We start from the raw sequence: 137,676 nt of genomic DNA on the forward strand, positions 1-137,676 counted from the left end.
ATGTCTATCTATATATATATAACCTATATCAGATTGCTTTCTGTCTTGGGGAGAAGGGAGGGAAGGGAGAGACAAAAAAAATTTGAACTAAAAATCTTATGTAAACAAATGTTGAAAACAATTTTTACATGTAACTGGAAAATAATAAAATACTTTTATGATTAAAAAAATAAAATAAAAGGAATTCCTGTTGTATAATACACGAGGAGTTGTCATCTGGATCATCTTTCAAAAAAGTCCATTCCACTTTTGGACAGCTTTCATTGTTAGGATTTTTTTCCTGTTATTAAATGTAAATTGGTCTCTTTGCAACTTCTGCCCATTACTACTGGTTCTGTTCCTTGGACTCAAACCAAACAAGTTTAATACCTCTGCTACTTTGATAGCCCTTCAAAAACTTGAAGACAGTTATCACATCTTCCCCTTTAATCTTTTCTTCTCTAGCCTAAACATTACAACTTCTTTCATCAAGTCCTCATATAATATAGACTTTCATCCTCCTATTTTCCTAAAGTGTGGTATCCAAAGCTGAAGTCTGATGAGGGCAGAGAACAGTGGGATTATCATCTCCCCATTCCTAGAAGCTATGTCTTTCTTAATGCAGCCCAAGACTTCATTACCTTTTTTGTTTGCCAAAAAGTTCTAAGGGAATATTCTAGATTGGGGGATATATACAACTATACAAAATGTACTCCTTTTGATTTTCTGGGGATGGACAATATTTAGCTGGGGGAGAAAGCATAATGAGATAAAGTGGGGTATAGCCCATCTTCTGGACTTCCCATGGAACTTTGACACAGATGCTTTGGTTCCATTGGGAGGGACATATCTGCAAACATGTCCAGCACTCTGTCTAGAGTAATGTTGGTGCCTACAACTGGGAACTTTAACAAAGAAGACTGGTTTTTAATTAGGGAGTATTGCCCACTTAGTAGAATTTATTAAAAGGAAAGGACAAAGTCTTTTCCACTTTCTACTTTTCTCTTTTGTATGGTTAGAAATTCTAATACTCCTCCCCTGAATTTCTCAACATAGGATGAGAGGATTTCTTTTCTTTCACCTTCCTAACAGTAACTATGGTGATCATACACACACACACACACACACACACACACACACACACACACACACACACACACACAGGAGTGAGTATATTTGTATTCCTCTGTGAGTCTGATATTATTTCTTAAGTCTCTAGCTGCCTTTTCTGCTTTATGTTTCTCTCCTTGAGTACAGGTACCTGAATAAAGACCCTAAGATAGATATTTCTAGCCTTATATGTTATATTATATATTCAAGAGGTTGGGAATTCCTAGGTCACTGACTGGCAGCAGGAGCCATTTTCTGTAATCACACATTTCTTGGAGAAGACCATCACCAGAAGAATAAAGCATGCCTAGTTCAACAACCTTGAGTTGCTATTCAAACAATACAGAGTAATATGAAAATGAAGTCTATTAAGTGGTTCCCCCAAGTGTCCCAGGAGTCTTTACTTCCTTAGAGAGTATAATAGGAGGGTTAGGTAAAACATTTCTATACCTGTTTATGGTTTGAATACCTACTCTATTTCTATTTTTGTTTATAGAATCTCATGAGTCTTTTGTTATATATTTTAATTATTAATTAATTAATTTTTCGGGGCAATGAGGGTTAAGTGACTTGCCCACAGTCACACAGCTAGTAAGTGTCAAGTGTCTGAGGTTAGGTTTGAACTCAGGTCCTCCTGAATTCAGGGCCGGTGCACCACCTAGCTGCCACCTCTTTTGTTATGTATTGTATATTATATGTATGTTTTAAGTATTTGTCAATATGAAGTTACATGTGTTTTGTGTTTTAGACATTTCTTTTGTGGTGGAGGAAATAAATAGCTATCCTATCCCTGATATCTTGTACTTTATATACATTGAATACCTTTTCCAGAAGAGATTCTGATAATAACTTTCAGCAGGAACATAGACATGAGGCAAAGCTAAGATTTTATTTTGTTTTGTTTTTGTTTTTTTTGAGGGGCAATGAGGGTTAAGTGACTTGCCCAGGGTCACACAGCTAGTAACTGTCAAGTGTCTGAGGGTGGATTTGAACTCAGGTCCTCCTGAATCCAGGGTCAGTGCTTTATCCACTGCGCCACCTAGCTGCCCAAAGCTAAGATTTTAAATACACACATATATATACTTGTTATTTAGTTATATAAAATTTAATAATTTTATATATACATATTTTTTTTTCTGGGACTCTGGGGTAGTGCCATAATGAGCCAAAACATATGATAAAAAAGGGGGGGAAAGCCCAAATCTCCTCTAGAGTCAGGTTTCCCACTAGGTCAGAAACTGGTCTATTTGAGTCCTCAGCTAGAGCCTTTTCGTAGTGGAGTCACAGAAAACATACAAAACAAATACAAGGTAACCTTGTGGGGAGGGGAAGGAGGAGGTACTGGCAACTGTAGACACTAAGAAGTTGAAGATTACACAACTGGAGCCTTTTTGTAGGCAGGGAGCCCCCTGGGCCACAAGCATCATATAACACCTCTCCACACACCTTCATATAAAACAGATACAAAGTAATTTTGTTAGGGGTTGAGGGGATAGAAGGCACTGGCAACTGTAGACAGCAGAAAAAGCCTCTTAGAAAAGCTGATACTTCAAGTGAAGGTGATACTTGGAGGAACTCAAGAATTCTAAGAGGTGGAGATAGGGAGGGAGTTCATCTCAAGCTTGGGAGGCAGCTAATGCAAAGGCTTGGAAAGTACTGATGGAGTGTTGCATTCATGGAAAAGCAAGAAAGCTAATTTGGTTGTAGCATTGAGTTCATAGAGGGGATCAATGTGTAATAAATTAGCATTAGGGCTAGGTAGTGAAAAGCTTTAAATGCCAAACAGCGTTTCTATTATGCCCTAGAGGCAACAGGGTTGATAGATGGGGGTGGGGGGGCGAAGTATGGAGAGGAGAAGAGGGAGACTTAAACTTTAGGAAAATCTCTTTATGGAGAATGGACTGGAATGGGGAGATGAATTAGGAGGTTATTTATTGCAATAGTCCAGGCAAGAGAAGCTGAAGGTCAGAACTAAAGCGGTGGCTGTGTGAATTGAGAGAAGGGGATGGATTTGGATGTGGAGAGAGGAAGGAGAAGATTTGGCAACTGCTTGGATATGTGGAGTGAGTGAGAGGAGCTGAGGAGGAAAGCAAAATTGTAAATCTGAGCTACTGGAAAGATTTTGACAGAAATAAGGAAAAGTGGTTGCAAGAGGGGTGAGCTGTTTCGGTTTTTTGCGTTTGAAAGATAATAGGCTTGGTTTTGAACATGTTGAATTTGAGAGACTTATGGGTTATGAAATTTGGGCCTCATTTTACTCATCTGCAAAATGAGCCGAATGGAACTCGATCTCTGAATTCTCTTTAAGCCCTAAGAGTCTGTGATTCCTCTTCTGACCAAAACATCCACCTGGCCCACAACCCATTCCTTTGCCTGCCCTCCTCCCTTCTGAAACACCCCTTAGCTCCTCCGTTCTCCTCTTTCACGACCCCTAATACCCACCTCTTCTCACGTGCACTCTCATCTCCCTGCTCCCCTCAAACCCATCTCTTGCCACAGCTTCTCCCTCCTGCTCTTCCCCCAAACTCCCTTCCCTCCTCAGCACAAACTCTTAGCTCCTTCTTCCAAGCCCACCTCCCTCAATCTCCAGTTTCCCTTCATCTCTTTAGCCACCTCACCCCGCCTCGTCCCGTCCCCCTCTTCACGTAAACCCAGCAAGACCAGACAGGCAAGCTTCCCCTGCTGAGAGGGTAGAGAGGGGCCCAGGGCTCCGGGAGCTGGGACCGCGAGGACCAGGGTAATGCCCCGCCCCCTGCCCCGCCCCCCAGCACATAGATATCCTTGCCCTCACTCATCATGGCGACCACTGCGGCTTCAGGGCTGGCGGCGGCGCTGGGCCTCCGTGACCTTTAACCTGCTGGCAGCGGGCGGAGGGGGGGGAGCCGCGGGCGCCGCCATATTGGCTGTTGTCCTGTCTCCGGGAGCGGCTGCGGCGGCGGGAGCGGCGGCGGCGGGAGCGGCGGCCCAGGGGCAGGCAGCATGACGCGGCGGCGGAACAAGCCCGGCGGCGGCAGCGGCGGCGGCGGGGCCCGCAGGGAGCGGGCTGTGGGGCCGCCCCCGCCCCCGCCGCAGCCTGAGCCGCCCTGCCCCGCCGCGGGCGCGGGGCTCTCGGACGAGGCGGCGGCAGCGGGGCTGGGCGGTTGCGAGGAGCCCGTGCGTGCCGGGCCCGAGCCGGGGCCGGGGCCGGGGCCGGGGCCGGGGCCGGGGCCGGAGCCGGAGCCGGAGCCGGAGCCGGAGCTGGAGCCGGGGCCGGGGCTGGAGCCGGAGCCGGAGCCGGAGCCGGAGCCGGAGCCGGAGCCGGAGCAGGAGCCGGAGCGGGAGCCCGAGCAGGAGCAGGAGGAGCAGGGCCCGGCCTCTGAGGTATGCTCTGGAGCGGGCGGGCGGGTCCCTCCCCTGCGGCCCCGCATCTCTGCCTGCAGCGGCTGCCGGCCCCGACCTGGTGGGGCCGGGCAGCTCTGGGCAGCGCCCCCCTGCAGGTGGCCCCGCGGCCGGCTCGGCTTCCTCCCCCGAGCTGGGCTGCAGAGGCCAAGCGGGCAGCGGTCCAGAGCCGGGGGGGTCCTCCTCTTGCCTCTTTACCTGGCAGTTACCCCGAGGAAGAGTAGGAGGATGACCTTCCCCCTTACCCAGGGGCTCCCTTTACACACACACACACCCTCCCCGGCCGCCGCTGCCCCGCGAGAGCCCGGGAGGAAGCGCGAGTCTCCAGTGCATGGGTGCTCCTTTCCACCTCGGGGATAACGAGCCTGGCTGCCCGGCCCTCCCTCCCTGGGAGATGCCCGAGGGAGGTCCAGGGGAGGATGACCTCCCGGGCTGGGGGTGCACAGTCCCACACCCAGGGCTTTGCGAGCCAGCTGGCTTTTCACACACTCCCTGCCATCTGATCCTCGGATGGGGGTAGGGGGAGAAGGGAAGGAGGGAGCGGGAAGGAGTGCCTCCCCTCTGCCTGAGTCCTCAGTCCCACACCCAGGTTCAGAAGGCCAGCTGGCTCTTCACTCATCCCCCTCCTTGGCAGTTGATTCTGGGGACAAGGGGGAGAAGGAGAATTGCTCCTCTGCTGCCAGTGCTTAAACCTATGTCCAGGCCAGGTCTAGGGCTCACCCTAGTGTTGAGGTGAATTGGCAAATCTTGGTCAGGGGAAGGTAGAAGATGCCCCTAAGAGAGTAGATGGAAGAGGATTCTACCTTGCAGTCAACCCCCTTGTCTGGAAGCTGGAGTTGATGGGATGGGGGAGGGGGAGAGGGAGGAAAGAATGGGAGTTATGGTTGTGCGTTTGTTCTGTGTTGGGCCTGCCCCTCGATGGATGCATTCAGGCAGAGGAGATGGAGTTCAGGGGCAAAGCGCTGGGTACCTTGTCAGTGCCTTTTCAGGTATTTGGGAGGCTGCAGCTGCCTGTGCTACAGATTCTCCAGGAGGGACTTGAGAATCACAGGGACAGGAGACTTCCCTCGGCTTGTTTTAACAAAGAATTCTGGAATTAACCTTGTGGAAGAGAGGTAGGCTGCAATCCGAAGGAGATTGGAGGGCTGTGTGCACTGAATGAGGTGGGATGGAAATGCATTTTTCACTTACTGCAAGAATCAAACATCTGTCAGCAGGGGAGTATCTGATGACTCCATGGACTCTTTTTTTCCTTTGAGGTTAGTGGGCCTGGGAGCAGGCAGAGTATGTGTCACCTTTGTTACTATAGCTAAAAGAGCTACATGTGGAAAGAATGATTGGGATTATATTTGGGGGCTATTGAGAAGCCAAAGATAGCTATGAGCTCTTCTCTGAAACCCATTTATCACATTGGCCTCTTTTAATTTTCAGATCATAAGCAGTTAGAACAATTTTTTTCTTTGATTTTTCTGTGATTCCCCCAAAATAGATTCATGGTGACAGGAAAGTATTTCTATAGAAATTCATTCTGTATTTCAGGAAACTAAAGCCTTAGAATACCTGGCCTAGTCTGGCACTTGCCAAAAATTATTAGGGGGCAGTTCCTTTGTAGTCCTCTTGGGATATAAAATGGAGTTACCACTTTTCATGAACAGGTGAGGGTATAGTTGGCCTTTGCTGGAGTTATCACTTCTGGATTCCCAGCTCTCCTGTTGATTGATTTCAGTCTTCTTCAGGTTGCTTAACCTTTTTCTGTCCCATAGTATCCCACCTATCTTTCCACTTCTGAAAAATTAGGACACTGGGATCACCAATGGTCAGGGTGAGAGATTCAGTATGTGTGTGTAATTCAGTGTAGTTGCCCTGTCTCTGCACAGAACATTGTCCCACAAATACACAGGTGTGGTACTAAAACTTCTCTTCATCTGTGGTTTCTGCTGAGGCACTGAAGCCTTGTTTGGGGAGGCCCACAGACAAATAAGTCGTATCATTCACCTGCTTTTTTTACCTCCTCAGTGCTGTACATTGGGGATAAACAGGAGGCCTATCCCTGAGTGTATTAACCAGATGCTTCGTAATAGTGCTAAATACATTAAACTCTGTGGCTGTTTTTTTTAAAGGGACAAGAAGTCTTTGTAACTAGCTCTTTACTCTGAGTCCTCTCTGGGAGTGGAGGCATAGGCATTGGTGGGGCCTCTGCCAAGATCACCTCCCTCCTAAGACCCTTGTTAACAAGTTATTTTCAAATTACTGTGCCAGAAACTACTCTCAGCTTACCTGAAAGGTGGGCCTGGGCCACTTTGGTTCCCTCAGCTTTGCACCCCAGCAATGCACTCAGTGAGGCTTGTCCAGACGAGGGTTGTAGGGCCATGAATCAGGAATTAGAAATGAGAAAAGGATGATTCTTATTAGATCATGCTGGTTTTTCCCCACCTCCTTTCTCCTTGGGCCTCTGATTCCCCTTGAGTATTTCCTCCAGGGTTTTGCCCAGTCTAGTTTGAAATGACTTGAGAGACTAGGCTTTTCCTACTGTTCTAGAAGTGACAATTCCCTGGACTCTCTTCATATACCATCACCATTCTCTCAGTAGTCAGTTTCTTGATAGGTTTCAAACCATCACATTAATGTTTTTTTTCTTTTTCTTTCTTTTTTTTTTTTTTTTGCACGAGGCAGTGGGGGTCAAGTGACTTGCCCAGGCTCACACAACTAGTGTCAAGTGTCTGAGGCTGGATTTGAACTCAGGTACTCCTGAATCCAGGGCCAGTGCTTTATCCACTTTTATCCACTGTGCCATCTAGTTGCCCCCTCATTGGTTAAAGGAAGAGACTGCCTTTTTTTTTTTTGGTGAGGCAATTGGGGTTAAGTGACTTGCCCAGGGTCACACAGCTAGTAAGTGTTAAGTGTCTGAGGCGGAATTTGAACTCAGGTCCTCCTGAATCCAGGGCCAGTGCTCTATCCACTGTGCCACCTAGCTGCCCCCACATTAATGTTTTGAAGACACTTTTTATTCTAAACTCCTTTCCATGGAGTGTCCCCCTTAGATTTCAGGTTTTTCATCCAGTTCTAACTTCCCTCTCAATTTTTGGACCAGATGACCAGAGAATCATAGAACTTTGAGCTAGAAGAGACCTTAGAAATCATCTAACATCATTGCCTTATTTTGTAGATGAGGAAACTGAGAGCCAGAGAGAAGTGATTTGCTTTTGGTGGCACAGCTACTGGATGGCCAGAATCCAAACTTGGTTCTTCTGATTTGAAATATCATGCTCTTTCCACTATCTTATGCTGATGTTTAAGGTTATTTTGTGGTCATTTACATATCCAATGTGTAATCATACTATAGAGGAAGCCCCTGAGATTTTTTATGTAGAGACTTACTTCTATTCAGTTTCTGTTTAGGATTTAATCTTCAGAACCTGAGGTCAGAGATACAAATTCCATTAACTTGCCTTTTACTAGGTTTCTGACAGTTCGTCTTACCTGAATACTTCCTCTGTCCCCCCCTACTTCCAAAGCAAAGAGCCTCAGAAGAAACTGTACCATTTGCTTCTATGGGAAAGCATCTTAAAGACACTTTTCAAAAGATTAGCCTCCTGAAATCTAGCTTTCACTTGGGAGCTGTTGCCTGTAAATACGTGGAAGCATACTAGGCTCTAAATGCCCCTCAACTCCACCTTAGTGAAGAATTTCTTCTGGGTATGGAATGGGTTCTAGAAAGGCCAAGGAGCTGTCCTACCTTAGGGAAAGAAGGGCTGGCCTAGTGTCTGTATCTATTGTCTGATTGGGGTAAAGTGGAAGTAGTAACTTAGCTCCCATTTTTAAAGCCTTTTCCTTTTTCCTTATTACTACCCTATGCAGTAGTCATTACAAGTGTCATTCCCATTTTAAAGATGCAGAAACTAGCACAGAGCAGGGAAATGACTTGCTAGAAGTATATCAAAGTCAGGATTTGAACCTAGTGTCCTTCTGACTAGTCTAGTGTGTATCCCACTAGACACTATCTGGATTTGGAGTCAGGGTAACTGGATTTAAATCCTGGAACTTACTGCCTGTGTGATCTGAGGCAAGTAACTTACTTGGGCCTCAGTTTTCTTATTTGTCAAATAAAGGGGATGAGAACCAGATGATCCTTGAGGACCTTTTCAGCTTTAAATCCTATGACCCTATTGTTTTCGTTTGAATGCAGGTATACTATCATATTGTGATTTCTCTCAACAACTTCCTTTTCCCCCCTCTCCCAATTCTTATAGAGCAATTGGCTATTACTTACCAGGTAATTCTTATATCTTTCCTATTTCAAGCCCTTAGCATTCCAGTTCTCCGTAATTTTCCCCTTCCTGGGCATTAGAATGCCTAGAGTCTTGATTCAATCTTGAGAGTTGCCAAGTCTGTGCCTTTCCTGACCACAATATTCTTCACTCCCTTGGAAAATAGGAAATGGAGACACAAAGTGAGTGCATGACTTGTTGTTTGTCCTCGAAGAGGACCAGTGACAGCAGGGGGATGATGTTTTGACTTGCAAGTGAAGTGGATTCAAGGGAGGCAGAGTTGAGCAAAGCTTCGAAGCTAAGATGTATAGCAGTGAACATCTATTGCATCTTTTGGCCACAAGTGAGTACCGGACTGGCAGCTTTAAATGATCTTAACTCATATTCTAGGACTGAAATGTTCCCTCTACTTGCCTAGGCCTTATACTACAAAAGGGTGACAGCAGTGGCCCTCTTTAGCTTAAATGACGCCAATCCCCTAAGGTTTCTTCCATAGTCCAAAGTTACAGCTTTACCCAATTCTGCAAATGGGATGTTTGCTGTGGAGATGGGGAAACCTTTTTAAAACAAGATTAGGCAGGTCTGTCTCCCCTGCTAGGAAGCTGTGTAATATTGATCACTGGAAGCAGGTTTGTTGGGTACTGAAATCAGGGAAACTGTGCTTTTTTCAAAAGCTTAAGTTGTCAGCTAATGAACTGGCAATGTACTTGCTGCAGATTCTCTACATGTTGACTTGTACAGAATTGTCCTGTCCCCTAAAGCTGATTTGGCAGCTTCAGTAGGAATGTTGGTTTGACTTGTGTAGGCAGTTATGGGAAAAGGCTTCAGGGTGTTGAAGTTGATTTTTTTTTTTTAGGATGTAGATCACTAATGGTTATTAATGTCCCAATACTCTAATTACTTTGGGGCTCAACATGTTCCAAGGTGCTAGAGCACCTAGCAGTTTCATCTTGGTACTGAATATTTTTGCCTAATCTTACCTGAAGCCACAGAAGTGCACTTCATTTTTCTTGTTCATGTGTGTTTGACTTCACTATCATGAGAAACTGAAAAAGAGTCTAACAATGCACAGTGTTAACTTCGATGGACAGCAGGGGATATCTGCCTGATGGCTTCTCAGCAGCCATTAAAACTATTTTAACTTATATTCTGCTCCCTACATATACCTCAGGAAATGGGACAACAGGAAATCTGCCCATCCTGTATATGGAAATACTCAATCCAGGTGTGTTGAGCTCTCTCTGAGATTTTCAGAGTCTAGAAGTAGCTAGGTGGGTATGATGGATAGAGCACTGGATCTGGAGTCAGGAAGACTGAGTTCAAATCCTGCTTTAGACACTTCCTAGATATGTGCCCCTGAGCAAGTCAATTCACTTAACTTCTGTCTACCACAATTTATTTCCTCATCTATAAAATGAGGATGATAATAGTGGCACCCACCTTCCAGGGTTGTTATGAGGATCAGATGAGAAGGTTTATAAAACACTTCTGAAACTTTAAAGTACTATATAAATGCTAGCTGTAATCATCACCTTTCAAGATCCTTCTATAGACAGTCAGTGGTCCTAGCTTGAGTTTTGAGCGGAATTTTGGAACCATTATTTCATTTTCTTTTTTATTACCCTTTCTTTAAAAGCTGGACAGTTCTTGGGGGCAGCCAGGTGGCGCAGTGGAGAAAGCACTGGCCTTGGATTCAGGAGGACCTGAGTTCAAATCCGGCCTCAGACACCTGACACTTAACTAGCTGTGTGACCTTGGGCAAGTCACTTAACCTTCATTGCCGCCCCCCCCCCCCCGAAAAAAAAAAAGGCCAGACAGTTCTACTGACTCCTAAACTTTTGTTCTTCCTTCTGTATCTAAAACACATTTGCTCAGACCCATTATTTGTGTACTCCCCTCCTTGGCATTGTGAATGACTCTCAAACTATTCCCATTGCTTAGTACATTAGAATGGCTGCTTCACTAGATAAATCAGTACTGTGCTTTTTTGCCTAAAGATCAGCCATATATAGCCTAAGGGCCAGAGAGATGGTTGATGCTTCATTCTTCCATTACTCTCTAAGAGGTGTTTACTGATTGATATAGTTAATTGTGCCTAGCCAGGAGACCTTGAAGAGTTCCCAAAGTTAACCTGGGTGAGAAAAAAAAAAGCACATTTTGGCAGAGTTGAGGATGGAAGGCCCTCTGTGCTGGAAGCTAGGGATCATTTATTGTAGCTCTATCCATTTATCTGTTTTGAAGACATGTGTTTACTCTTATGGAGTATGCTGGCAAGAAGATGGTGGTGAATGTAGTATGCAATGTTTTAGACTGCTGATTGAGTCATACTGCTTGCTTTTGAAAGAAAATCTTGCTGCCACTGTCCATTGCCTTTTCTGGTGATAATATCCTGGGGAAATCTGGGGATACCTGAGAGCCAAGAAATTTACATAGGCCATTTTCAAATAGAATTTTGACCATATTGAAGACCCGTTGGACAGATGCTGTTCATCTTTGGTGTATCCTTAACAAGCAAATGTAGACTCTTAGGTCTAAAGAGTCCTTTGAAGAAATTACTGTACTCTTACTGCTGGGAGTAATAGCTAAACCTCAGGATAGCTCTTAGCAACTTCCTGGGCATCCTGGTTGTAGGTCAGGAAGATTTTCCAGGAGTACTGATATTAGAGTTTTGACTCATGTCATCAGAAGGAATTTTAAAATTTGCTTTGAGCATCTCTCCCCTCCCCCCCCATTGCTGATGTATTCCCTTAAATGCACCCTATTCCCGTCATCAGATGATTAAGATTTCTAGAGACTACCTAAAACAAAGGAAATCAAATGTCTGATGGTTGTTCAGAGAGCAGTGGTGAGGATCAGTCAGCCCAGTTCCTGTTACCTCACAGACACAAACTATAACTACTGGGAGCCTTTGGGAGATCATGGTTATTACTTAGACCATTGCAAGATCTTGTGACAAAAGCAAATTTAAAAGAAAAATGATTGTCAATTTAGCATGGAGCTTCTTTTTTTGAGATCTTTTTTTTTTTTAAACCATAAACCGAGCTTTCGTGATTGAACCAGAGAACAGAGTAGATACATTGTCACCAACTTCCTTTGGTTCTGTAACATTTTTAGGAGGCACCAGAATGTCCTAGCTTAGTATTTGTTTTCCCCTGTTAGAGAAGGGGTGGTCTGTAGTGGAGAAGGGAAAGAATGTAACCATAATTGGGAACTGTAGTCTTCAATGTTGCACTGCCTCTGACCTGACCTTTGTGTGACTTCTTATCCACCCTGGAATATGGAGTACAGACAGGGTATGTCCCAAGGATGTACTCTTGATATCCTTGAGGGCAGGGACTGTTTTTTGCTTTTTGTTTGTATTTCCAATGCTTAGTACAGTGCCTAACACATGATAAGTGCTTAATAAATTCTTGTGGCTTGGTTGGTCTGTACAAAACTGAGTTGTTTCTGGAATACTTAGCAGGTTAGGTTCTGGTTTTCTATGAGGTTCCTGATTCAGAGAGGGTTCTGTTAGGGGATTGAAACAAGATGACCTTGGGACTCCTTGAGTAGACCTGAATGATAAAAGGCAAACCCTCAGAATCTATCTTTTTTTTTTTTTACCGAAGAGTCCAAATCAGTTGATTCTTCATGCTTGTTCACATCTGGATACATGCCCAGAGAAACACTAGACTGACCAGTTCAGGGATTGGTGTCCAGGTTAGGGGGAAGAGAGTGGGGAGGTGCATTGGAGGGGTTAGTTAGCCATTGTGCTGGACTTTTGGGTATGAGAAATTGTTCTAGCCACTTTTGGTGGAGTAAGACCTGCTAAGAAATATGGTAGGTTCTCCAAGCATCCTGTTAGGGGGCTGTACTATATGGCTTTCTGCCACAGACGCTGGGTGTTTGCTGCCTACATTATACCTCTGAGAAAGTTCCTAGAATGAAGACATTAATTCTCTTCGTAGGTAAGCCAGTGAGAACTTGTTATACCTGTCTTCTCCATGAGCATGAAACTTATGGTTGTGAGTGAGTAGGTTTCTAGAGAACCACACTTGAAGCAGGAAGGGAAACTGGTCCAGTCAGATAACCTTCTGCCCCTACTGCCTCGCCCATCTCTACTCCCAGTTTTGAAAGCTGTGAAATCTTTTTGTGTATGCCATTGAGTTTTTAAAAGAGCAGTCTGTGATCAAAAGAAAATTGATCCTTTGCCTGACTGGTGACATACCAGTGCTTGAAATGAAATGATTTCTCCACAGACCCTGGAAGATGGTTTTAAAACTCTTTAAAGATTAGGAGAGGGAATCAGAAGCCACTAAAAAGACAGGGAAACTGGTAGTAGTCTGCTGCTTTTCCCTCAATAAGGCTATGAGTAGAACCAGTATTGAGTGAAGAAGAATGGGCTTGTTATCTGGCAGACTTTTCTTTGTGGTCACTTATGTTTTGGTATGCCAGGACATTTGCCTTATGTCTCTGAAAACTTTTCTGAATGACTTTTGGCAGGTGACCACATATATATTGAATGGGAATTAGTAACTTTAATCCCAGGCATTTTCTAGTTTATAGGAAGAAGGCATTTTGAGAATGGGTGATAGGAGCACTAATTAGTAAGAATGTGAAAACTTATTCATAGGAACACTTATTAGATGAGTGGGGCACAGGACATGGCCATGATGGCATTGTATGGACACTTCTCTGTTATTGTCATCTCTGCATAATCAGGGCTTGGAAGTGGTCTTGGGTTCTTGAAGCTTATTCCAGTAGAGTGCCAGCCTTTGTGGGTCAGCTCAGTTTGGAAAGGCTTTGAATATGACAAAGAAGTCATCTCTTGTCCAGCTTAGTGAACTTTAGACAGGCTTATCATGAGAAGGTTGGTCATCAGATAATTTTTTTTTTTCAGCCACAGCTACTCATAAAGACTGTCTATTCAGGCATGGAAGGTTTGTGATCTGCAATCAGGGGATGGAGCACCCACACTGATGAAATCATGGATCTTTTGAAGATTTGAAGTAAGGGCCCTACAAAAGTTGAAAATGCAGGCAAGATGGAACCAGAATGAGCGTCAGGGCTGAATCTTGGGTGAGAACTTGGGAAGATCTTCGAAGTATCTGATATTCACCAGAACCTAGACTAGGAGGTAGGATTGGGTAAGAATTGGGAGCTAAACTATTGCCGGACATTGAATAATTGCAAAAGTCAGGAACTGGGAGGTGGGGAGTGGGAAGGAGAGAAGGCAGATTTTTATTGATTGAAAAAATATAAATTTTTTTTTAAGTGAGGAACTGTGGGGCTAATAACCTGGAGACAATGTGATTTTTCCCTGAGAGCAGCTAAAAATGGGAAAGTAGAGAAGATCCTAAGATGCATACCAAAGCAGCCATCAACACTGGAAGAAATCTGAAAGTAAAAACCAAATGAAGAAAAGGTTAGCAGTTGTCTAAGTAGATTGATGAGGCTGTACAAGGAACTCATTGACCAGCTTAGGTTTTTTAAAAGACGTACAGAAGGAGGAAGCGAGAGCAGGTAACTGAGAACACATATAGAAGTCCTTTAAGAATGTAAGAATGTGGGGGGGCAGGCTAGGTGGCACAGTGGATAAAGCACTGGCCCTGGATTCAGGAGGGCCTGAGTTCAAATCCAGCCTCAGACATTTGACATTTGCTAGCTGTGTGACCTTGGGCAAGTCACTTAACCTTCATTGCCCCACCCCCCAAAAAAAGAATGTTAAGAATGTGAAAACCCCAAAAGAAATGAAACTTCCAGTGAATTCTAAGAGTAAAGAAGGGGGTGGGGGCTGGGGAACACCACTCAGGGTAGATGAAACCATGACAACAGGTGACCAAGAGAAGGTAGAGCTGTTCAAACCCTTGTTTTGCTCTTGTTTCTTCTGCCAAGGAGAATGAACTTTAGGTTAGAGATTATAGGGAAAAAAGAGTCCACAGGAATATGAAACTCAAGTTATGATTACGGTAAGAGGATAGATGTCTTTATTGCTACAAGCCACAGATGAACATATTCCAGGACATTTGGAAGGACTTGATGTGTGGTTGAGCTGAGAGTTATCACAGGATTTGAGGCAGCCAAAGTTCTGATTTTCAAGGAGGCTGGTGAGTTTATTATTGATTTTGCCCACGTGTATATTAGATAAATTATATAATACCATGTATCATCATCATTTTAAAAATTTGTATTGCTATCTTTTGTGCCTTCATTTCTAAATACATATATTCCTATCAGCAATCCAGATCTCATAATAAAGGATAAAAAAGAAAAAGGATAAGTTAGAGTTTAGCAAACTAACATCAGCTGAATTTGGACTATATGCATACTGTTCCACACCTATAGTCTTGGGATCTCTTCAAGAAAAGGGGAGACAATGAGTTTCCTCATCTACAATGCTGATGAAATTCTTGGGAAATTTAGGCACTTCTAGGACCAGGGTGTTTTTGTTCCTTTTTTACAGAAAAATGTAGGTGATGGAAAAACAAAAGATATCCATAAAACTAACCTCAGTTGGGGGCAACTAGGTGCCGCAGTGGATGGAGCACCGGCCCTGGATTCAGGACCCGAGTTCAAATCTGGCCCTAGGCAAGTCACTTAACCCCAATTGCCTCACAAAAAACAAAAAACAAAACAAAAACAAAAAATACCCCTAATCTTGGTTCCTTTTTTGATAACAGTTCTTAAATGGCACATCAGTGAATACCATAAATATCATTATATACTTGTATTTCAGCAAGGCATTTGACTATAAAATCTAGTACCTTTTCCACTTTTTGGTTCCAAAAGGCTGTGACTTTGAATCCCATTTTTTACTACGTTTGTGATCTTGGGCAGTCCATTTAACTTCCTAGAGACTCATTTTTCTCATCTATAAAATGAGGACATTAAAGTAGGTGATCTCTAAAGTTCCTTACATGTTTATAACTTCTCAAAATTTTAAAGTATCCTTGATGGGAAGAGAGATTAGTTATCAACCTATAGTTAGGTCGATATGGAACCAGTTGAAAGTTGTAGTAAATTAACCTCATTTACCTAAAGAGTGGTGATCCAAAACCTCCTAAAGAAAAATCTTTAGTGGAATACTCTAGGAATTAGTCCTTGGTCCTAATCAGTTCATTTGTATTGATGAGATGTATTGTAGAGATAATACCCAATTTGTGGGTGACACAGTTAGAAATAGCTAATACATTATATAACCTAGGCTATACCTTTGAATTAGGATCCCAAAATAGCTTAGGTTAGAATAATGGACCAAATATAATATGTAATTTAATAGGGATATGTATGAAATCCTATACTTGGAAGCAAAAACTCAGTTGCACCAAGTGCAGTAGCAGGCATGTGGAGAGACACCATTTCTAAGTGAAAAGGGCTTGGAGGTTACAGTAGACTGCAAGCTCAATATAAATAACCAGTGTTAGCTGACAACCAGAAATCTAAGGGAGTCCTGGGCTTTGTGTTCAGAATGAGGGAGGCTGCACTCCTGCCCTGGTCCCATCACATCTGGAATTAAGTTCTCAATCTCCTAGTAGCACATTTCAGCAAGAACGTCAGTAAGCTGGAGCAGTTCTAGGAGATGTCATCCAGGATTATTGTTAGGAAACTTAAAGCCACATCATACTATGATTAACTTAAGGAACTGAGAAAGTTTGGTCTGGAGAAGTGAATACTTGTGGGGAGGGGGAGAGGACATAATAGCCGTCTTCAAGTGAAGGGCTCTCACATAAGACAGGGATTAGACTTGTTTTATTTGGCTTTAGAAACAGAATGAGGAGCAGTGGGTGGAAATCACAGAAAAGCAAAGTTTTAGCTCGGTATAAGAAAAAATGTCTACTCTTTAGAGCTGTCCCAAAGTGGAATGGGATGCCTTCATAGATAGTGAGCTCCCCCTTACTGGAAGTAATTCAGTGGAGGCTGCATGACCTCTGATAAGGCATGCAGTCATTGAGGTTCTGGATCAGGGCTTGGGCTAGACATGTTCCAAGGCCCCTGCTGGTTCTAGGATACTATCAGTGACTAAGGGAATGACTGGCTAAGCAGTGTTGCATGGTGACCATAACTGATTGGTTAGGTTATGAAGGAAGGCTCAGAGTAACCCAGGCTGAGTGCAAAATGCAAACTATCAAATTTTTTATTTCTAGGAAGACAATTCTAAATAAGGCACTCTGAGGAAGAGAGGCCCAAAGGGTAATTTGGCCCGTAGAAAACCTCCAGAGTGATTCTGTAGAGCAGCAGTGCTAAGTGACTGGACAGGATTCTGCAATCTCTCATCCTCTCCTCAGAGTTAGAGACACTTGGGTGAATGTCTGATTTCAGGATGTGTCCTTTTCTGAAGAGTTGGGTGTACTTTCTTCCCAGATGTGATATTAATCTCCCTTTAATGTTCCATGGTATCCTTGCCTACTAACTAGATAGCTGGAGGGGCCAGGTAGGGGTAGGAGTGGGAGTGGCATTCTACTACCACTTTTGGGAAGTGTGCTAACTCTCTTAGGTAGGAGAAGCCCTTATGTCTGAGAGAGTCCAGCCTTCTCATACTACTGTAGTCACAGAACAGAGGGAACAAGATGGTGCATTTCAATGTGACAGGCACAGCTGTCACAAAATATCTTGAGGAAGACCAGATCCCCACCCACCCCACCCCCAATCCCAACTGCCTGGTTGGCATTTGATCACAGGCATTTGCTTTCGGCTCCTTGCTTGCTTGCTAAACCTAGCCTGCCCTTTTGAAATGAGGTTTCGGTTCTAAAGCCAGGCCATTGTGAAAAGAATCAAACCAGTGACTTGGGAACCTTCATTGTACAGAACTTCATTTTCTCATCCATTGCCTTAGGAACATTCCAAATCATCATTACTTGTTCCAAAGTTAAACAGGAGTGATTCTTGCCCTTGGAGAGGTGATATTCTAAAGTGGATGGTATTTATATGTTTGTCACATAAAATAGAGACTGTAATGGCTATATGGACACACCTCTATATAGACACAAAATGGAGAGATTTATATTAGACGTAATGATATCCACTTGGCAGTGCTCACCAGTTTAAGGAGCCAGCTGATACTCTCAGTGTCTGCTCTCCTAGTTTCAACCTCTAATTTTGGATGGAGCTGCCTATCTTCTCTCCCTCATCCCTCATTTTTTCCTGATCTGTAAAATGAGGGAGTTGGACTAAATAATGTCTAAGGTCCTACCCATCAGTCCTATGATCCTCCTCCTAGAGTATTTTGGGAAAAATCTGACTAAAAAGCCCATTTCTTGAAAAATCCACTGTTAAACTTCTTGAGAGTGCCTCTGTTGCAGTGGGAATGAAAACACCTTTCTGTGTGCTTCAACTTCCTCTCTGGCCTCTGACCTTTCCCTCCCCTTCCAGTGCAGGAATACCATGTGTTTTGATGCAGCCCGTCAGTGGTGCTGCCTATTGTCCAGGAGTTCGCTGCCCTCGGCAGACAATGGGGGAACCTTTCTCTGGTCTAGCATTGTGCTCTCCATGGCTGTCACACTCGCTCAGTGACTGCTGGAGCTGCCACCTGCCTTCTGTGCTTAATGCCACTCAGGGAATAAACAAACCTTCAGGATCCAGGTTTATTGTGTGAGAGGAATGAGAGAGTAGTGAAGGGGGCTGAGATTTGCTTCCCATGGCACACATCTGGTGAGACAGAATCCTGGCAGAAGGAGGACTCTACTGGGGGCAGCTGGGGCCCCTGTGTGGTGGGCTTCAGAGCTCAGTGCTCAGTGGAGAGAAGATGGGGGATGGGGCTTCAGGGTTGGTGGGAAGGATGTAGCAAATCAAAGGATGCCTGAAGCAGGGCCCGGGTTAAAGAGAGGGATGGTAGAGGGAGAAATCCTCTCCTGGATTGAGGCAGCACAGTTTCCTAGCCTTTGTGTTTCTGCTATTCTCTCCTAAATAGCTGGGACCTTCAAGTCAAATTCCCATGGGATGACATTCTGTGTGTCCTGAAACCAAGGTGAGCGTTATAGGGAATGTGATGTAGGTATTGTCTTGGGCTCTTCCTCTTGGGCACCTAGTTATTGAGAAATATCAGACCCAGTAACTTCCAGTATGATAACGAAAAGCAGCACAACTCAGTGCTTGGCAGGGTTGAGGAGAAAATGGTAACTACATACTTAAAACTGGAACTGCAAATTGTTGGAATTCTTTTTGGACTGCAGTCTGGCAACACAGTCACCAAAATAATCTTATCCTTTGATCCAGTAATCCTATTATTGGGGGTATACCCTCTCAGTGTATAAAGGAGGAAAAACCATCCAATTAAACACATCGAGAGAGAACAATATTATTTGTAATTGCAGAGACTGGAAGCAACCTAAGTGTCCAACAGTGAATGGCTAATAAACTATAGTAGATGAATGTGATGGAAGACTACCAATCCATTTAAAATGAGTATAAACAATATATGGAAAAATTGGAACGGTAGTGGTATAAAATTAAGTGAAGAGAAGTAGAGGCAGGAGCTCTGCCGTCTACTCTAGAGAGGTAGCGTGGCACATAGCAGAAGGGACATTCCACTGGCCCTGGAGTCAGGAGGCCTGGGGTTGAATCCCACTTCTTCTGCTGACTAGCCAGGCAAGTCACTTAACTTTGGAGCATATTTTGTGGGTTTTTTAATTGTTAAAATAGAAATAATAATGATACTTAAACTACCAACTTTACAGAGTTGTCATGAAATCCTTTGGAAACCCTAAAACACTATCTAAATGTAAGCTGCTATTATGAAAGAAAAAAGAGATTCCTAAAATGCAGAGATGAATAGAAGGAGATCCAGAGGAGTAGCTAATAAGTTGTCATGGAATACTGTTTGTAGAAATTCATTTTTTTAAAAAGTGCAAATACTTGTAAAAGTATTGCTTAATTGGTTTTCTTTTAGAAGTTATGTGTACAATTATTTAAAAAAGAAACTTTCCTGTTGCTGTTCTCAAGGTAAACTGATTTCCGATGGACTAGTGATAGAGTCAGATGGTTGCTGACTATCCTGTGGGAGTAGCAGGGCCAAGGTCGGCTCATGCCTATACCTGCTCCCTCAGAGCTATGAGGTCCAAATGACTGAGTGTCTTTGGTAGAATAAAAGGAATACTCACTGAATTTTGAGGTCCCTTGTCATGGGCTGAGGTCTCAGCTCTGCTGCTAGTGTGACCTTGAACAAGTGATTTCATGTGTCTCTGGGCCCTTGTTTTCCTCACTTTCAGTGGAGTATGTTGGGCTAGATGATCTCTAATGACCCTTCCTGCACTCAGTTCTATGCTTCCATGAAATTCCCTGTTGTTCTCATTGGACTCGGCTCTTGTGAATGCCCTCTGGACTTTCCATTAGACACACCGTGCTCCATTGCTGAGTTCTAGACATGTTATTTTGCAGTGACTACTAAACAGCTGCTTAGCTTCCCAAAAGGAACTCTATGCAGAGACACAACGAGCAGCAATTATGGAAGTGTCGAACATCATGATTATATTGCTTCAACTTTTAAGTGTCTCTTTTCTGAGTATCCAATACAATGTGAGATATTTTGATATACTTTTGGAACTACTTAGAGGTATCTTTTTTCCCCTCTCTTAATAAGCTACCTAGGGAATAAATTTTAGGGACGTGTGCCAGTTCAACTGTACATTACAAATTAAAACAAAACCAAAAAAATAACTTAATGCAAAGATTCCATATCAAGGCCCAATTTGAGGAGCTGACGTAATGCTGGGTGTATTGCATTTCCCTTGCTAGGTTTCTTTTGAAGAAGTTGATACTTTTATCAGTGCAGTGATTGAATTCCTTGTAGGTGTCTAGTACTGTGAAGCAAGACAATTTTAGGAAGGGGCCCCTCAGTGCTGTGCTGAATAGAACATGGAGAGTTTTGTCTCTTGAGTTGGGTTTATAGTTAAAATACTAGGTTTCCATCATGTCTCCTCTTCCCTCTCACCCCTCTGAGTTTGGATTGGTCAGATCCATATGGTTAAATCTGTACAGTGAATGCTAGGTAGCCTATGCTAGGATGATGCAAATAGGGTCATGTTGGTCCCTTCCAAACCTATGTTCTCCCCCAAGGAATTGGATTAGCTTTCTAGTCTTATTTATTTATTTTTTAATCACATGCTAATTACTATATAGACTGCATAGGAAGCTGAGTAAATAACGATCTTTAGGAAGACCCGGTCATTTCTCTTTATGCTTGAATTTTCCAACTTCTCAACCATCTTGCCCTGACTGCTTGGTCCCAATAGATGTCTTCCCTCTCCCTCCCCACAGCCTCACCCCCTGAGAAACCTTGTTTGTGTCTGTCATGCAGGTTCTCCCAACTTCTAACCAGTCAGTGCAGACTTGCTGCTTGCTTTGTCATCGGGAGCGCAAAGACTGGGGAGGCCCTTCCCACAATGGGCTGGTCTCCTCCTCTGGGGAGAAGCTTCCACCTGACTTTGTGCCAACGATCGTGCAGAATCTGCTGGGAGAGATGCCTCTATGGATCTGTCAGAGCTGCCGAAAGAGTGTGGAGGATGAGGAAAGGAAGGCCCTTCAAGAACAGCCCCTGTCGGTAGGTACATGGTGTCCTACAACTGCAGAGAAGGTGCCCATAAACCAGAATTTGTCCCAATCCCAAGACGTGTGGGGGAAGATGTTAGAGATGCCTCAGAAAAGATCCTGTAATTTCTGTTCTGAGGGGATATATGTCTCCTTATATATCCCCTCAGGTGACTTCTGTTGGATGACTCCACTGACCCATGCACCGGGAGGCTGGAGTCACTGTTTTGAGTGGCAGCAAAACTCTGGGTATCAGGTTTTTGAAAGAGGAGAGAGGACTAGGTGGCCTATTACCTCCCTTGGATAGTTCTGTGAGAGCAACCTGAAGGCACAGCTGCATGGTCTGGGTGATAGCAAACCCTGGCCAGTGCTGCTACTTCACAGAATATTAGAGCTGGAAGGGACCTTACAGGACACCTAGACCAACCTCCTCATTTTATAGAGGATGATACTGAGTCTTATAGAGGTGAAGTGACTTGTCCAAGGTCACACAAGTAGTAAGTGGCAAAGTTGGGACTCAAAGCTAGGTCTTCTGAGACTTGACTCTCAAGTCCAGTGCTCTTTCTACTGTACAATGCTTCCTCCCTATTTTTTCTGCTCAGTTCTATAGTCTCATAAAGGCAGTCAGTACCCTGTGGAGGCCTGAGGATGAGTTTTGAAGTCTTAGAATTAGCCACATCAAAAAATTTCAAAGGACCAGCCCCATAAAAACCCATAAAACAAAATCAAGCATGTGCCATTGTGGGCCTCTATTATAAAGCCTGATGATCTGACTCCTGCCCTTCTGATATACCTGGTTTACCTCTCCCTTCCCTCCCTCTCAATTTTCTACCATTACCAGGCTTTGCTCAGTTCTAGGGTGAGTGCCTGATCTGCCCATCAGTCCTTTTGGCCAGCCCATCAATTCTGACTGTTCCCTCAGGGGCATTTGTCTTTCTGGGGGTGGGCTGGTCTCTAAGTAGTCTCTGTTTCCTTTTCACCAAGGTTCCTGGCACTCCTTTGACTCCTAGCTCAGCTTTCTGTCTACCTCTCAGGCCCAGCTTTATCTCTGCAGCAGGGCAGTGGGGTGTTGATTTTATTTGATTCTTAGGATCATGGTAGGTGTTGCTTGGGCTGTGGCAGAGGGTTCCTACAGAAGGGTCTCCTTTCCTGAGAGACTGAAAGCAGAGGGAGCTGTTTCAGGAAGTAAGGTGCTCTTCGTTGATCATTTTTTTCCCCTTCCTCCAGGTCTCATTATCACACACGTCTTGCAAGTCACAGTCTTGTGGGGGTGGCTCCCACTCTTCTTCCTCTTCTTCTTCCTCGTCATCATCGTCGTCGTCCTCATGCCATGGGAACTCAGGGGACTGGGATCCCAGCTCGTTCCTGTCTGCACACAAACTCTCAGGCCTCTGGAACTCCCAGCAGGCTGGCGGTACCATGCAGGGCTCCTCGATTGGGGGCCCTCCTGCTGCACCTGGTGAGTCTCAAGCTCACCAAAGCCCTCTCCTTCCAATTGAACAGCCAGGCCCTTTGCCCTCTCCTAAAGGAGTAATTGATAGACAAGCCATGAAGCTTCTAGGTCCTGGATAGCTATAGTGATAGGGGGATTCACCTACAAAAATACCTTGTACCAAATGACTATTAACAGCTGTGCATTACATGGGCTGATAGGATTATTAAAAGTAATGTCCAAATGAGAGAAGGGTTTGGTGCAGGAGATATATCCACTAAGAAAACAAGAGGAAGATCCCTGGAGACCTAACACCAGTATCACCCCACGCTACCTTGATGATCTAGACAAAGGATATCCTTTCCTCTACTTCATTTTCCTTAACTATAAAATGGGCATAGCAACATTATCTTTCCTCCCAAAGGAGATCAATAGATCAGATGGGCATCTTGAGGCTGGTCTTATTGTTAAGGGATTTGGGAATTGGAAAATTCTTTTTAGGTTCTGAGAGGTACCGTGAGGCCTAGAAAAAGCACTCCTTGCATCTAAACTGAGAAGCTGAGCTCAGCAAAACAATGTTGTGCTGAGAGTCCTTAGGAGCTGTACTTTGCTCATATTTGTTTTTGTACAGCAGCCCACTGAGTATTCTGGGCTTTTCCTACCTTCCAGAGAATTGGAGGTGGCCTGCTCTGAGCTGGGAGAGACAACCTATGAGGTCCCTGAGAAAGCCCCTTAGACAGCAGAGGAGAAATCTTCCTTTCCCTCTGCCTTTATTTCAGGTAACAAATATGCCAGTCTTCCTCACAGTCTCCAGATTGCATCAGCAAGCCTCCCACCTTGGAAGCCCCTAGCCTGAGGATCTGCCCTTACAGCCAGGTGCTCACGTCTCAGGTGGTTTCCAGTGGGGTCCTGCCAGGCTCTACTCTGCCTCCCTCACTGAGTTCTGCAAAACGCTTCTCAAGCAGGGGAACACCCCAGCAGCCCTGTACCTGCCAGGATGTACCACAGGAGCAGGGGCCCAGGGAACCTAGCAGTAACTACCCTGGTGGAAGTGGAAATATTTCTCTTTCCTTGCTTCCTGCTGCAGCTACCTCTGGGCTGGACTTTGGTCCCTTTGGCTTGGGGACTGAGGCTTGTTCCTCACTATACCCCCTCTTCCTTGTTTGTGGGTTGTTTTTATTTTTTTGGAGCCTTGCCAATTGGGAGATGGTGGAATTGGAACCACTTTTCTCCACCTTGGATCATACCAGCTTCCCTTAGAGCCCTAGGGCATGGTCTGATCCCTGCTGCTTTATTGGTTCCTGATGCAGGGGAAGATGATATCTTTGCTCCTCTCTTTCTACTCAGACAGGAAGGGGTGGTGGTAGTATCTACCTCTGAGGTCCCTTGGGCTGGGAGGAGTTCCTCTGGTGCATTCATCCTTCTTTCTAAGAGTCAGGCACATTCTTCACCGCCTGTAGCCAACTCAGATACTGAAGCTTGTTTCACTGCAGGGCGTCCATCACCCTCTCCTGGTGTTCTTCTTACTTGCTGAGTTGTCTTAGGACCACAGTGCTTGGAAGTCAGTCCCTCTTACAACATCTCCTTGCTGGAGGGATTCCACTGAATTTCTTATCTCTGATTCCCTGCCCACTGGTAGCAATACAACCTTTCTGGTCTACTGTTCAAAAGAGACACATCCCAGGACTTGTAAAACCTTGTGGATGGACTAGTTCTCTGCCCTTCCTTGAGACAGTTGCTATCCTGAAGCTTAATCGCCCCAAGAAGACGATGCTCCCGGCTCCTGCAATGAGAATTCCTGGATGAAGCCTTGGAAACTTTAAGAGATCACAGACTGGCGTACCTTCTATTTAGGACTTAAAAAAAAATAATGAAATCCCTGGCATGTTCAGATAGCAGCCCCTCAGAGTGGGATTGGCCAAGGAGGCTTTGGAGCCTGCCAGTATGAATAGGGCACTCTGGCTTCTTTCCCCTTTGCTCCCAGAGCTGCTTGGATTGCTCTTGGACAGAGAATCATTACAGAGGTTCAGGCCCAGCTCCAGAGCCTGTTCTTTTTTTCTCCTCAAGTTTAGGAGAATGTGGAAAGGCTGTGGCTATACCCAGGACTTAGCCTCCTTCCATATACTTGGCATTGGTCCTCTAGGTGCCTACCCAGGGAAACAGTTTATCCTGCACAAGTGAAAAGGATCGGTTATACATTCTTTTCCCTTCCTCCCTTTTTGGAGGTGACTGACTTCCCTTCTCCTCCTGACCTGCCTTGATACTTCTTCACTCCTATCTGCCTGCAGGTGAGGCCTTCCACTCCTCTGAACATCACCGGCACTCAGACCTCACCGCCCCCCCCAACAGCCCCACTGGCCATCCCCAACCACCAGCATCACTGATCCCTGCTCACCCAGGACCCTTTGGATCTCCACCCCATGCCCACCTAACCCCTACCGCCCAGACAGCACCTTTCCCCACACCTATCCCCAACAATCATGCTCCAGTGCCCAAGACACCTTCTGAGTCACCTGTCGCTGCCGCTGCCATGGCTGCCCCACATAGCCCAGCACCATGTAAGAGCCCTCACCTATCCTCTGCCAACATGCCGCTTCTGAAGATGCCTCCTCCACTCTCAGGGTGTAATCACCCCTGCAACGGGCACTGCACTGGGTCTCTGGTCCCTCAAGCTGCTTCACATCAGCTTCCCAGCACTAACAGGTCAGTGGGGAGAAGCATTGGTGGACTTGTAGTAGATGGGGCTGTAAAGGGCCAGGAATATGGAAACAAGCCAAAGAATGTTTGGGGGAACATTGAAAAGGTGTATTCCCTGTAGGAAGCAAGAAATAGACAGTCAGAGGTGACCAGTACAAATTCTGAGATATGATCAAGATCCTCAGAACTTTCTTTCTCCCAGCCCAAGAGCTTTTGTGGTGTCCCCTTCTTTCTCTCTTTCATGGCAGGGATTAAAGTTCAAACTGGTCATTTTTGAGATATAGAGGGCCGTTTATTGGGGCCCTATTTTCAGCTTGCTGATCTGTTAGCTAAACCTCAGCCTTTGGCCCTGGCTTCTGTGTGAGATAATAGTTGTAAAGCATGGTGTTTGGTACATGGTAAGTGCTGGATCAATGTTAGCCATTACTATAGCTGTTACTTGAGAAGTGGATACCAAAACTAACTTTCTATCCTCTCTTTCCTGGCCCGAGTCCTATACGACCCTTTCTGATTAGTTTTGTCTATCCTGAGATTCCTAAATATGTCAAAAGGGCCTAGGACCATCCAGAGAAGCTGCTTCAGCTCTGGGATTCACTCGGGCTGGGGGATGGGCTCTCCTGAGTTCTGATAACCCGATAGCAGTGTAGACCACCAGACTTAGGGTATCAGGGGTGTTAGGCAGTGAAACTTGAACTAATGGGTTGTCCTTGGATATGCGGCAGAAATGTCTTTCTACCTTGCTGTGGCTTCTGCGAACACATCCTCACTTCCTCTTGTCATTCTTCTATTGTCCACAGAGACCCTGGATGCAAGGGGCACAAGTTTACAAATGGTACTGGCTGCCACCCACCACAGTCATGTGATGCAGATGAGGGGCTGGGAGAGGATGAGGACAGCAGCTCAGAACGAAGCTCCTGCACCTCATCCTCCACTACTCAGAAAGATGGGAAGTTCTGTGACTGCTGCTACTGCGAGTTCTTCGGACACAACGCGGTGAGTGAACCTTTGGAGACCAACAGGAGACAGGGAGAGGGAGCAGTTTAGTTAGCTGGGTCCTCTGCATAGCTCTCTTCACCCTGAGCTGTTCTGGATTGTCTGACTCAGACTCAGAGCTTGGGCTGAGTTCAGTGGAGTCTGCTGAGGGGAGAAGCTGGATCTCTGAGCTGAGGCAGGATTGGTGCCGCTTGGCCCTTGCTTCTAGTGCTGGAAAGAAGAATGTTCTTATGTCTCACTACACAGCCTGCATTGGGGGCTGGAAAGGTGTGGGCTTCCCAAGCTCGGAGTCTAACATCAGGACGCCCCTCTTCCAGCCCCCCGCTGCCCCGACAAGTCGCAACTACGCTGAGATCCGAGAGAAGCTGCGCTCACGGCTGACAAAGAGGAAAGAGGAACTGCCCCAGAAGATGGGCCTGGCAGGGAGTGGCCCAGGCGAACCAGCTGTGGACCATCGTGATGTGGATGAACTCCTGGACTACATCAACAGTACTGAACCCAAACCCTTCAACAGTGCCAAGGCAGCCAAGCGAGCTCGTCACAAACTGAAGAAGAAGGTAGGTCTGAGAGGATTAGCTTTTGAGAAATATTCAAGCACTTTTTATGGATTGCCTCAATCTGGGTTGGGCTTAATTTATTTCAATTCTCTTTCCAAAAAAACCTCATTTAATACCTCCTAGTGCAAGGCCATGTGATAGGTACTGGAGAAAGGAAGGTAGATATGATGCAGACCCTACTCTTAAGGAGCTGAGCCATAAGGATGGGGGGAGCCCAATTAATTAATTAATTCAACAAATAATTATGACATAAAGAAAGAGGTAGATAAGGGCAAAAGAAATCCTTACTTAGGTCTAGGATAAATTTGGGGAGAGAGGCCATGTTAGCCTGGATTAGGGACAGGTTATCATCACTGAAAGCTTTGTGATGAAATAATGCTGGGCATCTAGGTGGCACAGTGGATAAAGCACTGGTCCTGGAGTCATGAGGCCCTGAATTCAAATCTCACCCTAGATACTTACTAGCTCTGTGATTCTGGGTAAGCCAACCCCAATTACCTTAAACATCCAGGGCCATCTCCATTCGTCCTGATGTATATCTTGCCACTGGACCCAGATGGCTCTAGAGGAGAGAGTGAAGTTGGTGACCTTGCAAAGCCCCCTTCCTCACTTAAATCCAATTCATTACGAGTCATGACATCTGTCATGGTTCTCTTCAATAATGAAAGACAAACAGCAACAAGGATGAAGTAGCACCTGAGTTGTGTCTTGAGGGCCTGGCCTTCAGGAAATGGAGTTGGGGTGGAGAATAATTCATTACAGTAATGGAATACATTGTGAGCAAAGACGTGGAGATGGACAAAGGTAGGATAGGAATGAAGAAACAGGGGAAAGGTCCATGGGAGAACAGCTAAAAGAAGGGGAAGTAATAAGATGTTGTTAGAGAAGGTTTGGGCATAGAGGGAAAGGAGTATGGGCCATCTCTTGGGGTATGAGGAAGTCTTGAGGAAGTGCTAGCAAAAGGAAGAGAGGGGGCAGCTAGGTGGTGCAGTGGATAAAGCACTGACCCTGAATTCAGGAGTACCTGAGTTCAAATCCGGTCTCAGACACTTGACACTTACTAGCTGTGTGACCCTAGGCAAGTCATTTAACCCCCATTGCCCTGCAAAAAAAAAAAAAAAAAGGAAGAGAGAGAATGTTGGTGTCCTGAAATGGGAAGCAAAGGCATTTTTTGCTACAAGGGTCCAATGGGATTCTGTAGTTTTTCCCCGGTCTTCTCTTACCAGTTGTGATCTTGGTCTCATTGCCCCATGCCATGCCACAGGTAGTGAATAGCTCTGAGTCTTCGGAGATTTGAATCTGCAGGTGGAGATCAGTTGTGATTCCAGTTAGTCAGGGTCTGTTCCTAGGGCAACTGAAATGATTGTGTCTCTACTCCAGGAGACTCCTGGGATATTTCATGAAGCTCAAATCAGAGACTAAGGAGAAAAATAAAGGAGATTTGCATTGAAGTTGTTCATTTCCCAAATAGCTGTACCATGGTAGAAAGTGGAATGCCTGGTCTCCTGAATCGCAGGCCAGCCTAGTAGAGATCCTATCATTTCTACTTGAGACGTGTTCTCTCAGAGCCTGGGAGTGTACCTCGCCCCGTGCCTGCCTCTAGGATGTGGAAGCTCTGCTGATTTTTCTGTTTTCTAGGAGTAGTGGTTCACTGGTAGGACTCCCAAGCAGTGCTTTCATAATCTCTCTGTGTTGACCCACAATTCAGGGGACATGACCAGGGATCATTAAAACTAACACATTAAAAAAAAACTAACACATTTAATAACATGCATAACTTTTATTGTCCTGCATTATAATTAGGCATCGATGGCAAACAATTCAGGGAAATGACCACAATTCATATTACTTTTACTTTTAAAAAATCATTTTTATTATGACCGTAACCCTTTTGATGAAAGTCTTCCAATACCTTATGATGATGTTGTGGAAGTGAAACTGACATCTAGAAGGCTGTTCCAGGGGACCATAAGCTCAGGCAGGCCTTTTAACATTTGAAGCTTGATAATGTCTTTTTTTTTTTTTTTTTGGTGAGGCAATTGGGGTTAAGTGACTTGCCAAGGGTCACACAGCTAGTAAGTATCAAGTGTCTGAGGTCGGATTTGAACTCGGCTCCTCCTGAATCCAGGGCTGGTGCTCTATCCACTGCACCACCTAGATGCCCCAAAGCTTGATAATGTCTTGAAGAGATTGGGGGCTGTAGGTAGCAGATCAGTTTTATACCTGAGGAAACAGAAATAATTGAGTGTCTTTCTCAAGCCTCGGAATAGATTGTGTCTGTTGTCTCAGGGCCAGTCTGGCCAAGTGTGGAGAGGTTCCTCCTCACCAGGTTGACCATAGGTGGTGATTCTTTTCATTTTAACCACAGTAAGTCATGAAGATAGTGAAGACAATCTGCTGAGGCATACATGAAAGAATCTGGTGTACATGAACGGAGGGCATGCTCATACCTGTAAAACCATGGATTCTAAAAGTATAAATAGGAACTTAAACAAAAATACCCAATGTAAACAGAAGCACAGGGCATGCATGTTGGGGGTAGGGAAGGTATGTAGAGAAAAGTCCTCTTTGGCTGAATCACAGAGTGGGGCCTGGTTGTGGAGGGCTTTGAATAATAGGCAGAGGAGTTTGAACTTATTCAGTAGGCAACAGGAAGGTTCTAAAGATTTTGACTCTTTTTTTGTCTCAGTGAATAAACATTAAGTGCCTCCTGTGTGTTAGGTACTGTGCAAAGTGCTGGCATGATATAGAGAAAGGCAAAAGACAGTCCCTGCTCTCAGGGAGCTCACAGTCTAATGGGAAAGACAACATGCAAATGACTATGCACAGTAAGTTGGAGATAATCTCAGAGGGAAGGCCCTCACATTAAGAGGAACCAGGAGAGGCTTCTTGTAGAAGGCAGGATTTTAGCTGAAGCTTAAAGGAAGCCAGGGAGGCCAAGATGCTCATTTGGGAGATGGAGTGTCCTGTGGGAGGAACAGCAAGGAGGCTGGTGTCACTGGACCGAAGAGTACTGGGAATAAGGTATAAGGAGGCTGGAAAGTTAGGACCACATCAGGCCATGAAGGGCTTTGAATGTCAAACAAGATTTTGTATTTGATCCCCGAGGTAAGAAGGAGCTGCTGGAGTCTAGTGATTAGGAGTCAGTAAACTTGATGGAGCATGGACAGGAATGGGGAAGAGACTCGAGGCAGGAAGACCAAGCAGAACTCTTACAATAATCCAAGCACGAGGTGATGAGAGCCTGCACCAGAGTGGTGACCGAGTTGGAGGAGAGCAGAGGGTATATACAAGAGATGCCACAAAGGTAGAATGGACATGACTTGACAACTGATTGGATATGGAGAGGGAAAGAGGAAGGAGTTGAAGATGACACCAAAAATGACACAAACATCTCCTGATTTTGTCCATTCATATTTACATAAGTGTACTTTAAGAAAAATATTGTTGTTAGGGGCAGCTAGGTGGCGCAGTGGATAAAGCACCGGCCCTGGATTCAGGAGTTCCTGAGTTCAAATCCGGCCTCAGACACTTGACACTTACTAGCTGTGTGACCCTGGGCAAGTCACTTAACCCTCATTGCCCCGCAAAAAAAAAAAAAAAGAAGAAATATTGTTGTTAATGCTGTTGTTAATAGTTGTTAAAGTGCACTTTCTGCTGTACATTTGATGCCTACCAAAAAAACAGTTAATAAATGTAGCCAACATAATGAGAATTGAATCTCGATTAAAGCTTCATAAGAAAATTCTTTTGGATTGAGACAGGCAAGAGTGCGTAGGATTGGTGATCTCCAGCTGGGAATGTTTAAAGAACGATGCTTCAAGGATATAGGCTTGCATGAGAGTGTCTTGTTTTAACATTACAAGGATACATGACCTCTAGGTTCAGTGCATTCTTCACTAATAGAGAATACAGTCCTGCCACACCTTTGAGAGACTAAAAAATTCATCACCTACTATTCAACCTTCTGTTGCTATGTGTCTTCACATTTAGCTAATTGGTCCCCTGAAGAGAGATCAATCACTAGACCTATACTTTAAGCCTTTCCTACTTGGTTAGACTTTTCTAATACTTGAGTTGTGCCACCATAGCCTCTGAGAATTTGAGAACACCTTCATGCCAGTCAAGCATCTAGGGAACTGAATGGAGGAACAACTTTGCATTAGAGTCTGAAAAACAATGTGTCTTCTTTTTTTTTTTTTTGTGAGGCAACTGGGGTTAAGTGACTTGCCCAGGGTCATACAGCTAGTAAGTGTTATGTGTCTGAGGTCGGATTTGAACTCAGGTATTCCTGACTCCAGGGCCAGTGCTCTATCCACTGCGCCACCTAGCTGCCCCAACAATGTCTCTTCTAAGCACTTCCCCTTTGGGGGGGGGGCAGGGGAGAAGATTTTAATTGATATCTTCGGTTTATTGCCTAGATTTCCCTCTGTACTCTCTCCTTCCCCTCCCCACTTCCAGAAAACTATCCCTTATAACAACAAAGAATTATTTTTAAATAAGAAGAAAAATTCTGCAAAATTAATCAGTTAATAGAAAAAAATTCTGCTATTATGTTCAGTGTTTCACACTTATGGACCCTCTACATTTTTGGGGGTGGGGCAATGAGGGTTAAGTGACTTGCCCAGGGTCACACAGCTAGTAAGTGTCAAGTGTCTGAGGCAAGATTTGAACTCAGGTCCTCCTGAATCCAGGGTTGGTGCTCTATCCACTGCGCCGCCACTGAGCTGTCCTGGACCCTCTACTTCTGCAAAGAAATAGGAGGAGGGGCAGCTAGGTGGTGCAGTGGATAGAGCATCCGGCCTGGATTCAGGAAGGACCTGAGTTCAAATCTTGCCTCAGACACTTGACACTTACTAGCTGTGTGACCCTGGGCAAGTCACTTAACCCCAATTGCCTCACTTAAAAAAGAAAAAAAAGAAATAGGAAGGAGGTGTCTTCATTTTTCTGCTTTGGAATCAAGCTTGTTTTTTGTAATTTTGCAATATTCATTTTGGGGGGGGGGGGAGCAATGGGGCTTAAGTGACTTGCCCAGGGTCACACAGCTAGTAAGTGTCAAGTGTCCGAGGCCGGATTTGAACTCAGGTGCTCCTGACTCCAAGGCCAGTGCTCTATCCACTGCGCCACCGAGCTGTCCTGGACCCTCTACTTCTGCAAAGAAATAGGAGGAGGTGTCTTCATTTTTCTGCTTTGGAATCAAGCTTGTTTTTGTAATTTTGCAACATTCATTTTTGATTTGTGATGTGGTTCTTTCCATTTCCATTGTTGTAGTTGTTACATTTTTTTTCTTGACTCTGCTTCACTTTCATCAGTTTGTATAAGTGTTTCTATGCTTCTCTGTCTTCATCATACTAGTCATTTCTTATGGAACAGTAGTATTCCATTATAGTTTTATATCACAGTTTGTTTAATTTTTGATCGATGACTAACCTCCCTTTCTAAGACCATTAGTGCATCTAACCAGCTCAGGGTCACTGCTTAGAACTCCTCTGTTGTAGTTTTAGTTCCCTGGATTAACCAATACTCCTCTGATTGGACCTTAATTACATAGCTCCTATTTTCCCAGACTAAGGAGTAATTCCTCTGGGTTTTCTTCTGCCTTCCATCAGAAGCTTGGTCCTTGAGAACCCAATCATCTTCATTCCTTTCACAGCATTAGGCCTATCCCTGTATGTCTAACCCTTGGATTCCCCCAGGTTGTCTGTCCTTTTATGAGGGTGTTCGTGGAGATTGAGTGAAAAGGCTGAGGGAACTCTTCATTGTCTCTTACAGGGACCTCTTTTCAGCTGTACTGTACTACTTGAGTTTTGCCCAGAACTGCTACTTTTAATTAGAAATCTTTCTTTAATGGGTTTTTACGTACATCTAGCCATACATCCGTACACATACACATAGGTAGATATGTTTACCTAACTTGCATATCATTTAGCTGCCTTCCATGTTTTTGATTCTCAGGCTGCTCATGGGGAGGTTTCTTTGTCCGAGCATTTGTTACTGCAACCTCTTTGCCATGGAATTAGGTATTGTCCTCTTAGACTTTGATTATATCCAGCACTTTGCTAATCCTGTCTGCACCCATCAGACAACTATTGACACACAGTTTTTACTATTAGAGTTTGTAGATGGGCTTGCTGTGGCTTGGCCCCAGTCAGCCCCTCTTTCAGGGCAAAGGATTGGGTCAGAGGGTGTAGGCTTCGAGCTGGTGGGCACCTTAGTGCTCATCTTTTCCAGCAGCTTCATTTTATAGATTAGGAAACAGATTCCAGAGCATGATGTAAACTTGCCAGTGGTTGCACAGATAGTAAAAGGAGAAAAAGGAGAACCAGTATTTAAACCAGAGCCCTCTGTTTCCAAATCTAGCCCTCTTTTGACCACCCTGTGCTGGGCTCTCCACTTTTTCTCTTTACTTGGCAACTATGCTGGAGCCACTGAACTCTAAGACCATCTCACTCCAAAATGAGAATTAGAGCCTCAGGCTATATCAAGATGACTTCTTGCTGTCATCTTCTGTGGCCTCCTACCTTTATATAACTGTATTGTAAAAGTTCACATGACACCCAGAAAAGTAGGTTTTATTATCCCCAATTTACAAATAGGATGATTAGTTATCTTCCCTAAGATGGTGAATTGACTTGCTTGAAATAATACAGCTAATATGTTAAAGACCCCAAGGTCTCTAAGTTCTAAGATCAGCACTTTTCCCATTCCTTCCATGCTTCTCATGTGATTGTCAGTATAATGCTGTCCTTGTATCGTTTTTCTCCCTTCATATCATATAAGCCTCAATTTTCATATATAGAAGTATGTGTGTATACATGCACACACATACACATGTACATATAGACACATACCCACATGCATATATACATACATATATACATATATATACACACACAATATGTTCCTCATATTTTTCCTTTTTTTTTTTTTTCCCCGGTGGGGCAATGGGGGTTAAGTGACTTGCCCAGGGTCACACATCTAGTAAGTGTCAAGTGTCTGAGGCCAGATTTGAACTCAGGTCCTCCTGAATCCAGGGCCAGCGCTTTATCCCAAGTGTGCACCTAAGCCGCCCCATATTTTTCCATTTTTGATAGAATTTCATTTCATCTTTCACTGGAAAGAACCTAATTAGGAACCTAGCAGCTTATAGCCTTGATTCAGGTTTACCAAGGTCTCTTGGAAGAACAGGCTTTATTCCTTTCCAAGTTTGCTTTTTGAATCAATCTGAATATTGATGTCAAACTCATTGCAGAGTCATTTTGAAACTCATGCTCCTTGCCTCCATGTACAATGCCACTTTTCACTAAGCTTTATATGAGCTTCTCCTGGTCTACTTTGTATTTCAGACTTGCTCTCTTCCTAGTTCATTCATCTTCAACACTCATTAGGCATGGTGCTATGTGCATTGTATTCAGTGCTAGGGAGACACAGAATTGAGATAAAACAGAGTACAGTCTTTGCCCTCATGGAGTTTGCTATAATTTGGTTATATGACGGGCATAGAGACAACAATCATACAAATAATCATTGCATTAAAAAGTTGCTTAGGGTGTTTTGTATGATCTGAGCTGGAAAATGTCGTTATCAATTACAGGTAGATAAAGGAAAGATTTTTGTAGATGGTGACATTTGAGTTGTATTTTGAAGGCCAAGTAAATAAATTTTTTTTTTTTAAAGTGAGGCAGTTGGGGTTAAGTGACTTGCCCAGGGTCATACAGCTAGTAAGTGTCAAGTGTCTGAGGCCGGATTTGAACTCAGGTACTCCTGACTCCAGGGCGGGTGCTCTATCCACTGTGCCATCTAGCTGCCCCTAAGCAAAGATTCTTTATGAACACTGATGATTTTCAAGTAGAGGAATGTGTTCATTAAATCCATGCAGAAGGAAAATTATTTGAATAATAGCATGAATGATGGGTTGGAGGAGGTAAAAGTAGATGTGAGAAGCCCTGTTAGGAAACTATTTCATTAGTTCAGACAAGTAGTAATGAGGGCTTGAATGAGATCAATGAGAAGAGAGAAGAGGGGATAGATGGGAGAGGTGTTAATGAAGGCAGAATCTGGACTTGGTAACTGGAGATGTAAAGGAGGGAAGAATCAAAGATACCTCCAAATTATAAATATGAGTGATGGAGTAAAATGGTGGTGTGACTAACCAAAATAAGTGAGGTCAGGTGAGAAAGCAGATGCTGAGGGAAAGGTAAAGCAGGCTCAGCTTTGGGCATACAAAGTTTTTGGACATCCAGGTGGATATATCTGGTGCGCAGTAGGATATGCTGGTCAGGAGCTCCAAGGAGTCAGATCTGGATACAGATTTGTCCCCCTCCCCCAGATGGGGAGGTCCTTCAAGCTGATTGGTTGAGGGTGGTCTCCTGTTGATGTTGTAGTCCACAGCCTCTGAGAACACTCTCTCTTGGGAGTCAGGCAGGTGTGGTTTTAATTTAATTAACTTTAAGTAGGCTAATCAGTAAAGTCAATCACTCTCCCTCAGTCTCACTTAATGGGTGGTTAATGGGAGTTAATGAGGGTGCAAATGGAAAAGTTGTAGGAAGAAGTAGAAAGGACAGGTGTAAAACCTTGGGAGTCGCACTGTTTTCTCAAGGGGATGAGGAGCTAATGATGGAAGTTGAGTCAGGAGCATGTGTTATCACTAAAGCCAAAAGAGTATCCAGTAGGAAGCTGGAGAGAAGACAGGATGAGAACTGAAGTAAGGCAGTTGTAATGGGTTATTATAGTCATTTGTGACCTTGGAAGGAACAATCTTGACAGAGAAGTAGAGACAGAAGCCACATTCAGAAAAGTTAAGGAGAGTGATGAAGTAAAGATTTAGGGTGTAGATAGCTTTTTCAGTAAGTTTGTGGAAGGGAGGAGAGAGATGGGATAGAAAGGCTTAAGAGTAGAGAGACTGGTGCTTGTTTGTATTAGATGTGAAGGAGCCAGAGGAGAGGAAGAGACTGAACATGCATCAGGCTAGTACAGTCACAGTCTGCCCTCTGAGTTAACAAAGGGCTTTTCTGAGAGATAGTATGTCTGAGTTTGTCCCTTCACATAATCTTAAAAATTGAGGTCTCACTGAGATACCCAATGCCAGTTTGTTGTGGATCTGGCTTCTTTGAGTTTTCCTTTATATTCTGACTGCCAGAAGCACATGTCCATAAAGAACCTAAATCATAGATTTGTAGACTATATGAGCCTGGGAGGAACTTTAGGGATCACCTCGTCTAGTTGGCTTGTTTTACAGATCATGGGATTGTCGATTTCAGACTATAAGTGACCTGAAAGCTCCTAGTCAGACCCCTCCTCCTATACCCATATACTCCTCATGTTTTCCTGCCTCCATATCCTCTCCTTTTTTCTTTTAAAATGCTTTACCTGGCCTTCAGTCTTCTATAGAAGGCTTTGACCTGTTCAAGGTCACAAAATGAGGTTGAGCTGAAACCTGAACCAAAGTTGAAGTCCCCTGACTTAAAGTATTCCCACTATACCACATGGGGTCCCCTGGAAGAGGATAGCACCGTCATATTCACTTATTTGTTCATTCAACAAACATCTATTTAGTGTATGCTGTGTATGAGATCTATATTAGGTGCTAGAATAGATACAGAAATGAGTAGGGACACAGCCCCTTCCCATTAAAAAACTCATAGTATAGTGGTAGGGACTTGAAGACGTGGGCATAAATAACTACACTAGGATTGAAGATGTAATACAGGCCACAAGAGGGGCATGAACAAAATGGTGCAGGGCTTCAGAGGAGGGGAGGATTCTCTTGAGTTGAGGAGATCAGGGAATTTTTCATGGAGGAAGCTGGCATTTGAATTTGACGACTTCTCTGAGAAGATACCCAGGACCAGTTTGCCTTAGATCTGGCTTCACTTTAACTAAGCCTTGGGTTCTTCAACTTTGGTCTGTGATTCTGTGATCTGTGGAAATTTATTTTGATTTGGGGACCCTACCTTTGGGCTGAGATTAGAAAGCCTTAGGCCCTCAGGGTCTCTTCTGTGTCAGAGAGGCTGGTGCCCCTCCCCCTCTGCTTCAGCCGAGCCAAAAAGCCCAGTGGGCTGAGACACCAGGTCAGACAGCTGGGGGGAAAAAGCCCCCAGCTCCCTCCACCCTGAGTGGATCTATTTGAGAGATATTCGGCTCGTCCAGGCCGGGCTCTGGCGTAGCCTGTGCCTAAGTCCCAGGCACGCAGCATGGGGCATGGGCCCCTGGAGCCCTGGGTGTGGTGTGCACAGGAGGCTTGAGCACCCCCCCCCCAGCCACAGCCCGAGGATGGATGGTGGATTAGCTTGGTGTGTATGGGGGCGCAAAAAGCCCCGAGATTTGAGTGGAGAGAAGGAAGATATATATAGACCTGGGAGTTAGACAGCAAGGGGGACTGACAAAATTAGAAGAACAAAAAGGGGGGACTGACAAGATTAGAGGGACGGCAGAGGCAGCAGAGGGCAGACTGATGGAGTAGACAGACAGAACAGGAGGCAGTGGAGAGCACAGAAGCGGTCAGCACAGGGTACAGATTGGAGAAAGCGAAGATTAAGAGAACAGAAGGACACTGGAGCACTAGGAGAATGGAAGGAGAGGCCGGTGAGAGAGAAACATAGGGGTTCAGCAGTGGCAGTAAGGAAAGTTAGTGAAAGGGGGGGCTTGGAGTTAGTGAAAAGAGCTGAGCAGTGAAAGTGGAACATATCCTAAAGGAAGAGGTGGCAACAGCCCTTATTGTATTAAAAAAGTTCCAGGCGCAGCAGGTGGAAAGAGACGTGCCCGGAACGCAGTCAGGTTGTACATTTTATTTCCCTGTATTTTTTTTTTTTTTTTTTTTTTTTGGTGAGGCAATTGGGGTTAAGTGACTTGCCCAGGGTCACACAGCTAGTAAGTGTATAAAGTGTCTGAGGCTGATTGAACTCAGGTCCCTCCTGAATCCAAGGCCAGTGCTCTAACCACTGTGCACCTAGCTGCCCCCCCCATTCTAATTTTAAATTGTATCTCATAAATAAAACTCTGCTTTGATTATTTAGTTAAGAGGCTTCTTAATCTTTTGCTTATCAATTTGGAGCAGTGTGGAGAAATTTAAATGGCCCATACTAATTTAATAGCAGTCAGGTAGTCAGTTAGTCAAAAGTTCCCAGATTAGTCCCTCCAGCCAAATTAGCCCCCAAATTAGCCCCTAGTCATTTAAAATATTCTAAAATTTGAATGGCAACCATGAAGGACTTACGGCCAATTATAATTTTTCTAAACTTATAATTTTTCATATAATCAATTTTTCATAAGGCGGTTATATAATTTTCAGGACTAATTTTTCTAGCATAATATATTTTTTACAGATCCTTAATCTGCTGATTATGTCAGATTACTGATCAATTACACTGACAGTGTCACCTGCTGTGGATCTGTCCCTGAGCTCATGTAAATACTCTTGTGTTCCTTGGCCCAAGAGTAGAAGAGATTTGAACTTGGATTTTTGTCTGTTCTCCACTCAATAGGCCTGAGCCTTCAAAAGTCCCTGGATTTCTGTGAGTCTCACCTATAGAATGGGGATGATAATCTCTGTCTTGTTTACTACCTAGGGCTGTAACGAGCCAATGGATGTAAAAGGATTTGTAAACTGAAGCCACTAGAACTATATTAGGAGGTGGCTGGGAAGGCCTTATGAGTAGTTCTAAGGGCAAGTGAACCGCCTTAGTTGAGGAATGGCCCACTGGAGATTTTATCTAATTTGCTGAGTACTGGTGGGCCCTGAATTGAAGGCAGCTTGGCAGAGAGGATGGAGAGCTAATCTTAGCATGTAGAAGACCTGAGTGCGAGCCCTAGCTCTGACACCTCCTGGGGCTCCTTACTCAGATAAAAACCACAAAGTCAAGGGAAAAAAACTGTAACAACCATACTAAAATGGGCTGTATACCTGAGCCCTGTGCACTCCTGCCATTGTGTGGCATACCACCAGGTGGCATGCTAATATCCCTAGCTTAGTTACTAATTATTACCGAAGCTACACATAAATTATTATTGGATTAATTTCATGGATTCTGCACACACAGATTTTGGATCATTGCAACACCTTAGATAACCTTGAGTTAGATTTCCCTCATCAGGCTGAGCTTGTTTTCTTTGCAAAGTGGTTATTCTTGGTGGTATTGTCAAAGTAATCATGAAGGCAACAAGACAGTGGTCTGTTCTGTTCTGTGGGGATGAGGAGAAGGGTCTATTTACCTTTACCCCCAGAGCCTTTGGGGTACGTAGGATTTTAGCTTTCATTTTATTCTCCCCTTGTTATGATGTGGCTCTTAGCTCTAAGAAGTCTCTGAAGAAGATTGGAAGTCCTATCTTAATATTCTCTTACATATTTACTTAGTGTGACTGTTTTAGAATGCTTTCACATAAACTCACTTACAATTTCAATATCCTCATCGACTGGGGGTTTGCCTGTTCCAGGTGATGTGCAGGGTCAGAGTAGCTCAGTGCATATCACTTCAGTCACAAACTGTACCTACTAAAAATCTTGGTAATAAGCCAGCTTTAGTGTACAGGGAAGAGCATGGATTTGGAGTCATCGGGCTAGATCTGAAAACTCATCAGAGGCCACCTAATCCTACTCTCCTGGTTTATATTGGGGGAAATGGAAGCCCAGGAAAGTTGTGGCTTTTTTTTTTTTTTGGGTGAGGCAATTGGGGTTAAGTGACTTGCCCAGGGTCACACAGCTAGTAAGTGTTAAGTGTCTGAGGCTGGATTTGAACTCGGGTACTCCTGACTCCAGGGCCGGTGCTCTATCCACTGCACCACCTAGCTGCCCCCAATTGTGGCTTTCTCAAGTCACATAAGTAGTAAGAGTAGGAGATATGATTTGAATCCCAGGTCTGCAGACTCGAGAGCCAATGTGCTTTCTACTGTACTCTGCAGGGTCTCAGACCCTAGATTTGAATCCTTACTCTTGCTTTCTATTTGTGTGACTTTAAGCAAGTAATTTAATCTTTATGGCCCTCAGTTTCCTCATGTAAAATCGGAGGGTAGAACTACATGACTTCTTTCCATCTCTAAATTCTATGACTTCTCTAGTCTAACATTTTCCTTTCAGAAATCCTCTTTGCAGCACCTGTTCTCTGTTTCAGTACCTCCAGTAACTGAAAATTCACCATAACTAGGTGAGGGAGGCAAAGACAGTTGGTGTTATTCCCATTTTAGAACTTAGGGGGAAGCTAGGTGGCGCAGTGGATAGAGCACCGACCCTGGAGTCAGGAGTACCTGAGTTCAAATCCGGCCTCAGACACTTAACACTTACTAACTTAACACTTACTAGCCGTGTGACCCTGGGCAAGTCACTTAACCCCAATTGCCTCACTAAAAAAAAACCAAAAACAAACAAACAAACAAACAAAAAGAAATTAGGAAGCCAAGGCCTAAAGAAGTTAAGCCATTTGTCTGAGGTTTCTTGCTATTTCTCCCTGCAATATTAGGTTACAACAATAAGGATACATTTGTTTTACCTTTTTTTTTTAACCAGTTTTTGTGCCCAAAGCAACTTTACATCCTTTATCTCATTGCATCTTCACAGTAGCTGTGTGAGATTGGTAAAACAGAGATTATCCCATTTTCATGGTCAAAGAATCTCCCATTTTGGTCAAGTCAGTCAATAATAAACATTTAAGTACTTCCTCTGTGCCAGGCACCATGCCTAGTGCCAAGGATACAAAGAAAGCCCCCACCCAACAAACAAACAATCCCTGCTCTCAGGGAGCTCACTGACAACAGTGTAATAAGGTCTGTAGTGATGCCAGCCCTTTCCTTACCTCAGCTCTGTGAAGTAGGCAGTGCAGATTTTATTTTCCTGCTTTCACAGATGAGAAAACAGCCTTGGGGAAGGGAAAGGAAGGGAACTTGTGGGATGACATGACATAGCTAGGAAAGGGTAGAGCTGGGATTCTGCCCAAGACCAGGCCTCTTTGCCTCTGATCCCACAGCTAATTAGGGACTGACCCACTGCAGCAGGAGAGGGGGGATTTTATGAGCCAGATACGTAAGTCTCTGTCATGGTTCACATCTCAACCACCATGTAAGAAGTTCTAGCAAGGTTTATACCAACTTATGGGGGATACTGACGTCTGTTAGAGAGCTAATAGATGAAAGGGTCATGTTTCATTAAAGTCGCACAGGGAATATAATAACACATGCAAAAGTGGGGTCATGTTGCTAAATTGGGGTCAAGCTGGCCACCTATACACTTTTTTCATGGTCCTCACTTTCCTCTTCACCCTCGTCCTCTGTTCACTCTCTTGTTTCTTTCAGATTTACTATATGGGTGCTTAGGCCCCCTGGGTTTCTCCTTTACATTTACAACATCATTTAATCCAGAAAACATTTCAAAGTGTAGTCATGGATCTCTGTAGCCTTCTAGTTCAACGCATACCCAAAAAGGAGTCTGTCCCTGTTACAGCTTACGGAACAAATGGTTATCTGGCCTCTGCTTGAAGACATCTAATAAGGGGGAAGCTACTACATCCCTAGGCAACTTAGTCCACTTTGGAATAGCTCTAATTGTTAGAAGGATTTCAAGCCAAAATTTGCTTCTTCACCGTCCATCCATTGCTTCTGGTTTTAACCTCAGGAACCAAACCAAACAAGTCATCTTTCTTCCACATACCAGTCCTTTAAGTACAATTGAAGCTCGCTGTTTTGTCTCCCCAAGTCTTCCCTGCCACAGGCTTGAATATCCCCGGTTCCTTCAGCCCATCATTATGGCATGGATCTGTGGCCCTGAACTCATTTTGTCGCCTTCCTCTGGACACTGCTGAGCTTAGTTAAGTCCATCTTAAACTGTGGCACCCAGAGCACAGCCCTTCAGATGTGGTCTGATGACAACCACCTGCTTATTCCTACGTCTCACAGTGCAGTCCAAGATTTGCATTCATTGTTTTGGCTTCCACATCACACTGCCGGCTCACTGAACTTGCAGTCCACTAAAACCCCCAGACATTTTTTAGACAAATGTCTTTTTAAATACGTCTCCCCTATTTCAAACAAAACATTAGCAAAACTTAACACCCTTGGGAAAATTACCATATATGGTACCAAGGTCATTATTCTCATTCTTTCTGAGGTGGTCTTCCTCTCCTATGTTCTGTTTGGGGAGGAAATGGTTAGAATGGCATTCATACTGGTCTCTGTGGCGGACCTGATGCCCACATAGCTACAGATTGTCTAGTTCTTCAAGGCCAATGGGCCCAAGCCTCTGTTGGCCAGTGGAAACCCTTCCCATGTCAGATAGAGCTCTGGGGTGTAAACACTTGCACTGGACACTCATTTTAGTGCGATTACTTAGACCTGGGTATGCTCCCATTACCTTGCTCTCATCTATCAGCATCTTAGTTCCTTCTACCCAAGCTATTTGTTCTTCCTTCCACTCTAGGGGATTGATAACAGGGAGCATCCTGAAGTGACAGCTATTTATGAGGTCATGATCATAGTGATGATATCACTATGGTATCACATTCCAGATAGATAGAGCGAGCCAAGTAGATGTATATGTATGCATACACACATGTACATAGATGCATGGCTGCCAGCAGCACCTTTTAAGCACTGTATAACTACACTTTCTCGCATTTTGATTATATTCCAAATATTTCCAGGTCTTGTGATCTGCATACTTTTCTTTTTTTAATGAGGAAAAGAAAGTTTTTGTTATAAGGTCTCCTAAGAGGTAAAAAGGGATTCAGACTGGAAAAAAGCATTAATTGTTGGTGGCCCATAAAAGACAGTTTAAAAGCTCTGCTTGCAGGGCAGCTAGGTGGCGCAGTGGATAGAGCACTGGCCCTGGATTCAGGAGGACCTGAGTTCAAATCTGGCCTCAGACACTTAACACTTACTAGCTGTGTGACCCTGGGCAAGTCACTTAACCCCAATTGCCTCACCAAAATTAATTAATTAATTAATTAGAATAAAATAAAATGAAAGCTCTGCTTGCTAGGCTGTGCTGGCTAGTTATAAATGAAGGTCAGGGGTTCAAGGTCCTAAAAAGCAAATTCCTTACAAAAGAGATTAAAAAAAATAACCCAGTATAGTTTCTAATATAGTAGGTAATATACCATGCTTTAGCCCCCTCACTTTATTGTATTTTGGTTTTTTTTCAATTGTATGTAATAACAACTTTAACATTCTTTTTTTGACTTTATTTAGTTATTTTTTATTTCTATTTCATTAACTATTTCCCCATTATATTTTTTAAATTAAAAAAAAAATTTTTTTTTTTGGTTGGGCAGTGAGGGTTAAGTGACTTGCCCAAGGTCACACAGCTAATAAGTGTCAAGTGTCTGAGGTCATATTTGAACTCAGGTCCTCCTGAATCCAGGGCCTGCGCTTTATCCACTATACCACCTAGCTGCCCCTTCCCCATTATATTTTAATATTGTTACCACTACACTACTTCTGAGGTAAATAGTGCCCATGTTATTATCCCCATTTTACATATAAGGATATGGATCATAAATTTAACTTTTTTTTTTTAATTGAGTTCCAAGTTCTCCCTCCATCCCCTCCCCCTCTTTGAGAAGGCAAGCAATTTGATATAGATTAAACATGGATCTTCATGGTTTTCAAGAATTACTCTTATATTCTGTGCCCTTATCTGTGTTCTCAAAGGTTGCAGCACTGCATATCATCTTCAAAACAAATTGTTAGACTCTCCTACCTGGCTCCTACCTACCTTTCCTGGCTTTGCACATTATTCTATGCATGGCTTCCAGCCCAAGTGAACTACTGGCTGCTCTCCATCCACACGATGACTACAGTGGTCATCATGTGTCACGTGTGTCCCGGCCTTTGCACAGGCCTGAAATGCATTCTTTCTTCACTTCTGCTTTGTAGAATCCTTGGCTTCCTTCAAAGCTTAGCTTAAGAGCCAAGCCTATCCTGATCTTTTCTAGTTGCTAGCACTCTTCCTCCCAGAAATTACTTTGTGCATACTTTTATGTATTGTTTATTTTTAGGTATACATGCTGTATCCCTTCAGTAGAACATAAGCTTCTTGAGGGTAGGGGAACTGCCTTTGTTTTTGTCTGTGTGTCCCCAGTGGCTATTATTGTGCATTGCACTTAATATGCTCTTTTTTTAAAACAAAGTATTTTGGGTTTTTTCCAATTACATGTAAAGATAGTTTTTACCATTCATTTTTGTAAAATTTTGAGTTCCAAATTTTTCTTTTTCTCCTCCCTCTCTTCCCTTCCTCCTCTCAAAAAGACAGCTAGAAATTTGATAGTGGTTATACATTACAGTCACGTTAAACCTATTTCCACATTCGTCCTGTTGTGAGAGAAGAATCAGTACAAAAAGAAAAAAAAAACATAAGAAAGAACAAAAACAACAAAAGTGAAAATAGTATGTTCAATGTTCATTCAGACTCCATAGTTCTTGGGGGGCAGCTAGGTGGCTCAGTGGATAAGGCACCAGCCCTGAATTCAGGAGGACCTGAGTTCAGGTCCTGCCTCAGACACTTAACACTTACTAGCTGTGTGACCCTGGCAAGTCACTCATTGCCCCACCAAAAAACAACAGCAACAGACTCCATCGTTCTTTTTCTGGATGTGGAGAGCATTTTCCATCAATGTGTTCTTTTTTTTTTTTTTAAGTGAGGCAATTGGGGTTAAATGACTTGCCCAGGGTCACACAGCTAGTAAGTGCCAAGTGTCCAAGGCCAGATCCAAACTCAGGTCCTCCTGACTCCAGGGCCAGTGCTCCATCCACTTCGCCACCCAGCTGCCCCGATGTGTTCTTAATAAATACATTTTGAATGACTGAATGAGAATTGACTCCCCAGGTATCATGAACCCAAGTCCCCTGTTCTTGCTACTCGGATGGCTCCCACAGCTAACTCTGCACTCTGTATTTTCAGGAGAAAGAGAAAGCCCAGCTAGAAGCCGAGGGCTCTAAGCGTGCCGATCGAAGCTCTGTGGCTAGTCAGGGTGCAGAGCCAGCCGGGGAGAAACTCTTGGAGTGGCCACAGCTTGAACTGGAGCGGGTCAACAGCTTCCTGACCAGTCGCCTGCAGGAGATCAAGAACACCATAAAGGAGTCCATCCGAGCCAGCTTCAGTGTTTATGACCTTAATTTGGATGTGAATGACTTTCCTAAAAAGGCAGCCATGTTGGAGCAGAGGGACCTTCTTTCCCGCCTCAATGGCTCATCTGACCTGCAGGAAATTGGCCTAGATCTCTCACCTTTGACTTTGGGTTCCTCCCAGAACCACACACTACACTCCCCCAGTGAGCTGGGCCCACCCCAGGATGAGAGAGTGCCTCTTCCCCCACCTCCCACCACTGAGAATGGACTACTTAAAAGACTTAGTGCTGTGCCCAACCTCTCCCGGATGATCTGGGTTCAGTCCCCTAAGGCTGCTGACTCAGCCCCTGAAGGGCTGGGCCGGAATGTGAAAGATGCTGTCTCCATTAATGGGCCTGAGCTCCCTGAACCCCCACCTGGAGGAGGGGGGAGGCAAAAGAAGAATAAGAGGCAAAACAGTCAGACTAAGAAAAGCGATACATACGCAATCCCTGGGCATCAGGCCAAGCTGGAGAGCCCCCCCACAAAGGGACAGGCTTCAGGAGGCAGGCAGGCAGCCAAGGGCCTGGAGCCCCCAGAAGGGCCCCGTGGGAGCCGGTCTGGACAGAACTGGGCTTGGAGTGCCAAGGCTGAGAAAGGAAGCTTGTGGAGAAGTCGGAAGAGTGAGGCCAAGACGGACCGGCCAGAGCAGGAATCCGTGCAGCCTCCTGGCCCGGGACATGGGCCACTCGGGAGCCCAGCTGGGCTGGGGACCTCACCACAGACCAAGGGAAAGCACAGGAAGAACCGGAACAAGATGGAAAAATCAACCACCTCTCTGGGTGAGTGAAAAAAGAGCCAAATTACTTTTCCTCCCGGCCCTTTTCCCCATGTGTCACCTTAGGACAGGTATGTTCTGGCTTTGGATTTCAGTTTGGATGAGTTGGGGGACTTGTCAGCATATGAAGCTAAACACCATCCTGCCCTCTTCCAGCAGTGCCCCTCCCCCCTTCCATGCCCAGAAAGCCATCTGTTGACCATGGACTGGCTCTGTCACAAGAAAACCCTCTGTCTTGGACTTTGTATTTGTCCATGAGGCAGAGATGATAGATTGTAAGTCCTTGTTGTGGGGGGTGGGGGATGGAGGGGGGTGTTGGGGAGCCCTAGGCTGGAAGAAACAGCCATTTCTGGGTGAGCTATACTTTGGGACCAGGGAACTAGACAGTGGTGCTGAGTGGCTTTGGGTATGTGTTGCTAGATGATGTGTTCCTGCCCAAGGATGTGGACGGAGTAGAGATGGATGAGACAGACCGGGAAGTGGAATACTTCAAGAGGTAGGTGGGGAAGGGGATGAAATCCATGAGGGCCTGTCACTGCCTTCTTCATTTAAAATTAATGCCTAGGACCTTTGCTCCACCAAGAAATTCTGGTCAGCCAACCGTCTCCATCACTCTTTAGACCCTGGAGAGCTACTAAAATCCCAGAAGTTCTTGGTAGGGAAATCCGATGAGAACCTTTCCTTTCCTCTAGCCAACATAACCCTATGTGTTCAGTTTGTGTGCCATCTGTATTCTCCTTTGGGTGACAGTGAGTTGGAAGTATTGGGAGATCCCTCCTATCCCATCTTGTGCTAGAATCAGGATGATTGGAGTAGCTTTTTTTTTTTTTTTTAGTGAGGCAGTTGGGGTTAAGTGACTTGCCCAGGGTCACACAGCTAGTAAGTGTTAAGTGTTTGAGGCTGGATTTGAACTCAGGTACTCCTGACTCCAGGGTCGGTGCTCTATCCACTGCGCCATCTAGCTGCCCCTGGAGTAGCTTTTACTCCTCTTTTCCCACCCTCTTCTCTGTAGTTACTTAATGCTAGTTGAATTGATTCCAAAGTGACCAAGGTCAGTTTAGTTACTATTTTGTTTCCAGAGTACATCTCAGGGAGAATAGGGGGATTGGCTGGGGTGTCTGGCAGCATCCAAGTAGTAATAGTTTTTCTGGTTTGTCCCTTAAGTCTTTGGATGTGTGTCACTGAGTGGCCAAGTCATAAGTGGCTCCCATTGACTAGGGTCTTACTCTTATAACAAGGAACACTTTGGCCAGCTTGGGTAGTCCAGGACTAGGTTGTGCTGACTCTGTAATGAACCAGGGAGCCCTGTCTGACCTGAAATTTGGGGGGTTTATTCCTAGCCTCCCTATAATCTCCTCTCTACTTTCTGCACTTCCCATAGATCCCACCCTTCTGGAAACCAGAGCAGTCAAGCACTCGGTTTTTGCAATTTCCCACTTCTGTCTTGGGAGGTCATTCCCAGGTTCTAGGACTTGGAGTTGGACTGTACCTTAGAGATCATCTAACCCAACATTGCCCACAGCAATGAGTGGTAGCCCTGAGATTTGATACTAGGTTTTTTGACTCAAGAGCAGCTAGGTAGCACAGTGGATAAAATGCCAGGCCTGAAGTCAGGAAGACTCATCTTCTTGGCTTCAAGTCTGACCTCAGAGACTTACTAACTGTGTGGGCAAGTCACTTAACTCTAGTTGCCTTAAACATCTAGGCCCATCTCCAGTCATCCTGATGTATATCTTGCCACTGGAACCAGATGGCTCTGGAGGATCGAGTGAGGTTGGTGACTGCACAGCTGTCCCTCACTTAAATCCAATTCACAACAAGTCATGACATCACTTGATGTCATGGTCCTCTTCAAGAACAAAAGACAAACAATAGAACAGCCCTGGGCAAATCACTTAACCCTGTTTACCTCAGTTTCCTTGTCTGTAAAATGAGCTGGAGAAGGAAATGGGAAACCACTCCAGTATCTTTGCCAAGAAAACCTCAGAAGGGGTCACAAAAGGTGGGATGTGACTGAACAACAGCAACAAAAACTGACTTCGTATCTGGGGCTCTTTCCAGTACATCACATTATGTGGTGTATGAAAGCAGTGTAGGGAAAGTGGTGCTGATGACTTAGGGTGGAATGGAAGGTATATTTGACTGTTTGTATCAGTTTGGTTTTCATCTTGGTTGTGGAGAAGCCACAGCATGGCATGATGGGAGGAACATAAGGGATCTTCTGGTTTTGTCTTTCCTGCCAGGTTCTGCCTGGACTCTGCAAAGCAGACGCGTCAAAAAGTGGCTGTGAACTGGACCAACTTCACCCTCAAGAAAATCACTTCCAGCGCAGCTCAGTGAGGTGTGATGGGGGCAGGGCATTGTATGCCTCTGGGTGTGCCACGAGGGGCAAGAGGGAGGAGAGGGAGGGCTTCTCCTCCCCATTTACCCGCTCCTCTTCCCAGACACTCTGCCTCACTGTGTCCTCTCTCTAAGACTGCCCTGGCTATGGGAGGCCTCATATGCATACTCTGCGGACTGGAAAGTTTGGCATCCAGTGTAGCATTCCTGCCTCCTTTCCCTTTCCTACTCCCCATTGTGGCATTGTTTCCCCTGTGCACATCATTTCATGAGCCCGAAGGCACAGGTACTCTTCCTGCCCTTCCTTTCTTCTTTGACTCTGAGCCCTATTTACTCTGGATCTGTCTTTGGTGTCAGGTGGGCAAGGATTAGGAGGAAAGGAGACTGCATCCGCTGTGCTCCATTCCCTCAATCCCAAGGTGTCTCGGCTTCTAAAGAATCCCCTTAATGGGATGCCTGGGGCTTCCTTTCCCCAGCTGCCAGATCCCCAGAGTAAGCCTCTGATGGGTCTAGGTCCCTTTTTATCTTTTTTCATGTCTTGTTTTTTGATAAATGGGGGAGAATTACTGACAGACCCCAGAGTTGGGGGCCTTGGTCGTGTCCTTTCTCTGTATCACACTCATCATTGACCCCTTCCCACCGGGTATGTAGAAGGGCAGTGCTGGACCCAATAAACAAAACTTTTTAATTTTTTTATTTTATGTTTTAAAGGGTATCATTTTTGTTGTCTTTATTGGTTTCTCCAGGCCTTCCCTCCTGCCTGGCCCTTTGTTCTCCTTCACCTCCAGCTTCCCTTCTCCTATGTGTTCTGGGATGCATGGGAACATTAGTCACGGGTCATCTCATCTCTCCCCCCACAATGATCGTTTCTCCAGCACTGGCCAGTAGAGATCGAAGGCCTGCTCCCTACTTCCCTTCTGCCAACAGGGAGGTTGTAGGGGGCATGGAATCGAGGAGGGGTGTTTTAGCCTTCACATCATATCCAACTTGGGCTCCAGGGGGAGGGAAGGTCCTTCTTTGGACTTTGCCCCCCCCCGCCCCCCCCACACACACACAGCACAGCTCACCAGATGCAAAGGTAATAGGACACCCTTAACCAGAGGCCAGCCTCCCTCCCCCTCCCCCAGCCAGGAGTATCTGGGAGGAGTCGAGTCATAAGTTTTTGAGCAGGAAGGTATCCTTAGACATCATCTCAGTCACAGCTGAAGAAGCAGAGGCCCATAGTGGGGAAGGAACTTCTCTAAGGTTAAACCAGGTATAAATCATAGAGCTAGAATTTGGACCTGGCCCTGAGTCCAAACACTATGCTGTAGCCAGGAGCAGGGGAATCAAAGAGAACGAAGGGCCTTGGGATGTGAGGAGCATTTTGTAGGGGACTGGGATGGTATTAGTCGGACAGTTGAAAGCTGTCTGAAAACGGGGTGCGTGGCTCCCAGATAGGGAGCCTTCCATAAGCACCACACCCACCCTGCATTGTTGTGGACAGAGAGAACCACCACTCCCTCCCATATCCCCCCTTCCAGGCAGGTCCCTCAGCCTCTGGCCTCTGGCCTCCAGTTCAGCTTGTCTGCCTGAGAGCTTGGGTTATTATACTAAAGGCTGTAGCAGCTGTCCTTCAGGGCCTGGAGAAACTGATGGAGAAGGGAGGAGAATTGGGATTTCATTCTTGAGGGGGAACTCATGGACAATGGTCTGGTTGTTAAACTTGGCACAGGGCCCCAGCTGCTATGTGGCCTGTCTCCTACCTCTGTAGCACCCTCTGCAGTGGGAGTGGAGGGTTGGGGGGTTGTGGATCGGTGCTGCAACAGCTGCATTCAGCCAGCGGGCTGGAACAGGTCCCTGGCATGCTAGCAGCTGCATGCTGTCCTCGTGAGCAGAGAGAGAACCTGCTCTTTCCCATCCCTTACCCACCAGCCCATCTCTCCCTTCCAGTGAGGGTTGGGAATCTGCCCAAGTAACTAGCTACAGGCAGAATCATTTCATTCTGGAAGAAGTGGTTCCCAGAATCTTCCTCCCTGCTCCTCCCCTTCCCTCTCCCCTGCTTTTAGGAGAGCTCTCTGAATCTCCTGTTTTCCTCTACAAATGGGACACAGGATCCAGAGCTCATCCAGTACACCCCACTGCACCCCATTCCCTTATTTATAGTAGTTTGCCCAGAGTTAGAGTCGGTAAGTAGTTAGCCAGGATTAGAACTTCCCAGGTTCTAACTGGACTCCAAATCCAGTTCTCTTTTCATGCCAGGTTTCAGTAACACCCCCTCACCCCCTCTCCCACCCAAGCTACTTAGAGCATCTGGCTTGACTTGCTGAACACTGAAATGATAAACTCTTTTAAGAGTTTAGTGGTAACAGGTTCTGTAAAAGCTGAATGTGGATCTGATTGATATGATACCCTCTTTTTAAAAATCCCTTTGCATCATGTTGCCCAATCAGTTGACTAACCCCAGCCCCGCCACCTTGTTCCAGATTCCCTCTTTTCTATCCTGCATGAGCACTGGGAGTTCCTAGGGTTCTATTCCTAAATTTTGCCCATCAGTGGTGGGGTGAGGAACCTTTATAGACTGCAGCAAGAATGTTGAGTATCTTTGGAGTGAGGCTAGGATTCCTCGGCCCACTTTCCCATTTGGGGGACCTTATCAGTCCGCAAACTCCTAAGCAATCCTTCTGGGCAATCAAGATTACTCCCTACACATTGACCAAAGATGTGTAGAAGGTTAAAGTGAATCAAGCAGATTCTTACTTAATCTGCAAGTAGAACAAATACCTCTGACCGATGGAGAGAGGCCCTTCCTCAGGACACACATGTACTTGCTGATGAGACAGACTTAATGCTTTCTGAAATTTCCCACTTTTACAAATTTCCCCTTCCCTTCTGTCCCCTGTGCTCTAAGTTCCCTTCCAGGAGGGAATCAGGTAGGCAGGGTTAAGGAATGGACAGGAGCACAAAGACTACAGCTCAAAATGACTGCTCTGACTTTCTCCACTTTCCTTCTAACTCTACCCTTAAGCTTATGGAGCTAGTATCATACGCCCCAGTCTTCTCTTTTGCTCCTTCCCTAGTCCTCCTTTTCCCTTGGATCTGTGGAGCCAACATTCCCAAGCAAGCCTTTTCTGGGCTAGTCGGCTGAGTGCCTGAATTGGAAGGCATGGGTAGTCTCCACTCAATCTCCTTCCTTTTCCCCTTCCCCTCTGGCTTAGGCACAGAGAGGTGAGCCGCCAGGATTGTCAATACCAGGTGCTGCTGCCACTTATCTGGAAATGTCTGGGGATGGGAAGCTGGAGGAGCAGGGGTCAAGATGACAGAGCTAAACCCCTTTCGAGAGCAGCAAAATATCAGGGCCTTGGAGACCCATAGCCAGAGGCCATCTAGCTGCAGGAGCAGCAGCCTCAGAGGAAGAATTACTGGGCTCCTTCTTCCATTACAGAAGACAGGAGGCTGGCACTCACTATTCACAGTTGAGGGGAGCAGAATTTGGTGGTGATAGGTGCTACAGAATAACCTCTTGGAGGACTTAGGGAGGACCAGCTCTGTAGCCAAAAGGACCCTTGTGCTCACACCAGGAGGTGGTTCACTTTCCTTGAAGCATAGAACACCTTTGAATGCATTCCTCCCAGGCATGTGTTCTCCCAACTGCGACTGGGGGTACAGGATGGGGATTGAAGGCAATCCAGATATTCCTGATACATTGTTTTGATTTCCTTTGTAACCCAAGGAGCGGAAATGGCAGGCAGGCCTGCTCCTGTTGCCATGGTGATCACAGGGGTGGAGGTGGGTTTAGTGACGGGGTTGGAACCATTCCTGATGTATGTTAAAAGTCTGAACTATGGAACAGGAAGAGAAGCTGGTTGTGTTATCACCCTCTTTTTTCCCCTAGCCCCTGCCTGGTCCACACTGAACTATTCTTCTCCAGATGGTCGTAGCTCTTGGTATTGGCTGAATGTCTGGAGAGAAAGTACTTTCCCTCCCCCCTCCTGCCCTCACGGTGGCTCTGTCATTCATACCTGTCCACTTGCCACTTGACCACCTAAGAACCCCTCTCCCCCGGATGAACCAAAACCTGGATTGACACTGAGCTGTGATGGAAACAAACTCTGGATCTTCGAAAAGCCGATTTCTGGTGCTATCCAGCCTCCACATTTGGGAGCCCGGACTGGGACGGGCTACTCCCCCAGGGCACTGTGGGGCGAAGGAGCTGGTGGATTTGCCTGCCCAGCGCTTCTCTCTGTGTTTGGTTTTTTTTATTCTTACTTTTGATACTGTGAAGATCTTTCATGCTGAAAGATTAAATGACATTTGGACACAGGCAGTGTGCACAGTGATTTGTTCAACATGCTTAGGATCAGACCAGGCCAAGGTTTGCTGCAGGCCAAGGCTTGATGGGCCTTTGTGGGGCCAAGGGGGCAACAGGGGTCCCACCATCCATCCTCCCAATGCTGGGTGTAGGGGTGGGGACCACTGGATGTCTAAAACCTACTTCATCTCCAGTGGCTACTTTTGTTTCTTTACCAGCTCTCCTTGGTGTCTACACTACAACAATCTTGGCCTCCTTTTTCAGCATTCTCTAAATGGAGGGGATTGCTGAACTCTGTGATGGAGCCACATGTGTCACCATGAGTTAAGAGCTGTTAAGAAGCTGGCTGGGGAGTGGGATGAGAGTGGGGGATGGGGAGAAGCTCAGAATCATTAAAAACACAGCATGGTTTCTCAAACAAAATCCAGCCTGCTCTCCTGAATTCTGGGGTACAGTTCACTGTTATCTCCTTTCATTCATTCAGCAAGCATACTTAACAGTAAAACAACAACAGAATCTGCCCCTGCACATGAGAGAATGTAAATTCCTACCAGGAAGATACGACACTTATTTAGATAATTTTATACACGATGTTTGAGGAGGGTGGAACACTGAGAACAAGAGCAGGGGCCCTGACCATGTTATCTTGACTGATAAATCAGCTCAGCGGGCTGTTGCTGGTCCACATGGATATCATTCTGGTTAATGACCATTTTCCTCAAAAGTGACTTTTTTCAGTGTGGATAGTTAGACCAGCCTCCTATCATTCTGGATTTTATTACTGAGGAGCCTTTGCTTCAGCTAATTATTGATGAAGATTGTTTAGAACTCACCCACTGTCAAAAAATCCCTTCTGGACTCTGCAGAGGCCACCTCTTTCATGACACTGTCAAACAGCTATGGAGAGCATAGGTCTGTTCTATAACCTCAATCAATATTAACACTCAGTGAGTCATTAAACAAAGTTATGTAATCTTATCTCATTTTATACATGGATGGGTTGTACCTTGAGGAGAACCTTAGACTTCATTCTCCTCCATGTTAAACATTTTTTTTAAGGTGTGACTTTTTTTCCACCTTTAAGCATATGTGACCACAAAGGCATGATATAGGAAAATCTATGAAAGTTTGGCCTGTTCCCTTACACATTAAAAAAAAAAAATCTAGGATATTCTAGAAGTGTTGCATATCAACATGAGAAAATAAACATGTGTTGGAAGTTGCTAATCTCTTAGTCACTTTTTTATGGAAGAAGCACTATCTATAGTATTTTCTTTTGGAATCTTCAGAATAGACCTAGGTACATAAGACCCAGAAGTAACTGAACATGACAACATGGTGTTCAACAAAGCCAAAGACTAACTTCAGGCTAATGATTCATTATTCACCAAAAAATGGGAAAACGAGAAAAGAGTCTGGCAGAAATTAGGTATAGAATAACATCTGATATTACATACCACAATAAACTCCAAATAGATACGTAACCTAGATTTAAAAGAAAGGAAATGAAATACTTTCACAACTGGGTAGGGAAAAAGTTTTTGATCAAAACAAGGGAAAGAAAGGGGTCACAGGCAATAAAAATGGACAATTTTTATTATATGAAAGTTGAAACAAAGTCAACTCAAGGTAACCTTCTCTAATAAAGTTCTGCTATCTAAGGTAGCTAGGGAATTGATATAAATACCTACGAACAACAGCCATTCCCCAGAGAGTAAGTAGTCAAAGGATATGATTATGCAGTTCTAAAAAAAAGGAAAATCAAGCTTTTTAGCTTTCATATGAAAAGTAGTTCCAAATCACTGATAATAAGGAAAATTCACATTAAAACAATTCTTCGGTTCCATTTACCATCAGCTTGGCTAAGAGACGGAAAGGAAAAATAACATATGTTGGGATGCTGTGGGAGGATACACATTTTAGTGGTGCTGTTGGGGGAACTGAAAGTTCTATCATCTTGGGAAGTCACTAAATGGACAGACCTTTTGACCCCAGTGATAGCAGTATTAGACTTAGAACCCAAAGAAATCAAAGAAAGACGGAAGAACTTATATATATACAAAAATATTTATAGTAGCACTTTTTTTTGGTTGTAGCAAAGAACTAGAAACATTACTTTCTTATCAATTGTGGAGTGGCCGAACAAATTATAGTATATGAATATAATGAAATATTGCACCATGATGACTACAACATTGTAAAGAAAAGAATTATGAAAGACTTAAGAATTGGGATGATCAGTCTAGAAGACCGGTAAGTTACACTTGTCAGAGAGGAGATGAACAAGAGGCAGAGAATGAGATAAATACATATTTATGCATTGCCAATGTGTGGATTTATTTAGTATGACTATTATTTGTTACAAGAGAGAGCCTGGGAGTGTAGCAGTTAAGTGACAGGTGGGGAGTGGTGATTTGTTGTTCAGTCCAGTCTGACTCTGTGATCCCATGGACAAAGTCCATGGGGTTTTCTCTGTAAAGATACTTTAGTGGTTGGCCATTTACTTCTCTAAGTGTATCCCAATTTTACAGATGAAGTACTGAGGCAAATAGGAGTTCAGTGATTTGCCCAGGGTCATACAGTTGCCAGTCAGTGTTCTATTTACTGCACTACCTAACTGCTGTTGATAGTGATACCAAAAAAGGGAAGAAAATAAAATGAGCATCAATGATTATTTTAGATTCCATTAGAAGAGAGCAAAAGGAAATCAGAAGCATCAGATGGTAGTATTGGAATACTATGTTAAATTAGAATGCAGTTTTAAAAAAAGATGTATATACACACACAAACAGCATGTGTGTAGAAACAATCTTGAAAAATCAGTCCTTGAGTTCATTTAAAATTCTGTGACCGGGGCAGCTAGATGGTGCAGTGGATAGAGCACCAGCCCTAGATTCAGGAGGACCTGAGTCAAATCCAGCCTCAGACACTTAACACTTACTAGCTGTGGTGACCCTGGGCAAGTCCCTTAACCCCAATTGCCTTACTAATTAAAAAAAAAAAAGTATTCATAATTTTTTGGGGGCAGCTAGGTGCGCAGTGGATAGAGCACCGGCCCTGGAGTCAGGAGTACCTGAGTTCCAATCCAGCCTCAGAAACTTAATACTTACTAGCTGTGTGACCCTGGGCAAGTCACTTAACCCCCAATTGCCTTCATTTAAAAAAAATTTTTTTAAATAAAAAAATTAAAAAATAAAATTCTGTGACCTCCAATGCTGATTTATTCTATATTTATTGATGAGATATGTCTGCTTTTCCAGACTTCATCTTAAGTACCACGTCTGTGTTAGTAGAGTCTTATTGTAATTTAGAATAGGTGGCTCTCTTCTCACGTGTACATGTCTCTAGTTGACTTTAGTTCCCATAGGCTCAGTTACATCACTATGCAAAAGAGGTCCACTCCCGACCCTCCACTCTTCAAACTTTATATCCAGCTCTAGTATCGGTTTTCCAATTCTGGTTGCCTATTCACCTTTGATACTATACCAAACGGATAGACACAGGAATATTGTATCCAAACAACTCAACTTTCTTCCAAAGCTCACGCCTCGTCTGAACTACCCTAATTCTGGAGAGGGAACCATTTATCTTTAGCAGCTAGGTTTACAACTTCAGTGTCATTTCCCCCAAGCTTCAGTCTCACGCCACACATCGAATCTGTTGACACATCGTGTTTCCTTGGTCACTGTCGTTGTATTGCCGGACCCGTTCCTCTCCATCTACATAGTCACCACCCTAGTTCAAGCCCTCTTTACCTCTCACCTAGACTATTGTTCTAACTGGTCTCCTCCACACAGCTACCAAAGTGATTTCCAAAAATGCAGGTCTCTGACCGTGTCACTCTTCTACTCAGTAAATTCTAGTGCAGAGATTCTTAACTTTTTTTTTTTTGGTGATCGTCCTTTTGTAATCGGTAAAGCCTACCAACCCTTTGTCAGAATAACGTTTTTAAATTCATAAAACAAAAAACATATGATTATGAAACCAATTATATTGAAGTAGTTATCAAAATATTTTTTAAAAATAAGTCCACGTGCCCTGGGTTAAGAACCCCTGCTAGTGACGTTCTATTAGCTCCAGGAACAAGTACAAACTCCTCAATTTGGCATTGAAAGCTCTTGACCTAACGTACTTTTCCAGTCTTATTATATATTACCTTCTTACCTGCTACAGTCCAGTGAAAGTGGCTTATCTGTTCCTAATACATGACACTCCCATCTCCAAGTCCTGTGCCTTTGTATTGGCTGTCCCCCACGCCTGAAATGCACTCCTTACTCCACCTCTTAAATCTCTAGTTTCCTTCAAGGTTCAGCTTGATGATCACCTTCACATGAGCCTGTCTTATTCCTGCAGCTGATGGTTCCCCGCCCCCCAAAAATTATCTTGTCTGTCTAATGTATACATATATTAATACATGTTTTCTGCCTCAGCTGATCTAGAAACTCCATGAAGACAAATGGACTTTTGTTGTATTTCTAGTGTCTAGCACAGTGCCTGGCACATAATACATGGTATAAATCTTTGTTGATTCATTGGTTGTAATATAGTCAACAGTGAAAAGCAATCATTACCAAAATGCTGGCAAATCTATTCTAATTTGCATGTGTCTCTTGCCATTCCAATTTCATTAATCCATGATCAACAAGCATTTGAATGCCTGCTGTTTGCTATAGTAATGTGCTGGGTGTCCCAAAAATTAAAAATAACAACACAACACCATCAACAACTCTTGCCCCTCAGGAACTATGATATAATCAGGAAATACATGATTATAATACAAGTTCAAAAATTAAATGTTTAGGAAAGGCTAAAGTGTCAGGAGATTGAAAGAGGAAGGGACCACTTCTAGCTTAAATAAAACCCACTTATATAGCACTTTAAGGTTTAGGAAGGCACTTTACAATATTTCATTTGAACCTCACAACTCAGGGTGGGATGTGTGTGTGTGTGGTGTGTGTGTGTGGTGTGTGTGTGTGTGAGAGAGATTATTACCCCCATTTTAGAGATGAGCAAAATGAGGCAGAGATTAAGTGACTTGGCTAAGGTCACACAGTAAATGTCTGAAGCTGTATTTGAATTAGGTATGGGACTCCAGTCCAGTGCTCTAGCCATTGCTCTGCCCAGCTGCCCTTGGGAAGATTAGGGAATACATTATAGAGGAGGCAGCACCTGAGTAGGAGGAACCTTGCTGAAGAACAGTGTCAATAGGAGAGCATGGCAAGGGGCTGTATGGGAGGTGTGGAGAATAATCTGCCAAGTCATAGACAGGAGAGAACATAATAAGAATAGTAAAGAGCAACTAGATCAAAATCCTTCTCAGGACCTTTACTGTAAAATGAAAAGGGTTGAACTAGATAATCTCTAGATTTCCTGTATCTATTGCCCCTCAATAGAGCCATTTCTAATTAACAAAGAATTTTCTTTAAAGGAAAGAAAAGGAAGAGAAAAATTAATTAACAGTGGTCACCACAATCCCCCCAAAAAGTTATTGTTCCTAACTGTTGGAGTTTGTTGATACCCTCTGCTTGCTCTCCATTGCTCTGTGTGACACTGATTTTAGAAGCTGTTTGTATTCTTTTGTCTCTGTCATATAGTAGCACTAAAGAACATTAGTAGTAAAAAAGATGGGCCTTTCTTTAAGGGAAACTTGGGTCAGTAAAGGAGTTTTGCAATTTCTTGAATACACATCCAGCACCACTCTCCTCCTGTTTGAACTCTAGGTTTAACTTGTCCATCTGTACCATCTATCTTTAAAAGATTATGAATAGGGGCAGCTAGGTGGCGCAGTGGATAAAGCACCGGCTCTGGATCAGGAGTACTTGAGTTCAAATCCGGCCTTAGACCCTTGACACTTACTAGCTGTGTGACTCTGGGCAAATCACTTAACCCCCCATGCCATGCAAAATAAAAACAAAACAAAAACAAAACAAAAACAAACTATGAACAAGTGTTTTAAGGGTATCCATCTAAATTCATGTTGAAATCCAGTCAATCAACACTCCATCAATTTGTGGAAAGATCAAATGTGAATGGAGAAGGCCAAACTGTCTTTGGGTGTTTACAGATCTCTTCCAGGAACCTCTGTCATATATCCAGTCAGCAAGATGTCATCCACTAATAGGTATCTGGAGGACTTTACCATCCACAGGAAAACTCCTCCTTAACCTGGACTCTGATGTATCATAGTGGTGAATACCATTGATGTGCATCCATTTTCCCAATTGTATTCATCATTTGTGTTTTATTTCAGATAGTCATTGAAATGGGGTTATTTCTATTATATCTTACAAAGAATCTTGGATGATCTTGATGCATGGATAAGAGAAAATTTCAAGAGACTTTAAGGCAGCATTTTGTTCTAAATCAAATGCTTTTTCGTAATAATAAGCACAATGGGATCTTATATTTTCTACATCTTTCAGTTAATTGTGAAATGGTAAAGATGTGGGTTGAATATTGCTAGCAAAAGCTTGCTTGACTTCTACTAATTGTTTTTTGAGGATGCCTTGGATTCATGTATAGCTTACTCTCATAAAGATTTTGTATAGATGGGAGAATAGGTTTATAGTTAGCCATGTCTCTTGGACATCTTTTCCAGTAATAATAAAGTCTTTGTTTTTTCACACGGTGGGTATCATCCCCTCCTTTTTGTCTCTTGATATCAGTCATCACACCCTTACAGATATGTCTCCTCCAGCACAGATTGGTTAGGTACACATTGTCCAATCTTTTCTGTCTTGGTTCCCTTGCTTACCATTTCTACCTCCTCTATAAACATATCTGGGACTGTTATGCTACAGTCCAATGTAGTGGTTCTTCTGTTCTTGATGGATTAAAACAGTTTTTATATTTTTTAACTCTCCCTCCTTTTCTTCTGTTTATATTTTTTCCCTTTTCATCCTGAATGGCCTTGGAATTACTTTCTTAGTTGGATATCTTGCTAAGCATTCTTCAAACTAGTTTTAATTTCCCATTATTATAGAATATTATTTAGAATTTAGAAATTTTTTTATTTTAAAATTTTTGTTTTCACTTCCAAATTCTCTTCCTCCCTTCCAGTCATTGAAGAAGGCAAGAAATCCATCTACACATTATACATATTGAAGTCATGCAAAACATTTCCACATCAGCCATCCTGTAAAAGAAAAAGGAGGAGGAGAATAAAAATATACTTCAATATGCAATCAGAGTCCATTAGTTCTCTTTCTGGAAGAGGATAGCATTTTTCATTGTGAATCCTTTGGAAGTGTTGTGGATCATTATACTTAATAAAAAGTTGCTAAGTCTTTCACAGTTGCTTATTCTTACAATTATTGTTACTGGGTTACATTATTCTATTTCTGCTCATTTCATTTTGGCATCAGTCATAGAAGTCTTCCCAGGTTTTTCTAAAACCATCCTTTTCATAATTTCTTAAAGCACAACAGTATTTTAGCTAGAATATAATTTTTTAAAGACTTGCTGTATCTTCTCAAAACCTTCAACAAGGAAGCTATCAATGCAAGTGTAGGAGTATTCATATGAACATTTTGTAGAGATGGAAAGTAGTCATTTGGAGTTTTTGGTAATAATAAGATCTAAGATATTTTCCCAAGACTGTAGGATCCTTTCTCCATTGAAAATTGATTCCCTCGGGGGGCAGGCTAAGGTGGCGCAGTGGATAAAGCACCAGCCTTGGATCAGGACGGCCTGAGTTCAAATCCAGCCTCAGACACTTGGACACTTACTATCTGTGTGACCCTGGGCAAGTCCACTTAACCCTCATTGCCCTGAAAAAAAAAAAAAAAACAAAAAAACCCAACAAACAAACAAAAAAAGAAATTGATCCCTCAACAAATTTTGTCTTTGTTTTCTTTTGGTTTTTTGTGGGGCAATGAGGGTTAAGTGACCTGCCCAGGATCACACAGCTAGGAAGTGTCAAGTGTCTGAGGTCGGATTTGAACTCAGTTCCTCCTAAAGCCAGGGTCAGTGTTTTATCCACTGTGCCACCTAGCTGCCCCTCTTTGTTTTCTTTAATGACTTTCCTTCATGCAGCATGTCTGGGATTCATGAAGATACATTCCAAATGTTGGTAACTCCACTGTCTTTTATAGCAAAGAGTTTGTTCATTTTTGCAGATCTTTCACAGTTTTGTCTGTCTTCCCTTCCAGATTCATCCTTAAGTGCCCTTTGGATGCCTTTGCTTCATTGGTTTTCTCACCAAGCTCTCTGTTTTTTCCTCTTCTGCTCTAGCTGTTTTATCAGGCAGTTCTAATCTTCATCTTTCTCATCTAAGTCTTCTGGAATTCATTATCCTTCCCTCAGGTGCTGGGGAAATGAAACTGCTCATTTTTGGAGCTCTATCACTAGACATCAGACCATACTTTAGCTTTGCGTTTTCATCCAAGCCATCTTTCTCTGTCTGCCATTGCTGAGCTCCCACCAGAACCAGAATTCTCCCACACCAGACTTGAGTCCTAGACCTTCACATCCAGTGCTTCCAGAATCCATACCTCTAGGCCCTGAAAAGTTAATCTACTAAGTTTTGGAGCTCCAGACCTCAGATCTAACCCAGATGATTGATGTTTAAATTTGTGCAAATTTGCTCACTTAAGCCTACTACAAATTTACAGACTGACCTTGGACAACCAAACTAGGTTTTTAGCTTCAGTTCTCATCATCATGTCATCCATCCAAGCCATTTCACCATCTCCTGTGGCTGTTGACTTGTTATACCCCCCACCCCCTTTCCACCTCACTCCTTACCCTTGTCACTGCTCTCATATATGTGTTTTCCCCTATTTGAATGTAAGCTCCTTGAGGGACTATCATTTTATTGTTTTATTTTTTTAGGGACTGTCATTTTTAAAATACCTAGTATAGCGCTTGGTACATAGTAGGTGCTTTATAAATGCTTTTCATTCTTTCCCCATCCTTTCTTATAATCTGATGTAGTGGAAATAGTCTTAGATTTGGAATTAAACTCATAGCTTTGTGTCCCAGCTCTGTCCCTTACTACTTCTGTGACTTTGGGCAAGTGAATAATCATACTTGCACTACCTACCACGTGGTGTTGTTATAGAGAAATTATTTATAAACCCTAAAGCACTGTAGAAATGGGAGGCATCCCATTAGAGATAATAATCTTTGTCCCAACTCCCTAAGAAGGCTGTTTTGATAGAACGAGAGAATGTAATTGTAGAGAACTCTACAAATGTGAGCCATTTTTGTTTGTTTACTATCAGTACTCATATTTCAATATTTCTATGGATCTGTGATCTTCCATCATTGTAGATCATTGATCCATGCCTTCTTGTCCAGTTTTGTCTAGTTTTGTCCATGTTCTTTTTTCTTTTTATTGTGAACTTAAAAATTACCAACAAAAACATTCCATACACAAAGAACAAAAAACGAGATTGTATATGAAAAAGATGAATTTCTGTTACATACGTTTTAAAAGTGTACATTAAATTGAAAATGGTAGTAACTATATTACTGTGTCCCCCTTCTGAACTTTGTTTTCTTCTGTATTTTTTTTGTTTTATTGATGTTTTCTGTTTGTGTTGGTTACCTCTCACTAACCCGCACCCCACACAAACATATGAAAGATTTCCCCAGTGAAAAATAAGTACAGTCACTCAAACAAATCAACATGGCCATATATAAGAATGAGTAGGGGGCAGCTAGATGACTCAGTGGAGAAAACACCGACCCTGGATTCAGGAGAACCTAAATTCAAATCAGGCCTCAGACATCTGACACCAGCTATATGACCCTGGGCAAGTCACTTAACCCTCATTGCCCTGCCCCCCCCCCCAAAAGAATGAATGTCTCATTATATGCTTTTGGTTCATCATGCTTCTGCCAAGAAGCAGGAGACATGCTTCATCAGTTTTTGAAGTCATGATTGATCATTTCATTGGTCAGGGTTCTGAAGTCTTTCAGTTTTCTTTTAATATATTTCACTTCTCAGGCAATATTTCTGCCTCTTTCACTCTATCCACAAAATCTTACCAATTTTCTTTGAATTCTTCATATTCATCATTTCTTGTAGTACAAAAATATTACATTTCACATACCATTGTTTAGCCATTCCCCAAGTGGACACCCTCTTTGTTTCTTCTTATTTGTTACTACAAAAATACTTAAGCACACGCATATATGTATACACACATATACATACATGTGAACAATACATATATGTCTATGGACATATAAAAATATAAGTATACATTCACAATCTACATACTTATACATATGTGTGTACATACATGAGAACATATACACACATGCATAGAAATATTCCTCATGGGTCCTTTCTGCTATTCACTTCTTTGGGGTATTTGCTTAACAGTGGTATTGCTAGTTAAAAGGTGTGTACAGTTTGGTTACTTTTGGAGTATAAAGTATAATTCCAAATGGTTTTCCAGAACTGTCCATAGCTTCACCAGTGGTGCCTTAGCTTACCTGTCCTTCCACATTTCCTCTAACCTTTGCCGTATTCTTCTTTTGGCAATCCGATGGGAAGTTGTTTTAATCTGCATTCTCATTGTTAGTGACTTAGAACCCATAGACCTTTCACAGAGGAACCCTCCCCTATTCTTGGTGCTCTTATTTAGGTCCCAATACTTTTCTCCAAATGCAGTTATAGAGTTATGCACCTCGGGCAATGGCAGAACATTACATATAAAAGAATAATAGTAGGATAGTGGCTGCTTCTATTTGAATTTCATCCAAAAAGATGAGAACAAGATGAATACAATAATAATGTCATACTCAAAAAATTATGATGAAAAACGTGGCCTACCCTCAAATCTGGCTTTGCTACCTAGTGATCGTGTATCTTGGGCCAGTCTCTTTTTCTCTGGGCCTCAGTTTCTCTAAATGGTAAAATGAGGGGTTGGAGTCAATGGTCCATAAAGAGCCATACCAAGACCGCCCACTCCTAACCTGCCATCCCAGTCAAAATGAATGATTGCCATCAGGCGCAGGAGCGGTCCGGGATGCTCATTCTGAGAAGACTCCCCAGGGGGCGCACTTCTCGGTTCTTCCAATATCCCACAATAACCCAGGCGCTAAGCCCTCCTTAAGGCGCTTGGACTTCCGCTGCTCCGCCGCAAGATCCCCAAACCCATCCTGTGCGCATGCGTCACCTCTGCTGGGAAGGAAGGTTTGTCCCTCGATGCAGCCCATAAGAGTCCAGGACCACAAGGAGGGTTACTGGGAGACAAGAACCACCTCCTCGCGGATGATTGGGTAAATTCATATGGAGGGTGGGGTTTGCGTGCCACATGACTGATCCTCGCGACATGGAGGAGCCGGAAGCGGGATAGGAAGGTAGGACCGGGAGTGGGGTGGTGGGTCTCTGTTTGACTCTTCCGTGACTTGCCTTCTCTCCCGGTGTCTATCAGCAGCGCAGTCAGCTAGAAAAGGCCCCGCGGCCCTTATAGGAACCTGGTCGGTTCTCAAACACTCACTCTTTCTCCCCACCCCCATTTTAGAGGTGGGAAAATCGAGGTCCGCAGAGGGGACTTAACCACTACCACACAGCGTGCGCGCGGGGCCCGGGGTTAGCCCTTTAGTTGGACCGAATCCGGAGTGCTTCCTTCCCCCTGCCTCTCTTCTCGGCCTCACAGAACCTTTGAGCCTGGGGTTCTTATCTTTGTTTTGGCATCGACCCCAACAGGCCCCTCCTCCAGACGTTTTTAAATGCATAAAATGCTCAGGATTCCGAAGGAAGCAGATTAAACCAAAAGACAGTTTTAACCATGTTCTCCCCATTGGTGTTCAGGGAACCCAGGAGATCTACCTACCGACTCCCACGTAGGCCCCGGACAAAGAGCAATGATATACTTGTTACAATTGATGATATGATATATGGCTATATGGATAATTGTATTTCCAAGATATAATTGATATATTGCTTGCCTTTCGCAGGGATGGGAGAAAGAGAGAATTTGGAACTCAAAAAAATTTTTTAATTAATTAAATAAAAAAGCTCTTCTGGATCTGCGGAAGTGACAAGTTTTTAGAGCCGGGGAGTAACATTGTTAAAGCTGAATAGGATAATTATTTTGGCATCTGTGTGAAAGATGGATTGTTGAGGGGGAAAGACGGGAGGCAGGGAGGCCAGGGAAGAGACTGTATTAGTTCAGGCCCTGGACTGACTATGATTGGATGAGAGAGAATAGCCGTGAGAAATGTGAAGTGGGACGGATGAGACTTGGCACCTAATTGAATTGGGGGGGGGGGGGGGGGGGGGCAGGAAGAGAAGGTCGAGATGTGAAGGAGAGAAAAGAATCAAGGATTATTCCGGAGTTGTGAACCTGAGTGATTGAAAGGACTCAGGTACACCTAACAGAAACAGAAAAGTTAGGGTAAGGGGCGGACTTAGGAAGAAAGAAAATTGAAGTCAGAAAGGTAGGAGGAAAACCAGGAGAGAGCCATGACCTGGATACCAAGGGAAGGAGAGGATACCAAGAAAGAGATGGGGGGTGGGGAGGTGGGCAGGCATCCGACACTATGAAAAAGGAAAGAGAAGTCAAGGACTTGAAAAACTTGGGGAGGGACCTAGTATTGAATTTGTAAATATTTGTAAAAATTTGAAAATAAAAATCTTAAAATTAAAAAAAGAAAAGAAATTAGAAAAGGTGAGACTATCCAATAGAAAGGTGTTTTTTTTTTATCTAGGATTTTTACCTCGCTTAAAATATTCATTTCTATGATATAAATAAAAAAATATAAAATATTTTCAAGATAGTTGGTTTTCTTTGTAATCCAATATATTTTATGTATTTAAAAATATACTTTTAGACAGGGTCTTCCAATTTCATGAAACTTAGAAAAAACTGCCCAAGGGGTCCAGGACACAGAAAAGGTAAAACCATGTGATACTGGACTGGGATGAGCAAGCCTTGACTGTAGCCCCAACTTTTCAACTCTGTGACCCTGGGACAGTTATTTCCCCTCTCTTGGCCTGTTTCCTTACCTCTAAAACTGAACAAGGTGATCTCTCAAGACCTTTACAGCCCCTAATTTCTGATTCAGTGATCTTTCCCTGCCTATGAGTTGTGCACCCTATCTTGCCAATAATAACGATTAACATTTTTCTTCTAACAACTTTGTTGTGTAGTATCAGTTTTCTTAAAGCACAGCACAAAAAAAAAAAAAGAAAGAATCCATGGACGGGGCAGCTAGGTGGTGCAGTGAATAAAGCACCAGCCCTTGGATTCAGGAGGGACCTGAGTTCAAATCTGACCTCAGACACTTGACACTAGCTGTGTGACCCTGGGCAAGTCACTTAACCCCGTTGCCCCTCCAAAAAAAAAAAGAGCACAGCACAAGGGGCAGCCTAGGTGGCATAGCGGATAAAGCACTGACTCTGGATTCAGGAGGTCCTGAATTCAAATCCAGTCTCAGACACTTGACACTAGCTGGGTGACCCTGGGCAAGTCACTTAACCCCCATTGCCCCCCCCCCAAAGTACAGCACAGGCCTGACTGTGTCACTTGTCAAAAAGCTTCAGTGGGCTCCCCATTCTCTGTAAGATAAAATATAAATTACTCTATCTGGCATTTTAAAAGGCCTTCACCGTTTAGATCCCACATCTCTTTCCAGGCATATTCCATATCTCCTGTCACCCACTTTCCTATACCTCAGGCCCCACCTTTTTTTTCCAGCCAAATTAGCCTACTGGATTTTCCCCTTACAAGATAGTTCCACCTGGCTCTCTGCCTTTGTCCTGTCTGAAGTGTCTGAAATGCTCCCTTGCCTCATCTCCAGTTCAGTTGGTGTTAGCCTTCTGCATGGGGCCTTTCCAGATCCCTCCTATTGTTAATGTTTCCCACCATCACCCACATTACTTTAGATATTTTTTCATATTTACTCATTTGTACATAGTGTTATTCCCGCATCGGACCGGAAACTCTTTGCAAAGAGAGACTGTCTTCATTTTTTTGTCCTTCGGCTCCTCAGAGCCAAGCATAGTGCATGACATAGGAAACTTGCATTTAATAAATGCTTGTTGAACTGAATTGAATTGAAGCCATTCCAAGTCCAGTGTTCAGTGTTCTTTCTGCCATTACCTGTGTGACCTGTCACTTTTTTCGAGGACCTCGAGAAGAGGAAGATGATGCAGGAGGGGGGCCTGTCAGAGGATGAGGGACTATGTTCCTTATGTGCCTGTCAAGCAGAGAAAGCAGCAAATGGTAGGGATGGCAGGGGTGGGGGCTGGTGCTAGATGGGATGGTTATTGGGGTAGAAGTGGGAAGGGTTTTCCCCAAGGCCCCTGGAAGGAGGAATGGGTGGGATAATCTTAGCCTTCCCCACCTTAGTTGAGGGCTGCCAGCCCCTGGTCCCACTCCTGGGTCCCTTTCTGCAGTTACAGAAGCTGCTGCAGATGCGGCGGAAGGGGAGCGGCGGAGGAGGAGCAGAAAGACAGCGGTAGTGAGCCCCGCGGAGATGAAGATGACATTCCACTGGGCCCCCAGTCCAATGTCAGCCTCCTGGACCCCGCAGCACCAGCACCTGAAGAGAAGGCAGAAGGTAGCAAGGTTGGGGTGTGAGCATGCTGGGGGAGCTACCCCAGATTTCTAGGAACGGGGGAGGAAGAAGGGAAAAAAAGCTGGGGCCTAGTGTGGCTAAGTAGGAGCCCCCTTTGAGTACCAGTTCTTCATTCGTCGTGCTCCAGCAGTTGTTTCCTAGCTGCCACTCAAGCAGATCCTTAGGTTTTTAAAGTGGAAGCTGGTGGAGAGGGAATTCTTGGCCCACTATTAGTTGGATCAGATGGTCTCTGAACTCTTGAGATTGCTGGATGAGGGACCCCAGAGTATCGTCAGGGTCAGGGCCTGGCTTACAGGTTCCCTCTGATTTATTCCGCCAGCCCGGAAAGAGTCTGCAAGGAGAAGCAGCTGGAAAGAAGAAGAGAAGATCTTGGAGAGTGTGGCAGAGGGCCGAGGTGAGTCCAGCAGGACACTGGGGCTACTTATCCCATAGCAGTGGGCATGGTTTCCAGGAATGAACACTGATCAAGGGGGTTGCTCCCTTAACGGGAAGCCACTGTAACTTTGCTTCATTGTCCTTGCTCTCATGTCGGTGAAAGAGATGGCGAAAGGAATCACCTACGATGATCCCATCAAAAACCAGGTACTGGCATCGAGAGGCAGAGAGAGAACTGAGAGATGGAAGGGCCCTCAAAGGGAATCCCTCAGACAGCTTAACGACAAGTAATCATCCAATTCCTGCTTAAAGGCCTCCAGGAAGGGGAAGCCGCCACCTCCCAGGGGCTGCTCTGATTGTTAAGGAGGATTTTCTGAAGTCAGATCTAAGTTCGACCCTATTGCTAGCTTTCTGGCCATTATTGCTTCTGCTCTCTGGGCCAAATGGAACGTGACTAATCCCTTTTTCAAGGGGACGGCCCTTCGAGTCTCTGAAGTCATGACTCCTTTGAGTCTTGACTTCTTCACACTGAGCATGCCCAGTTCTTTCTTCATATGACTGGCCTCAAGGTTCTTCACGGTTCTGGTTTTCCTGCTCTGAACACTCTCTGCCTTAACACCTTAACCTGGGGCTCTCACAGTGGGACCATCTCCCCCCTATTCTTGGAAGCTGAGCTCTTTCCTCTCAGGGCAGCCCAAGGCCACATTGGTGTTTTGGGCTTCCGGGCCACTAAAACCCCCAGATCTTTTTCAAACAGACTTCTCTCCATCCACTTCTCTATCTCGTACTTGTGAAATTAAATTTTTTTGTACCCAAAATTAGATTTGACATTTATCCCAATTGAATTTTTTTTAGCTTCAGCCCAGTCCTTTTGGATACTGACTCTTGTTATCTAGTATTTTTCCTGTCTCTCCAGATTAGTGTCATCTGCAGATTTTGGGTGTGCCATCTATGCCCTTATCCTGCAAGCTGCGCCTTGAGATGGCAGCACACTGGGGTCATGAGAGCTAAGGTTGAGTTGTAATTGGGTGGGTTAGATGACTGGAGGTTCCTCACAGCTCTGAGGTCTGTGATGCAGTATTCCACTTACTCTATAGATGCTAAGCAAGGCATTTCATCTTGAACTCCAGTAGCCAAATGGGGATAGTAGTACACTTCCTAGCAAGCAATGTTGTGAGCACAGCACTTTGGCAGAATGGAAAGCGTTCTGGAAATGAGGATTGTTGCTATATTTTTATGGTTGAGGGTCACCTTGAAGGGCTGGGGATGAAGAGGCTAAGGGGAGGGTGATGGATATCTAAGGAAAAGATCAGCTTCTCTCGGCAGCTGGCATCAGTGCCAAGTCTGGACAGCTTCTTGGGGCCTGATGTGCTAGTCAGTAAAGAATGTCGATAGAGATGGAGAAAGAGAAGGCCAGCCATTGCCCTAGCCCTCAGGGTTCCCACTCACTGGATGGGGAAGGTCTGGCTTTGTCTTTGGAGCTTTGTCTGGGGCTTCAGGTTCAGTTGAAGGGAGAACCCCCAACTGGTACCCAGAGGCATCACGCATTTTCCCTTGGTACCATTTTCACACAGCTGGAAGGCCCCTCGATCGTGTTGAGCATGTCTGAAGCTCGGCATGACCGTGTTCGAAAGAAGTACCATATCTGGTGGAAGGGAGAGGGCATTCCACCCCCCCTCAAGAGCTTCAAGGAAATGAAGTTCCCTGCAGGTAGGTTTCTTCTTCCTTCCTGTCTTCATAGGTAGAAGCATTATTAGGGCCCCCAACAGCACATATTCTGATGTGCAGTGGTGTCCTTGTGTGGGGTAGGTCTTCCTCCATGCCCAGCGATCTTCACCAGCTTGATGTGTAGCCTTTGGATCACTTGCTCTCTACCCAGGGGCAGGGGCCTACTTCACACTGAGAGGAGCTGGTCTTGATCTTGACTTTGGCTATTCTGTTCACAGCCATCTGAGGGGCCTGAAGAAGAAGGGAATCCATCATCCCATCTCCATTCAGATCCAGGGCATCCCTACCATGTAAGTGTGGCCACCTCTTTCTAGCCAAACCTGAAGCTTGGGAGAGTCAGGTCTCCTGGAGGACTTGGGAGATAGCGCCCAAAGAGGCTCTCCTTGCTGGTTATGACTCACAGGGCCGCTTTCCTTCCTCCCTTCTCTCCTCCCCCTTTTTCTATGTAGCCTTTCTGGCCGTGACATGATTGGCATTGCTTTCACTGGCTCTGGCAAGACATTAGTGTTCACTCTGCCCGTCATCATGTTTGCCTGGAACAGGAGAAACGATTACCATTCTCCAAGAGGGAGGGGCCCTATGGGCTCATTATCTGCCCTTTCGGTAAGTAGGAGGGATGGGGGCGGGGTCCTCCAGAGAGAGTGCCTTGCTAAGTTATGTGCCCCTGGTGGGCAGCCTGGCACAGCAGCCCACAGGCTCCATTCGTCTCTCCTATTGCTCGTATGCGAGAATTGGCCCGGCAGACCCACGGGATCCTGGAGTATTATTGTCGGCTGCTGCAGGAGGACAGCTCCCCTCCCTTGCGCTGTGCCCTCTGCATTGGGGGGCATGTCGGTCAAGGAGCAGATGGAAACCATCCGGCAGTAAGTACCTAGCCGTTCTGGGACCCTGTCGGTGCACTCTGCTCTGTATCTCCCTGGCCCTGGTTTTAACTTCCATGGCCCACTCTCCATCGGGGCAGTTACAACACCCTCCACCCCCATCGTCTTGAATCCGTTTGGTCCCTCTTCCTTTAAACGGCATCTGCTCTCAGTTATATTAGGCTTTGGGCATGCTCAGCTCAAGCTGGACCTTTTCCAGCTGTGGGAGAGGATACAGTCACAGAGTGAGTGATGTCCTTGGAAACCAGGGGGGAGGCTGGTCCCTTCAGCACATCTGGTCCCTGGATCAGCCCTTTGACCTGGGGCCTGGCTTTCCCTCGTCTCCGCTGGCTCCGAATCATGTTTCCTTTTGCCTTCCTGGCTTGGGCACCTACTCTAACTCAATAGTAGTGGTCATTGGCTGCCCAGGCAGTATCCTGTGGTCCTCATAGTTCAGAGCCTTGTTGCCTTTGACCCTTGACTTTTGCTTCTCTCCAGTTCAGAAGCATTTATTAAGTCCCCTCTGTGTGCTGGCATTGTAGTAGGCACTAGGGGATACAAGACAAAAACAATTCCTTCCTCTCCGAAATGGGGTGCACATGATGGTGGCCACCCCTGGGCGTCTCATGGACCTGCTGCAGAAGAAGATGGTGAGTCTGGACATCTGCCGCTACTTGGCCCTGGATGAGGCTGACCGAATGATCGACATGGGCTTTGAAGGGGACATCCGCACCATCTTCTCCTACTTCAAGGTGCCTCATCCAAAAGTACCTGGGGACCTCTCACCCCAGTTCCACCCTCCTCCCCAGCCTGGGCCCCCACCAAGAGTCTTGGCTTATGGAGCAATCTCTCCTTTCCTTTTCTTTTGTGTTTCTACCACCCAGTAACAGCTCCATTCTTTCCTTCATTCCCGCAGGGCCAACGACAGACACTGCTCTTCAGTGCCACCATGCCCAAAAAGATCCAAAATTTTGCTAAGAGTGCCCTGGTAAAGCCTGTCACCATTAACGTGGGCCGGGCAGGGGCTGCCAGCCTGGACGTCATCCAGGTATGAGGGGCAAGCTTCTACGTGGGCTCTTCCCTCAGCTGGAGTCAGCCCTAGTAATGAGGTTTGAGTAGTCACCCCTCGTCCCCCCCCCACACACAGTTGCTCCAGCCAGGCTCAGGAAATTGAGTGGAACAATGTGTTTGGTATTTGCCAACTTCCTGCCCACCAGAAGGTTCCCTGGGCCTGGCCAGCCTCAGCTGTGAGCAGGAAGACTTCTTGTGGCCCACCAGAGGTCTGACCTGGATCCTGCTCCCTGTGGGGAGAACGCTTTTGTCTCCTGAGAGCCACCAAGGTGTTGGCAGCTCAGTTCAGGAAGTGATTGATCAGTCAGAATCTGCTGCTGGGAGAGAGAGAGCTTTGCTGGGACATGGCCTTTGCCCTCACAGGACTTAGTCTAGCTGGGAGATTGCATGCACATGGCATCATCTTTCCATCAGAGGGCTGGGCCCTGTGAGAGGGAACATGAGGGTCCAGGCCAGCCTGCCCTCTGATATTCTTCATGGGGGTGGGGGTATACAGGAGGTGGAGTATGTGAAGGAAGAGGCCAAGATGGTGTACCTGCTGGAGTGTCTGCAAAAGACGCCCCCACCGGTGAGTCTGCTGGCTGCCCCTTCTAACCCCTGGGGGGGCGGGGTTAGGGGGTTGGATGGGCCCTACCAGCCTGGGAGAGGGGGTTGTCCCTTTGGGAAGAGAAGACTCCTGGAGGCCCACAAGCCAGGCTTGGCAGGAGGGTGGTTCCTGGTTCTGCCCCCAGGCTGGTGCTAGTTAGGTCTAGGTGTGACATGTGATGCCCATCGGGGCAGGTGCTTATCTTTGCAGAGAAGAAGGCTGATGTGGATGCCATCCATGAGTACTTGCTTCTCAAGGGCGTGGAGGCTGTAGCCATCCATGGAGGCAAAGGTGAGTGGAGAGGAGCCAGGATAGAACCCGGCCAGGTGAGGCTGCTCACACAGGCTTAGTCAATGGTCAGCACCTGCTATTTCAGACAGTGGTAAGTGTGGGGGATACACATGAGAAAAAGACCCAGTCCCTGCCCTCAAGGAGTTTACAATAGAACACCCAGGAGGAAGCAGGAAAGGGGACAGGAGCCCCTGGTGCAGGGCGTGATCATGAAGCACCTGAGAATGAAGAAGATATGGCTGCGAGGGTCTGAGACCTCCTGTCATGGGGGAGAGGCAGCTGAGAAGAGTTGGGGCCCACAGGTGCATTTGCCCCCTTTTCTCCTTTGTGCTGCTTGGCCAGAGCTGATCTTTGGTTCTCCTGACTTGTGCCAGCACCACCCCTCCCTACATCCTCTGAGCCTTGATATCCCTATCGTCATCCCTGTTCCTTCCAGATCAAGAAGAACGGACCAAGGCCATTGAGGCATTCCGGGATGGCAAGAAAGATGTCTTAGTGGCCACCGATGTGGCCTCCAAGGGCCTGGACTTTCCAGCCATTCAGCACGTCATCAACTACGACATGCCCTGAAGAGATTGAAAATTATGGTGAGGAACAGGGAGTGGGGAGGACTTGGAATAGGGGTCCTCACTTCTGTCCTCAGGGGATGGGGCTTTGGTGGGAATTCCTCTGGTCCTCCCAGCTCTGAACCATGTCCCTTCTGGACCCTACTCTCTCCCAGTTCATCGGATTGGCCGGACAGGGCGCTCTGGCAATACAGGCATCGCCACCACCTTTATCAACAAGGCCTGTGGTGAGTCTCAGGCTCAGGAGGGGAGGGATGGGACTCTGGGAGGCCTCTTGGGCCAGGGTAGGGTGGAGCCTGAGGGAGGTGGTCCTCAGCAGGGTCCTGAGGTCTCTTGTGTGATGTGATGGGGGGTGCTAGCTGGCCTGGGACTCAGGAGACCGCCCCCCCCCCTTCCACTTGCTAGTGTTGGTCTTTATTAGCTGTGTCCTGGCCAAGGGGCCTAGTCATCTTGTGGAATATTTGATAAAAAATGTATCACTACCTGCATCAAAGGGGTTGTTTGGGGGTACAAAAAGCTGTTTTCAGGGTGTTACCCAAATAACCCGCTTAAGAGAAGAGGAAGTCGAGGCTCACAGAGATGAAGCGTCTGACCCAGGGCTCCCCAGAGCTGGGACCAGAACTCCCAGCCTGGGACCCTTGTGTCACTTGGGCCCTGTATCAGGCAGAGCCTGGGCTGGGCATTGTTACGAGGGCCCACCCATCTCTGGCTGCCCTGAGCCTGACTCTTCTTTCCCCCTTTTCTATCTCAGACGAGTCAGTACTTATGGATCTCAAAGCCCTTCTGCTTGAAGCCAAGCAGAAGGTACCTCCTGTGCTGCAGGTCCTGCACTGTGGGGATGAGTCCATGCTGGACATCGGAGGTAAGGCCCACCTTGGGCTGGGGTAGAGTCCAGGGCCCCCGTGATCCTTCTGACTGCTCCCAGCATGGCTGCCGTGTGTGATCCCTGGACCATCTTGGACATGCTCCTGGCCTTTTGGGGGGGGGGGGGCGGGCCACAGTGACTCCAAATGTCCTCTTATCTTTTCTAGGAGAGAGGGGCTGCACCTTCTGTGGAGGTCTGGGCCACCGCATCACAGACTGCCCCAAGCTGGAGGCCATGCAGACCAAACAAGTCAGCAACATTGGCCGGAAGGACTACCTGGCTCACAGCTCCATGGACTTCTGAGCCCCTTGCCTGGACTGCATCCAGAAGACCGGGTGCCTGTACACCTCTAGAGGAGGCCATGGGGATTCTCTGTTGGCACTGGCCCTGTCCTGCCCCCAGAGGACCACTATCTTCCCCTTTTCATCTTCTCCTCCTCTATGGGTACCACCTATTAAATTAGAAGTACTGAGTTCACATGTCTAGGGCTGCAAAGCACCTTTCTCAAAATAACCCCATGAAAAGGCAGTCGGGAGGAGCATTAGGCCCCATTTTACTGAGGAGGAAAACCCTGAGGTTTTCATCCTTGCAGTTGGAAATGTCAGAGTTAGGATTTGAACCCAGGACCACAGCCCCATTCTGCATCTCCACATTGACTTTGTGTGCTCTGACTCTGTCCCTGGCCAGGCACAAGAGCCCCTCCTCTACCTCCTCCCCCTTAGGCTGAGGCAAGTACCAGTTTCAACACTTGTCCTGGGCTGTTGTGCAACCCTGCCCTGTTGTGACTCCTTGTTCCTCTCCCCCATAGGCCCCCTCTTGGTCAGGTCCAAAACTAGAAGGAGCAGATGCACATTTCCTAAGTTGTAGGGTGGTCCACCATGTGGGTCTCTTCTTGGGCTCCTGTTTACCTATCTCCCAGCCTCCTAAACTCTGCCCCCTCCCTCAGGACTAGTGGGTGGAGCAAGCCCGGAAAGTTGTGGGGTGAGGGGAGGCAGGTTGATTTCTGCTTTTAGGTGATGTTTCCTGTCCATTATAGTGTAACCTGTAGCAGTTATCCTCATACCTTCTGTCTCCCAAATCCTTCCATAAAGTTGGATGTAACAGTAAGGATTGAAAAGTCCCATGAGTCCCAAAAGAGGAGAGCTGGGTCCTGCTTGACTCCCCTCACTCCCACCCCCTTCTTGAAGCCTCCCAGACCCAGCCTCTTTTTAAAAATAAAATTTTATCAATAGCTTTTATTTTTATATCACTTACATTTTCCCCAGTGTTCTTCTGTTTCCTCTCTCCTATGAGCTAGCTCCATTCACAGAATTTTTTTTAAAGAAAAAGAAAGAAAAGAAAAGTCAAAATTGATCAGTGCATCAGAAAAATCTGGCATTATGTGCAATGTCCTGCAGCCATGCTCTCTGCCCCTTAGCACGTGGGAGGGAAGTGTTTTCCCATCTTTCTTTGTAATATTGAAACATTCATTTTGACTGGTTTGTGATTGTTATTCTTTCCATCTGTGTCAACATAGTCTTTGTGTGTATTGTTTTCCTGGCTCTATAAAGTCTCCACACTTCTTTGTATTCAGCATATCTGGCCTTTCTCATAGCACAATCTTATTCCATGACATTCGCCTACCACAGTTTGTTTAGCCATTTTCTAATCAATGGGCATCTACTTTGTTTCCAGCTGTTTGCTATCACCAAAAAATGCTGCTGAGTGTATTATGGTGTCTGTGGAGCCTTGTCAGTGACCTCCTCTGAGCACGAGCCTGCCCATGGGATCTCTAATAGGTTATGGAGATTTTTAGGCCACTTATTGGCATGATGCCCAGTTGTGTTTTCAGATTGGTTATATTAATTCTCAGCTCCACCAAAATGAATCAGTAGGTCAGTCTTCCACAACCCCTGAAGGTGAACTGTTCCCATCTTTTGTTATCTTTGCCAGTTTGTTTCTGTGAGGTTTAACCTTGGGGTTGTTTTGATTTGCATTTCTCTTATTAGTGATTTAGAGAGCACTGTTTATATGGTTGTTAATAGTTTGCTTTTTTTTTCTTCTGAGAACTGTTTGTTCATATCCTTTAACCACTTATCTATTGGGGAATACTTTGGGGTCTTATATATTTCTGTTACTTATCTATATATCTTGAGTACTAAACTTTTATTGGAGAAATTTGATAAAAGATTTTTTCCCAAGAGGTAAAACTATCCCTATTTGCTGATGCCATGATAATTTACTTAGAAAATTCTAGGGAATCAGCAAAGAAACTAATTGAGATAATAGCATCATTAAAGATACGGGCAACAAAATATATCCAAAAAATCAACAATATTTCTATATAAGAACAAAATCCAAGAGGCAGTAATAGAAGGGGAAATTCTATTCCAAGTAACTACATAATACATAAAATATTTGAGTCAATCTATCAAAACAGACTCAATACTTTTATAGATTTAACTACAAAATGCTCTTTAAAGAAATAAAGAGGGGCAGCTAGATGGCACAGTGGTTAAAGCACTGGCCCTGGATTCAGGAGTACCTGAGTTCAAATCCAGCCTCAGACACTTGACACTAGCTGTGTGACCCTGGGCAAGTCACTTAACCCCCATTGCCTGCAAAAAGAAAGAAAGAGAGGGGCAGCTAGGTGTTGAAGTGGATAAAGCACCGGCCCTGGATTCAGGAAAACCTGAGTTCAAATCTAGCCTCAGACACTTGACACTAGCTATGTGATGGGGGGGGGGGGGGGGAGAAGGGGGGAATAAAGAATGAGATAGCTGGAAGAATATTCGATGCTCATGGCTGGGCCAGGCCAATAATAAAAATATGATCAAAGTAAATTTATAATTTTAATGCCATACCAATAAAATTCCAAAGAAAGATTTCACAAAGTTAGATAAAGTAATACTTTAAAAAGTTTTTTTTCTAATTAAGAAGCATTTTCTCTTCCACCTTTCTCTCACTGGAACAAAAGACAATACTCTTGTTTTTTTTTAATGTTTTTTTTTTTTTTTGTAGGCAATGGGGGTTAAGTGACTTGCCCAGGGTCACACAGCTAGTAAGTGTCAAGTGTCTGAGGCTGGATTTGAACTCAGGTACTCCTGAATCCAGGGCCGGTGCTTTAACCACTGCGCCATCTAGCTGCCCCAGACAATACTCTTGTAACAAATATTCATCATCAAGCAAAACAAATTCCCCCATTAGCCATGTCTAAAAATGCATGTTCCATCCTGCATCTTGAGTCCATCCCCTTGCAGTCAGGAGGTGGGGAGCATCCATCATCATTGGTCCTTTGAAGTGATAATTGATCATATCGATCAGAGTTCTTAAGTTTTTCCAGAATTGCTTGACTTTACACCATTGATGATGTAGTATAATGGTTTTGGTTTTACTTATTTCACTTGGGATCAGTTCATACAAGCCTTCCCAGGTTTCCCTGAAATTATCTCTTCATTTCTTACAGCACAGTAGTAGTCTATCATATTCACAAACTATTTCTTCATTCCCCAATTGATGGGTACCCTGCCCCTTATTTTCCCATACTTTAAGACTTCAAAAAGAGCTGCTATAAATATTGGTGTATATGTGGGTCGTTTTTCCTCTTTCCTAGATCTCTGGAATATAGGCCTGTTGGAATTATTACTAGATCAAAGGTCATGTGCAATTTAGTGACTTCATGCTTCGTTCCAAATTACTGCCTCCCTCTTTTTTGGTGAGGTCAGGGTTTGCTGGCTTCAGAACGAACTCTAGATGTTTTTTTTTAAATCTTTGTTTGTGAGAGGGTTGGCCAGAGAGAGGAATATATCTGAAAGACAACTGATAGAAAAACAACGTGACTTTTAAAATATCCTTAAAAATAGAAAGAACCCCTAAAATTAAGGGTAGAGGAGAGGGCAGTATTGAGTAATGGATAGAGTATTGAACTTAAGCATGGGACACCTGGCTTCAAATCCTGTGACCTGGAGCAAGTCACTTAACTGCCCTTTGTCTGAGTTTCCTCATCTGTATAATGGGTCTAATGCCTGTATTAATATCATCCCCCGGTTATTGGTGAGGCTGGAATGAAATAATGTATGTAAAGTGATTTAAAGGACTATAGCAATGGTAGTTATTGTTAGTCAAATCCTCTTTAGCTCTTTGGTCTTAGAGGCTGAGCAGTTGCTTCTGCCCCCTCTTTTCTGAGACCTGGGGGAAGGAAGGAGGACTGGAAGCAGGAAGGGACTAGGATGAAGCCTATGACTCAGCAGACATCATGTCTCAAAGACAGCTGATATGAGTCCAGCCTGTGACCTGGAGCTGGGAGGGCAGGGCCCTTGCCCTCCTCCCAACCCCTTCCCATATGGCAGAAGAAAACTAGAGGCAGGGATGAAGAAGGGTCCCCCTGACCTACCCCAGACCACCCCAGATTCTCCCAGAGCTGCTGGGGAGGAGAGGTGGGCCCTAACCCCTCCCCCAGGCCACCCTACCCTCCTTCCCTCCTTCTCTGGGGCTAGGGGGGAAGGGAAGTAGCAAGAAGGGGAAGTTGCCCGTCCCCATTTGTTTCAGGCTGCTGTCTGAGCATTGGGCTCTGGCCCCTCAGCCATGGACACCCAAGAGACACCTCTGAAGGATGGTCTTCTCTACCAGCAACATGTGAAGTTTGGCAAGGTGGGGACTGGCTGGGATTGGAGAGCATTGCCCCCCCCTTCCCAATGGGACCAAGAACCTGCTATCTGCCGTTGTGGGTCCTGAGCATCCGGGGCGTAGTGGGGAGGGTGGGACTGATGGGCTGGTGCTGGACTGGCATCAGCCAAGGAAGGAGGGAAGGCAGAGCACGGCCCTGCTCAGCTCTGACTTTGGATATAGTCTCCCACACAGAGCGAGTGTTGGTGGCTCCCCTGCCTCCTGGCCCCTTCCTCCATCCTTCTGTATGTGTGCCTGTGCTAGTGGGGTGAGGGAGGAGTGTGGGGGAGGGAAACTGCCCCTGTGGGCAGGGACTCGGGCCTTGAGTCTGGGGAACCTGAGAACCTGTACCAGGGATTCTGGATCCATCAGGGCCTGGCCTCTGAACCAGTTCCAAGGGAGAAAGGACCCAAGAGTTCATTTTACATTTATGATTTAATTTGATGTAATGATTCTTTACATTTATTTCCCTCTTATTGTTTACAAAATGTTTGCCCATCCATCCATTATTCCCTTTGGGCCTCACAACAGCTCTTTGAGGCAGGCTGGATGGGGATTCACATCCCCTATTTTACAGAGAAAACCAAAGCTCCAGAGGGGATGTGACTTGTCCAAGGTCACACTAAACCCCAGGTCTCGACTGTTGGTCCAGTACTTCTGCAAGTGGTTTTCTCCCTTTGTCCCTCCACCATCCTTTAATCTGTTACTCTTCTGACTTCAATGAAACGGTTTAGAGTCATAGGACCTGGGTTACATGCCAGCTTCCCCACTTTACTGCCTGTGTCATCTTGGCTAAGTCTCTGAACGTCTCTGGGCCTCAGTTTCCCCACCTGTAAGTTCTGGGGGTTTGGCTTGGTGACCTCTGGCGCTGATCTCTGCCTGCTCTCCCTCTATCTCTCGTGCCATTGTCCCTTCCCCCATCTTCCAACACACATTTCACTTAGGCCGAGTGGTGCCAGAAGTTCCATCTACTTCATCGGCCACCAGATACCCAGGCCACTTCCTTCCTTGTGACCATTGACGCTTCCTTCCCTTGTCCTCCTGGTGACAGCCTAGAATTTCCCTCCCCCCAGGGATGCTGAGAACAAGGAGTTCCACCCCCTCAGGTGGGGTAGAGGGAGTGTGTAGGGGAGGGCCCCCCCCACAAAGACCCTGGCCAGGGGTTAGGCCTGTAACTTGGAGCTTTCCTCCAACTTTTCAAGGTTGGTCTCAGAGTTTGGGCTGGAACTCTCCTGGGCTTAAATGGGAAGAGGCTTGTATAAGCATGGCAGGTGGTGAGTGGGATGGATTGGTCCACAGTGGTCCCAACGAGGCAGTCTTAGGAAGAACCGGCCTAGAAACATGTGAGCTGAGCTAGAGAATAGGAGAGAAAGAAGTAGAATATTATGTTTCCAGGAATTGGACCAGGAGAAATAGCCTTGCCCCTAAGTGACCACAGACACAGGCTGTGTAGGAAGGCCTGAGCTGGGTGCCCCCACCCCTGTAACCAAAGTGCCTGGTATCCTTTGCCAGTTGGCAGCTCCAGCCCCAGGGTCTGGGGCATGAGAGATCCACAGCTGCCACCTGGCCCCTGAGGAGCCCAGATGCCCCTCAGGGGTCAGGAACTCCAAGATTTCCTCCTCTGCCTGCCTCCTCCAGAAATCTTGGCGGAAGGTATGGGCCTTCCTTTATGCTGATGGGCCTTCAGGGGTGGCCCGACTGGAAAGCTGGGATGTGAGAGATGGTGGGGCCGGACCAGCAGGGGACAAACCCACGGGACGTCGGGGAGTGATCCGGCTGGCTGACTGTGTGTCTGTGCTCCCGGCTGATGGGGAGAGTTGCCCCCGGGACACCACTGCTTTCCTGCTCACCACCACCGAACGCAGCCACATGCTGGCCGCCCAGCATCGGCACACATGGATGGCTCACATCTGTCATCTGGCATTTCCGGTGAGACTGAGCCCCAGGGGGAGGGGGGCTCAAAGTGTGTGTGAGTGAGTGAGTGAGTGAGTGTGTGTGCGTGTGACATCATCTGCATGTCTTGCCCTTGCTGTCTCCAGAGTGTGAATGGCAGCACCTCAGGACCTGGGGAGTTTGGACCTGCCACGCCTGGCCTGGTCCCCATGGAGGAAAATTCCATCTATTCATCCTGGCAGGAAAGTAAGCATCCTGACCTTGGGCTCCCTCCACCCCCACCCCCATGGTGACACCTCTGGTGGGGCTGGCCAGCCCCGTGTGGGAGGGGCTCAGGGGCTGGGCCTGCAAAGCTTTCTCCCTGATTTCCTCTCCTCTATAGTGGGTGAGTTCTCGGTAGTGGTCCAGAAGACTGAGGCAGCCACTCGCTGTCAGCTGAAAGGACCTTACCTGCTGGTTACTGGCCAGGATGCCATCTACCTGAGCGAGCCCACTGCCCCGAAGCCCCTCTATGTATGGCCCTACCACTTCCTGCGCAAGTTTGGCCATGACAAGGTAGCCTTTCCCTACTCTCCTCTCTGGCATCTTGGGACCCCTGCCTATTATTCCCATTTCCATGAGACCTCTCTGGAGTCGGAGTGGGCATCATTGCTAGCCCCCAGTCCCTGGTAACATAGTGCTGAATTACAAGACATTTAGTCTAATGGTTCCAATTGTTTTGAGTATGAGGACCCCTCTTTAAAGTCTACAGTAAATCAGGCAGAATTTGCTCTCACAGAATAGCATTTGTACTGTTTGTTAGAATCCATTTTGGGGAGAATATCTACAGTGCCACTCGAATGCCCTATGTATGGATTCATAACCTACCCTCTGCCTTCTCCCCCCAACCCCCAATCCACTCCCCATCTAAATGGGGAAGCTAAGACCAAGGTCACATGGACAGGTTGTCACTTCAGAAGTAGGATTTGAACTCATGCCCTTTGACTGTAATCCAGGTGTTCTCCCTCCCTTGCCCTCCCCACAGGGTGTCTTCTCTTTTGAGGCCGGCCGGCGCTGTGACTCTGGTGAGGGCCTCTTTGCCTTTAGCTGCTCCCGGGCTTCGGAGCTCTGTGGTGCTGTGGGGGCAGCCATTGCTCGACAGAGAGAGCTGCCTGGAGCTGTTGCTTCCCGGCCCTACCCCTTGGCCCGGGCCTCCTCCCTGCCCTCCTTGGAGCCCATGGGAGAGCTGCGGGAGGCTCCTCTCGGGCTAGAGGCCTGGGGTGGACCACCGTCGAATGGAAAGGCCCGGCTGGTCCTAGAGGTGGGACCCCAGAGCCTGCCCCCCTGCCTGGGGACTTCCATGACAGATGGGCCCTCTTTGGCTGGCCCTTCAGGCTTTGCACTGTATGCTTCTGTCTCTAAGTGGTCCAGCAGCACTTCCCGCACTGCTCCTGAGCCAGCTGCGGCTCCGGCTCCAGCTCTGGCTCTGGCTCCGGCTCCGGCTCCCATACCCCTGGCTGAGCACCTCTATGAAAACCTGTGCAACTTGGAGGATGGTTCCAGCGCCGAGACGAGTGGGGAGAGCCTGTTGCAGGCTTCCCATGGTGGCCAGAAGGACTACCACATCTACGACAATAATGAGGGTCTGAGCTGGCCCGGCCCCCAGACCACCATGGATAGCAGCCTGGAGGCCCAGTACCGCCGGCTGCTCGAGTTGGACCTGAATGAGGAAGGTGCCGAGGATGTGGAGGACAATGGGCCAGGGCGTCTCTTGGGTCACACAGGCTTCAAGGCCAAGCTTGTGACCCTCCTGAGCAGGGAGCGAAAGAAGGGCCCAGCTCCGAGGAACCAGGGCCTAGGGCCGGCAGAGGGCCAGGCCTGAGAGAGCACCCTGAACCCAGGCTGGGCCCCAGCCTCCCTACTCTGTGCAGCATCCCTTCCCCATTCCAATTATGTACAGTGTACAGCAGTTTCTTAATAAAGGCCTGTTAGCCCCTACCTCAGGCTACTGCCCCTGTGTAGCCCCAGAGGGTCCCCTCCATTCCACTCCTTGGCTTCTTGTTCTGGGCATCCCACCCCCAGTCCCCCAAACCTCCCTTTGGCACAGGAAAAAGTTGTGTTAAAAAACCTCGGGGGTCAGAAGGCAGGAGAAGTTTTCATTGTTGATTGTCAGTGTGGCTCTAGGTGGGGCCTGCCTAGGAGCAAGTGGCTCTTGAAGTCATGAGGATCCAGAGCTGGATGGAGCTTGAGACACCATCCTTTCTGATCTCATTTTGCAGACACGTTCTGCTTTGGGGCTGCCAGACCTCACTAGGCAGCAGCTCCCCATGCTGCTCTTAGTGCAAAGAGCACAAGTTATGTGAGGGCCCATTTTTTTTTTAAATTTTTTTTTATGCTTGACATTTTTTAAATTTTATTTTACATATAAGGTATTTTATTTTTCCATTACATGTAAAGATAGTTTTCAACTTTTGTTTATACAAGCTTTACAATTTCAGATTTTTCTCCCTCCCTCCCCTCCCTCCCCCCTCCCCTAGACAGCAGGTAATCTGATATAAGTTATATCTATATACATATATATATATATACACACACATAATAACATTAATCCTATTTCTGCATTAGTCTTGTTATAAGAGAAAAAATCAGAGCAATGATGAAAAACCTCAAAATAGAAAAAAAAACCAACAGCACCAAAAACAAAATAGTATGATTCATTCAGTATCTATACCCCACAGTTCTTTTTTTTTCCCTTGGATTTGGAGATCTATCATGAGTTCCCTGGAACTCTTCTGTACCATTGCATTGGTGAGAAGAATATAGTCCATCACAGTAGATCAACACTCAATGTTGATGATACTGTGTACAATGTTCTTCTGGTTCTGCTCATCTGTGAGGGCCCATTTTGAGGAGGTCGGTGAGAAGGGGCTGGGAGCCGGGGATAGTAGGAAGGCAGAAGTGCAGTGAGAAGACCTAGATTTCATTCGTTGCTCTGCCATTTACTGTTGGATTAAGACATATCACCCCACTGTGGGCCTCACTGTGGTGAGGTAAGTGTAGATTGTACCCCTCAATTCCCCTACCCACCCAACTTTGAGTGAGCATGGCACCAGAGGGCCAATGAGGGAGAGGGAGAAATAGATGTTCTCATAAGACAAGGATGTCTTTTGCTCTACTGGGGAGGGGAAGTTACTTCTTAAAGGACAACAGGCTGGGTATCTAGCCTGTCTCTGTGTTTGTGTCTCATTTTTTTCTGGGCCTGGCAAACAGTGAAAACTTAATAAATGTTTGTTGACTGACTGATGGATCCACTGAGATCACCCCTGGCCATGCCCTAAAAACTGTTGTTTTGCAGGGCCAGCAGAGGGCACTACTTGATGCAGGTTGGGCCCTAGAGATGCCCAACTCCTAGCACCAGCCTGGGTCAGCTGCCCAGGAGGAGGCTGGCAGACAACAGCCTGGGCACGAGCCTGGCAGAGAGCAGGCGGGCAGGCTGCCTGGAGTCTTTACAGTTGGTTGAATTGAATTACCTGGCACTGCCTTCCATCAGCCCAGTGGCCCCCTTTCACCCACCCTCACCCCCCATTCCCAGCTGTCCCAGGCTTCCTGCAGACTTCAGAGACTGACTCTAGAGAGGGGGATTAACCCTCTCTACACACATACCCATTCTCCTGGTCTCTCTGTACACATACCCACTTCTTCCCATCAGTTAACTGGAGACAGAGAGGTCATTTAATCAGCCCATGACATTTGGGATTCATTTGAGGAAAGAAAAGAAGGCTTCAAATGAGCTTGATATTTGGGCCCCTTCCTCCCTGGGGATATTTCTTTATAGGAGGTGACCAGGATGCGATGGGATGGAAGCTGGCTTTTTTCATTTTTTTTTTCAAATAATGAAAATCTTTTCTCTCTCCTTCTACCTCCCCCATTGAAAAAGAAAGAAAAACAAAACCTTTGTGACGTATTTACATAGTCAAACAAAACAATTTATCCTCTTAGCCATGCCTACTATATATAATATACACACATACACAATGCACACACATGAACACATACACATGTGTATACATACATTTGTGTATGTGTATATATGTATATACATACATACAAACATACATACATCCTTCTGTACTGAGTCCTAAACCTGTCTGTTAAGAGGTGAGTAGCATCATGAGGCCTCTAGAATCTTGTGGTTGGTCATTGAGTTGATCAGAATTCTTAAGTCTTTTGAAGTTCTCAGAAAACCTCTTTTCAAAGCCAGTGGGGTTAAATGACTTGCCCAGGGTCACACAACTAGTAAGTGTTAAGGTCGGATTTGAACTCAGGTCCTTCTGAATCCAGGGCTGGTGCTCTATCCACTGTGCCACCTAGCTGCCCCTGGGATATTTATATTTCAAAAAAAAAAAACTTTGATCAAGTCCTATTCTCTCTTCCCAGTTCTAATATTACTCCTGAGTTCCAGTTGTCCACTGCCTGCTGGGTATTTATCTATAGACATCACAGACTGGATATGTCCAAGATGAACACTGCCCACTAAATGGCCCCTTCTCCAGGCTTCCCTGTTTGGTCTGGAGTACCATTGAAGTTATCCTTGAGTCTTCTTCCTTCTCTCCCACCAATCAGTTGTCAAATCTGATTGATTCTGCCTTGATAACGCACCTTGCATTTGTCCCCTTCTTTTCACTCACTGGATCGGGGCTTGCTTGATCATTCTTGCCAAGACTATTGAGATGGATACTTCAATTGGTCTCTCTCCTAGTCTCTCCTTTGTCTACTCTTGTCTCCCCACAGTGGTTAAAGTCCCTTCTTAAGGTGTATGTTTGGGCACACCACAACCTTTCTCACCAGCCTATTGCCTCAGAGACCCAATTACAATTCCTCCGGTGGGCATTTAAAGCCTTCCACAAAGTGACTCCAATCTTACCTTTCTTGACTCATTACTTCATTTTGCTGTTCACCAACTTGCAGTCAAACCAGCCTACTCGCATCCTGGGCTCAATTCTCCATCTCTTTCCTTCCCACAGGCTGTGGCCCTGGTCCAGAGCACACACCTTCCTCACCTCCACTTAGGATTCGCTTCCTTCAAAGCTCAGGTCAGGTGCCGCTTCAGACAAGTAGCCCTTTCCACCCAGCCCCACTCTCTCTGATGCTCCCTCTCTCATCAAAGTATATTCTTACCTATGTATATGTTATAGACCCCCCCCAATCAAACAGAACCCCCTGAAGACAATGACTTTTGTATTTTAATTTTAATTTTTTTTTTTTTAGTGAGGCAATTGGGGTTAAGTGACTTGCCCAGGGTCACACAGCTAGTAAGCGTTAAGTGTCTGAGGTCGGATTTGAACTCAGGTACTCCTGACTCCAGGGTCGGTGCTCTATCCACTGCACCACCTAGCTGCCCCTACTCTTTTGTATTTTTGTCTTTGTATCCCAAGTACCTTATAAATGAAGTAGTTTGTTAAGTGAATGATTGAGAAGTAGAAAGGGTGAAGTTCTGGTTGGGGCACAATGGATTCTAGAGCCCTCATCCACTGTTAGTAGGGGGCATACAGACCTAGAGGTCCCACAGGCCCTTTCTGGTTAGCCTAGAAAACTGCACCTCTCTCATCAGATTCTAGGAGGTTGTTGTTGTTCAGTCGAGGACTTTTGTCCATAGAGTTTTCTTGGCAAAGACACTGGAATGGTTTGCTGTTTCCTAGATTATAGGATAATTTCATTTGACAGGGATTTATTTAGTGCCTGTGACATATATTTATAGAATGCATATAGAATTCCAAGCTCTATGTTAGGTAATGGGGACATAATGATGAAAATTCATGGGATTGTAAATTTAGAGCTGGTAGGGACTTTAGAGATTACCCTGTCCATAACTGACCGAACTTTCCAGATAGGGAACGTGAGGCTGAGAGTGGTTTGGTGATTTCGCCCAGTCTCACAGTTGGCAAGTGGTACCCCAGCCAGAATTTGAACTCAGGTTTCAGACTCAGGATCTAGCATACTTTTACATTATGACACACTGCTGGAATTCCTGTCTTCAGGAAATTTGTAATCTACTGAGGAGAAGTATGTGTTTTGTTGTTGTTGTTCAGTCGTGTCCAACTCTTTGTGACCCCCTTTGGGGTCTTCTTGGCAATTTTCTTGACTTTTCCTACTTCAGCTCATGTTGAAGATGAGGAACTGAGGCAAACAGGGTTAAGGGACTTGCCACAGCTAGTAAGTGTCTGAGGCTAGGTTTGAACTCAGGTCCTCCGGACTTCAGGGCTGGTGCTCTATCCACTATTCTACCTAGTTGTCCATTTCTCCAGCTCACTTTACAAATGAGGAAACTGAGGCAAACAGGGGTGAGTGACTTTCCCAGGGTCACACAACTAAGCCAGATATGAACCCAGGTCTTCCTGACTCCAGGCCCAGCACTCTATCCTCTGCCCCACCTAGCTGCCCCTAATATGTATACACAGATAAATATAATCCAAGGTAGAATATGTTAGGAGCAGAGAAAAAAGGTCCAAATGTTCTAGAAAAACCTGACAGTGATCACTCTCTGTCAGGGAGGAGGAGGCAGACCTTAGGCTGAGCCCTGCTGGAATTCCACCAATGCATGCTGAGCATGGGAGACAGTCAAGTACAGGGGTCTGGAGATATGGGAGATAGGATTGTTGCTTGTAAGGAACAGAGAGAAGGCCATTGACATTTTTGTGCTTTGGAGGTCTTTCTGTTTTCTCTTTGTTGCTGGGACAATCCCTTTCGAAAGTCTCTACCTTTGTCTCAGTTGCCTTCTTACATCTGGGAACGTGCATGCCTGCTGAGGCTAGGAGAATGTGTGCAATCAGGAATCCCCAGGGATCAGATGGGGGGCTGGGGGCAGCAGGAAAGGCAGAAGGACTTGCCCTGATCCTCCCTCATCCCAGCAGCCCTGGGGGCCCCTGGGAAAGTTTTTTTTTTTTAAACTCTCAGAAGGTGATATACCTGGGCTCTGGATGAAGAGGATGATCTCAGAGCCAGAAGGGATCTCAGAGGACATCTAGTCTAAACTCCTCACAACATCCCCCATGTCCCTGCTTCTGATGGAAGACCTCTAGTCATGGGGAACTCATTGCCTTTCTGCTTGAGCTAGTCTCGGCAGCTAGATCCCCATCCCCAAAGCTGCCCTGATTTGCCCTGCCTTGAATGAGTTTGGAGAAGGCCAGAGATCCTCTAGGATCCCAGTCTTTTTTTTTTTTTTTTTGGCTAGGAAGGGAGGATTCAGAAGGAGACATAACCTATGCTCCCTTAGTCTTCCATCTTCTCCCTGTCTCTTTGTCTTCACTCAAAACTTCCCACACTCCCACCCCAACACATCTGTTGAAATACCCCATTTCTTTCAAGGTCCAGCTGAGGTGTCACCTCTTCCAGGAAGCCTGCTTTCCCTGATGCTTGATCCTGCCATCAGGCAAAGCTGATCTCTCCCTTTTCACATCTCTACAAGCAATTTGCCTGGATCTCCTCTTCACACTCATCTCCATCTCTCTTGGACATTAATTACCGGTGGGACACTGAGTGAAGGTGTTCTGGTAGAGGCTTTGTTGCTTGGGTAACAGCTGTTCTGGTCTTCATTGTAATCATCTCGAAGGTGGGATTGTCCTGGTATTCTCAGTGCATAATCAGTGTTTAATACAGTTGGTTGAATCCAACTGAGCTGGATACAGGGATGCAGTCAGTTAGGACACGGATCTCTGAGTCAGCTCTGAGCAGCATTTAGGTGAGCAATAGGTGATTTTTTTTGGGGGGGGGAGTGGTTAATTCTCTGAGGTGTGGTGGAGGATGAAGGAAGGTTTCCTGGAGAAAATAGTGTTTGTCTGGTGGAAGGGAGAAGGCTAGAGGGTGATGGAAGGGGAAGGCACTTTCGGAGGGAGTGGTTTGTTGTGTCCAAGGCCTTGGTGGGTGCCTGGAGATTGGTACCAGGGAACAAACAGTGTAATGCAGTGAGAAGACTTTTAAATGTTATGTAATTGCAAAAACCTGGAAACAACCTAAATGTCCAACAATAGAATAGTTTGATAAATCATGGTACATTTGTGATGGAATATCATAAAGTCTTAAGAGCAACAAGTTGGAAGAATACAAAGAAATCTCAGGAAAGACCTTTAAGAAAAAAATGCAAAGTAGAGAAAGCAGAAGAATGGAAAACTGACTACTATGACCATATAAGACAAAAAGTGAATGAGAATGAATACACAAAGAAGGAATCCTGAGGTGAACTAACAGGGAGTGACCAAAAAATTCTTGTGATTCTTCATTTTGAAATTGATTAAAATATTTTATTTATATCTTTTGTTTTTACATAACATTCCTCTCCAAACATATTCCTTCCTCCTTCTGCCCAGAGAACCAGCCCTTGTAACAAAGAATTTTAAAAAGAGAGAAGGAAAGCAGCGAAGAAAAACTAGCTAACACATCAACTAAGCTTAATAACAGTGTATGCGATGTTCTGCACCTACAGCTCCCCCCACCCCCCCCCCCAAATTAATTTAAATGTAAATACCTACTAAACAAGTTTCTATGGTCATCTTGATGTGCGACGTTAAGCTTTTTTTAAAAAATACATTTTATTTTCAGATCTGCCTTCTCTCCCTCCCCTTTTCCCCCTTTAGGAAAGCAAGAAAAAACATTTTACAAACACGTAGAGTCAAGGAAAACAAACTCCCTCACTGACCATGTCCAGAAAAAAAAGTCCCAATCTGTACTCGGAGTCTTTCTATCAGGAGGTAGGTAACATAACGTTAAGCTTTTAACCTGTCCCCATTTTCTGAAAAGAAAGCTCTACACAGGAAATTGGGAGACTTGGATTCCAATCCCGTTTCTGCCACCAGTAATTCTGGATAGAGAGCCCTGGAATTTGAATAAGGAAGATCTGGATTTGAATCCTGCCTCGTATACTTATTAGCAGTGTGACAGGACAAGTCACCTAACCTCTCTGCGTCTCAGCTTCCTCGTAAAATAAGGGGTTTGGGCTCGGTGACTTCTAAGGTATCTTGCAGCTTTAAATCTATGAGTCTATGAACTTCCAGCGTGATCTTGGGCAAATTCTTTCTCTTCTCTGGGCCTCAGTTTTCCCCTCTGCAAAAAGAGACTGTTGCACGAGATGATTTCTGGGGTCCCCTCCACCTAAGAGTGCGGACGAGCCTCGACTGGACCTCAGGATGGAAGGTCCACTTTGCCCTCCGGCATCCTCCTGAGCTCGGCCTGAAGGGGGAAGGGAAGGTGGGAAGGGCGCGGTCGCTCTAGGGCTCCGCGGGTCCCCCCCGGCGGCAAGAGACAAAGCGGGCGAAAGGGGCGGGGCCCGACCCGGGGGTGTGGTCTCTAGGGGGCGTGACCTCCCCAAGACCCGCCCCGGGAGCTCAAAGGCGGTGGCGGCGGCCCCGGGCGGAGCCAGAGCGCGCAGGGGCCGGCCCGAAGCGGCCCGAGTTCGCGCAGCCCGCGGTCTCCTCAGCGCCCCCGGCGCCCTGATCGCGGCCAGGTAACCAGTGGTGGGAAGCGGGCGCGGGCTTTCCGGGGCCAGCTGAGCCCCGAGCGCGGTGCCACGCGGCCGCCGCGCCCCGAGCGCCGCCGCTGCCGCCCCCGCCTCAGCTCCAGGGCTCCCGCGGGGCTCCGCAGAACCGGGGGGCCCCCTCCGGCCCTGGCCCCGAACGCCCCGCCCTGTCCGGCCCGGGGCTTCGGGCTCAGGCCGGGACTGGGACGATAGCAGCTCCATGTAAGGGCCTGGCCAGCGGCCCCGCCCCGAAAGCGGGGAGGGAGGCAGGGAGGGAGGCACCCCCCCCCAGCTTACTCACGGTCTGTCCGTGGGTCTGGGCCGGCCCCCAGTCTGAGGGCCCCTCCCCCAGAAGGGTCCGGAGCATCTCCCACATCGGGGATGATGGGGGAGCGATCGAGTACACTTCTGGGGGTGGGGGGCAGGAGACTCACCCTTCCCCGGGAAGGGACAGTGACCGACCGGACCCCTTCTCTTTTCCTTCCTCTGTCGGTAAGGGACTGATTGACAGCCCCTCTCTTCCTTCCCTCGTTGGGGGGATGGGCGACTGAACCTCAGTCCTTCCCCGGGGAGGGCGTTGACAGCCCTTCTCTCCATCCCCGGGGAGGTTGGAAACCCTGACTTGAACTCTTTTACCTTCTTGGGACTTGGAGGTGCTGACTTGGTCTTTCTCTAGTCCTCCCTGGGTGGGGGGAGGGGATGCTAAGATGCCTTTATCTGTCATTTCTTTTCCTCCGCTACCAGCCCCCTTTCCTTGCTTGTCCTGTCTCACCCGGAGTATCAGGAAGTCTCTGTATACTCACTTCCTTAAGGATGCTGACCTCTGGATGGGAGCTTCTGCCCTTCTTCTTTGAAGGATCATAGGTCTAGAATTGGAACGAACCTCTAAAGCCTTCTAGTCCCAAACTATCATTTTACAAATGAGGAAACTGAGCCTCAGGGCGGTTAAATAACCTGCCCGGGGTAACACAGGCTTTGTCTCCTGTCCTTTCTCAGGGAGAGGGAATATCCCCAAACCTGTGGGAGACCTACCCTTAGCGTCTGGTGTCCTTCTAGTTCACAGGAGGGTTTGACAATACCTTTTAGCAGGCTTCTGGGGAAACTGAGGCAGGAGGGCTAAGGGAACCTCTGGGCATATTATATACACCTGGCCTCCGGCCTTATATTGGCAACAGTTCTCTTGGCCTAATAGAGAAGCAGGTGATCGTCAATGTCAGGGAATAACCTCCTCATACTCTGGACTGGTCTCAGGTCTAGTTTGGAAGGGTGCTGAGTAGCAGTGACAGCTGAGGGCTCGTTTGTCTTAGTCGGATGTTCTAGGCCACCCTTCCCTATGTTTCCTAGGGGATCTTTCAGAAAAAGGAGCAGGCCCTCTCCCTCCTCAAAGCCAACAGCACATTCATTTCCCAGGTCTGGTCTCCTTTCCTCTGAGATCAGCTGTCAGCTCAAAGGGTTCCCTGCTTCTCTTCCTGTCTTGGCTGGGGGAACAGCCAAGGCTGGGATGGGCTCCAGTCCCCTCCCCCACAATCTCCTTTCCTTCCCCCCCTTGTCCCTGAGCCCCCAACATGCAGTGTCGGCTTTCATGCCTTATATAGTCTGAGTGAGGCCTTGATGTTTCACTCTGGCCTGCCCCCACTCTGACCCTGCTCTCACCCAGAGGCTCAGGGGATGGGGCTGGGTGGGGTTAGAGGAGGCTCTCCCCACCCCTGACTCTTGGAGACTGCTCCCCACTGGGCCTTCAGGGGACCCTAGGGCAGAATCCCTTACCTTGGTGAGGGATGCTGTGAGGGGAGAAGACGAGTCCAAGTTAGAGACAAGAACTTTCCCAGGGTCTCAGCAGTTCCCTCCCTTTCTCCCAGGCAGGCTGAAGTTCTCAGCTCCATGTCTGTCCATCTGGCATCTGGCCCATGTCCGTACGTCCAGTATCAGGAACCAGTCAGGCTGTCTGCCTCAGCTGAATCATTTATATTTTTCCTCCAGGAACAAGTCAGCTGGCACCATGAATCCTTACAAGGTGACACTGGATGGGCCAGCTCCCTGGGGTTTCCGTTTACAAGGGGGCAAGGACTTCAACGTGCCCCTCTCCATCTCTCGGGTGAGCCAAGAACCTGCTCTCCTTATTGAATGAGGGTGTGGCGGTCCGTGTTAACGTGTTCCTCTCTGGAGTTGGCTGTAGGAAGCAGAGGGAATGGGGCCACTGATGGTTGTTCTAATGGGCAGGAGGGCTGTGGTTCTGGGTTCTCCAAGAGTGCAGACAGTGTTTGGGGCTTTGCTCTTTGAATCTTGGTTTTACCACTGCCTATATCAGTGACCTTGGGTAAGTCCTTTAACCTCCATTTCTTTTATAAAATGGGGGCTAATAATGAATGTTCACACTACCCATCTTAAAAGGGTATTGTGAGGAATTAGCACACTAGTGGGTTCAAAGACCTAAATTTGAATTCAGCTCTGCTATTTATTCTGTGTGTGACCTAAGGGACATCAAGTTCTAGACTTGTAGCATTTTTTTTTAAGTGAGGCAATTGGGGTTAAGTGACTTGCCCAGGGTCACACAGCTAGTAAGTGTTAAGTGTCTGAGGCCGGATTTGAACTCAGGTACTCCTGACTCCAGGGCCAGTGCTCTATCCACTGTGCTACCTAGCTGCCCCACTTGTAGCATTTTTTATAAACCTTATGGTGCTTTAGAAATGGAAAGTATCATTTGTTGAACTTTTGTTTGGGTAGGAGGGCTCTATTGACAAAAATGGATAAAGCCTGGTTGGTGGCACAATGGATAGAGCTCTGGGCTTGGCATCGGAAAGAGTTCTGATCCAGCCTCAGACATTTAGTAGCTGTGGGACCCTGGGTAAGGCCCTTAACTTCTGTTTGCTCCAGTTTCTAATACTGTAAAATGGAGGCAATAATGACACCCACCATGTTGGGTGAAGATCAAGTGAGATAACATGGTACCTTTTTCCTTCCTTTCCTTTCTGCCCTTCAAGAGCTCGTGCTGTAGTAGAGAGAGAATGCTGCAGATGCATAGATTGGTTTTTTTATTATTATTTTGGTTTTTTGTTTGTTTTTGTTTTTGCAGGGCAATGAGGGTTAAGTGACTTGCTCAATGTCACACAGCTAATAAGTGTCAAGTGTCTGAAGCCAGATTTGAATTCAGGTCCTCCAGAATCCAGGGCAGGTGCTTTAGATCCATAGATTATTAAAGCTAGAAGGGGACCTTAGAGATCATCTCATCCAACACCTTCATTTTACCCATGAAGAAAGGGAGGCTCCATGGAGGGGAAGTGACTCAGCCAGAGTCACACCTTTGTCAGTGGCAGCACTGGGCCTCTATTTCAGGTCTCCTGGATTCCCAGCCTAGCATTCTTCCCACTAGTCTCTCTTAACTTGGGCAAGTATAGCTCAGGGGAGGCCAATGTGGCTTGTGAAAGAGAATTATTGACTGTGAAGGCCATGGGCCTGGGTTCAAATCCCCATTCTGATACTTACTCCCTGTGTGACAATGGACAAATTCTTAACTTCCCTGGACTTCCACATCCTCATTTCTAAAATTTGCAGCATTGGACCAGTGAGTCTCTAGGGTCCCTCCCAGCTCTCAGTCCTGTGAATTTTTTTTTTTTTTTGGTGAGGCAATTGGGGTTAAGTGACTTGCCCAGGGTCACACAGCTAGTAAGTGTCAGGTGTCTGAGGCCGGATTTGAACTCAGGTCCTCCTGAATCCAGGGCAGGTGCTTTATCTACTGCGCCACCTAGCCGCTCCAGTCCTGTGATTTTTTTTTTTTTTTTTTGCGGGGCAATGAGGGTTAAGTGACTTGCCCAGGGTTACACAGCTAGTAAGTGTCAGGTGTCTGAGGCTGGATTTGAATTCAGGTACTCCTGAATTCAAGGCCAGTGCTTTATCCACTGTGCCACCTAGCTGCCCCTTGTCCTGTGAATTTTTGAAAGCAGATGGGGATGCTTTCACGGAAAAGGTGGGGCTCCAAGAAGGGAGTGGAATTGGGACCAGTTGAAGGAAGGGGGTTGGTGAGGAAAGGGGAAGAGCATTCAGAAATACACCTGGCATGTGGCTGTGGAGTCAGTGGAGATGGATGGGCCCTAGGAAGGGCACACTTGTGGACTGGGTGCCACATAGCTCCTGCTAGTTTCTTGTGTGATTCCGGGCTTAGGTTTCCACCTACTTTAAAACAAAGGAATGGAACTGGGTGACCTCTGAGGCTCTCTCCAGCTCTGACATTCATTGGCTCCTGACACAGGCTTCTCACCCTGTCTCAGAATATAGCTTCAATCCCCACATGGATTCCTTCTGGCTACTTACTCATGGCTGTTTTCGGGCTCGGCTGAGCTGGGCCTGCTGTTGTCTGTCTAGCTGAGGTTCCTGGGAACCCCTTTTCCCTTGGTCTCTTGACTGGGTCCTTCTTGGCTCCAGGGTGCCAAGTCCATGGATTTCTGTGCTAATGGCCAGTGTCAGAACTTGGCCTCCAGCCTTCTCAACTGCCTAGTTGTCCCAGCCTTTCCTTCCCCATCCCTTCTTCTGCTCTTACGGTGGGTGCTGGGCATTGCCTTATAAGCCTTGGAATGCTGAAGAGCTGAGCAGAGTTCGAGCGCCGGGAGAAGGAGGTGGATGGAGCCAAAGCAGCTCCCAAGGTTAATTGGCAACTTGGAGAATGAGGAACTGACTGGCCAAGGCCAGCGTGAGGGGCAGGGAGGAAGAGGAGGAGTTACCTGGAAAGACTAGATAGGGAGAAGCTGGGGACTTGAAGGCTGGGAATCTCCTTTCTCTGTCTCTGTCTCTGTCTCTGTCTCTGTCTCTGTCACTCACACACACACACACACACACCCCTCACACCCTCCCTTCCTCCTTCCCTCCCTCTGATAGATAGAGGAGGGAAACTCACTGTTTTAGCAGGGACAAGTTATTCCATGGGAACCTGTGAGCCTGTGTATTAAGCCCTCACCCACCACACCCTCCTAGTGACCAGATGGTACATGTTTACGGATGCTGAGTGGTGTAGTGAGTACTGCCTCACCCTGGTGATAGGGATTGGGGTGGGGGGCAGCCTCCACTGCATCCTGGCTTTGCTTCAGCTGTGAATGGCTCTTTAAGCCCATCAGATTCAGAACTGGAAGGGAGTTAGAACATGGAACCAAGAATATCATAGTTGGGTGGGGCCTTTGGAACATGCATGGAACATAGAATGCCACAGCTGGGAGGGGTCTCCAGAACATGCATGGAACATAGAATATTGTAGCTGGGAGGGGCCTTCAGAACATGCATGGAACATAGAATGCCATAACTGGTAGGGGCCTTCAGAACATGCATGGAACATAGAATATTATAGCTGGGAGGGGCCTTTGGAACATAGAACCAAGAATGTCACAGCTGGAAGATGCCTTTAGAACTCTGCCTGTAGAATATGACAACTGAAGACTCTGTAGATCCTTTAGTCTAGAACCTCCTCACGTTTTAGATGAGGAGCTGAGGCCCAGAGAGAAAGGGACTTGTCCAAAGTGCTCATTGGTGGGTTTTCTTCTGGATTTGGGAGAAAACTTAGTCTGATTGACTCCTGCCTGGAAGGCCGAGAATACCTCTGCTTTGCCTGGGCTTGGAGCCTCTCTGTCTCTTGAGGGGGGCTGGTTAAGGACATGTAATTCTTTCTCATTTGGGTAAGTTAAGGTACCATTAAGTTAGTCCCATGGCCTTGCTGGAGGCCAAGAGGTGAGGATATGGCATATGGAGGAGGCCAGGTAAGGGACAAGGAGGTGCCTAAAGGGAAGCCATAGGCAGCCCGCCCTCCTCAGTCCCTGGGGCAGGCACCTCCCTCACGGGCTCTGAGCTAAGAATGGGGTTCTGGGGCCAGGATTCCTGAGGGGCTGCCTGCCTTGCCACCAGCCGCCCTGCATCGTCCAATCACAGCACGTTAGAGCCAGAGGGACCGGCAGGGATGCCCTATCCAGCCTATACCAGTACAGAAGTACTCTGTAGACATAACCAGCAGATGATCAGCCAGCTTTTGCTCAAAGAACGAGAATCCTGTGAACCTCCCGAAGCAGCTCATTCCATGTTTTGGACGGCCCTAATGGTTAGCTCTGCAGCTCTACCCACCCCTCCTGGTTCTGGGGCCAAGGAGAATGACTGACTATTCCTTCTTCCTCCTGAGAGCATCCCGGGTTTCTTTGAGCCTCCCGTGGAGGGAGCTCAAGGCCCATTTCTGGGTCACCAATGTCCTTCCTAAAATGTGGTACCCAGAGCTGAGTGCAGTATTTTGGGTGTTCGCTGATCGATGCAGAGTTTGGTGGGCTGACTGCCTCCTTCATCTGGACACTCTGCTTCCCTCCCACCCACTCTTCCACCTCTGGGGCTGTGACTGGGCCACTGCCCTCCCCCATTTTTACCTTCTCTGCTGCCCGCCTGCCCACCTCCTGCAAGCTTGGCTCAAAGAGTCCCTTCTGATGACTTTGGCCAGGGCTCGGAATGGTCCAGAGGTTGTTGAGGTCAGGGAGAAGGCTCATGTAGGAAGCTGGGGGGATGCCAGGACCCCATGCCCAGTTTTTGACTGATGCCAGAAATCCTCCTAAGGTATGAAGAGCCATTTTCCCCTCCCCTTGATTCTCAGAGTCTAGAACCTTCTGGGTTTCCTTGTTACCTTCCTGTGGAGGGGCTGGGTACCCTGATCGAGTAGGTGGCATCCCCCAGTCTCTCTGCTCCACCCCCCACCCCATGCTTCCTGAGTCTAGTACCCATGCAGTGAGTGAGAGGCAGACCACTGGAGTTATAATAAGGAAGTTCTGGGTTCCAATCCTACCTCAGATATTTATTACCTTTATGACCCTCGGCAAATCACTTCCCCTCACTAGACCTCAGTTTCCTTCCCTGTGAAATGAGGGGTTTAGACTCAATGGCTGTGGTCAGTAACTACTGCAAGGTAGGCTTTCTGTGTACAGAGGATGCTTGAGGTCAGGGGCCCCAGAGTGCTTTGCCTGGGAATGTAACTGCTGCTGGCCTCATGTTTTCCTGTCTTGAGCCCCAGCCAGACATTGTCCTGTGAGCACAGACCTGGGCAGACCCTGCTTCTCAGAACTGAGTTTGGGGGAGCCTGGAGGCAGCAGGAGGAACTTCCCTATCCCCTGTGAGATGTGGGGTCTTGAATCTCCTTCTCCTGGATGAGCGAAGGCACCCAGCCCTGAGGACCTGGGGAGGACTCTGCTGTGGCAGCCTGCCCACTGTGACCCGAGGGTGTTCTGGCCCCCAGTGGGGACGTTGGCCCAAGCCCTAGCATCTGGGGGAGGGGCTGGGGCGTGGGTGGTCCCCTCCCCCTCTCCTCCCTTCCCTGACCCTAGCATTTGAGGCCGAGCTTCTTTTGGGCTCAGGCCTAGCTGATGAGGTAATGTCTGGGGTGGTGGGGGAGGGGCTAAGATGCACTGGGCTGGGAGATGCCTGTGGTTGGAGGCCGGAGGCTTGTGGGCCCAGGAGGCCTCAGTCAGTGCCTGCCACCCACTGAAATCACTGTCTCATCCTTAGGGCTCAGGGCTAGAGAGGCAGGCAGTGGTTGAAGTCGTTCCCTTTGGCCTGGAGCTGCTGGGGACCAAGGCTTTGGGAGAAGGCCTGAGCCCCTGCTTTTAATGTATCTGTGGGGGAGGCTGTGGCTGCCCGGGAGCAGAGTCATGGAGCTGGAAGGGGCCTCCGAGGCAGCAGGCCCAGGCCCTACCAGAACAACACTCCCCTCCATAATATCTCGGACCATGGGCCCTCCAGCCTTTGCCTGAAGACTCAGAAGAAAGCCTAAAGCCCTCTGGCCTCCAGAGCAGCCCTGGCCCCTTCTGGTTGGTGCCGGGTGCTAGGAAGGTTTTCCTTATGTCAGGCCTCAACTTGCCTCTTTCCCTTCTACCCATTTTCCCTGCACGTTCTCATCTCTAAGTCAAGCAGAACAACTGTCATCTCTTTTTTCACATAACTGCCCTTCAAATAATAATTAAAATAATTATCCCGGGACATGCCTTGATTCTGACACATGCTGGCTGTGTGACTCTAGGCATGCGCTCAAGTGTCTCACATCTCTGGGTAAATCTCTAAGGCTCACGGTGTCGACCTGCCTCGGCAGAGAGAATTTCCTCTTCTGGGAGTTCCCTAAATCAGTGAAAGCACAAGTCCAGGCCCTGTCCCTCTCTAGAATAACAATAGCTAACACCTATATAATTATGGCTTTCAAGCTCTCAAAGCTCCTTTACATATTTGGTCTTCACAGTAATCCGAGTAATGTGGGTGCTGTTAATGTGCGGTTTTTTACAGATGAGGAAACTGAGGCTGAGAGCCGTGTAGTCATTTGCTCAGGGTTGCATAATAGTATCTGAGTCAGGATTTGAACTCGGGTCTCTCTGATTCCAAGTCTAGTGTTCTATCCACCATACTACCAAAAGTAGCTGCCAAAAGTAGCCATTGTGACCTTCTCTAGGTGAAACGTAGCCCAGCTCCTCCTAGTCCTGATAAGAAATGATCTTGAGGCCCTTTCTTGCCCTGTTTCCCTACCTCTGTGCCCTTTCTAGCACAACCTTTCCTGAAATGTGGTGCCTAGAGCTGAATATACTATTCCAGATACAATTTTTTTTTTTTTGTGAGGCAGTTGGGGTTAAGTGACTTGCCCAGGGTCACACAGCTAGTAGGTGTCAAGTGTCTGAGGCCGGATTGGAACTCAGGTCCTCCTGACTCCAGGGCCAGTGCTCTATCCACTGTGCCACCTAGCTGCCCCTCCAGATACAATCTGACCAGGGCAAGCTCCTGCAGGACTGTCACCTTATTGGTCTAGACCCTTACCTCTCTTACTATGGCAAAGATGGAATGAGCTTTTGGGGTATCCTGTCACACTTTTGACTCTTTGAACTTGCAGTCCACTAAAACCCCCAAATCTTTTTCAAGTGAACTGCTCTCTGTGCCCCACCCCCCATCTTGTACTTGTGAAATTGATTTTTTGAATCCAGGTATAAGCTGTTACATTTATCCTTATTAAATCCAATCACTAGAGACAGTGGATAGAAGGAGCTGGCAAGAAGATATGGGTTCAAGCCTCATTGATGTTATACTGGTTTAATCTCTCAGTGTCCCGGGCAGTATGTTACAGAATTGTTGCTGATCTACTTTGATGCAAGGGGAGGGGTTTTCCATGCTGGGAGCTCAACACATATGAAATCACAGGTTTAGAACTCTTAAAAACAATTAGATGGGCCCGAGTTTTGTTCTCTCCCTTTGGGTTTTGACTCCATCATCCAGCATGTTAGGTATCTGCCTTGCCTTTCATCATCTGTGATCTCTTGTTAAATTGGATCCCTGGGGCACTCCATCGGAGACTTTCTAAGCCGACATTGAACTATTAATAATGACTCTTTCAGTCCTGCCGTCCCACCTAACTACTCTTGTGTGGGCTCACCCACAGAGACACCTCAAAGAGGGGAAGCCCAGTCCCTCGAAGGACTCCCGGCAGGGGAGCCAGATCTTGGTGCTGGCTCATGGCCAAGGCCGACTTCCACTGCAGACCTCTGTATGTCCCTGGTGCCCTCTCCTTAACCTCCTGTAATCTGGCTTTCACCCCCCCCCCACTAAAGCCATAGAATTCCAGAGCTAACAGAGGCCTTAGAGACCTTTTAAAGCTACATTGAACCTCCTGTGGTACAGATGAGACTATGAAGGCCCAAGGTCACATAGGGAGCGAGTAGGATAGCTGAGATTCAAATGGAGGCATCTAACCCCAAGCCCAGGCTGCTTCCACAACAGTGTTCTCTTTGAGGTCACTGGTGACTTTTATTCAACAGCTAACACCTTCCTAAAACATTCATTTCCTTGGCTTCCCTGATACTATGGATTCTTCTTCCACTTCTCCAACCTTCCACTTAGAGACCTTCCTTACCCTACTCAGGTTCTCATTCTCCCTACTCCCACTCCTCCCCCTTTTGGGGAAAAATTAATATGATAGTATTTTTTTTTTTTTTTTGGTGAGGCAGTGAGGGTTAAGTGACTTTCCCAGGGTCACACAGCCAGTAAGTGTCAAGTACCTGAGGCCGGATTTGAACTCAGGTCCTCCTGAATGCAGGGCCAGTGCTTTATCCTCTGCGCCACCTAGCTGCCCCCAATATGATAGCATCCTGACTGGCCTCCCTCCCTCCAGTCTCTCTCCTCCAATCCAGAATGGGGGTTTTGACTCAGTCGTATGCTTTCTCTGGTACCATCAATGGCTCCTCTTTGTCTGTGGGATAAAGTCCAAGCTCCCACCTGGATTTTGAGGAATTCCATGATCTTGTGAGAGGACTGCCCATGCAGCCTCCTCTTGTTCCCACTAGCCCAGTCTTGGTATGTGTCCTGCCTCCTTTGCCCATGCTGTTACCTGGTTCGGGATATCCCTCCCCAGACTTTCTTTCAAAATCCTGCTCTTTCTTTCTATTTTTTAGGCAATTGGGGTTAATTGACTTTCCCAGGGTCACACAGCTAGTCAGTGTCATGTGTATGAGGCTGAATTTGAACTCAGATCCTCCTGACTCCAGGGTCGGTGCCCCATCCACTGTAATCCTGCCCTTTCTTTAAGATCTGTCCCAAACCTCATCTCCCCCAGGAAGCTTCCCTCCCCCAAACATTCTTGTTGACATTATTTCCCTTCCCTTGGAGCTCCTATAATGAGGAAGCAGGCCGGAGACTTCGTTGTTCTCCAGGGTTTGGAATTTCGTGTGGTCTGTGGCCCAAGCTGGGCTGTGAGAGTTTGTCTCCCCCGCAGCAGCTGGCCCAAGCCTGGTGGTGGGGGTGGGAGAGGGCCTGGGCTCACCATCTACTGGCAATTGCCTCCAGAGGGTAGATGGGACAGTGGTGTTCTGGGCAGGGGGGCCTTGGTGTTTTGTAAAGAATCCTGAATTCAGAGTCAAGAGGATTTTGAGTACCATCTCTACTACTTTCTTCCTGTGTGACCTTGGCCAAATTGCTTTCCTTCTCTGAGCCTCACTTTCCACTATTATAAAACAAGGGTATTGGACTCTATCTCTGAGGTCTCTTCCCATTCTAATATTAATAATAGCTATCATTTATGTAGTACTTTAAGCTTTGCAAAGTGGTTTACATGCATTTTCTCTCAATCCTCACAAAACCCCCTGTGAAGCAGGTGCTATTTATTATCCCCTAGTTTCTAGATAAACTGAGGCAGAGATCAAGTGACTTGCCCGAGGTCACACAGCAAGTAAGTGTCAGAGATAGGATTTGAACCCAGGTTTTCCAGAACATTATCCACTATGTCCTAACTTCTAAAACTGTAGGTCACAAAAAAATTGGCAACAGTAAAAGGTTATGTATATCTATTTTCTATGCCTATATAATCTGGGGTCACATAAAAATTTCTCAGTGAAAAGGGGTCACGAGTGGAAAAAAGTTTTAGAAGCTTTGCACTGTGTCTTAAATTCTTTCTGTGGCTTTATTTCTGCAGCTGACTCCAGGGGGCAAGGCAGCTCAGGCTGGAGTGGGTGTCGGGGACTGGGTTCTGAGCATCGATGGGGAGAACACCAGCAACCTGACGCACATTGAAGCTCAGAACAAGATCCGGGCCTGCGGGGAGCAGCTCAGCCTCTGCCTCAGCAGGTGTGTGGTGAGGGGGGAGCAGGGCCTGGATGCCAGGATCTCTTTCTGAGTCTGGCTGGAATGAGGTGAGAAGCTTCGTTGGTACGGCAGCCCTCGTAGCTCCCCTGTCTTTGGTTCTCAGAGTCTTGGGGCCACCCTGCTTCCCCTACTGAAGTGCTCTATATTTGAGGAAGCTGGCCCCATGAATGTGTCAAAGCTGAGGGGGCCTTTGAGGGCTTCTCTTCCAACTGCCTCGTTTTAGAGGAGGAAATAAGCCCAGAGAGAGGTGGTGACTTGCCCACTGCCACACAGGTTATTAGTAGCAAAACTAGGACTAGAACCCAAGTCTGTTAACTCCTTGTCTGGTGTCTTCTCCTGTGCTGTTTGGCCTCTCAGGTCTCCAGCCCTCCTGTCAACTCCAGTCCTTGGGACTGGTCCCAGGACCCGCCTTTTATTACCAATGATTCTAAAACATTTCCCCAAGATTCCTGTTCCCTCTCCTCTATTTTCTGCCTGGTCTCAAGGCTCCCATTTCAGGGTGAGGGCAGTGAGGGGTCCAAGAGTGGGGTGGGTGGGTCCCTGAGGGGGTCTGTATCCTGGGCCTCCAGTGATCCTCTCTCTCTCTCTCTCTCTCTCTCTCTCTCTCTCTCTCTCTCTCTCTCTCTCTCTCTCTCTCTCTCTCCCTTCCTCCCTCCCTTCCTCTCCTTCTCTCTCCCTTCCTTTCTTCCCCCCTTTCTCCCTCTCTCCTTCTCCCTCTCCCCCTCCCTTCCTTCCCTTTCTCTCTTTCTCCCTCCCTCCCCCCTCACACACACACACACACACACACACACACACGCCCCCTCCCCCTCTGGCTATGGGCAGCTCGGTCTGGGGGTGGTCTCTATATGTACAGTCACTGTACAAAACCCCATACTTTACCAAATTAAAGTCAGAGAGTTCCCCAGATTGATCTGTGGAACCCGAGTCCCACATTTGAGGAATGAGGGAAGGGGAATGCTAACCAGAAAGAATACCAGACTTGGAGTGAGCAGGACCTGGCTTCTCTTCTTGACTCTGCTCTCTCCTGGCTGTGTGATGAATTCCTTGGGCAAAAATCTCTGTGACCTTTCTGTGCCTCAGTTTTCTTTTCTGTAAATTAAGGACAATACCTATACTACCTACCTCAGGGGAGATAATGGATGTCCAGAATTCTTGAACTGTCAGCTGTCTCTGGATGCAGGACCAAGGATGGCTCACTGTGGGGAGAGGGTGGCACAGCACCTGGCAGGATCTCCGGAAGAGGCCCAGGGGGCTGGTTTGAGGGTCGGGGGGTGTACCCTGTCCTGACTCTGAGCTCTGCATTTGTATATGTGTCTTTCAGGGCCCAGCCCCTTGTGAGCAAACCCCAGAAGGTAAGTAACTGCTTTTGGTGGTCAGGGGGTGGCCTACGGCTCCGTCTCTTGTGGGGGCAGAGGGGGAGAATGGAAGGAGCCTGTTTTCACTCATTCTCACTGAGGAAGGCCTTTGAAGCCACTCCAGCCTTTCCCAGGGTTGAGCCCAGAAGAGCAGCTTTGGGGGTAGGGGTGGGGGCCCCTTGGCCGCAGGCTGGGGCTCAGCACTGCTATACTGTCCCCCTCCTGGGCCATAACCTGGGCCGGCTCCATGTCCGTCTGGTAGCTAGGCTGGGGCTGAGTGCCTGAATTTGTTTCTGTACCTGTGCCTGTCTTTGCACCAGGGTCAAGGCTCTGCCTTGGAATCGGGGTGTGGAAACTGGGACTGTTGGGGAGTAGCGGCAGAGGGGCGTGTCAGGAATGCCTGGGAAAACCGAGGCCTTGGGAGGGCCTGGGCAGGATGATTTGGTCCTCCAGGGGCACCAAGGGGGCCCACCTTCTCTGTTTGCGTGGGAATGTTGGGAGGAGGAACTGGACCCCTTCCCCCGGAAGGCCAAGCCTCGGTGCCCCAGGGGGCGGCTCCCACCACTTCCTGGCCCCGCCTGTGTGTGGGGTGGAGGGGATGAGCTCATCTCTTGGTGCAATGAGCCCCTCATTAGCTACAGCTTGAAACCTGAGCTTCAGGCCTGCCCCCTGCCTCTGGCCAGATGTGGGGGAGTGGGGCACGTGACCAGCCCAGCTCTTCTCCTCCTGGGGCCCTTGTCTGTGGAGGCTGATTTATTGTGGGGAGGGGGGTGGCCCCCACATTCTGGGCATCCTGCCCGCTGGCCTTGTAGGGGGGGAAAGCAGAGAGATAAGGACCCTGTAAGCCCAGGACTGGGCCCCAGGCTGCAAGGGGAACTCTGGTTTTCCTGAGCATAAGGAAGGGAGGAGGGAAGAGATGGATTCTCTGGGCCTCCAGATTCCAAACCCCGCTGGGAAGGTGGGTGTGCTGGGGTTGGGTTGGGCAGGGCCTCTGCCTGGTGTGTGCCCAGAGCACTGCCTGCCCCCTGCATGCCCACCTGCTCACGCTGTGCTCTGCTTTGTCTCTGCCCAGGACCCACCCCCCTCTGCTGAACCCCCACGCTATACTTTCACACCCAGTGCTGCCCTCAACAAGACCGCCCGCCCATTTGGGGCTGCCTCGCCGGCGGAGAGCGCAGGGGTGAAGCCAGGGGCCTGCACGGTCCCCCCACCCCCCTTCACCCCCCAGCAGAATGGGTACGTCGCCAGGGCTGGGATGGGCACAGTGATCCGCGTGCTCTCTGGTGCCTGTGCTGTGTACCTGGCTGCCCTGCTCCTTTGCCAGGCTGTTCCTGGAGTCCTTTAGCCTGCGTCAGTGTGGCAGCGACTCCTGGTGGTCAAGGCTGAAGCGGTGGGCTCGTTTCCCTTGGAGGCCCAGGGTTCCTCCTCCTCCTCCCTCCTTTTTGGAGGAGAGAGGCTGCAATGGGGGAGATCCCCTTGCCCTTGGGCATAGCTGAGCCCTCAACCTTGGGTACTAAGCTCTAGCTGGGCAGAGTTCTGTCCCAGGCTGCCAGGGAAGGGGGCGGTGGGGAAGACTGTCCAGGTGGTAGAAAGGTAGACCTAAGGTCCAGGCATGCCCTTCTACCCGGGCCTGGCACTTGGCTGTGGGAACCCAGCTGGGCTCAGGAGGAGAGGGCCTAAGTACCTAGCTGTTATACATGCACACACACACACCCTCACACACATACCCTCTATAACATACATAGCCCACCCTCCCCAGTCATTACATGCATGCTACACACAGTCTCAGTCATCACACATCCATGCCAACTCACACACACACACACACACACACACACACACGCACACACATTCTGTCTGTGTCCCCTGTTTCATATGGGCATCATGCCCATGCCCCGTCGCATTCACACCTATGCCACCATGCAGACTCTGCCATACCCAGACGTCACACACACACACACACACACACACACACACACACACACACACACACACCTGCTCCCTCAGTGGACTCGGCCCATTTCTTGTGGCTAATCTGACCTCTTTCCCCCATGTCTCTTCCCGTTTCCCTCTGTGTGTGTCCCTCTTTGCTCCATCTTTTTTCCCTATCTGTCTGTCTGTCTTCTTTGCAGGTGGAGACCCCTCACAAGTCAGTGAGCCCCCCTCTGCCTGTCCCTCTCTTCTTCCCGGGTCCCGTGGGGGGGTATAACCTTTCCCCTTCCCCCTGCTCACCTCCCCCCTATGCATACCCTTTCACTTAAGCCCCTAGAGGCGATCTTACCTTCTTCACTGTTTGGGGGCCTCCTTCCCTGCTCTGTCCCCAGCCCCTGGGGTTGTCCGTGTCCAGCCCCATGCAGGAGGCCGATTTCCATTGTCTCTAGACAGGGATATGGAGGGAACTTAGTGGGACCACAACCAGGGTGGGATGAGGCTTCCCAGAATCTGGGGGCCTGAGCCAGACCCCACCCTCCCCACAGACAGCCCCTTCGGCCACTCCCTGATGCCAGCAAAAAGCGTCTGATGGAGAACACGGAGGATTGGCAGCCACGCCCTGGGACCGGTCAGTCCCGATCCTTCCGGATCCTAGCCCACCTCACAGGCACAGAGTTCAGTAAGTACCTGGGAAGGGATAGGCTGTATGTAGGACCCAGTGTGTGCTGCCATCCCCAGTGCTGGATGGGAATGGACCCCTGAATTTTACTACAGGGGCAGGGGGGAACAGCTCAGAAAGGAGAGAGAGTGTATATCAGTTACAAAAGTATGGGACACTAGCTGTGTGACCTTGGGCAAGTCACTTAACCCTCATTGCCCAACCAAAAATAAAAAAAATTTAAAAACAGAAGTATGGGACAGAGAAAGTGTGCTTAGGCAACAGTTCATGTGAAAAAGACCTGGGAATCCTAGTGGACTGCAAGCTTCATATGAATCAATCATGTGATGTGGCAGCCAGAAAACTGATGTAAAAGGACCATGCTGTGTTAAAAGGAATATTGGAGGGGCAGCTAGGTGGCTCAGTGGATAGAGCACTGGCCCTGGAGTAAGGAAGACCTGAGTTCAAATCCGGCCTCAGACACTTAACACTTACTAGCTGTGTGACCTTGGGCAAGTCACTTAACCCTCATTGCCCAACCAAAAAAAAAACACAACCCAAAACCCAAAAGGAATATTGGGTTTTCAAGTGGAAAGGAACCCCACAGGTCATCTGGTCAAACCCCATCCTTTTCCAGAGATGGGAAGCCAGGGCCACAGACTATTGTATGGAGGCCTAGTGTCCAGAATGAGGAAGGTGACAGTGTTGCCATCCTCCACTGTGGTCAGCTGGAGTATTGGCATCCAGTTCTGGGAACTTTCCTTAAGGAAGCACTTTGTCAGACTGAGGAGAGTGAGCAGGATCAGGAGGAAACTGGAGCCCATGTCATAGGAGAGGGCGACCAAAGGAACTATTTCTGTATTCTGCAGGTCTATTTCTGTAACCTGTAGTAGAGTCAGGTGTGGGGCACAGAAATTGATCTAGCACTTCAAGATTAGCCAATAGGGCAGCTAGGAGGCTCAGTGGATAGAGCGGCCACCCTAGAGTCAGGAAGACTCATTTTCCTGAGTTCAAGTCCAGCTTCAGATACATACTAGCTGTGTGACCCTGGGCAAGTCACTTTACCCTGCTTGCCTCAGTTTCCTCTTCTGTAAAATAAGCTGGAAAATGAAATGGCAAAACCACTCCAGTATCTGCCAAGAAAACCCCAAATGGTGTCAGACACAACAGAAAAATGACTGAACCAAAGAAAAAAGAAAAATGACTGAACAACAAAGGTTTGATGTCTTTTGAAGACATCATCTCATTTGATCCTCCCAGTAACTCTGTGAGTTGAGTATTATATGTATTATTCCCATTTTACAGATTAGCAAACTGAGGCACGAGGCATTTAAATCAGTTGATCAACAAGCGTTTGTTAAGCACTTACTTTATGCCCTTGGTCACATAACATGGGACTCCAATGACTGCGAGGCCAATGGTTTTTTGGCTCCAACAGGCTGTGCCTACTGCTCTCCTGTATTCAGTACTTAAAGAGCTCTATGTGATAGGAAGGTCCGGTTTTTTCTGATTGACCTCAGAGGGCAGAACTAGTAACAGTGGGTAGAAACTGCAGAGAAGGCAGATTGGTTGGTCCATATATAGGAGACGCTTTCAGAGCTGTCCCCAAGCTCTGAGGCGTGTCCTCATGCAGCGCCCCTGTCCTGGAGGTGTCTAAGCTGTGGGTGTATTGTAGAGAAGGGGTTGGCAGGGTCTGGACCAGATGTACTCTGAGGTTCCTTCCTTCCATCTTTGCAATTCTGAACCTCTTTACTGTCCTTTCCCACCAGGGCTGTTCCTCAGCTCCCTTCTGAGGTCCCTCTGTCATGGAGCAGACCATTGAGGGCTTTTCTAGTTATACTCTTACTATATCTGGCCTCAGTTTCCTGCCAGACACAGCGTTCTTGCCCACCTGCCTCCCTTTATGGGGGCCGCAGGCTCCTGTTCTTCTGTGTAGTGCTGCGGGAAAGGGGCAGCTAGCTGGAGCAGTGGATAGAGCTCTGGCCCTGGAATCAAGAGGACCTGAGTTCAAATGTCATTTCAGACACTTACTACCTGTGTGACCCTGGTCAAGTCACTTAACCTCAATTGCCTTAAACATCTGGGGCCATCTCCAGTCATCCTGATATAATCCTGCCACTGGACCCAAGTGACTCATGGAGAAGTGAGTGAGGCTGGTGACCTTGCACAGCCCTCCCTCACTTAAATCCAATTCACTGCAAGTCATGGCATCACCCCGATGTAACCATCCTCTTCGAGAACTAAAGACAAAAAAATATATCAAAAACACCAAAAAAAAACCCCAACCAACCCATAAAACAACAACAACAAACAAAATAAAACAAAACAAACAAAAAGACAAACAAACAGTGGCTGTGGGGAAGATTGGGGTGAAAGTGGAAGGGCTTATGGAGCTTTCTGCTGTCTAATCTTCCTCTCTTTTTTCTTGCCTTCTCAGTGCAAGACCCTGATGAAGAGCAGTTGAAAGAAATCCAGTAAGACCCATTGCTTGCAGTTGGCCAGACCCCCCTGGCTTTACTGGCATTGTCTTGGCCCAGCCCTGCTGCTCCGCGTGCTGCTTCTAGAGAGCCCTGCTGGTGGGGCTCTGTGCTGGGCATTGTGGATGTAGGTGGCATCCCAGAGCAGCAGGTGTCTGGGCCTAGGGTGGGCTTCCTTGCCTTGGAGGACCCAAGGCTTCCTCTTCCTCTTTCCTCCTCTTCCTCCTTCCTTTTGCCTCCTCTTCTCTGTCCCTCAGGGAAAAGTATGTCCTGGAGTTGCAGAGCCCCCGTTACACTCGCCTACGGGACTGGCACCATCAGCGTTCTGCCCACGTGCTCAACGTGTTCTAGCCCAAGCCCTCCCTCCAGCTCCCTAGCACAGTGGCCTGGCTGGCCACCAATCTGCCTGCCTGTGTTTCTGTTCTGTCTCCCAGCCCTCTCACTAACCTTTGCTGCTCCCTCTCCCATAGCCTGAGGCAACTCTCTATCTCAGCCACTTGCCCTAGTGCCCCCAGCCCTGGATACCTCACTTGCCCATTCTTCCATCTCCCTTCAGGCTGCACTCCCTTCCCTAAGCTTAGACCAACGGAGATTCATGGTTACCCTCTCCCTTCTCCCTTGACTGGGCCCCCTCAAAGGGCTCCCCAACTTAGAGGTGGCCAGAGGCAGTCTTAGAGAATGGCCATATTTCCCAGATCCTGGGCCTGTGGGCTGAGCCTGCCTTTTAGGAAGGCAGTACTCAAGGGCTCCCTCAAACTCAGTGATTTGTCACACATTCCCCCACTTCCATGTGCTCCCACGAGGTCGTTCTGTGACAGGGACTTCTACCCAGCTATACCCAGTGAGGGGGATATTTGGGACTGAGCTGTGGAAATAAATGCTCTTCTTTCTCTCTGTCTCTGCTTCTGACTCTCTCTCTCTTTTTTTTTTTGGGGGGGGGGGGAGGTGATAAGGGTTAAGTGACTTGCCCAGGGTCACACAGCTAGGAAGTATCAAGTGTCTGAGGTCGATTAGAACTCAGGTCCTCCTGACTCCAGGGCCGGTGCTCTATCCACTGTGCCACCCAGCTGCCCCCTGACTCTTTCTCACTCCCCTGGTTAGCCAATACTGTCCCCTGGGGCATGGGTGTTGAGGGGTGGGTGCAGGCAGGGCCTCATGTTATGGATACAGACCCTCCTGGGGAGGAAAATCCCTGAAGCCCTTCTCTGCATAAACAGCTTTGCATGTAGAACTGGGAAGGGACCTTATGGTCACCTAGACTGATTCTCCCATTTTACAGATGGGGAATCAAAGTCCCATAAATGACTGACCCAGGGACACAGCTAGGATTAGAACCTAGTTTCCTGACTCCTAAGCCAGTGCTTTTTTTCATAGCACCACATGCATGCCTCCTAGCACTCCTGGCACTCTCTGCAAATAGCCTGGGCCCTTTCTGGCCACTGTCAGAGGCTGCCCTGGGGTCGAGGGGGTTGATGTCCCCATGACCATAGGCCCCCTAACTTTCCTCTTGGATTGGAAGTGGGAGCACCCGCTTCCATATTCTGCTAGGTCTGTTGGGAGTGCCCCGGCTGCTCGGGTGTAGGCAGAAGTAGGCACTCCTCCTTGGCCCTTGAAGGAATGGGGAACACACTGACCGATGGCTCTCTACCAAGAAGAGCCTCCACTGAGCTTTTTCTCCTGGTGGGGCTATGACTCTGGTTTGGGTCCTGAATGAAAGCTGGGGCCACCCAAGAGGGCCTTAGCTCGTTCAGTGACCACCTGAGGACCCTCTCCATCCTAAGTGCCTCATGTCCCACTGTGAGACTGGGGTCAGGCCTGGAAGTGGCCAGAGCTGGCCCTTAGGAGGTTGCTGTGCTGCCAGTGGGTGAGCTGGCTGCCCAGCCAGTCTCAGGACAGACCCACAATTAATCGTGGGGAGGGTGGTGCTCACTGGGCCAGAGCCCCATGTGGAGGTCAACTGGGGATTTTTGTAGCCAGGTACCAAGGACAGATTCCCCGGCCTCAACTGTGCTGACCCCCGAGCCCAGATCTGGTGAGCGGGACAGTGGAGGGGGTGGGGAGATATAAAGTGGAGCTAATCTCTCCTGGCACGTTCTGCCTAGAGGGTGCCACTTGTCTACTAGGACTTGGCTTGGTATGACAGGCAAGGTCGGAGTTTGCTCAAGTGTCTTTTCCTATGGCTGCTGGGGTTGGGGGGGGTGGCAAGAAGGGCAGAGACAAGAGGACATTTAGAGGTAACCCCTGAAGGTGCCAGCCCTCTTCTAGACATTAGCCTGGGCCTGGGGATTTGGAGGGAGGGGGAGTCTTGTATCTGTCCCTCCGACTACCAGGATTTGGGGTGGAGCCAAGCTGGGTGGGAAGCTGGGCCAGGGCCAGCCTTGAGATCTGGCCCCGGGCCCTCACAGGCCCCACCAGCCCCTGGAGCTCCAGCCCTGCGAGTCGCCCACCCTGGGCAGTCGACCCAGCCTTTGCAGAGCGCTACGCTCCAGACAAGACCAGCACCGTGTTGACGCGGCACAGCCAGCCAGCCACCCCCACCCCTGTGCAGAACCGGAACTCCATTGTTCAGGCTGCCCAGTTGGGCCCTGACAATAGCAAGACCCCTGTGTGCCACCAGTGCCACAAGGTCATTCGGTATGTTGCCTTCCCTGTGCCCCAGGGACTCCATCTTCCCATCCCTTCCCCCAGTACCGCTGTAATGGAAGGAGCATGGGCTAAGGAAGCAGTAGTCCTGCTGCAGACTTGCTGAGCAATCTTGGACAATTTGCTGCCCCTCTCTGTGCTCCTCCTCTGTGAAAGAGGCAATTAGACTAGATGTTCTCTAAAACCCTTTCCAGCTTCAGTGATAGTTCACATCTCTGTAGCTCTCCCCCGTGTGTGTGAATGTGTGTGTGTATAGTGCCATGATTCCAGTGGTTTAGATAACTCCCAGCACAGAAGGCTCTCTCTCTCTCTCTCTCTCTCTCTCTCTCTCTTTTTTGGCAGGACAATGGGGGTTAAGTGACTTGCCCAGGGTCACACAACTAGTAAGTGTCAAGTGTCTGGGGCCGGATTTGAACTCAGGTCCTGAATCCAGGGCCGGTGCTCTATCCACTGTGCCACCTAGCTGCCCCAGAAGGCCCTTTCTCAATGCAGATTGGCACCTCCTGTGCAATTTAACAGGCTTAGAGAGTTATCCAGGGCACCAGGAGGCTAAGAGACAGGCCCAGGGGTTCAAGAGCCAGGATGTGTCCAAACCAGGACTTGAACCCAGGTCTTCTTGACTCCCAAGCCAGCTCTTATTGCCTCTCCACAGTACTTTTCCATTTACACACTCAATTGAACAAACCTTTAGTAAGGAACTCTGAAAACAAGTCAAGCCAGCCAGCATTTATTGTCTAGTGTATGTCCAGCACTATGCCAAGTGCTGGAGCTACAAAGAAAGGCAAAAATCAACCCTAGCTCTTAAGGAGTTCACAGGGGGATGGGAGATAGGGAAGACAACATGGAATTATGTACAAACAAGATCTACATGGGATATATTGAAGATAATCTCAGAGGAAAGGTGCTGAAATTAAAGGAGATTGGGAAAGGCTTCTTGTAGAAGATAGGACTGAAGAAAGAAGCCCTGAGGTGCAGATGAGGAGGGAGAAAGCTCTAGTCATGGAGGACAACTGGGGAAAACTCCCAGAGTCCAAGGATAGGGTATCATAGGCAAGCAGCAGCCAGGATGGCTCCAGAAGTATGGGCAGCAGTCAGGTATAAGAAGGCTGCAGAGGAGAAAGGGCCAACTTGTGAAGGGCTTTAAAAGTCCAACAAAGGGGGCAGCCAGGTGGCGCAGTGGATAGAGCACCAGCCCTGGAGTCAGGAGTACCTGAGTTCAAATGCGGCCTCAGACACTTAACACTAGCTGTGTGACCCTGGGCAAGTCACTTAACCCCAATTGCCTCACTTAAAAAAAAAGTCCAACGAAGGATTTATATTCAATCCTGGATTTAGCCTTGAGCTTGCTTGGGTTTTTGAAGAGGGGATGACATGGTCAGACTGGGCCTGTAGGAAGGTCAGTTTGACAGCTGAATGGAGGAAGGGCTGCACTGCAGAGAGATGAGACAGGGAGACCAACCGAGACAGCTGAGGCCTGGGGTGGTGGCACAACGACCTTGGTGGGCAGGGTAGGTGCTGTTATTATCCCCATTTTACAGATGAGGGAGCTGAGGTTGAGAAGTTAAGTGACTTATCCAGGGTGACACAGCGTGTCTGAGACAAAATTCAAACTTAGGCCTTTCTGACACCAAGTATCTATCATGCCCCACCACCTGGCCACTTCCATAGATTTCAGAATCATCTGCTTACAGATGATAGTTGAATCCATCGGAGCTGAGGAGCACAAGCCTCGGGGCGGGTGGGGATGTGCTCACCAGGTTAGTGGTCGTGGCCTGGGTAAAGACAGAGCAAAGGGGGCTGAGAAGGGGCGATCCCATAGGTAGCAGGAGAGACTGATCAGCAGCATCAGGGGCTGCAGAGAGGCCACGGACAATGAGGGCTGAGAAGAGGTTCCTGAGGGCAGCTAGATGGTGCAGCGGATAAAGCACCAGTCTTGAATTCAGGAGGACCTGAGTTCAAATCCAGCCTCAGACACTTGACACTTACTAGCTGTGTGACCCTGGGCAAGTCACTTAACCCTCATTGCCCCTCAAAAAAAAAGAAAAGAGAAGATGCTCCTGGATTTGGCAGTGAGGGGATCATTGGTCACTTCTGAGCCATTTCAGTTGCATAATGAAGTCAGGGATCAGATTGTAGAGGAGAGAGAGGAAAGGGAGGGCAGGTGCCCAGCCTAGAAATGGATGATGGCCTCTGACCTCAGGGAGATTACACTCTTAGTAGGGCTGCAGCAGGCACTCAAAATAAAGACAAGAGAGAGTGTAGTGGGGCCAAAGAGGTCCAGGAAAGGTACTCTAGGAAAATTTGGGAGTGAAATCCCTTTTAGCTGAGTGGGGAAATCAGGGAGGGCTTTCTGGTGGAGGTGAAGGAAGAAAAAGGGGGTTTCTTCAGGCAGAAATGATGGAGTGCACCCCAGGTTTGGAGGCTTGGCCTTTGTGGATGCCCAGAGATAGGAGGGAGAAGGGTGAGAATGGAGAATGACTCCAGAGACACATTGTTTGGGACATCAGAAGGATGTGATGACAGCCCTTAACTCATTTGATCTTTATAACAACCCTTAAAGTAGAACTGGTGCAAGGATTCATGTCTCCATTGTACAGAGAAGGTAAACAGGCCCAGGAAGGGAGCTGGATCTCAAGCCATGACCTCTTGACTCCAGATTCCCTGTTGGTTTTTCCTGTTCCATCCCTTCCTTTCACTCTCCTCTTCTCCTGGCCCATTGGCCTACCAGGACTCTGCCTTTTGGTACATTAGAGAATATTTATCCTTCCTCCCAAATTTTCATCCTCTCTCCTGCATCCTCAAGGGCCAGTCCCCCTTCCTTACCTAAGATCCACATGTAGCTCCAAGGGGCGTTTATGACTTCTCCGCTCCCAAAGCAGAATTTGGGGGTGGAGAGACTGAGATTGGAAGAATTAGGGTCCAAAGGGAGCTCACAGATAATGGGGTTTTCTTTTTTTTGTGGGACGATGAGGGTTAAGTGACTTGCCCAGGGTCATACAGCTAGTAAGTGTCAGTGTCTGAGGTTGGATTTGAACTCAGGTCTTCCTTATCAGGGCCGGTGCTTTATCCACTGTGCCACCTAGCTGCCCCCAGATAATGGAGTTTTATAGATAAGGAAACTGAAGTGACTTTTTCAAAGTCACACAGGTTGTAGGTAGTGGAGACAAGATTTGAATCCAGGTCTTCGGTGCTGTCTACAATAAATATATCCCCATTTAGCTGATTCCTGCTCAGGCTTGCTATAGACTGGGTCTTATTAAGGAAAGAAGATGGAAATGCTTTCTCTCTCCCTCCTTCTCTCTACTTCCTTTTCCTTCTTTTTTTTCCTCCTTTTCTCTCTTTTCCCTCCTCCTCTCACTGCCCCCCCCCCGTCCTCTTTCCCTTCTTTTTTTTTTTTTTTTTTTTTGCAAGCAGTGGGGTTAAGTGACTTGTCCAGAGTCACACAGCTAGTAAGTGTCAAGTGTCTGAGGCCAGATTTGGACTCAGGTACTCCCGAATCCAGGGCCGGTGCTTTATCCACTGCGCTACCTAGCTGCCCCCCTCTTTCCCTTCTTTGAGGTCCTTCCCATCTCTCCCCCATCTTCTCTCTCTTTTCCTTTTCTTTCTTCTCTCTTCCCTCCTTGTTTTCTCTCTTTTCTCCTTTGAGGTGTTTCTCCTCCCTGCTCCCACATGGCTGTAACTGTACAAATAACTGCTCTCTCTCCATCTTTGTTCCTGGTGTAAGGATTTGGTTGGGAGCCCTCCCTCTGCTTCCTCAGACTAACTCCCTTCATAGGTTCATAGGATCGGGATGTTGGGCATCCCCTGGTTCGGCTGCTTCATTGTACAGAGGGGGAAGTAGAGACCCAGAGAAGGGGAGGGGCTTGCCCATAGATAGGGACTGTCAGGGATCCCAGAGCCCAGGTTTGCTGTCTTCCCAGTGTGGGGCTCCCTACATGTTCCTCCCTGAGCCAGTCATTCAGCGAGTCTGTAAATGCCCACTTTGTGCCAGGCAGTGCCGCAGCAAAGGACCCCCTGCCCTGGGGGCGCTCCCATTCTGGGGGGAGCTGGGTGCCTTTGGGCTCCCTTTGTTCCTTGATTCTGCAGCTCTTCTTTTCCTCCCGCCTTGTAGGGGCCGCTACCTGGTGGCGCTGGGCCACTCCTACCACCCAGAGGAGTTTGTGTGCAGCCAGTGTGGCAAGGTGTTGGAGGAGGGTGGCTTCTTTGAGGAGAAGGGCTCCATCTTCTGTCCCAGGTGCTATGACGTGCGCTATGCGCCCAGCTGTGCCAAGTGCAAGAAGAAGATTGCTGGAGTGAGCATGGGGACAGGCCCGGGGGTGCCCAGGCTGCAGGGGAGGCTGGCGGGGGGTGGGGGCAGGGAGGGGCAGGGGCAAAGTCAGGAGCCCGGCGCCCCTTCCTGCCCACCTGCAGGAGATCATGCACGCCCTGAAGATGACCTGGCACGTGCAGTGTTTCACGTGTGCTGCTTGTAAGACGCCGATTCGCAACCGAGCGTTTTACATGGAAGAAGGAGCGCCCTACTGTGAGCGAGGTAAAGGTGGGGCTGGGCGAGGGCGGGGGAGGGTCTGGGGACCTTCCCCCCATCGTCTCCTTCCCCAGCCCTCCTCGGCTTTGTCTAGTGGCTGACAGCAGCAACAGGACTGCCCCATGCCCACTTCGGGGAGCATCTTGGGAGGACCCCACTGAGTCACAAACACGTCCTGCTGTGGCGGTGTCTCCCCATCTTCCCTATAGGGGCAGGGACGGAGGGATAACAATGTCTTGTGAGGGGTTTGTGTGTCAAGGTCTGGGGTATGGGGGGCAGGGGCGGGCAGGGGCAGACAGAGGCAGGAGGGCATCTCTTGGGGCCCAGGGCTGGCCAGTAGACCCCTAGGCCTGAGCCTCCATCTCTTCCCGGCCCACCCAGACTACGAGAAGATGTTTGGCACCAAATGTCGGGGCTGCGACTTCAAGATCGATGCTGGGGACCGTTTCTTGGAGGCGCTGGGCTTTAGCTGGCATGACACCTGCTTCGTCTGCGCTGTGAGGGCCCCGTCCCCCCACCCCTCACCCTGCAGCTACCCTGGCACCCACGTCGGCCTATTCCAGTCCCAAGCCCATCCCACGTCACCAGAGCCCTGTGTCTCCATGTGATGGATGTGGGGTCAGAGAAGCTGGGTCGGAATCCCTGCTGTGTCATTTACTGTACTGTGACCCTGGGCAAGTCACCTCACCTGTAGCCTCAGTCTCCTCCTCTGTAAAATGAGGGGACTGGACTGGACTGCTCTGTCCCACACTGAGTTGCCTCCCAGGGTGCAGGATTATGTGGGCCCCGGCCCTGCTTCCCATCCCACCCCAGCTCTGCTGTCCTCTGACCCCATCCCAGCCCAGATAGCCTTGGCCTCACCCTCGGGGCCCTCCCACCTGGCCCCAGCACAGCTCCCAGGCTCTCCTGGTTTGGGGCCAATGTATCTTTGGGTCCAGACCGGGTGACTCCCCACACTTGGGGTTGGCCCCTCCAGGGAGGTGGGCAGGGGGCAGCCCTGGGATCCCCCACCCTCTTCCACATCTCTTCAGGGCTCCCCCCTTCTTGGGCCCTCTCCTTTCTACTAGGTCCTGTGTGACTGGCCTCCCTTTTTCCTAGATCTGCCAGATCAACCTGGAAGGAAAGACCTTTTATTCCAAGAAAGACAAGCCCTTATGCAAGAGCCACGCTTTCTCTCACGTCTGAGCCCCTACCTGGACACAGCTTGTGGCCCTGACTGCGCCACCTCCTTCCTGTGCCTCCCACCCCTCCTGGCTGGGGGGGATCCCAGAGCCTGTGCAGTCCTCTTGCTTTCCCCTCCTGGGGCTGCCTCTCTGCACGTGGCCTTAGGACTTCCCATGAGGCCCAAGGTGGGAAGATGAACAGGGGCCCTCCCAGGCAGCTGGGGTGATGGCTAGCACCCCTGGATGATTAAGGGGGGAGGGAGGAGCCTGAGACCCACTGGGGGCGGTATAGGGGCTATAGACTCACCTGTTCCAAAGTTTGTCCAGTGAGCCCCAACCCTGTGAAGCTGGAGAGAGCCGCAGACATGCTCTGAGCAGAAGCAGACCAAACTCTCTTCTTCCCACCAACCCTGCCCATCATCTCAGCCTCTGAGATCCCAGGTCCCACCAAAGTAGCAGCTTCTTCCCCCATGCCACACCCCAGCCCTGGATGCAAAGGAGCCTCCGTTTGCTTTTAGTGCCTTAATAAATCTTTCTGTATCTTACCTTGGTCTTAGGTGTTTTCTTCTAATGTAGGACCCCCACCCCAACCCTGGCATCTGCCAGGGGGCACACAGTCTGCTGAACATTTTCAGGCTATGAGAGGGACTAAACAAGGTAGAAAAAGGCTGACCAAGGACCCCTATGATGTTTATGCTCGAAATTCTGCCATTGATCTGGAAGCTATGATGATGGTGTCCAAGGGAGAGTCCATCTTCACTGAAAGAAGAGCAGGCTCAGGCCCCAGAAAAGCAGCCTTGGACAGAGGGGGACACAGGGGCCTGGGGCTTCAGGCAGGCCTGGCACTCCTTCCTAGGTGTCAGGAAACCTGGGTCTCAGTGCTGTCTAGAGACTGGTCTCTTCCCCCTTCTGAACTTTAGTTTCTTCCTCCTTTGGGGCAGCTAGGTGGCACAGTGGATAGAATTCTGGCCCTGGAATCAAGAGGACCTGAGTTCAAATCTCACCTCAGACGCTTACTAGCTGTGTGATCCTGGGCAAGTCACTTAACCCCAATTGCCTTAAACATCTGGGGCCTTCTCTAGTCGTCCTGATAATGTATTTTGCCCCTGGACCCAGATGTCTCTGGAGGAGAGAGTGAGGTTGCTGACCTTGCACAGCCCTCCCTCACTTAAATCCAATTCACTGCAAGTCATGACATCACCCTGATGCCATGGTCCTCTTCTAGAACAAAGGACAAACAACAACAATCCTCCTCCTCCACAAAATAGAGCTGATAGTGTTTCCATGGCCCACCTTTCTGGACTGATAACTCTAAACTGGACGATGCTATTGCTCTGTCTGGGGTGATGCAAATTACTTATCCTCTCAGACTCAGTTTCCCCATCAGTAAATGGGGACAATAGTACCTGATCTACCTGGGCTTTGGAAAGAGCAATACATGCACTGAGGGAGCTACAGAGACCCTTTTTAGGGGTGCCTGACCTTGGGCCCTTTTCTAAGCTGGATGTTTAAAAAAACAAAAAACTAACCCTCTTAAGTTCATCTGCGGAGACAGTTTTACAGGGGTGTGGCTGCTACACAAACTGCAATTTCCTGGAGGCACAAGTGAGAGTGGGTGACAGGTGGACACCAAAGGTGGATAAGCGGCCCTCATATCAGAGGTCCTAGTCCTCCCTGAATGCCTCCACACTCTTCTACGAATAGTAAATACTTAATAAATACATGTTAAATTGAATGAAAAAGAAACTCCAATTTCTATCCTAAGACTTGGGCCAGCAGCAGCAGGGGCTGACGGGAGCCTCATCTCTCCCTCGGATATGCTCATCACTCTGCTCCTCTAACAATAGCACTTCCACAGACCTTAGAGAGTTTGCAGAGCACTTGCTTCAGCTTGCAGGCCGTGAGGCCGGTGGTGGAGGATGCATTTGTCCCCATTTTAGGGGCTCAGAGGTGAAGTAATTTGCCCAGGATCATTTGTGTGAAGCTCCCACCTGGTGGAGGAAATGCTTACAAAACCCTGCTCAAGCAACTGGCTTGAGAGCCCAGGAGAGGAGAGACTTCTCTTCCTCTTTGGCCTCCATCTCACACCAGGGGTGTTCCTTATTGAAGACAGCATGAAGAATGGTGAATCCACGAATTAGCAGTCTGCACAGTGCTTCAGGCTTAGGCTAGTCAGTGTGGGAGCCGGGATTTGAATCTGGCTCTTTCTGTGGACTCTGTATCTTGTGTCCTTTCCATCACTGGTGCCTCTGGGGTAAAGAATGCCTCTGGATCTGACCTCATTCACAGAGCAACTGGGACTCTGAGCCAGTGGCTGACCAAAGCTTTTATGACCCAACTTCCCAGCTCCACCCACTTGTCCAAATCCTTAGCACAGCTCCCCTCCTTCTCCCTCCCCTCTGAGGGAGGTTAGTCCTAGTGGGCTTCTAGAAACTCAGGAATCCTTGAAGTGTTGCTGTTCCCTCCCAGGGAAGGGGAGGCCCATTTCCCCTAAGTTGGGGAAGGGGAGAAGGAAGAGTGAGAGAGAAGAAAGGAAATACACGGGAGACTCCCTAACAAAAGCAGAACATCAGAGCTGCAATGAATAGATTTTAGAATATTTATTAAGTGTTTACTGTTTGCCAAGCACTATTCCAAGTCCTGGGAATAGAAACACAGCAGAAGAGACTTCAGAGGTCTTTCTTGTTCAGTGCCTTCATTTTACAGGTCATAGGATGATGGATTTAGAGCTGGACAGAACCCAAGTCCAATCCCCTTATTTTAAAGAGGAAGAAACTGAGGTTCAGAGAGGTTAACGAAGAAACTGAGGTCACACAAGTAAGTTAGGATTTGAACCCACATCTTTGGCCTCCAAATGAAGCCCTCTTGTTTCTTCCCATTCACCACTTTCCCCCAGCAGGATTTTCATTGGGAGCATGGAAAGCAGAAATCTGCCTGAAGGTGATAGTTGAAATCCCCAAATTCGAGTGTCCCTCCAACTCTCAGCCTCCAGTCTTATTCTGTTTCCCCTACCCTCTTCCCCATGTCAATCTCTGTAACCAACTATGCAGTTGTCTAGGCAACTGGTGATGAGGTCCGAAGTAGGGAGATGGCTTGGTGGGGAGCAGGGGTCTTGGGTAAGAAATGAAGTGATGAGGTTTGGCGTGTGAGTAGATGTGGAATGATTAAGAGTGAGGAGTCAAGGGTCTCCATAGCATTAGCAGAATGGCTAGAGGCAAGGGGAGAACCAAGAAAAGTCGTGGGATGGACATGCAGGGCAGGATCAATAAGGAGGGGGTAACTTATGGAATCATGTCATCTAGAGGTCAAGGAAGAAGTCTGGGGGAAAGGACATTTATCCCTTCTGCATCATGACTTTTCCCATCGCATTTTCTATATATCCTGGATCAGCAAAGGAAATGAAATGGGAATTTTGGGGGGAGTTTTGTGGAAGCCATAGATGACACACAAGGGCAATGGCAAAGTCAATGACACAGAAAAAGTTTAGAAACTCAGAAATGCATAAAATATGTGTATGGTACTATACAATATCAACATACTTTGTCTTTTAATACCATAATAATTCAGACTTCTCTGGTAAGAAGGAAGGGGCAGGGGCAGCTAGGTGGCATAGTGGATAGAGCACTGGCCCTGGAGTCAGGAGGAACCTGAGTTCAAATCCAGCCTCAGGCACGTGACACCTACTAGATGTGTGACCCTGGGCAAGTCACTTAACCCAATTGCCTCACCAAAAAAAAAAAAGAAGAAGAAGAAGAAGAAGGAAGGGTCAAAGAATTTTACTTGGATTTTCTAGATCACTGAGATACTGCATCCCTAATCCCCTGAGATGTGGAAGAGATAACTATTTTGGGTTTTGTAATTAGAAGGTCATTGGTGAAACAAAAAATTTGGGGATAAGAAGAGAAAATGCTCTCCTCCCACCCTTTCATAAGGACTCCGACCAGCCGATTCAATCTTTAGCTACAAAAAACCCCCCAAAAAACAAAAAACAAAACAAAAACAACCAGAGAGAGAGAGAGAAAGGTAGAGTGTCTAGAATGAGAGACATGATGGACTCACACTGTTCTCTGCCCTGATCAAACCACATCTAGAATACTGTGTTGATTTGGGAGCACCACATTCATAAGTTAGAACATGCCAAGAAAAGAGAGAGTGAGTGGTGAAGGCATAGAAGACTGTACCATCTGAGGACTCATTGGAAAAAAAAAAAAAAACAACAAACTAAGAGTGGAAAAAGGAAAGACCAAAAAAAAAAAAAAAGACTTGGAGTGCAGGGTGGGACTAAGCAGTAGGACCAGTGTTCAAGTGTTTGAAACACTGTAACAAGGGGTGCTCACTTCAGCAGCACATATATTGAAATTGGAATGATAAAGAAATTAGCATAGCTCTGTGCAAGGATGACACGCAAATGCATGAAGTGTTCCAGATTTTTAGCAATAAGAGAAGAAAAAGAAGTTGAAGTGATTGGAAGAGGCAAGGAGGAAACAAAACTATCACTCTTTGTAGATGATATGATGGTATACTTAGAGAATCCTAGAGAATCAACTAAAAAACTACTTGAAACAATTAACTTTTGCAACGTTGCTGGATATAAAATAAACCCACATAAATCATCAGCATTTCTATACATGACCAACAAAGCTCACCAGCAAGAGATAGAAAGAGAAATTGCATTTAAAATAACTGTAGACACTATAAAATATTTGGGAGCCTACCTGCCAAGACAAACCCAGGAACTCTATGAACACAATTACAAAACACTTTTCACACAAATAAAATCAGATCTAAACAATTGGAAAAATATCAATTGCTCATGGGTAGGCTGAAATAACATAACAAGAATGACAATTCTACCTAAATTAATTTACTTATTCAGTGCCATACCAAATCAAACTACCCAAAATTATTTTATATAGCTAGGAAAAAATAACAAAATTCATATGGAGAAACAAAAGGTCAAGAATATCCAGGGAATTAATGAAAAAAAAATACAAAGGAAGGTGGCTTAGCTGTACCAGATCTAAAACTATATTATAAAGTGGCAGCCAGGGGGCAGCTAAGTGCGAAGTGGATAAAGCACTGGCCCTGGATTCAGGAGGACCTGAGTTCAAAGGTGACCTCAGACACTTAACACTTACTAGCTGTGTGAACTTGGGCAAGTCACTTAGTCACCTAACCCTCTCATTGCCTGCTTAAAAAAAAGAGAGACAGACAGACAGACAGAAACAGAGAAAGTGAGAACTAAAGAGTAAGGATGGGTCAGTGTAGACCCAGCACCATCCAGAGCAAAGGCTGCTTGATTCTAAGCTCCTGATAAAAATTAGCCACATGTCCTCTGGGCAATATTTGAAAATTGCACCCCTCCCTTGTATATTATTTGGAATCTGATGCTAGTCTGGATGCCTTTACAATCTCCAAGGGTGAATCCCCTAATGAAAGACATGGCCTTGAACCCTGAAAGGTAATCTAGTGGAGGGCAAGGTCAAAGGTTCTAGAGCCTCTGAGGCTCTGGGTTCAAATGCTGCTTCTGCTCAGTTAAGAACCATGTGACCTTGGCTGAATCACTTACTCTCTCTGGGCCTCAGTTTCCTCATCTGTAACTTGAAAAAAGGGACTTCCTAGCTCTGGCATTCTATTATTCCAGGATCTTAATTCATTGCAAAATCAGGGAATTGAATTATCTCACTAATGGGTGGAGGCAAGCAGACTTTTCGGCCTTTAAAAGCAAATACATTTATTTAAACAACATGCTTTTGGTTTTTTTTTTTTTGTTGTTTTTTAATGTATTTTAAATCAGCACTTATTCTTAAAGCCAGGAAAGTTCCTTGCCTCCACCCATTGGTGAGATAATTCAAGTCTCATATGTTGTTGAGTCCTGTTTTGACCCCATTTGGAGATTTCTTGGCAAAGATACTAGAGTAATTTGCCATTTCCTTCTCATCTTACAGATGAGGAAAATGAGGGAAAGAGGGTTAAGAGACTTGCCCAGGGTCACACAGCTAGTAAGTGTTAAGTGTCTGAGGTCAAATTTGAACTCAGGTCCTCCTGAATCCAGGGCCGGTGCTTTATCCATTGCACCACCTAGCTGCCCCCAAGTGTCATATATTATTAAGAAACTGAAGATCATCCATAGAACAATGAAGAGATCATGATGGGTGGTGACCCATTGCACAGAAGTGAAGGAAACAATGTTCTCAAAAAATGTTTAAATGAGAAAAAAGATGAGCTGGTCATGTAGCAAGATTGAAGGGGCTGGAAATTCAGGGTCATGAGAAAATTAGAGCTGTGAATCTCTGATTTTTTTTCCCTGGCAGCTTTTAAGTGAGGAGAACTGTGAGGCACAGGGTGAAGAGTGCAGATTGCCCTGTCTTCCACCCGGCTGCCATGTGTCCCTGAACTCACGCCCTTTTGTGTTTATTCTTCTCTGATTGCTTGTGAAACGAGTCTCTTGAGATGGGCTTTGAAAAATCACAAGTAGGGGGCGGCCGGGTGGCGCAGTGCTTGGTGCACTGATTTTGCCTGCTCCTAGTTTTGTAATACATTGGCTTTGTGACCTAGAAATTCTCCTCCTCTGGTTAACAAACAGCTTGCCTGGCTACAGCCAATGTTTACAAAACACTTTCCTCCCCAAAGCCCTGCAAGGTGGGAAGTGCAAGTATCATTCTCTGTTTGCAGAGGAGGAAACTGAGGCTCTGGGAGGTATCACACAGCCAATAGGAAATCGAGCTGAGATTTGACCCAAACTCTTCTTTTTAAGACCTCTTTGCAATACTAGAGCACACTGCCTCATGTTGCCGGTCTGATGGTGCCTGTGGGGGCTGATAGAACAGGGTTCCTGGGCCCCCTGACTGAAGTGTCTTCTCACCCCCACTCCCTCATCTCCCCAGCCCCTCCTTCCTCCCCTTCCCCCACCCCGTGCTGTGCCTCAGGCCCTGCCAAGAGGAAAAGCTCAGGGAGCAGCCTCTGTCTCTGACCATCTTTTAATTCCCACAGAGAGCAGCTTCCATGGCATGGTGGGGGCGGGAGCCAGATTGTGGGACTCAGGAGGGAGTGGGTGGTGAGGAAGAGCGCAGCAGCAGGAGGACTGCAAGGTTTCCCGAGATGAGGAGAGTTCTGTGTGTTAGAAGGTTAGAGAAGAGAGAGTCCTTGGGGACGGGGAGATAGAAGGGGCTGGGTGGGGTGCAGAAGAGAGGGGAGGACTGAGAATGGAGAGACCTCCGGAGCCCTGGAGAGCCGAGACCAGGGCTGCAGGGGGCTGGTGACCCTGGGCCAGGAGCACAGACATCTCGTCATCCTCGAGAAGTGAAGCACGGAGTGGATGGAGTTAGGGATGAAGATGTTCGGTTGGCAAAGGAGGGAAGATGATGCTAACAGCTTCCCTTTTTGTGGTCTATTTCACAGATACTTTCCCCACATGCAGCACAGGTACAAGGGAAAGGTCCCTGCACCTGGTGGCAGAAGACACCTGGGTTTGAATTCTGACACTAGCTGTGTGGCCCTGGGTAAATTGTACAACCTCTCTGAGCCTCGGGTTCCTTATCTGTAAAAGGCAATTCTGGGGGCAGCTAGGTGACGCAGTAGATGAAGCACTGGCCCTGAATTCAGGAGGACCTGAGTTCAAATTCAGCCTCAGATACTTGACATGTTCTAGCTGTGTGACCCTGGGCAAGTTACTTAACCCTCGTTGCCCTGAAAAAAAAAAAAAAAGGCAGTTCTTCCTATATTTCCCACCCCACAGGGCTGTGGTGAAGATAGCTTAGAAAGGTTATTAAAATGTGAGTTGTTGTTGTTGAACAAACAGCTAGTGCCGCATCCAGGGCATTTGGGACTGGACTGAGCACGGGGGAAGCAAAGGCAGCCCCCAGCTGGAGTTTATAATCTCATGGAAAGGATGGAGGAGGGAAGAGGGAGGAGGGAAGAGGGAAGAGGGAAGAGGGAGGAGAGAGGTGGGAGGTGGGAAGAGCCATGGTCTGCCCTCAGATAACTGCAGATTGAATCCTTCTCCCTTATGGGAGGCCTTTCAATCCAAGGGAGAATGAATCAAAGTAAAAAATGGTCTAGACCTGGGAGAGAGGTGAGAAGGGAGAAATCATTTTGACCCCTTAGGAGGAAGAGGAGTGGTCCTGAAAATTTCTGGAAATTTTCTTGGAGTAAGAGGTCCCAGGGGCAGCTAGGTGGATAAATTATGGCTCTGGATTCAGGAGGACCTGAGATCAAATCCGGCCTCCAGCACTTGACATGTACTAGCTGTGTGACCCTGGGCAAGTCACTTAACCCTCATTGCTCAGCCCTCCCCCCCCCCCCAAAAAAAGAGGTCCCAGAGTTGGGACTCAAGGGAAAGGAGAGACTTTGAAATGTGAACATTGAGTCAAGGGCAAAGATGAATCATGGATTTTGAGCTGGAAGGGGCCTTCATGGTTATTAGGGCTGATGTCATTTTACACATGAGTAAAGTAAGGCACAGGATAATGCGGTAAGGTGAAATGATCTGCCCAAAGTCATACAGATAAGGAGCAGTCAGAATTTGAACTCGGCTCTATAGACTCCAAATTCATTGCTCTTTCCAGGACACTGTGAGGAATGCACACTGCAGGTAATGCCTGAGGGGTGCCCTGAGAAGCTTCCAGAGGGGGAGTGGGGGATCTGCTCTACACAGGCCCAGCCGCTCATTGAGGTCAAGCCAAGACAGGACCTCTTCAGAATGTAGTCAGGATGCTGGAGACTTGGCCTGTGCTTTCTCTACTGAAGCTGAAAGATTTGAGGGAAGATTGAGTCCTAAAGTGTTCTGAGGGTGGGAGGGGGAAGAAGAATAAAACTAGTCTTGGGCAGCTGGGTGGCCCAGTGCATAATTTAAAAATGGTAAAACCCTTAGCAGTGCCTGGTATATAGTAGGTACTTAATGAGTGCTTATATCCTTTCCCTTGGACCTGAAATCAGGAAAGGTCTGAGTTTAAATCCTACCTCAGGATTGGCTTAGCTGTATGACTTTGGGCAAATTAAAAACCTCTCTCAGCCTTAGTTTCCTCATCTGTAAAATGCAGATGATAATAACAGTACCCACTTCACAGTATTATTGAGAAATAATAATAGCTAACAGAATAAATTGAAAGCTTACTATGTGCCAAACACTTTTACAACTATTATCTCATTTCATCCTCCCAACAACCCAGAGAGATATGTGCTATTATTATCCCAATTTTACAGAGGAGGAAAACTGAGTTTATGACTAGTTCAGAATCACACAGCTAATAAGTGTCTGAGGTAGGATTTGAACTCAGATCTTCCTGACTCCAGGCCACCATCATTTAACTTATGAGGGCCCCAGGCAACTCTCTCAAACTGTAAGTCACAAAGCAAACTAAACGGACAAGAGAGAATTCCCCAAGAATTTCCTACTTCAGTGAAATTAAAGGTCTGCTCCAGAAAAAACAAAAACAACCCCTCCCCAAAAGCCCCAAACTAAGAAAAATGAGATTTTAAAAAAACAAACAAGTTGTGTCCTGTAATTTTGCCAGGAGTCAGGTTCAGGGTTTTCTAAGTTGCCAACTCCATTCTCTTCCTTTTTTTTTTTCTTTTTTCTTTTTCTTTTTTTTAAAAATCAGACTCCTGGGGCAGCTAGGTGGCGCAGTGGATAGAGCACCGGCCCTGGAGTCAGGAGTACCTGAGTTCAAATCCAGCCTCAGACATTTAACACTTACTAGCTGTGTGACCCTGGGCAAGTCACTTAACCCCAATTGCCTCACTAAAAAAAAAAAATCAGACTCCCTTTTGCCCTCTCCAAATCACAGATAGGAGGTTTGGGGTGGGCACCACAAGCCTCACTTGTTGGAGGCAGCTCGCAAGGTACCCCCAGTTGTGAGGGAGGTGGCAGGTATCATCCCACAGGAGCACAAACCCCAGGACACGGACCGTGTCAGAAGAGACTGGGAGCCATCCCCAGTCATACTGACACTGAGGCTGAGCTGGTGTAGAATCAAAAACCCCAATGTCAGTGCCACAGACTAGTTACTACTGAGACCACTAGGTGGCGCAGTGTATGGCATGGCTGGATGCAGGTCAGGAATACTTGGAATTTAAATCCTGCCTTAATCGTAACAATAATAGTAGCTAAATATCCATATTTGCTAGCTACTATCTCGCCAGACCAAAGGTCATTTTCTTTGGTGGAGAAAACAATCTGTTGCATTTCTTCCCTGATTAAATGTTTTGCTGTTCCTTGACTGAGGACATTAGCATGGCAAGCCACTGAACATCTGCATGTTGTCGTTTAGTTGTGTCCACCTCTTCGTGACCCCGTTTGGGGTTTTCTTGCCAAAGATACTGAAGTGGTTTACCATTTCTTTCTCCAGCTCATTTTACAGATGAGGAAACTGAGGAAAACAGGTTAAGTGACTTGCCCAGAGTCACGCAATTAGTAAGTATCTGAGGCTTGGATTTGAACTCAGGAAGATGTTTTCATGACTCCAAGGCTGGCTCTCTACCCACTGCACCATGTAGTTGCCAATATGTATAGATCTGAGTTAATTTTAAAAGATCCAAGTTTTCTGAGTGAGGGCAAAGTGAGTCCGATAGATTAATTTTATTTAAATACTGCCTTAATAACAATCATAATTGGGGCAGCTAGGTGGCACAGTGGATAGAGCACCAGCCCTGGAGTCAGGAGGACCTGAGTTCAAATCCAGCTTCAGACACTTGACACTTACTAGCTGTGTGACCCTGGGCAAGTCACTTAGCCCCCACTGCCTCACCAAAAGAAAAAAGATACTAGCTGTTGGGGCCAGCTAGGTGGTGTAGTAGATAAATCACTGGCCCTGGATTCAGGAGGCCCTGAGTTCAAATCAGGTATCAAACATTTGATACTTACTAGCTGTGTGACTGTGGGCAAGTCACTTAACCCACATTGCCCCACCAAAAAAATGTAATTGGGAAACATTTAACAAAATAATTAAGAATATAATAAAATATAAATGATATCACATTAGGGGGCAGCTGGGTGGTGCAGTGGATAAAGTACCAGCCCTTGATTCAGGAGGACCTGAGTTCAAATCTGGTCTCAGACACTTGATACTTACTAGCTGTGTGACCCTGGGCAAGTCACTTAACCCCAATTGACTCACCAAAAAAAAAAAAAGTGGTAAATTCTGGGGGCAGCCAGGTGGTGCAGTGGATAAAGCACCGGCTCTGGATTCAGGAGGACCTGAGTTCAAATTCAACCTCAGACACTTGACACTTACTAGCTGTGTGACCCTGGGCAAGTCACTTAACCCTCATTGCCCCACCCCCCCAAGGATGCTAGCTGTGAGACTTTGGGCAAGTCATTTAACTTCTCTCAACCTCAGTTTCTTCACCTGTCAAATGGGGATAAGAACAGCACCTACCTCCCTGGGTTGTTGTGAGGACTGAATGAGATAATGAATAACTTTAAAGTGCTTTGTAAATGCTGGCTGCTGTTATTATCATTAGAGCTGTTTATCCATGCTCAATTTTAGAGAATTTTCATTTTATAGAAGAGGAAACATGTAGACCTCTGAGACTACTGACCTCAAGTCTGGGACTGTTTCACCAGGCTTTTCTTTGGGGCATTAAGCTTTCCAGAATGATAGCCCTGTTCTAATGATTCAGGAGAAGTGTCCCAACAAGTCATGGAGCCCCTTGGTTTTTTGGGGTACACTACAGTCTGGAGCTGACCATCCCGACCACTGGGCTACTGTTTGCAGGAACATTTTTTCAAAGGATGAAATTTGGATAAAGCACCAGCCCTGGATTCAGGAGGACCTGAGTTCAAATGCAGCCTCAGACACTTACTAGCTGTGTGACCCTGGGCAAGTCACTTAACCCGCATTGCCCCACAAAACAAAAACAAACAAACAAAACAAAGACAAAACAAAGGACGAAATTAATTTTTTTTAAATTAAAAAAAATTTTTTTTTGTGGGGCAATGAGGGTTAAGTGACTTGCCCAGGGTCACACAGCTAGTAAGTGTTAACTGTCTGAGGTCAGATTTGAACTCAGGTCCTCCTGACTCCAGGGCCAGTGCTCTATCCACTGCGCCATCTAGCTGCCCCCAAAGGACGAAATTTAAAGCAAAAAAGGATGAAACTTTGCAGTGAAAGATGACGGAGAAGATGTCTGTAGAAAATCACACTTCTCCACTGGGGCCTGAGGTGCTATCTCCCCTCCCTTGCCTTGCTTGGGAATGGGGAGGCCTCTGCCCAGCCTGATGCTTACCCACCTTCCCACTGCTCTGGAAAGCATGCTTATAAGGAGTTACTGAGGGGCCTTGCTGGCTCCATCCCGAGCTGGGCCCCTCTCCCCACCTGTAGGTCAGGCCCGAACTCCCTCCAGCCATCTCTTGTCCTCCTCCCCACTCCACAGAACCTGCTCCCGACCCCATCAATGCTCCCTCCTCCCTGCAAATTCTTCTTCCTCACCAGGCTCCATCCCCAACATCTTCCTTAGAGAAGGTTAAGTGCCCTGTACTAATGACTGAAGCCTTTACATTTCCCAGGCTCTGATACCTTTCCAGCCCTTGGACAAAGCCCAACCTTGGAGCAAAGCCCTAGTCACCAGCCCTGGTTTAATCCTTTGTGTTTTTTTCCTGTCCTCCATAGTCTTTCAAAGATCACTGGAAGTGGTTCAATGATTACATCACTTTCAATACCCGAGGAGTAATCAGGGGCCTGCTGGCAAATGGTTAACAACTGACTCTTGGAAAAGTGTACGCATGACACACTTTTAAATTTAATCTCCATTATGAACATTTTCTCCATCACTTTCTTAAGTGCAGATAATTCACAAAACTACGACCCAATCCCTGATTTGGAGCACCTACTATTTCCAAGATGGAAATGTCCAGCCTGAGGATTTAATGAGCTCTCTCAAGCTTCCTCTGGCACCCTCTGCTGTAGGTAAACTGGCCTCACCAAGGGCCTCCGAGTGGCCTTTTCCTATCTGTCCTCAGTGATCTTGGGTATCAACTCTCTTTTATCTCTGTTTGTTCTATCTGTGCAACCCAAAGGTCATTTCCCTTCATGGAGAAAACAGAATCTGTTGCATTTCTACCCTGATTAAATGTTTTGCTGTTCCTTGACTGGGTACATTAGCATGGCAAGCCAACTAATATGTGTAGACATCTGAGTTAATGTCAAAAGATCTAAGTTTTCTGAGTTGGGCTGCTAGGTGGCGCCATAGTTCAAAGAGCACCAGGCCTGAAGTCCAGGGGACTCTTGCTGAGTTCAAATCCAGCCTCAGACACTAGCTGTGTGGCCCTGTGCAAGTCACTTCACCCTGTTTGCCTCAGTTTCCTTATCTGTAAAATGAGCTGGAGAAGGAAATGACAAAGCACTCCAGTATCTTTGCCAAAAAAAACCCCAAATGGGGTCACAAAGAGTCAGGCATGACTGAAAATGACTGAGAAAGGGGAAAAGTGAGTCAGATGGATACATTACTATTAATAACCTGCAGGATTTTAACCCTATGTCAGGAACCAGAACTAGCTGAAGCTCAGGTTATATTTATATGGTCTGATCTGCAGTCTCTTTGTCCTCCTTTCTTTCCTCGGGACATACTCCAGTTTGTCAATGTCCTTTCTAAGATACAGTGTTCTGAATTGAACATAATATTCCATATTATTGTAGTCTGGTGAAGACAGAGGATAGTAAGTCTATATCATCCATCAATTTGGACACTAGGCCTCTATTAACAGTGCAACCTAAGCTTTGGGGGAAACCATATTATACTGTTGGCTCATTATGGAAATATATTTTGTATAACTTCATATATATGATGGGTATCATCTCATTTTGCCTTCTCAGTGGGTGGAGAAAGGGGTGGAGGGAGTGAGAGAATTTAGAACTAAAAAAATTTTAAAATTAATAAATATATACCATTGACTCACAATAATTTTTGTTGTTCAGTCATCTCTGACTCTTCATGACCTCATGGACCATATTATCCATGGGGTTTTCTTGGCGAAAATACTGGACGGGTTTGCCATTTTATTTCTCTAGCTCCTTTTATAGAAGAGGAAACTGAGGCAGACAGGGTTTTAAGTGACTCGCCCAGGGTCACACAGCTAGTAAGTGTCTGAGGCCAGATTTGAACTTGGGAAGGTGAATCTTCCTGACTTTAAACCCAGAACACTATCCACTGTGCCACCCAGCTGTCCCAGAATGGGAATGGGGATAATAATAGTATTTGCCTCCCCAGGTTATTGAGAGGATCAAATGAGATAATAATTGTAAAGCATTCCACACTGTGCCTGGCACATAGTAGTACTATATAAATGTTATTATTATTATTAAAGCACTCCTTAGAGTTGTTTGCAAGGATCAAATGAGATCTACATAGAGAGTTTTGTAAAACCTTAAATTGTGATATCAGTGTCAACGATGATGATGACAACATTGTGACTGGATCCACTTCCTTTTCTAATAACATTCTTGCTTTCACCATGCCTTTTGCACAAGACTTCACTTCTCGTGCCCACTATTCCTCTCTCCATTGCATTTTGGGCCACCCACAACTCACATTCTTCAACAATTGTGGTATTCCAATGTTTGAAACCAGATCAAAACACTGGGAAAACATCTGTACTGAAAAGTCTAGTTTTTGCATTTGGGGGGGGGGAGAGCATGCAATGGCATCATTAAAAGCACTGTAGAGGGCATCTAGGTGGCACAGTGGATAAAGCACTGACCCTGGATTCAGAAGAACCTGATTTTAAATCCAGCCTCAGACACTTGACATTTACTAGCTGTGTGACCTTGGGCAAGTCACTTAACCCTCATTGCCCTGCAAAAAACCCAAAACAAACCAAAACAAAAAAAGCACTGCACAATTTTCCAAAGGCAATACAACCTTCTCTCTTGAATAGGGGAGACCCTATTCAATTCTGTTCTCAGCTTACTACTCATCTACTATGCCCATACTAGATACACCAACATACCAGTTCAGTAGATAGCCACTTGACTGAAGGTCAGAGTTTGAACTATAGGTATTTTTCATCCACTTAGTTTTTCCTGTATTTATTATTTGTCCAATCTCTTGTGGATAATCATAGATCTCTTTAAGGATGCCCTGTATTGTTCTAGGGCTTGAAATAATTGGGACAATATTGTCTGCAGACAAGAGTCATTTGGAGGACCTCATGATCTACAGGGAATCCCTCTTCAATTTATACTCTATGTTAGACACCCTCCCTGATAATTGCATGACCATTGTCAAGCATATATTTCCCTATTTTATGCCTCTCTTAAGAAGATGAGGGGCACCCAGGTGGCACAGTGGAAAGGATATCAGGCTTAGGGGCAGGAAGACATCTTTCTGAGTTCAAATCTGGCCTCAGACACTTGCTAACTATGTGACCCTGGGCAAGTTATTTAACCTTGTTTGCCTTGGTTTCCTCATCTGGAAAATGCACTGGAGAAGGAAATGGCAAACCTCTCTAGTATCTGTGCCAAGAAAACTCCACATGGAATCACGCCAAGTTGGCCATGACTGAAAAATGACTGAACGACAACAAATAGGAAGATGAAGTTGGGAAGAGTAAGTGGACCAGATCAACTATATACTGAGAAAATCTACACTGTGGGTACAAGGGTTGACTTTAGAACACATATATGTGAGGGAGGGAAAAACGCCATATGAATGGAAAAAATCAGGGATGATAAAAATATCCCCCAAAGCCAATAAAAACCCCATCAATAACTACTGGGCCATATGTCTACTTTATCACTCTGTGTTTATAATCACCTTCACTTTCAAATATATCTTCTCCCTCCCCTTAAAACAAAGAATTTTTTTAAAGAGGAAAAAAAGCAGTTTAGCAAAATCAGCTGGTACAACTGAGCGTGAAATATATGCAGTATTTTACACCCATAGCCCCCTACCTCTGCAAAAAAAGGAGGGAGGTCAAATGTCACCTCTTTCAGGAATCTGTCCTTGAGCTCCGTCTTCTCTTTTTTTTTTTTTTTTTTTTTGGTGGGGCAATGGGGGTTAAGTAACTTGCCCAGGGTCACACAGCTAGTAAATGCCAAGTGTCTGAGGCCGGATTTGAACTCAAGTACTCCTGAATCCAGGGCGGGTGCTTTATCCATTGCAACACCTAGCTGCCCCCAGCTCTGTTTTCTCTTGCTGCCTATACCCCAGTCTGCCTTGTATCCCAGTCAGAACTACAACTAGGAATTTCCAGCAAGAGGGTAAATAACCACAGAATTCACCTTGGAAAGAATAGCACAAAAGGTACACGCAGTGCAACTTTTTTTTTTAAGTAATAAACATTTTTATTTATAGTTCTGGGTTCCAATTTTTATTACTCCTTCCCTCCCCTCCTCTCCCCCCACCCCTGAGCAATTAGGCAAGCAATCAGATATGGGTTATACAGGTACGATTATGTAAAACATTACCATATTAGTCATTTTGTACAAGAAAACTTGAATAAAGGAAGAAAATCAAAGAAAGTGAAAAATAGCATATTTCAGACTGTGTTCCATCAATATCAGTTCTTTCTTTGGAGGTGGATAGCATGTTTCATCAATAGTCCTTTGGGATTGTCTTGGATCATTGTATTGCTGAGAATAATTCGGGCAGAGTAACTTTTAAAGACAAATTTGGGTTGGTTTTTGTTGTTGTTGTTTTGAAGGATGGGTTTAAGGAGAGACCTGAGGGACAGAATTCAGATCTTGAGATGAAAAGGACCAGGTTAAGGAGGAGCTCATTTGGGGTGTCACAACACATCATCTGAGAACTTCTTGTTGTAACTAGTTACTCTTGCCACCTCAGTGCTGTGCCTTTTTGCTTCTAGTTGCTGAAAGAGTATATGTGGTTAGCAGCCTCTAAATTCTGGGACTCTGGATCAGTGTCCCAGTGGCCCCACCCTAGTTACAGCTGTGATTACGATATTTATTCGCTTTCTTTACCACTCCCTATTAGACTCCTTAAGGGTAAGGACATTTTCTTATTCATCTATTTTCCTGAAACATTTAGTTCAGGGTCCTACACAAACTGGATGGATGTCTGTTGAATGAATTGATCAAATCCTAAGAATGAAGGGCAGCTAGATGGCTCAGTAGATAGAATATTTTTTGTTTGTTTGTTTGTTTTGTTTTTTGCAGGGCAATGAGGATTAAGTGACTTGCCCAAGGTCACATAGCTAGTGTCAAGTGTCTGAGGCCCGATTTGAACTCAGGTCCCCCTGAATCCAGGACCAGTGCTTTATCCACTGTGCTATCTAGCTGTCCCCCAGTAGATAGAATATTGACACTGGAGTCAGGAGGACCTGAGTTCTAATCTGACCTCAGACACTTATTAGCTGTGTGACCCTAGGCAAGTCACTTAACCCCGATTGCCTCCCCCACAAAATGACTCACATTTATATGACTCAAAGTCCTTTCCTCACAACAGCCCTATAAAGTAAGTTACACAGATGTCATTATCCCCATCTTACAGATGAGAAATCTGAATTTCTGAATGACATCCCCAGGATCACATAGCAAGAACTGAGACCGAAATCAAGATTTCTAACCCTATATCCAATGCTCTTTCCACTGTACCATGGGAAATGAAACATAACTATTATTTAGACCCAGAAGTGACCTTAGAGATTACTTACTCCAACATCTTCATATTATGGAGGGAGCAGCTGAGTCCCAGACAGTTAAAGTGACCTACCCAAAGTCACACAGGGAATTAGTAGCAGAGGGACAATGCAAACCTAACTGCAGCCCACAAGACTCTGGGAACAGAACTAAACACAATGCAATGAGATGTTCAACAAACATTCATTTTGGTCCATAGTAACAGATAGCTTCTAGGGGAGATAAAGAGACAGAGTGTAGATAAGACACAAAGTCCCGGCCCTCTTGGAATTTAGAGACTGGTACAAACTCAGATCACTCTAACACACATTGTCTCATGATGAATTAATTAGAGGAATGATCAGTGTGATGCCGTGACAGTTCTGAGGGGGAAGATCTGGAATGAGGGGGATGAGGAAAGGCTTAGGCAGGAGGCGGCGGCATAGGAGAATGGGCTTTGGTGGGAATCCAACAAGCAAAATGGAGGAGGGAAGGCATTTCAAGACCAGAGCTTGGGAGATGGGAGAACACCAGGCAAGCCTTGGGGGCAAAGAGTTGGACACAGCTCTGTTGTCAGAAGCAGATAGAAATGGGGGTCACCGAACCATACATGAGGACCCCGCCATGAGCCGCATATTGATTTAGTTTTTCCATGTAATATTCTTTCTGTTTTATTGTATTTTTATTTATTTTGTTAAATATTTCCCAGTTACATTTTTTTTTTGGTGAGGCAATTGGGGTTAAGTGACTTGCCCAGGGTCACACAACTAGTGTCAAGGGTCTGAGGCCGGATTTGAACTCAGGTCTTCCTGAATCCAGGGCCAGTGCTTTATCCACTGTGCCATCTAGCTTCCCCCCAATTATGTGGGTTTTGTTTTGTTTTGGTTTTTTTGCAGGGCAATGGGGGTTAAGTGACTTGCCCAAGGTCACACAACTAGGAAGTGTCAAGTGTCTGAGGCCAGATTTGAACTCAGGAACCAATTATGTTTTAATCTGGTTTCTGGTACACTTTGGAGAGTGCGGGTAGTGAGCAGGCCTTGGGCCATATGTTTGACACATCTAGGCTAGAGTATAGGGCAGTGTTCCAGAGAGCAGCAGGAAATAAAGCTGGCAGTCATATTGTGGAGGGACTTCTGGGAACTCTGTTTGGTAGGCAACAGGGAGCCACTGAGGATTTTTGAGCAGAGGAATGATGAATCCAGATCTCTGATAGATTAGCAAGTCAGAGCTGGAAGTGATCCTTAGAGGCTGGTTAGGTCCAACACTCTCATTTTATACATGAAGAAAGGGTTTCAGAGACAGTCAAGGAATAATCCAAGGTCGTGGAGCAAGTGTGTAGCCTCATGAGGATTTGAATCTGGGTGTCCTGAGGCCAAATCCAGTGTGTTTACATTACACCAGGCCTGTGACCAGTTTTATAGGTGTGGGAACCAAGGCCCAGGTGTGGAGATGGAGTACTTGGAGGTGGAAAAGTCAGTCATGGAACGTGAAACCCTTGCCCATCCTGTTTGCCTTAAAAGTGCCTGAACAATGGAGGCAGCTAGGTGGTGCAGTGGATAGAGCACCGGCCCTAGATTCAGGAGGACCTGAGTTCAAATGTGGCCTCAGACACTTGATACTAGCTGTGTGACCCTGGGCAAGTCACTTAAGCCCCACTGCCCCCCCCACACACAAAAAAGTGCCTGAACAAGAAACAAGGATGGGGTTGAACTACCCCCACCCAGTTCCTGACCATTTGTTCCCCAGGGACATCCCAGTGGGTTGGGATTGCAAAATAGGGCTGCCCAAAGATCCAGAAGTGGGCCGGAATGATGGGCTCCTGCAGTGGATTCCTGTTGGGAGTGGGGATGTCTAGCCAGTACCCATCTCCAGGTCCTTGTTGATTTTTATCAGTTCCTGGACTATCTGAGGGCAGCTAGGTGGTAAAGTGGATAGTATTGAGCCTGGAGTCAGGAAGACCAGAGTTCAAATCTGTCCTCAGACACCTACTAGCTGTGTGACCCTGGACAAGTCACTTAACCCTGTTTGCCTCAGTTTCCTCATCTGTAAAATGAGCGGGAGAAGGAAATCACAAAACATTCCAGCATCTTTGCCAAGAATATCCCAAATGGGGTCATGGAGAGTTAGGACTAAACAAAAGGACCCCCTGAAGCCACAACTGAAGAGTCCACGAGGGGGCGTCCTTCTCCTTCTCTCAGGGCCTGAGGTTTCTTCCCTCCTTTCCTTCTGTGCTTCTGGTTTCAGCTGATGGGGGAGTTGTTGGTGGGATTGTTGAAGGAGAGGGGGGGTGTCAGCATTTTGCATCCAAGCTCCTGACGGGGCACTGGCCTGTGGAGTTAGAGTTTCTCTAGTCTCCTGCTATAAGGACTCAGAGTTGAAAGGACACAGGAGACCGGGATCAAAAGACCAGCTTCTTCATGAAGGCTCTGATTGACATGTTTGGGCTGTGTGACTATGGGCAAGTGGCTTTCCCTCTCTGAGCCTAATGCCTGGACTACTTACCTCATTTCTATGATTTCTGTGGAGAAGAAAGTGGCAAAGAAATGGGAAGTATTATTATGTGGGCTCCGCAGAACACTGAACAAAAGCTGAAGTGCAGAATGGAAAATGGGGCTTTTTCCTTGCCTCGGGGCTTTTATTCATCCACAAGGTAAACCTCAATTTCCTCTTTCTCTTCAGGTTTCTGGACTGGTCTGCTCTCCTCTCTCCCCCTTTCCCCTCTTCCTCCCCCTGCAGTTTCTTCAAATCCTAAATCTAGAGCTGAGAGGGTCTCAGAGCCCTAGCAGTCCAACCCCCTCATTTTACACATGAGGAAACTGAGACCTAGGGAGGTGAAGTAACTTGCCCAAGGTCACACAAGTGGTAAGTGTCACAGGCAGGATTTGAACTCAGCTCCTCTGACTCCAGAGCCAGACCTCTACTGGATCAGGCTTTTCTGTGCCTTTGTTTATGAGCCTAGAATTTCCTCCTTCCTTGTATTTGTCAGTTTGATTTCTGCCCATTCATTAAAAACTAGTTCAACTGCCACCTCCTCCAAGAAGTCTATTCTGACTCCCACCAGTAACACCCCTCCAGCTTTAACCTTTCTACTGATCTGCAGACTTGCATCTCCAACTGCTTATTTAGACATGAACTAGATGGCCAGTGGTTGTCGGTCAGTTGTTTCAGTCATGTCTGACTCTCCATGACCCCATTTGGGGTTTTCTTGGCAGAAATATTGGGGTGGTTCACCATTTCCTTCTCCAGCTCATTTGACAGATGAGGAAACTGAGGTAGGCAGGGTTAAGTGCCTTGCCTAGGGTCACACAGCTAGGAAGTGTCTGAAGCCACATTTGAACTCAAGAAGATGAGTCTTCCTGACTTTAGGCCTGGCCACTCTATCCACTGCTTCACCTAGATGTCCAATGACCCATAGATACCTTAAACTCAACATATCCCAAATGGAACTCATTCTCTTTCCCCTTAAGCCCTGCTTTCTTCTGAAATTCTCTATTACTGTTGAGGGCAGCAACATCTTCCCAGTTACCCAGGTTCACACTCATCACGGACTCCTCACTCCCTCTCACCCCACATAGGGCTTGTTGATTTCCCCTTCCTGACATCTCTCAAATATACTGGTCCTCCTTCTACTTAGCTGTCAAAGAGAGCTTTTTTTTTTTTTTTTGGTAAGGCAATTGGGGTTAAGTGACTTGCCCAGGGTCACACAGCTAGTAATTGTCGAGTGTCCGAGGTCGTATTTTAACTCAGGTCCTCCTGAATCCAGTGACAGTTCTCTATCCACTGTGCCACCTCAAAGAGAGCTTCTTAATGTTCAGGTCTGACCATGCTGTCTCCCCTACTCAATAAAATCCAGGGACTTCTATCACTGCTAGGATCATATATAAAGTCCTGTTTGGAGCTGACTCTCCTAACCTGTTCTACCTCCTTATATGCCCTCATGTGCTCTGTGATCCAGACACACTGGCTTCCTTGCCATTCTGTGACCAACTTGACCTTCATTTCCTGGCTCTGGGCACCCCAGGTGTGGAATTCTCTCCCTCCTTATCTCTCCCTGGCTTCCTTCAAGTCTCAGCTAAAATCTCCCCTTCTGTAGGAAGTCTTCCCAAAGCCCTCTTAATTCTGTTGATTATTTCTGTTCTGGCCAGAATTCTGAGGTTCTTCTTCAAACAGATTACTTCTTTTGTGAAGGTGAACTAGGTCACCTTTTGACTTGATTCTTAGCTAGCCTTAAAACACTGAGTAGGAGTTGCCTCAGACAAACTGAGACCTGGGAAAGATCTTAGGTTACAAGGCCAAAGTCTCCCATTGCATCCAGTGGTCCTGACCTATGTTTTGCCACTGAACACAGATAGCTCCAGAAGAGAGAATGAGGCTGATGACTTAACAGTTCTGCCTCAGTGGGGAGGGTGGGAGGGG

The 137,676-nt window shown here is 46.8% G+C and overlaps 4 protein-coding genes, 1 non-coding gene and 1 pseudogene across 10 annotated transcripts; all 6 read left to right on the plus strand.

Moving 5' to 3' along the window:
• The first annotated feature begins 4,355 nt into the window (after nt 1-4,355).
• Nucleotides 4,356-53,403, plus strand: FAM193B (family with sequence similarity 193 member B). Of its 6 annotated transcripts, none has more exons than XM_043983461.1 (11): nt 7,404-9,078; nt 13,615-13,851; nt 21,007-21,249; nt 22,464-22,695; nt 24,957-25,371; nt 26,163-26,358; nt 26,676-26,915; nt 44,797-45,784; nt 46,201-46,276; nt 48,024-48,121; nt 51,995-53,403. In XM_043983461.1, exons 3-10 carry the CDS (start codon nt 21,169-21,171, stop codon nt 48,118-48,120), a joined length of 2,325 nt encoding a protein of 774 aa, XP_043839396.1. In that variant the 5' UTR covers nt 7,404-9,078; nt 13,615-13,851; nt 21,007-21,168; the 3' UTR covers nt 48,121; nt 51,995-53,403. The 6 variants fall into 6 exon arrangements, with proteins under 6 accessions (XP_043839400.1, XP_043839399.1, XP_043839396.1 ...); XM_043983462.1 differs by lacking the exon at nt 13,615-13,851 and adding an exon at nt 18,622-18,678; XM_043983465.1 differs by lacking the exons at nt 7,404-9,078; nt 13,615-13,851 and adding an exon at nt 4,356-4,449.
• On the plus strand, nt 51,841-67,384 carry LOC122738878 (annotated as a pseudogene).
• Nucleotides 67,385-67,470: 86 nt separating this feature from the next.
• LOC122738274 (probable ATP-dependent RNA helicase DDX41) lies at nt 67,471-73,771 on the plus strand. Its single transcript, XM_043980336.1, is given in 16 exon segments — nt 67,471-67,534; nt 68,902-69,041; nt 69,274-69,345; nt 69,505-69,581; nt 69,584-69,682; nt 69,785-69,876; nt 69,878-69,917; nt 70,504-70,667; nt 70,832-70,963; nt 71,483-71,554; nt 71,767-71,863; nt 72,300-72,427; nt 72,429-72,450; nt 72,585-72,656; nt 73,181-73,291; nt 73,461-73,771. Coding segments are annotated over 16 exon segments (1,512 nt in total). The 5' UTR covers nt 67,471-67,477; the 3' UTR covers nt 73,598-73,771.
• Nucleotides 73,772-76,407: 2,636 nt separating this feature from the next.
• Nucleotides 76,408-81,913, plus strand: DOK3 (docking protein 3). The gene is made up of 5 exons (XM_043980301.1): nt 76,408-77,923; nt 79,577-79,867; nt 79,978-80,077; nt 80,214-80,386; nt 80,856-81,913. The coding sequence occupies exons 1-5, from the start codon at nt 77,858-77,860 to the stop codon at nt 81,690-81,692; spliced, it is 1,467 nt and encodes a 488-aa protein (XP_043836236.1). The 5' UTR covers nt 76,408-77,857; the 3' UTR covers nt 81,693-81,913.
• Nucleotides 81,914-89,194: 7,281 nt separating this feature from the next.
• Nucleotides 89,195-115,847, plus strand: PDLIM7 (PDZ and LIM domain 7). The gene is made up of 13 exons (XM_043989614.1): nt 89,195-89,306; nt 91,299-91,413; nt 100,762-100,913; nt 102,253-102,283; nt 103,359-103,522; nt 104,764-104,897; nt 107,314-107,350; nt 109,327-109,385; nt 109,759-109,987; nt 114,108-114,288; nt 114,407-114,527; nt 114,903-115,018; nt 115,620-115,847. The coding sequence occupies exons 2-13, from the start codon at nt 91,318-91,320 to the stop codon at nt 115,704-115,706; spliced, it is 1,407 nt and encodes a 468-aa protein (XP_043845549.1). The 5' UTR covers nt 89,195-89,306; nt 91,299-91,317; the 3' UTR covers nt 115,707-115,847.
• A 4,166-nt stretch (nt 115,848-120,013) lies between these two features.
• On the plus strand, nt 120,014-120,116 carry LOC122744982. The gene has a single exon (XR_006355303.1). It is a non-coding gene; the product is annotated as a U6 spliceosomal RNA (small nuclear RNA).
• Nucleotides 120,117-137,676: the final 17,560 nt, after the last annotated feature.

This window comes from Dromiciops gliroides, chromosome 2 (assembly GCF_019393635.1).
Source record: "Dromiciops gliroides isolate mDroGli1 chromosome 2, mDroGli1.pri, whole genome shotgun sequence".
NCBI lineage: Eukaryota > Metazoa > Chordata > Mammalia > Microbiotheria > Microbiotheriidae > Dromiciops > Dromiciops gliroides.

Bases quoted from the DNA above. Each gene is read 5' to 3' on its own strand.
- FAM193B (XM_043983465.1), top strand. From the start codon at position 21,169: ATGCCTCTATGGATCTGTCAGAGCTGCCGAAAGAGTGTGGAGGATGAG. The intron at 21,250-22,463 runs GTAGGTACATGG...CCCTTCCTCCAG, and splicing joins TTCAAGAACAGCCCCTGTCG to GTCTCATTATCACACACGTC. The intron at 26,916-44,796 runs GTAGGTCTGAGA...CTGTATTTTCAG, and splicing joins GTCACAAACTGAAGAAGAAG to GAGAAAGAGAAAGCCCAGCT.
- DOK3 (XM_043980301.1), top strand. From the start codon at position 77,858: ATGGACACCCAAGAGACACCTCTGAAGGATGGTCTTCTCTACCAGCAA. The intron at 80,078-80,213 runs GTAAGCATCCTG...TCTCCTCTATAG, and splicing joins CTATTCATCCTGGCAGGAAA to TGGGTGAGTTCTCGGTAGTG. The intron at 80,387-80,855 runs GTAGCCTTTCCC...CCCTCCCCACAG, and splicing joins GCAAGTTTGGCCATGACAAG to GGTGTCTTCTCTTTTGAGGC.
- PDLIM7 (XM_043989614.1), top strand. From the start codon at position 91,318: ATGAATCCTTACAAGGTGACACTGGATGGGCCAGCTCCCTGGGGTTTC. The intron at 91,414-100,761 runs GTGAGCCAAGAA...TTATTTCTGCAG, and splicing joins TGCCCCTCTCCATCTCTCGG to CTGACTCCAGGGGGCAAGGC. The intron at 109,988-114,107 runs GTATGTTGCCTT...CCCGCCTTGTAG, and splicing joins CAGTGCCACAAGGTCATTCG to GGGCCGCTACCTGGTGGCGC.